Below are 144,179 nucleotides of genomic sequence, written 5' to 3' on the forward strand. Positions count from 1 at the left end.
TCTTTTGTTTGCTTAATTCCATCACCTCTTTCTCCATCAAAGCAACCAACAGGACCCAAATCCTTCCACATTGTGCATCTTTGCTTATTACTCACATATATAAAATGCAACTAACTTTACAAATGCATAGACTCCTTGAAATTTTCTATTTCACAAAAATTATTTATATGAATATCTCCATACTTTGCTTTTCTCTTTAAAAACACATTTCATTTGTAAATCTTATCCCTTTTCTTTCTTGCAGTTCTTTTCCGTGCTCATTTTTCTTGAAGACCTGGTTAAATAGAGCCAGGAGGGATTAACTTGCACTGCTAATATTCAACTTTCCATTTGTTCCAAAAGCTACAAGGCAATATAAAGGGAAAATAAATATTAATAAAATATTAATTGAATATACTGTGATGGTTGGTTTTACCTGTTAACTTGACTAAACAGTTAACAGGTAAAACCAACCATCACAGTATAAGAAAAAAAAGTGGCTGTGGAAGCCAGTGAGATTTGGAGAGGCGCTTCCTGGTTTGCCCAGTGGTAAAGAATCCACCTGCAATGCAGAAGACACAGGACATGCCAAGAGTTTGATCCCTGGGTTGGGAAGGTCCCCTGGAGGAGGGCATGGCAACCCACTCCAGTATTATTGACTGGAGAATTCAGTGGACAGAGAAGCCTGGTGGGCTACAGCCCATGGGGTCAGAAAGAGTAGGACAAGACTGAAGTGACTGAGCATATAATGAAGCATTACTGTTGTAAAAGGAGCTGAATTTTGCTGCTTTGAAGTTTTTTCTGTCTCTATGCTACATAAGCCTGTTTGGAGACAGGTTCTTGGATATTTCAATCATCTTTGAAGCACTTATTAGTATACTATGATTTTTAATTTCATGATATATAATTAATTTTGATAATACTTTTAATATCAACTCTATCCTTCCATTAAAAAAGAAAAAACAGATTGTAAATATTCTCACACTCTACCTAACCCTTGTTCTTCAGTTACTCAGTCATGTCTGACTCTTTGTGACCCCATGGACTGCAGTACGCCAGGCTTCCCTGTCCTTCACCATCTCCCGGAGTTTGCTCAAATTCATGTTCATTGAGTTGGTGATGTCATTCAACCATTTCATCCTCTGTTGTCTCTTTCTCCTCTTTCCTTCAGTCTTTCCTAACATCAGGCTCTTTTCCAGTGAGTCAGCTCCTGACATCAGGTTGCCAAAGTATTGTAGTTTCAGCTTTAGCATCAGTCATTCAAACTTTCAAAACTGATTTCCTTTAAGATTGACTGGTTTGATCTGCTTGCAGTCCAAGGGACTCTCAAGAGTCTTCTCCTACAGCACAGTTCAAAAGCATCAATTCTTTGGTGCTCAACTTTTTTCGTGGTCCAACTCTAACACCCATACATGACAGCTGGAAAAACCATAGCTTTATCTATATGGACCTTTCATCAAGAGCCTCTTGATGAAAGTGAAAGAGAAGAGTGAAAATGCTGGCTTAATACTCAACATTCAAATAACTAAGATCATGACAGCTGGTCCCACCACTTCATGGCAAATAGATGGGGAAACAATGGAAACAGTGACAGACTTTATTTTCTTGGGCTTCAAAATCACTGCAGATGCCGACTGCAGCCATAAAATTAAAAGACACTTTATCCTTAGAAGAAGAGCTGTGACCAACTTAGACAGCATATTAAGAAGCAGAGACATTACTTTGCCAATAAAGGTCCATCTACTCAAAGCTATGGTTTTTCAAGTAATTATGTATGGATGTGAGACTTGGGCAATAAAGAAAGCTGAGCACCAAAGAATTGAGGCTTTTGAATTGTGGTGTTGGAGAAGACTCTTGAGATTGCCTTGGACTGCAAGGAGATCAAAGCTGTCAATCCTAAAGGAAATCAACTCTGAATATTCATTGGAAGGACTGATGCTGAAGCTGAAGCTCCAATAATTTGGCCACCTGATGCAAATAACTGACTCATTAGAAAAACCCTGACGCTGGGAAAGATTGAAGGCAGGAGGAGAAGGGGATGACTGAGGATGAGATGGTTGGATGGCATCACCGACTCGATGGACATGAGTTTGAGCAAGCTCTGGGAGTTGGTGATGGATGGAAAGCCTGGCATGCTGCAATCCATGGAGTTGCAAAGAGACAGATATGACGGAGCAACTGAAATGAACTGAACTGAACTGATATCGAACTTTGTTGGCAAATAATGTCTCTGCTTCATACTGTCTAGGCTTGTCATTGCTTTTTTACCAAGCAGCAAGTGTCTTTTAATTTCATGATTATTGCAGTCAGCATCTGCAGTGATTTTGGAGCCTAAGAAAATAAAGTCTCTCACTCTTTCCATCGTTTCCCCATCTATTTGCCATGAAGTGATGGAACCGGATGCCATGATGTTAGATTTTTGAATGCTGAGTTTTAAGACAACTTTTCTCTCTCTTCTTTCACTTTCACCAAGAGGCTCTTTAGTTCTTCGCTTTCTGCCATAAGGGTGGTGTCATCTGCATGTTTTAGATTATTGATATTTCTCCCAGAAATCTTGATTCCAGCTTGTGCTTCACTCAGCTTGGCATATTGCATGATGTAATCTTCATAGAAGTTAAATAAGCAGGGTGACAATATACAGCCTTGATGTACTCCTTTCCCAACTTTGAACCAGTACATTGTTTCATGTCTGGTTTTAACTGTTGCTTCCTGACCTTCATACAGGTTTCACTGGAGGTAGATAAGATGGTCTAGTATTCCCATCTCTTGAAGAATTTTCCACAGTTTGTTGTGATCCATACCATGAAAGAGTTAGCATAGTCAATGAAGCAGAAGTAGATTTTTTATGTAATTCTCTTGCTTTTTCTATGATCCAACAGATGTTCACAATTTGATCTCTGGTTCTGTTTCCTCTTATAAATCCAGCTTAAACATGTGGAAATCCTTGGTTCATGTATTATTTAAGCCAAGCTTGGAGAGTTTTGAGCATTACTTTGCTCACATGTGAAATGAGTGCAACTTCAGTAGTTTGAGCATTCTTTGCCAATGCCTTTCTTTGGGATTAGAATGAAAACTGATCTTTTCTAGTCCTGTGGCCAGCACTGAGTTTTCCAAATTTGCTGATATATTGAGTGCAGCACTTTCACAACATCATCTTCTTGGTTTGAAATCCATCAGCTGAAATTCCATCACCTCCACTAGCTTTGTTCATAGTGATGCTTCCTAAGGCCCACTGGACTTTGCACTCCAAGCTGTCTGGCTATAGGTAAATGATCTGGGTCATTAAGATCTTTTTTTTTTTTTTTAATAGTTCTCCTGTGTATTCTTGCCACCTCTTCTTAATATCTTCTGCTTCTGTTAGGTGCATACCGTTTCTGACTTTTATTGTGCCCATCTTCGCATGAAAAGTTCCCTTGGTATCTCTAATTTTCTTGAAGAGTTCTCTAGTCTTTCCCATTCTGGTTTTTTTTTTTTTCTTTCCCTCTATGTCTTTGTATTGATCACTTAGGAAGGCTTTCTTATCTTCCTTGCTATTATTTGAAACTGCATTCAGATGAGTATATCTTTCCTTTTCTCTTGCCTTTCGATTCTCTTCTTTTCTCAGTTATTTGTAAGGCCTCCTTAGACAACCATTTGCCTTTTTTTTTTTTTTTTCCCTTAGTGATGGTTTTGATCACTGCCTCCTGTACAGTGTTAGGAGCCTATGTCCATAGTTCTTTAGGCACTCTATCAGATATAAACCTTTGAATCTAGTTGTCACTTCAACTGTATAATCTTAGGGTTTTGATTTAGGTCATACCTGAATGGTCTACTGGTTTTCCCTACTGTCTTCAATTTAAGTCTGAATTTTGCAATAAGGAGTTTACGATCTGAGCCACAGTTAGCTCCTGGTCTTATTTTTGCTGACTGCATAGAGTTTCTCCATCTTTGGCTGCAAAGAATATAATAAATCTGATTTCAGTATTGACCATCTGGTGATGTCCATGTGTAGCATTTTCTCTTGTGTTGTTTGAAGAGGGTTTTTATTATTTAAAATTTGGTTATATATCTACAGTGAAAATGATCTCCCATTATTTATTTCCCATTTAGTGCTATAGTTTTTAACAGAAAGTTCTTTAATCACTGTGAAATGAAATGTCTCTAGGCATAGATAAGTCACATTTCTCTTTTAAAGATTAGATAGAGCTCTACCATGAAATCATCATTTTAAGTTAACACTAATTTATCTAGTAATTAGTCTAGTAAAGCCTTGTGTCCTTCTTTAAAAATCATGTGGTAGTTTTTGCTGGCCTAGGTCATTATTGTTTAATAAGTTTTTAAATTTAAATTTACATGTAGTAATTTATATTATCATGATTGAATCAACTACTTCTGTATCTATGGCTGTGTATTTTTCTCATTTCTAACATAATATTATTGTATGTTAATTTTAATTTTTAGTGCACCCTCCCCCAGTTACTTTTAACTTGAGTTTTTGTATGTAAGATACATCGAAGATTATCTTGTTATTCAAAACCATTTTCTCCTTTCCTATCACTGTAAGAGGATGATATTGCCCTGCACTTATCCAGTGAATTTCAGTGCCTCCAAATAAGTAATGTGCATCACTGGCCACATGTGATTTGTTTGGCAAAGAACATTTGAGTGGCAAAGTGCAAGCAAATGCTTTAAATGCAGTTGTGTGCTTGTTGGTTCTCCCTGGGTCATAAAAATGACATCCTCCATGTGGTTACTGAAACCTCAACCTGAGTCCCCAGTCTCAGTCCACGAAGCCCGGAGAAGTTTCAACCAACACAGCCCTCCGAGGATATCAGCAAGAAAGAAATCTTAGATATCATAAGCCACCAAGATGACAGGCTTATTTGTTAGTGCAGCAAAGTTGATTAACACAAGAGGAGGATTTACTCCAGTTATTTATAGTCAATTTTAAATATAAAATCTTATTTTCAAGTAATCTGTCATCAGTTTTGTTATTCCTTATATTCCCTTTTATTTACTTTTCTTAAGATTGCAATTTCAGGAGTATCTTTTTTTAATTCAGGTCATTATTCATAACTGTGTTTCTTACATTACAGCAGTTCACATTTTTATACTGTATGTTTATCATTTATTTCTAAGTTTATTAAATATATGACCATGGTTGTAGCCTTTGAAATATTCATTTTTTAAAAAGCTTCAAAACTTACAGCCACATGCATGATTAATTTCATAAGTGTTCCTTGGACACTAATAAAATATACATGTATTCAATATTCATAGAATGCAAAATCAGATATTCATGTTTGAGTGGAGTTTATTGCAGTATTCAATTCATATATGTTCTCATTTATTAATTTCTAATAGATTTTTCTATTTCTGAAAAAGATATATTCCATTCTCTGAGTATCATTCTATTTTTATCAACTTCTCCTGCATTTCTAATTGATTGAGCTTTATGTTTGGAATGCTAAATGCTCTGGTACTTACAGTTTTATGAGGAATATGTCCTCCAAGAAAATTGTATTTTATCATTGCACATTACCTTATTTAATTTCAGCCTTAAAAGAATATATTTATTTTCCCTTGCTCCAGCTCACCTGTTCCATTTTTTTTTCTAAAATGTTGTTGTGCTATTTCTAGTAATTTAGTTTTATTTTTCCCTTTTCTATAAGTATACTTCATATCACAAATATTGCTTAGACTTGATAGCACAAAATTCCAAGCACACTATCATTGCATTAATCAGATATAAAATGCCACCAGACACTACTTATTCTTCTTTCATTTTCTCTCTTCTTAAACTGTCTGACTTAGAGTTGTTTAGAGCATTTTCTGAAATATTTTTCTTAGATGAGGTAACCAAAACTGGGAGTCCTTAGTTTTTCTTCCAACTAACAAGTAAATGATAAGTTGTCAGCCAAAAACATTCTGTAGTTCTTCTTCTCTAGTAATCTGCTAAACTAATTTTTAAATACCACATTTAATATAATTTTTGAAATATAAATAAACTGCTCCATTGCTTCTAATTTTTTTAAGTGCTTAAATTCAAAAATCCTGAGACATTGCCACTATATTCCTTTCCTCCACCAACACACACACACACACACACAAACCCCATCCTTTCCTTTTTCCAGGGCGTATGCCTGCTTGTTATTGATGCTGTCTAGTTGCTACTGCTAAGTCACTTCAGTCGTGTCCGACTCTGTGCGACCCCATAGACAGCAGCCCACCAGGCTCCCCCATCCCTGGGATTCTCCAGGCAAGAACACCGGAGTGGGTTGCCATCTCCTTCTCCAATGCATGAAAGTGAAAAGTGAAAGTGAAGTTGCTCAGTCGTGTCCAACTCTAGCGACCCCATGGACTGCAGCCCACCAGGCTCCTCTGTCCATAGGATTCTCCAGGCAAGAATACTGGATTGGGTAGCCATTTCCCTCTCCTGGGGATCTTCCTGCCTCAGGGATTGAACGTGCATCTCTTGCTTGATAGGCAGATTCTTTTTTTTTTTTTTTTCTTTAATAGAAAATTATTTAATTAGTATACATGTGTTCCCCATCCTGAACCCTCCTCCCTCCTCCCTCCCCACACCATCCCTCTGGGTCGTCCCAGTGCACCAGCCCCAAGCATCCAGCATCGTGCATTGAACCTGGACTGGCATCTCGTTTCATACATGACGTTTCACATGTTTCAATGCCATTCTCCCAAATCTTCCCACCCTCTCCCTCTCCCACAGAGTCCATAAGACTGTTCTATACATCAGTGTCTCTTTTGCTGTCTCGTATACAGGGTTATCGTTATCATCTTTCTAAATTCCATATATATGCGTTAGTATACTGTATTGGTGTTTTTCCTTCTGGCTTACTTCACTCTGTATAATAGGCTCCAGTTTCATCCACCTTATTAGAACTGATTCAAATGTGTTCTTTTTAATGGCTGAGTAATACTCCATTGTGTATATGTACCATAGCTTTCTTATCCATTCATCTGCTGATGGACATCTAGGTTGCTTCCATGTCCTGGCTATTATAAACAGTGCTGCGATGAACACTGGGGTACACGTGTCTCTTTCCCTTCTGGTTTCCTCCATGTGTATGCCCAGCAGTGGGATTGCTGGATCATAAGGCAGTTCTATTTCCAGTTTTTTAAGGAATCTCCACCCTGTTCTCCATAGTGGCTGTACTAGTTTGCATTCCCACCAACAGTGTAAGAGGGTTCCCTTTTCTCCACACCCTCTCCAGCATTTATTATTTGTAGACTTTTGGATTGCAGCCATTCTGACTGGTGTGAAATGGTACCTCATAGTGGTTTTGATTTGCATTTCTCTGATAATGAGTGATGTTGAGCATCTTTTCATGTGTTTGTTAGCCATCTGTATGTCTTCCTTGGAGAAATGTCTATTTAGATCTTTGGCCCATTTTTTGATTGGGTCATTTATTTTTCTGGAGTTGAGCTGTAGGAGTTGCTTGTATATTTTTGAGATTAGTTGTTTGTCAGTTGCTTCATTTGCTATTATTTTCTCCCATTCTGAAGGCTGTCTTTTCACCTTGCTAATAGTTTCCTATGATGTGCAGAAGCTTTTAAGTTTAATTAGGTCCCATTTGTTTATTTTTACTTTGATTTCCAATATTCTGGGAGGTGGATCATAGAGGATCCTGCTGTGATGTATGTCAGAGAGTGTTTTGCCTATGTTCTCCTCTAGGAGTTTTATAGTTTCTGGTCTTATGTTGAGATCTTTAATCCATTTTGAGTTTATTTTTGTGTATGGTGTTAGAAAGTGTTCTAGTTTCATTCTTTTACAAGTGGCTGACCAGATTTCCCAGCACCACTTGTTAAAGAGATTGTCTTTAATCCATTGTATATTCTTGCCTCCTTTGTCAAAGATAAGGTGTCCATATGTGCGTGGATTTATCTCTGGGCTTTCTATTTTGTTCCATTGATCTATATTTCTGTCTTTGTGCCAGTACCATACTGTCTTGATAACTGTGGCTTTGTAATAGAGCCTGAAGTCAGGTAGGTTGATTCCTCCAGTTCCATTTTTCTTTCTCAAGATCGCTTTGGCTATTCGAGGTTTTTTGTATTTCCATACAAATTGTGAAATTATTTGTTCTAGCTCTGTGAAGAATACTGTTGGTAGCTTGATAGGGATTGCATTGAATGTATAAATTGCTTTGGGTAGTATACTCATTTTCACTATATTGATTCTTCCAATCCATGAACATGGTATATTTCTCCATCTATTAGTGTCCTCTTTGATTTCTTTCACCAGTGTTTTATAGTTTTCTATATATAGGTCTTTAGTTTCTTTAGGTAGATATATTCCTAAGTATTTTATTCTTTATTCTTATTCTCAGGGATTGAACATGCATCTCTTGCTTGATAGGCAGATTCTTCACCACTGAGCCACATGGGAAGCCCATATGCTTGCTTCATTAGCACCTGGTTTTCCAGCTCTTCTAGTAACGAGGCTGTCCCAAGTTGCTGTCCATGGAACATGGTTGGAAAGTTGTGCAACCTCCATTTTACAGGTTTACAAAGAACACAGTTGTCCGTGAGTGTTTCTTTCCTCTTCCCAAAGCTGCAACCTGGATAGGGTGGCACTCATGCTAATGAAAACAACTTCCTTGAAGATAGTGTTAACCGCAGTTTGGCAGAAACTAGCTTCCTGATTTCTCTCAGGAAATAGAATTCCCTTTCCAGATTACATTGATCACATTGGTATATGGGAAAGGAGTAAAATTCTGTGTTATTTAATGTCTCAGCTTTGCTGTGGGATGGGGGAGGGATGGAAAGTCTTTTTCCTGGGGGTTCTCAGAGTGTGGCTCATGAACCAGTGAGGACCCCAAAGACACTTCCAGGGTGTTCCTGAGGTCAAATCACTTTGAAAATAACATTAAGATGTCACTTGTCTTAAATGATGGTGTTTAAGTGTGTTGGCACAAAACTGCACAAATCACCATTTTATTGCTCACTGCAATACATGCACAGGAAAAGTCATTCCCTTATTTCACTTGAGAATGTCCTTGAGGAAACAGTAATAATTATTGTTATCAAAATTTGACCTTTGTGAGTAAAGCTCTTTAATAGTCTGTGTAAAGACATAGGAACAAAGCATGAAGCATTTCTACTACATACTGATATAATTGTTACCCACTGCAAAAAATAGGTAGGTGATTGTGTGTGCTGTCAGCTGAACTGGTTGCTTTTTTCATGGAATGCCATTAATACTAGAAAGAATGACTGAAAGACAAATGATGGCTGTTTGAACATGAATATTTGGCAAGAGAAAGCACCTGACAGTATTTATTGATGATGATAACATTTGAGCTTTCAGGGGAAAATCAGAATTTTGGACAACTTGTGTCCCCAGTGACAGCTGGCAGCTTCACTATACTCAAAAACATTTTTAAAAATGGATTTTAGTGTGTGTATGTATTTCAGCAGTGCATAATAAAGTGGGTGACTATTTGGAAGATTCATAGTTAGGCAGTATTTTCCAGATGATCAATGCATGATGTTACAAATATGCATAAATAAAAGAGTTAGTCAAAATGCAAGAGACCAGTGAACTCTAGTGTAATAGAAGGTGAAAATTTTATTGATATGGACTTAGGTTCTACACAACAACTAGCTTTTGAGAAACTGTCACTCGTCAAATTTTGGTGTAGTTACAAAAATAAAATATCAGCAAGTATCTGAACAGGTTGAAAACACCCTAACTTTTCCAAATTCTTATCTCTGAAGACATATTTCATCATGTGCTTCAATCAAAATAATGAATCACAACAGATTGAATGCAGAATTAGACATGAAATCAGCTGCCTTCTGATAAACCAGACATTAAAGAGATTTGCTAAAATATGAGATAATATCACTCCTCTCAATAACTTGTTTGGGAATATATATATGTATATATATTTTATATGAACAGGTACCAAATGTATCACTTTATTTTTAAGTAAATTAGTGAATAGATTATTTTTGAAATCCTTCATTTTAATTTCCAATGCAGTACATTTCAGTGGGCATAAAACACATAAACAAAAACTCTTCTGGATCACTAATTGTATGTAAGAGCGGAAAGGATTTCTGAAAAATAACTCTTGGTTTACCAACATGTTAGAGAAAGTGAAAAAATGAAAGTGTCAGTTCTCAGTCATGTCTGACACTTTGTGACCCCATGGACTGTAGCCCACCAGACTCCTCTGTCCATGAGGATTCTCCATACAAGAATATCAGAGTGGGTTTCCATGCCCTTCTCCAGGGAATCTTCCCGACCCTGGTATCAAACCCAGATCTCCTGCATTGCAGGCGGATTCTTTACTGTCCGAGCCACCTTTACAAAAACACATTTCCAGGATATGTGTGTGTTTCACTTTCTCATCACTATTTAGGTAAATTAGTGAGGCTATCCAAAATGGACCCAAATCTGTCAGGGATTTTTTTTTTTCCTTCCATATACTGCCACTGTATCATCTGTTCCCTTCTTTCCTTGTGGAACTCATCTCTCATTAATTCCACCTTTTAATATTTTGCTTTTGATTATGTGATCTATTTGTTTTAATTGCAATGCATTTTAATATTTTTATTCAGTTACTATGCTTTCAGTATACTAATTTATTTTAAAATTAAAAACTAATGACTTGAGTTGCAGGGCATATATTTACATTCTAAGGGAATATACTTACATGTTCTTTTGATTTAGTGGACTCATTGGTTGCTTGTTCTAATTCCAGACTGCTTGTGAATTCCCTCATCATTAGGCTTCTCCTGGTCTGCCTGGTGCTTTGTCTTCCTCTCCCTTGTTAATGGATTTTCCTAGGGAAGTTGGTATTTTGCCTACTCTCAGCTCAAAACATTCTGTGCATCACAGTGACATTCCACAGAGAGGCAACATTTTCTTCTGTGTTAGAAGTTCAACTCCTGTGGGGCAATGAACTAAAAGCCTTGCCTGTTGTCAGTATACACTAGGGGCTACAGAAGAAATCTCCAGTCCCAACTGTCCTCATTTTCCTCTGAACTCACTCCTGCCCTCATATTGTGTGAAAAATTCCCCTAGATTATTGCCAGGACTTAAAAAGCACAATAAGATTTTGTAATATCATAATTCATGGCAAATAGATGGGGAAACAATGGAAACAGGGAGAAATTTTATTTTCTTGGGCTCCAAAATCACTGCAGATGGTGACTGCAGCCATGAAATTAAAAGTCACTTGCACCTTGAAAGAAAAGCTATGACAAAACTAGACAGCTTATCAAAAGCAGAGACATTACTTTGCTGACAAAGGTCCATATATTCAAAGCTATGGTTTTCCCAGTAGTCATGTATGGATGTGAGAGTTGGACCATAAAGAAGGCTGAGCACCAAAGAGTTGATGCTTTTGAACTGTGGTGTTGAAGAAGACTCTTGAGAATCCCTTGGACTGCAAAGAGACCAAACTAGTCAATCCTAAAGGAAATCAACCCTGAATACTCACTGGAAGGATTGATGCTGAAGGTGAAGCTCCAATACTTTTGCCACCTGAGTGAAGAGCCGACCATTAGAAAAGACCCTCATCTTGGAAAGATTGAAGGCAGGAGGAGAAGGGAATGATAGAGGATGAGATGGTTGGATGGTATCACCGACTCAATGTACATGAGTTTGAGCAAGCTCTGAGAGATGGTGAAGAACAGGGAAGCCTGGCATGCTGCAGTCCATGGGGCCTCAAAAAGTCAGACAGGACCGAGCAACTGAATAACAGGTGACCATAATTACATTAATGGAAGGAGCTCTACATTTTTTTTTCCCTCCACAGAGGAGCCCAGATCTCTCTTGGAACCATGGAATTACAATCTCCACCTTGGCCCTGTCACCCTTGATTGTGCTGGGCTAAAGAATAGTGTTATAAAAGATCAGGTTCTTGGTTTATTCTTGCACCTGCTGTGTGGGTGCTAAGTCACTCAGTAGTGTCCAACTCTTTGCAACCCCATGGACTTTAGCCTTCCAGGGAGGCTCTGTCTGTGGGATTCTCCAGGCAAGAATACTGGAGTGGTTTGCAATGCCCTCCTCCAGGGGACCTTCCCACCCCAAGGATCTAACCAGAGTTTCTTATGTCTTCTGCATTGGAAGGCAGGTTCTTTACCACTAGCTCCATCTGGGAAGCCCTTAATAACAACCTGTGTGTGTGCTAAATAGCTGCAGTCATACCTGCTGGAATTCCTGAAAAAATCTAGGGTTTTGCATTTTCACTTTGCATTTTCACCCACATCTTCCTGGATCCAAGTTTTAGTCACTGCTATTTTCAGGAGAACTGTATGTCCACATCTTTTATCCATAGTGCTGAAACTCACAGAAGTCTGGAAACAAAAAGTCTTGGACAGCAAAACTGAACCTAGTGAAAATATGCACAGGTCTCAGTGTAGAACTATATATGTGTCTTAGGATGGAGTAAAGTCCCAATCTCCCTCACCATGGCTCTATATAATAGACATTATATGTATCATATTGTATTTACAAAGATTGAAAATTTCTAAATTTTCAAACATACCTGGTTCCATTGGATGCTGTGGCTTTGTACCTGAGGGCTTCCCAGGGGGTCCAGTGGTAAAGAATCCTCCTGACAATGCTCTTTGCGGAGGTTTCTCCTTTTTCATCACCCTCCTCAGCTACATTTCACTGGACAGCACACATTGTTCTTGCTGTAGGACTAAATTTCAATTGGTCATTGTCACTCAAAGAATTCATTTGTAATTTTTCTGCTTGCTTTTTAGACTTGAGAAACAGTTTTCTTTTCAGGCCACTAAGTCCCTGACCATGTGAATTTCTTCATTATTTATTGTTCACATGGTAAAAATAAACAGAGGTGAGGTGAAGTCGCTCAGTCGTGTCCTACTCTTTGCTACCCCATGGACTGTAGCCTACCAGGCTCTTCCATCCATAGGATTTTCCAGGCAAGAGTACTGGAGTGGGTTGCCATTTCCTTCTCCAGAGGATCTTCCCAACCCAGGGGTCGAACCCAGGTCTCCCACATTGTAGGCAGACGCTTTACCATCTGAGCCACCAGGGAAATCTGAAATAAACAGAAACCTTAATTAAATATAGTTGGGAGACCAGCAGGGGGAGCTCTTACACCCTGTGACTATAGTCCAGCCCAACAAGAGGAAAGACTCCTTTCCTAGCAAGGACTCAGTTAATGAAAAGCCATTATGGACTGTCACACCAGGACAATCAGGGGACGTTGAAGGGCTCACACCAGTGGGTGTTTAAACACCATGGTCAGTCCACAGTGTATTGATGTAACAGTCACACAGCCCAGTTCAGTTCAGTCACTCAGTCATGTCCGACTTTTTGAGGCCCCATGGACTGCAGCATGCCAGGCTTCCCTGTCCTTCACTATCTCCTGGAGTTTGCTCAAACTCATGTCCGTTGAGTCAATGATGCCATCCAACCGTCTCATCCTCTGTTGTCCCCTTCTCCTGCCTTCAATCTTTCCCAGCCTCAGGGTCTTTTCCAATGAGTCAGTTCTTTGCATCACGTGGCCAAAGTATTGGAATTTCAGTTTCACATAGCCTCACTAATTCCCAAAAGGAACAGAAAAGTGCAATGAAATATTTGCCCAGAGATGGGGCAACCAGAAATATTAGATGAAAAGCATTAATGAGTACCTCAGGGTAAAAGCCAAATATATCCTACAGATTCTGAAAATCAGAAAATAAATTTGGAAGGACTTTTACCCATCAAGATCATATGAGTATTTGTGAAAGACATACACAATCAGCATAATTATTTAATTATGTGCCATCTAAAGCTCATATTGTAAAATAGATACTTATTAGATAATTTATGGAAAGTATGACAATTAAAGATAGTATGATAAATTATCATCCCCATTTTGAGTTATTAGATAAAAGCTTTTATTCACAATAAAACTTGTTTAAGCGCCAAGGTGATTTCTTTTTAAATTCATGTATTTTTGGCTAATGATGTGACTGGATGCAGTGGAACATCTGTTGTTTACAAGTTTCAACTATCCATTGGGTCACTTACGAATTTTCACACAGATTATAAACTGTGTTATTAAGATTTCAGAGAGTAAACAATTAACTGAATAAGTTAATATTATTTTAATTAGAAAATGTTATTAATTACTACCTATGCTAAACCTTAAAGAATGTACCTTCTTAAGAAAATTTGTATTAAAGCAAACATTGCAGCTATTGTATTGGATCTCCAGTTGAATAATTAAAGTCCTAAGCTTCAACTTGCAGCATATTAAATATGAAGCCTTAAAATATTAAATATGAAACATTTTAATTCTTCTTACAATGTAAATTTCCTCATGAAAAGAAAAGTCATACAGCTTTATTATTTTCTGAAAAAAAGTTTTTCTCTTGATTCTTAGCATTTTTCCAGCTCTTTTCACATCAGTTATTGCTAGCTTCCTCCTGAATGGTTTGTGGATAATATGATCCACTAAGACCAAAATTACTTTATAGCAATGGCATAACATATGAGCACAAATTCTTCCTATAGAGTCAATAACCTAACAAAACACATATTTCTTACTCCAAGGACACATTTATAGATGTTTTTCTTAGAAATCTGGAAGAAAGTACATATGATCAATGTTATTAACATATAATCATATTTTATTATCTCCAGTTATATGCCAAAAACATTTCAATGATAATTATATTTAAAATAAATTGCATAGCAATTTTGAACTCTTATTAATAGGAACAATACTTTTTGTCAATTGCTTTCTAAAAATTAAATTGATTTGTCTCTAAAGTTAGCACACTTATTTTCTAAACATAGTTATATAATTTGACATGAAATATTCCAGTTAACAAAATACTCAATACATGATGTATATGCCACACAACCTTCTTAAAATCCTTCAATTATTTCTTAAGTCTCCTTTTCATGAGCTACAAATCTTTATATAGTTTGAACCCTATTTAATTTCCAGGTTATCTTGTTATGTGCTCTTTCCTTCTCTCTGCATCAATTTTACTGGCCTTTATTTATTCCTTACTACTTTCCCCTACTGCTCAAATTATAAGACCTTTAGCATATGCTATTATTTGCATGAAACTCCCCTGACCCTATTTGCCCAGTTACATGTTAGTAGACAATCTGATGTTTTTGCATTTATTCATTTCAATTCTTTGGGAAACATTATCCCACAGTTCCACCAGGAACCATCTGTCTCCTTATCCTCAGTCTATGTGGGGCTGAGTTTGGGGCTGCATCCACTCCATGAGAGAAACATGTATCCCTGAAGTGGCCAGTCATCATAACTGCATCCTCTTGTCTCCACAAAGATTGTCGCAGGGTTGGAAGCAAGGACCCAAGTTGGTCCAATTAGAATGCTTTCCAGAAATTTTATGAGAGTGTCTAGGACTCAGAACTATAACAATGACACTTGAGCTGCCAGGGGGTCAGCTGGAGCAGAAGGGCTGCCTGGGAAAAGAGCCAATATAGAAAAGAGCAGATGGAAGAGATGAAAATATTCAGACTTAATGGCTTTGTTTGAGTCCCACATCCATGCAACCAGATCCCATGTCATATTGTTCTCAACCTCTTATATCTGGTGCCACAGACACCTCCCAGGCAAGTAATATATATGTATTGTCTTAACAAATGAGTATCAAAAATGGTAAGGTGTTTAAATATATTTTAATATCTGTGCTTTGTGTAGACATGCTGATAATCTGAATTATTAATAAATCATTTCACTCATTGGTCAATAATATTTCATTGTAGAACTACATACTGTGTGCTTAGCAATTAGCATGTCCTTGTGATAATGCAAACCAGGCCAAGATCATTTTTATGCTTGAAAATGATTTGCTATATACTTAAGGAAGACAAAGGGATAGGCAGTTAGAAGTAAGGTGAGTGCTGCGAAGAAACAGAGAATGTCATTGAAGGGAATATTCATCTAGTGTGTAGGATGAAAGATGGAGCCAGGAAAACCTTGGCACTTAAACCAAAACCAGAAGGTGAAAGGATTCAGAAGGAACAAGGCAGGTCTTCCATGAGTCATCGTGTGAAAGCCAGGAAAAAGGAGAGCTAGAGAGCACTAAAACAAGGAATAAGGCTATAACATGCAGGGGAAATGTTTACAGAAATTATCACATGCAGGGGCTTTTAGGATACATTAAATTTTCTGAACTTAACCTTAAAATGCAAAATAATTTTATGAAATACTTCAGGTAGGAAAGTAGCATGTCAAAATTTGCATTTATACTATTAACTTTTTGGCAGGATGATGAATGAGTGAACAAAAGTGGGGATATTACAAAAATCCTGTCAAGAAATAATATTAGAGTCACTAGGACTATACTGATGCCCTATTACAATGATTTGGTCCACAGATGACAGGTCAGTGCAATAAAGAACCGCCTTCCAATGCAAGAGATGCAGGAGATGTGTGTTTGATCCCTGAGTTGGGAAGATCCCTTGGCTTAAGGAAATGGTGAAAGTGAAAGTGAAGTCGCTCAGTCATGTCCAACTCTTTACTACCCAGTGGAGTATAGCCCTCGAGGCTCCTCTGTCCATGGGATTTTCCAGGCAAGAGTACTGGAGTGGGTTGCCATTTCCTTCTCCAGGGGATCTTCCCAGCCCAGGGATTGAACCCAGCTCTCCCGCATTGCAGGCAGATGCTTTAACCTCTGAGCCACCAGGAAACCCAAGGAAATGGTAACTCACTCCAATATTCTTGCTGGGAAATCCCATGAACAGTGGAGCCTGATGAGCTACAGTCCATACTGTTACAATGAGTCAAACATAACTGACCACACACACACAAGCAACATAGTTCAGTTCAGTCACTCAGTTGTGTCCAAGTCTTTGCGACCCCATGAACCACAGCATGCCAGCCTTCCCTGTCCATCACCAACTCCTGTAGTCCACCCAAACCAATGTCCATTGAGTCGGTGATGCCATCCAACCATCTCATCCTCTATCATCCCCTTCTTCTCCTGTCCTCAATCTTTCCCAGCATCAGGGTCTTTTCCAATAAGTCAACTCTTCGTGTCAGGTGGCCAAAGTATTGGACTTCCAGCTTCAACATCAGTCCTTCCAATGAACACCCAGGACTTATTTCCTTTAAGGTGGACTGGTTGGATCTCCTCGCAGTCCAAGGGACTCTCAAGAGTCTTCTCCAACACCACAGTTCAAAAGCATCAATTCTGTGCTCAACTTTCTTTATAGTCCAACTCTCACATCCGTACAGGACAACTGGAAAAACCATAGCCTTGACTAGATGGATCTTTGTTGGCAAAGTAATGTCTCTGCTTTTGAATATGCTGTCTAGGTTGGTCATAACTTTCCTTTCAAGGAGTAAGCGTCTTTTAATTTCATGGCTGCAGTCACCATCTGCAATGATTTTGGAGCCCAGAAAAATAAAGTCTGACACTGTTTCCACTGTTTCCCCATCTATTTGCCATGAAGTGATGGGACCAGATGCCATGATCTTAGTTTTCTGAATGTTGAGCTGTAAGCCAACTTTTTCACTCTCCTCTTTGACTTTCATCAAGAGGCTCTTTAGTTCTTCACTTTCTGCCATAAGGGTGGTGTCATCTGCATATCTGAGGTTATCAATATTTCTCCCAGCAATCCTGATTCCAGCTTGTGCTTCTTCCAACCCAGCGTTTCTCATGAGGTACTGTGCATAGAAATTAAACAAGCAGGGTGACAATATACAGCCTTGACATACTCCTTTTCCTATTTGGAACCAGTCTGTTGTTCCATGTCCAGTTCTAACTGTTGCTTCCTGACCTGCATACAGATTTCTCAGGAAGCAGGTCAGGTGGTCTGGTATTCCCATCTCTTTCAGAATTGTCCACAGTTTATCGTGATCATAAGAATAAAGTATAAATAGATGTTTCTTCTGGAACTCTCTTGCTTTTGCGATGATCCAAAGGATACTGGCAATTTGATCTCTGATTCCTCTCCCTTTTCTAAAACCAGCTTGAACATCTGGAAGTTCATGGTTCACGTATTGCTGAAGTCTGGCTTGGAGAATTTTGAGCATTACTTTACTAGTGTGTGAGATGAGTGCAATTGTGTGGTATTTTGAGCATTCTTTGGCATTGCCTTTCTTTGGGATTGGAATGAAAACTGACCTTTTCCAGTCCTGTGGCCACTGCTGCATTTTCCAAATTTGCTGGCATAAGCAACACAAGCAACCACATATACAAATGTTTCTGAGAAATTTATTTTAAGAAGAACTACTTAGTAGGAGAATGTAAGATATATTTGGCATTTGATAAGATATAGGGAGTAAGGAAAATGGAGAAATAAAAATTCCCAGATTTCAAATATAAACATCTGGCTCCCATTTACCATAAAAAGAAGCCTAATATACCATTTCAGGGGACAGTTATATAAGGAAACAATAATTTTTAATTATTCTTAAAAGTCAATTGGCACTAAGGAGGATATTTTCACTCTTGTAGCACTATAGAAAAAATGAATGGTTTAAGAAGTTTTAGGTGTTTGTTGAAGATTTTACCTTTATTATTTGGTTAATGACTAAATAATTCACATAATTACTCAATTTCATTGTGTTAACAATGTATGAAATTGAAATCGTACAGTTGTATTCAATACTTATTACTTAAATTTATTTACCTGATACAGTGAAATATATCACAGGATCTCCAAATATTTGTTGTTCAAACACAGAGTTTGAAGGCAGAGGGGAGGGGTGAGCCAATTGGAAAACACTGAAAAAAGAAAAGCAAATCATCATGAGATGTCCTAAAACAAATACAGGTTATATATGCAGGCATAAACCTGAAATGAAAGTGAACATTCTGGTCAAGAGTGATAGTAAGCACTGCTGTTTTTCAGTCACTACGTTGTGTTCCCCACTTTGTGACCCGATGAAGTGGAGCACACCAGGCTTCCCTATCCTTCACTATTTCTCAGAGTTTGCTCTAACTTACGTCCATTGAGTTAGTGATGCTATCTAACCATCTAATCCTCTGCTGCCCCCTTCTTCTATTGTCCTCAGTCTTTCCCAGCATAGTACAAATACTGAGAAATTCAATGTTAGAACAATGAATAGACTTGCTCAGATGCTCAGTTGTGTCTAACTCTTTGCAATCCCATGGACTATAGCCCACCAGGCTCCTCTGACCATGGAATTTATCACGCAAGAATACAGCAATGGATCACCACTTCCTCCTCCAGGGGACCTTCCCAACCCAAGGATCGAATCCATATCTCTTATAGTCTCCTGCACTGGCATACAGATTCTTTACCACTAGAACTACCTGGGAAACCCAATGAAGAGGCTTGTATATACACAGAAGTGTATAAACAACAAATATTGTAATCAAATCTTACATGGCTTGGAAAACGAGACATGGATCTATTGTTTATATTTCCTTTTCATAGAGATGACATAAAATAAAACACACACACATACAGTGCTGACCTCTGCTAAATTACTTTTGGAAAGTTACCCACCAGTGCTCTAGGGTATAATGAGTTATGGAACACCTCAAGTGGCCACCATTTGATGAGTCCTCTTCTACTTCAAGTCTTCATGCAAATAATGCTTGCTTCTTCATAGAATATTCATGTTACATGGAAAATTACATTTTAGACAATTAATTACTCTATCATCTTGTTTTTTTCTGCTGCCAATGTTATTCATGGGTTTTGTAGGTTAGCTTCTATTTCATAGCCTGTGAACCTACTTTTTCTCAGCCTAGGTAGTGTATGTCTAGGTCTAAGCACAGCTCATAATCTTTTATTCAAATTCTGTTCAGATATCACCTGGTCAGAGAGTACTTCCCTTGACCACCCTATACAAATTAACCACCCCCTTCTCTCACCATTTTTAATTTCCTATACCCAGTTTTCTTTTCCTTCATAGCAATTTCCACCACCAGATAAATATTTATTCATTAGCTTGTTATCTGTTTGCCTCTCTAGACTGCAAACTGTAGAAAGGCAACGACTTGGCTTTGTTCAGTGCCGTATCTCTAATGCTTACTGCACAGTAGATGATCAGCCACATTTGGTGAATTAATGATGAACTCATCTAATTTATCTTGTATGTTTTCATATACTCAGTGTTCTACAACAAATGCTCTGACTCTATGCATGTCAGTTTGAAAACTGAAGATGGAGATAAGTAAAGGAAACTGAGTTTAAAAAGTTAATCAGTACCTGATTCTGTTGAAACTTTATGTCAAACACTGTTGATTGCAGAAAAATGAATGTAAGGCTAGGGAATAACATGGTACAATTTTTTGAACTTTAGATTTCATTTGAATATCTTTAGAAAATATTTAATCACTTTATAGAGGGGCACATTGGCTTCCCATGACACAATTCTCATGCATCATATCTGTTTGGTGTTTTCATATAACAGTGGCAGGCACGTAAGAGGCACTGGTAAACAACTGCTAGAAAACTGAGTGAATGGGTGGATTAATTAGTTATAGTTGTCATCATTGTGTCTAGATTCTTCAATTCCTGTTTTCCATTTATCAGAAATTGTGTCCTCTTTCTTCCTGAAATTACACCCTCTCTGTACCTGGACTCCTCACCTCTTTACAATTATCAGATCAATAACCAGATTAAACTCTGAAGTTCAAAGATTTCAGAAATTAGAAATGTTTATAAATTAGAAACCTTTTTCTTAAGGTGGTTATTGTAGTTTGAGAGTTCCAGAAAAGCATCTACCTCGGCTTCATTGACTATGCTAAGGCCTTTGACTGCGTGGATCACAATAGACTATGGAAAATCCTGAAAGAAATGGGAATACCAGATCTCCTTCCCTGCTTCCTGAGAAACATGTATGCAGGTCAGGAAGCACAGTTAGAATTGGACATGGAACAACAGACTGATTACAAATTGGGAAAAGAGTACATCAAGGCTGTATATTGTTGCCAGCTTATTTAATTTATATGCAGAGTAGATCATGTGAAATGTTGGGCTGGATGAAGCACAAGCTGGAATCAAAATGGCCTGGAAAAATGTCAATAAGCTCAGATATACAGATGGCACCACCCTTATGGCAGAAAGCAAAGAAGAACTAAAGAGCCTCTTGATTAAAATGAAAGAGGAGAGTGAAAAAACTGGCTTAAAACTCAGCATTCAAAAAACTAAGACTATGGCATCTAGTCCCATCACTCCATGGCAAATAAGTGGGGAAACAATGAGAGATTTTATTTTCTTGGTCTTCAAAAATCACTGCAGATTGTGACAGCAGCCATGAAATTAAAAGACGCTTGCTCCTAGGAAAAAAAGCTATGGCCAACCTAGACAGCATTTAAAAAGCAGAGACATTACTTTTCTGACAAAGGTCTGTCTAGTCAAGGCTATTGTTTTTCCAGTGGTCATATATGGATGTGAGAGTTGGACTGTGAGGAAACCTGAGTGCTGACTAATTGATGCTTTTAAACTGTGGTGTTGGAGAAGACTCTTGAGAGTCCCATGGACTGCAAGGAGATCAAACCAGTCAATCCTAAAGGAAAACAGTCCTGAATATTCATTGAAAGGACTGATGCTGAGGCTGAAACTCCAATAATTTAGCCACCTGATGTGAAGAACTGACTCACTGGAAAGATCCTGATGCTGGGAAAGATTGAAGGCAGGAGGAGAAGGGGATGACAGAAGATGAGATCATTGGACGGCATCACCAACTAGATGGACATGAGTTTGAGCAAGCTCTGGAGTTGGTGATGGACAGGGAAGCCTGGAGTGCTGCAGTCCATGGAGTCACAAAGAGTTGGACACGACTGAGTAACCGAACTGAACTGAAAGTGACTCAAGATTGTTTCCGGGACCTATTTACTGATTCTATTCAACAGTATACCATTTCAGTTGCAATTAGGAAAACTTTATTATGTGGGAAATAGCACTGTCCAACAAAAGTGCAGTCAGGAAACGTTTTAAAATGTGAAATAAAAAAACTCCAGAGATAGAGGAGAAATTCAGAAAAACAGAGCTCACAGTGAGTTGTTTCTGTAAGGACTGACTAGGCAAAATTACAATTTAGAAATCTTTGTTTTGATCCCAGATGTGGTTATTTCACCTTTGATATACTTTCAAGTTTGTTTTCATGCTTCCATTAAAAGCATAAAGTGGATTGTCCTCACTCCCTCATGGGCTTTCTTACCTATTTCTCACCCTTTTCTTACATTAACAGAAATTCCTCCAATTCCTATATTCCATTAAGTCAAAAGATCACGGTCTGAATTCCTCTTATTTTCTAAAGCAGTTTACTGCTTGACCTTACTCAAACTAAACATTTGATATATCTTTTAACATTCAGTCAGTTCAATCTGTCAGTCGTGTCCGACTCTTTGCGACCTGTGAATCACAGCATGCCAGACCACTCTGTCCATCACCAACTCCCAGAGTTTATTCAAACTCATGTCCATCGAGTCGGTGATGCCATCCAGCCATCTCATCCTCTGTCATCCCCTTTTCCTCCTGCCCCCAATCCCTCCTAGCATCACATTCTCTTCCAGTGAGTCAACTCTTCACATGAGGTGGCCAACATATTGAAGTTTCAGCTTAAGAATCAGTCCTTCCAATAAACACCCAGGACTGATTTACTTTAGAATGGACTGGTTGGATCTCCTTGCAGTCCAAGGGACTCTCATGAGTCTTCTCCAACACCACAGTTAAAAGCATCAATTCTTCGGCGCTCAGCCTTCTTCACAGTCCAACTCTCACATCCATACTTGACCACTGGAAAAACAATAGCCTTGACTAGACAGACTTTTGTTGGCAAAGTAATGCCTCTGCTTTTTAATATGCTATCTAGATTGGTCATAACTTTCCTTCCAAGGAGTAAGCGTCTTTTAATTTCATGGCTGCAATCACCAATTGCAGTGATTTTGGAACCAAAAAAAATAAATAAATAAAGTCTGACACTGTTTCCACTGTTTCCCCATCTATCTCCCATGAAGTGATGGGACCAGATGCCATGATTTTCGGTTTCTGAATGTTGATTTTTAAGCCAACTTTTTCACTCTCCACTTTCACTTTCATCAAGAGGCTTTTTAGTTCCTCTTCACTTTCTGCCATAAGGGTGGTGTTATCTGCATGTCTGAGGTGATTGTTACTTCTCCTGGCAATCTTGATTCCAGCTTGTGCTTTTTCCAGCCCAGCGTTTCTCATGATGTACTGTGCATAGAAGTTAAATAAGCAGGGTGACAATATACAGCCTTGACGTACTCCTTTTCCTATTTAGAACCAGTCTGTTGTTCCATGTCCAGTACTATTTGTTGCTTCCTGATCTGCATACAAAATTCTCAAGAGGCAGATCAGGTGGTCTGGTATTCCCATCTCTTTCAGAATTTTCCACAGTTTATTGTGATCCACACAGTCAAAGGCTTTGGCATAGTCAATAAAGCAGAAATAGATGTTTTTCTGGAACTCTCTTGCTTTTTCAATGATCCAGTGGATGTTGGAAATTTGATATCTGGTTCCTATGCCTTTTCTAAAACCAGCTTGAACATCTGGAAGTTCAGGCTCACATATTGCTGAAACCTGGCTTGAAGAATTTTGAGCATTACTTTACTAGTGTGTGAGATGAGTGTAATTGTGCGGTAGTTTGAGCATTCTTTGGTGTTGCTTTTCTTTGGGATTGGAATGAAAACTGACCTTTTCCAGTCCTATGGCCACTGCTGAGTTCTCCAAATCTGCTGGCATATTGAGTGCAGCACTTTCACAGCATCATCTTTCAGGATTTGAAATAGCTCAACTGGAATTCCATCACCTCCACTAGTTTTGTTCATAGTGATGCTTTCTAAGGCCCACTTGATTTCACATTCCAGGATGCCTGGCTCTAGGTCAGTGATCACACCATCGTGATTATCTTGGTCATGAAGATCTTTTTTGTACAGGTCTTCTATGTATTCTTGCCATCTCTTCTTAATATCTTCTGCTTCTGTTAGGTCCATACCATTTCTGTCCTTTATCAAGCCCATCTTTGCATGAAATGTTCCCTTGGTATCTCTAATTCTCTTGAAGAGATCTCTAGTCTTTCCCATTCTGTTGCTTTCCTCTATTTCTTTACATTGATCACTGAGGAAGGCTTTCTTATCTCTTCTTGCTATTCTTTGGAACTCTGCATTCAGATGCTTTTATCTTTCCTTTTGTCCTTTGCTTTTCTCTTCTCTTCTTTTCACAGCTATTTGTAAGGCCTCCCCAGACAGCCATTTTGCCCTTTTGCATTTCTTTTCTATGGGGATGGTCTTGATCCCTGTCTCCTGTACAATGTCATGAACCTCCATCCATAGTTCATCAGGCACTTTATCTATCAGATCTAGTGCCTTAAATCTATATCTCACTTCCACTGTATAATCATAAGGGATTTGATTTAGGTTGTACCTGAATGGTTTATTGGTTTTCCCTACTTTCTTCAATTTAAGTCTGAATTTGGCAAAAAGGAGTTCATGATCTGAGCCACGGTCACCTCCTGGTCTTTTTTTTTTTTTTTTTTTTGCTGATTGTATAGAGCTTCTCCATCTTTGGCTGCAAAGAATAGAATCAATCTGATTTCGGTGTTGACCATCTGGTGATGTCCATGTGTAGAGTCTTCTCTTGTGTTGTTAGAAGAGGGTGTTTGCTATGACCAGTGCATTCTCTTGGAAAAACTCTATTAGCCTTTGCCCTGCTTCATTCCATATTCCAAGGCCAAATTTTCTCATTAGTCCAGGTATTTCTTGACATCCTACATTTGCATTCCAGTCCCCTATAGTCAAAAGGACATATTTTTGGGGTCTTAGTTCTAAAAGGTCTTTTAGGTCTTCATGCTGCTAATGCTAAGCCACTTCAGTCGTGTCCGACTCTGTACGACCCCATAGACGGCAGCTCACCAGGCTCCCCTGTCCCTGGGATTCTCCAGGCAAGAACACTGGAGTGGCTTGCCATTTCCTTCTCCAATGCATGAAAGTGAAATGTGAAAGTGAAGTTGCTCAGTCATGTCCGACTCTTAGTGACCCTATGGACTGCAGCCTACCAGGCTCTTCCACCCATGGGATTTTCCAGGCAAGAGTACTGGAGTGGGTTGCCATTGCCTTCTCCGTAGGTCTTCATAGAACCCTTCAACTTCAGCTTCTTCAGTGTTACTGGTTGGGGCATAGGCTTGGATCACTGTGATATTGAATGGTTTGCCTTGGAAATGAACAGACATTAAAATATGTGAAATCAAACAAGACGCAGTAAAGAATCAAGTACATATTTTGGTTATTTAAAATATGATCACTATCAAAATTTGTGGATTGGAGCAAAAACAGTACTTAAAGGAAAATATACAGGATTTAAAGCATATATTACAATGGAAGAAAGATCTAAAATCAATAATCAAAGCTTCCACCTTAGGAAACTAGAAACAAAGAAGAGCAAATTAAATCTAATGTAAGCAGAAGAAAATTCATGATCTGAATTATAGCAGAACTTAGTGAAATTGAAAATAAGCAACCAATAGACAAAATCATCAAAACCAAAAGCTGTTTCTGTTTAAAAAATAAATAGAACTTAGCCATAGTTTCTAAGAAAAAAAGAGGGGACACTGGTTGCTAATATCAGAAATAAAAGAAGAGACATCACTACAGATCCAATGGGCATTAAAATTATACTAAAGAAACTATCAAAAAACTCTGTGTCCAGAAGTTTGAAAATCTAGATTAAAAAAAAAAAATTCCTTAAAAGGTATGATCTGTCAAAACATGCACACACAGAAATAGATGTTCTAAATAGGCCTATATGTATTAAAGAAAATTGAATCAATAATTAATAATTTTTCAAAACAGAAAGCACCAGCCCCAAATAAATTCACTGATCAATTCCCCCAAAACATTTAAAAAAGAAATTATACCAATTTTCTACAATCTCTTTCAGAGTATAGAAGAAGAGACAATACTTCCTAACTCATTCTATACACTTAACATCACTCTAACGTCCACAACAGTCAAAGGTATTGCAAAAAAAGAAAAAAAAAAGATTACAGATCAGTATCTCTCAGGAACACAGATGCAAGAATGCTCAACAAAATATCATCAAATTGAATACAAACATTCAGATAAAATAATGAATTTACTTTGAAACACGTTGAGTCAATGAAAATCTATATATCTGTTATGATAAAAAAAAAACAAAGGGTAAAACAAAATTCAATTTTTAACTACAGCACCTAGTAAGCCAATTTTTTTTATTTTAGAAATATTAAAATTATGGCCAAAACCTTGGGGAAATTATTGGATTTTTTCTTTCTTTTACACCTCACCTCCAGGAATTCCTATGGCGTTTACCTTCAAATTACATCCAGAATCAGGCCACAAATCACCACTTGAGGGTGGAGACATGGTTACAATGTCTTTGTAGTTCCCTGGGTCCAAGCCCTTCTTGCCAGTTTAAAGGTTTTGGCACATAGCAGTCAGACATGGTATTACCTAAGCCAGGTCAAGTCATATAGATGTGGAAAAGCACAAAAATGGCTGTGGAAGCATAAATTTATACAGTATCAAAGCAACTTGACACACTTGGTATCAAGGGAAATGAATTTAACAACACAAGAATAAAATTGTCATCACTTTAGTAATTTAAACTTTTATGTATCTTCTGAATAAGGTGGCCTCTTTTAGGAAATAAAAACATGTAGTACTGAGTTGAATTTGAATTTCAGATAATGTGATTTTTAATATCATCATTTTCCATGTAATATTAGGGAGTCTTATATTTTGTCTGGAAACTCTTCTCAAGAAATGTTGCAATATGTGATACATAACATAGCTTATAGTGTGTTCTAGTCACATGTGACCTACTTGAGCCTATGAAAGCTCTAGAGTTATCTTACCGTTTAAATGATATTCAGGGAAGAGTATAAAATATTTAATAATAATACCAGGGACAAATCAGCCCCCTCAGTCCCCCCCAAAAAAAGCTGACAACTGCCTTATTCACTTCAACAAGTCAGTGAAAGTTTAAAGGGAATGAGCAGGAATGAAAGATGGAAAGGAATGAAGAGCAGATTAAAAAGTTTTGATTGGTAGCCTGATTCACAAAAATAACATGTTTTTGATATGCAGGAACATTTTAATAATGATTTCACATTAATCATAAAGAAAGTGTAGTTATCAGGGAAAACTGAATATTACTAATTCACCAAATTTATAAATAGATTGGAAATAAAATGACTTGTAGAATATACTATGGTTTCAATAGTCTTAGATCAGCCTTAACGTGTGATTCCTGTTCACAGATGGGTCAAACAATCAAATTGGCCCAAGGTGGGGAGAGGAATGAATGGAGGAAAGAGCAGGAAAGGAGGAGGGAAGGAAGGAAGAAGGAAGGAAGGCGGGAAGGGTGGAAGGAAGAAAGGAAAGCCTACTGCTGAGAACAAAGCAGGACCAGAGTAATATGTGTTATTTTGTACCCTGAAAGGGAGAAAGCTGTAATATGTGTATTTTTTTTTCAAAAAATAATGGGACGATATTTCTTATCTTGTACTAATCAGTGGGGAGCATTTTTGACACCTCTCTTTGCATTTTACAGTTTACTCTCTCATTTCTCTTCTTGAGCAAGAAGGATGCTCTATGAATCAGAGAGAGTATGAGGATTACCAACATAGAAGAAATCTATTTCAAGAAATTAAATATTTGAATACCTTGTGTAAAGGACATTTTTTCAAATTAGGCTTCTCAGTTTAGCAGAGAAAATTAACGTGTAATTGTACATGCTGAATCATTTGTTTCTCTCTTCCTTTTGATGATATCACTACTTGGAAATAGATAATAGTACATAAAAAAAAATCAGTGATAACTAATTTAGTTCTTGGTTACCTTACCTTATTATTATTATTTTTAAGCAATCTCACTGAGTAATTTCTAGTTCCTCAGCAGGTATCAGTTCAGTTCAGTTCATCGCTCAGTCGTGTCTGACTCTTTGCTACCTCAGGAATCACAGCACGCCAGGCCTCCCTGTCCATCACCAACTCCCAGAGTCCACCCAAACTCATATGCATTGAGTCAGTGATGCCATCCAGCCATCTCATTCTCTGTCATCCCCTTCTCCTCCTGCTCCAAATCACTCCCAGCATCAGGGTCTTTTCCAATGAGTCAACTCTTCTCATGAGGTGGCCAAAGTATTGGAGTTTCAGCCTCAGCATCAGTCCTTCCAATGAATACCCAGGACTGGTCACCTTTAAGATGGACTGATTAGATCTCCTTGCAGTCCAAGGGACTCACAAGAGTCTTCTCCAGCACCACAGTTCAAAAGCATTAATTCTTAAGGGCTCAGCTTTCTTCACAGTCCAACTCTCATATCCATACATGACTACTGGAAAAAACAATATCCTTGACTAGATGGACCTTTGTTGGCAAAGTAATATCTCTGCTTTTGAATATGCTATCTAGGTTGGTCAAAACTTTCCTTCCAAGGAGTAAGCGTCTTTTAATTTCATGGCTGCAATCACCATCTGCAGTGATTTTGGAGACCAAAAAATAAAGTCTGACACTGTTTCCCCATCTATTTCCAATGAAGTGATAGGACCAGATGCCATGATCTTTGTTTTCTGAATGTTGAGCTTTAAGCCAACTTTTTAACTCTCCTCTTTCACTTTCATCAAGAGACTTTTTAGTTCCTTTTCACTTTCTGCCATAAAGGTGGTGTCATCTGCATATCTGAGGTTATTGATATTTCTCCCAGCAATCCTGATTCCAGCTTGTGCTTCTTCCAACCCACCGTTTCTCATGAGGTACTGTGCATAGAAGTTAAACAAGCAGGGTGACAATATACAGTCTTGACGTACTCCTTTTCCTATTTGGAACCAGTCTGTTGTTCCATGTCCATTTCTAATTGTTGCTTCCTGACTTGCATATAGGTTTCTCAAGAGGCAGATCAGGTGGTCTGATATTCCCATCTCTTTCAGAATTTTCCACAGTTTATTGTGATCCACACAGTCAAAGGCTTTGGCATAGTAAATAAAGCAGAAATAAATGTTTTCTAGAACTCTCTTGCTTCCTCAATGATCCAGCGGGTGTTGACAATTTGCAGGTATACATGACAGTAATTTATTTTCATGACTATGTATAAAGAAGATTGCTGAAATCAAAATATCAAAATTCATGTGCTAAGCTAAACTTTCATCATATATTATTATGAAAGGATAGTAGGGATCATAAGTAAACCACCAAGTTTTCAGAAAAATGTATTATTTTAAAAATTGTTACTGGGTAGGGAGGGTCAATAAGGGCTCTTCCTCATGGGTCTCGATTCTTAGTAGGGACACAAAGAAGAATCTGAGGGCCTACCAGTGGCAAAACAAGTTTATTAAAGCCAAAACAGAAAGAACACCTCAAGGGAGAGGTGGGCCAATTCAAGAGAGGCACTGGTACTGGAATTAAGAGGTATGTTTGTTTTTTTTTTTTTTTTTCATATTCATAAGACAGAGCTTTTCATATTTGTATAGGTGGGTATGGACTGACAGTTTTTATTGACAATTGAAGTCACATAACAAAAGGCTATGGCACATGTCTTTTCCATATTACCGTCTGTTATAGTCAGATATATGTGTGTATAGAATATGTATGAACCCTTAATGGGCTCCCAGCTGCCTAAGGTCATTTGCACATTGTGCATCAAGGTCACATGTGCCAGACTTGGAGAAGTCCCATTGGAACAGTCTGTGTGATTATGTTGTAGCTTATCTATGAGCTCTCCTGGGCCACACTAGGGTATGTCTGGGGTCAGGTTTAGAAATCAGCTCAAATCTTTCCACTAAGCCACCCTTCCTTGCTCATCTCTAACTTCCTACCTTACAGAACCTGTGAAAATTTTATGACTTAATTTTCAGTTATACAGTATTTTTAGATCAAATTGACAATCTAGGATCATTTATTTTTTAATTATTTCCCCATGACAGCATGAGCATTATTCATGTCCATGCAATTTAAACAAATATAATTGTATTTAGACTTTATACTATATTAGATTTTAGGTAAGATGTGTGCCTGCCATAGCCCCCTTAGGAAATTCTTGAGTTACTTAAATAGGGCTGCCCATGAAGACAGTGTTTCCTTAAGAAGGTGCAGAAGAGTTCCCAAGAGATGTTTATAGGCTCTCAGCCAACAACTTTGAAAAAGCTGTGCTTATAAAGTCCACTGTTGGAAATAATTTAAAAATATTCTCTAAAATAAAAATATCAAGGAGATAAATATGAGAATATTGCAGCAACCATTACAGTTTAATCTGTTTTTAGAAGGACAGGAGCTTATCCATAGAACTCACCTAGAAAGCATTGCAAAATATAAGTGGAAAAGTACAGAGTGCTGTTGTAATATTGCAATTTTTGATTTAATAAAAAAATGCATCATTGATTGTTACTGCATATACCACAGCCCAGTTTACTGAAAGTTAAAAAAAAAATTGAAAAGTGAATTATCTTTGGAATGGGGTCCGAAGAAAATTATCTTTGGACTGGGATCCAGTGAAACATTTTACCTTGCGGTCTATCTTGTATTATTGTTGTTTAATCATTCAATTGTGTCTGACTCCTTGCAACCCCATGGACTGTAGCCTGGCAGGCTCCTCTGTCCATGGGATTCTCCAGGCAAGAGTACTGGAGTGGGTTGCCATTTCCTCCTCTAGGGGAGCTTCCCAACTAGGGGAGCTTCCCAACTAGGGATTGAACCCACATCTCTTGTATCTTTTACATTGGCAGGTGGGTTCTCTAGTACAGTATTGTTTTATTAAGTATCATTTGGGTAATTATTATTAGAAAATTCAGAATAGTTTCTGGAGTAGGAAAGTGGAAAAAGATGATGTGAATGGGAATATATATTCAATATATAAACATAAGTATTTTTAAAGACTAGACTATACAAAAAACTATACAAAAAATATCTTAATGACCCAGATAACCATGATGGTGTGATAAATCAACTAGAGTCATACATCCTGAAATGTGAAGTCAAGTGGGCCTTAGGAAGCATCACTATGAGCAAAACTAGTGGAGGTGATGGAATTCCAGCAGAGCTATTTCAAATCCTGAAAGATGATGCTGTTAAAGCACTGCACTCAATATGCCAGCAACTTTGTAAAACTCAGCAGTGGCCATAGGACTGGAAAAGGTCAGTTTTTCATTCCAATCCAGAATAAAGGCAATGCCAAAGAATGTTCAAACTATTGCAAAATTGCATTCATCTCACATGCTAGCAGACTAATGCTCAAAATCTCCAAGCTAGGCTTCAATAGCATGTGAACTGTGAACATCCAGATGTTCAAGCTGGATTTAGAAAAGGCAGAGGAGCCAGATATCGAATTGCCAACATCCGTTCAGTCATAGGAAAAGCAAGAGAATTCCAGAAAAACATCTACTTCTGCTTTATTGACTATGCCAAAGGCTTTGACTGTATAGATCATAACAAACTGTGGAAAATTCTTAAGAGATGGGAATAGCAGATGACCTTACCTGCCTCCTGACAAATTTGTATGCAGTTCAAGAAGCCACAGTTAGAACTGGACATGGAACAACAGACTGACTCCAAATTGGGAAAGCAGTATGGCAAGGCTATATATTGTCACCCTGCTTATTTAACTTATATGCAGAGTACATCATGTGAAAAAAAAAAGTACATCATGCCGGGCTGGATGAAGCACAAGCTGGAATCGAGAGTGCCAGGAAAAATATCAGTAACCTCAGATATGCAGATGGCACTGCCCTTATGACAGAAAGCAAAGAGAAACTGAAGAGCCTCTTGATGAAAGTGAAAGAGGAGAGTAAAAATGCTTGCTTTAAACTCAACATTCAAAAAACTATGATCATGGCATCCAGTCCCATCACTTCATGGCAAATAAATGGGGAAACATTGGAAACAGTGAGAGACCTCATTTTGGGGGGCTCCAAAATCACTGCAGATGGTGATAGCAGCCATGAAATTAAAAGACGCTTGCTCCTTGGGAGAAAAGCTGTCACCAACCAGACAGCATATGCAGAGACATTACTTTGCTGACAAAGGTCCGCCTAGTCAAAGCTAGGACTTTTCCTGTAGTTATGTATGGATGTGAGAGTTGGACCATAAAGAAAGTTGAGGGCCAAAGAATGATGTTTTGAACTGCGGTGTTGGAGAAGACTCTTGAGAATCCCGTGGACCGCAAGGAGATCAAACCACTCAATCCTAAAGGAAATCAGTCCTGAATATTCATTGGAAGGACTGATGCTGAAGCTGAAACTCCAATACTTTGGCCACTTGATGCGAAGAGTCGACTCTTTGGAAAAGACCCTGATGCTGGGAAAGATTGAAGGCAGGAGGAGAAGGGGACAACAGAGGATGAGATGGCTGTATGGCATCACGGACTCAATGGACATGAGTTTGAGTAAGCCCTGGGAGTTGGTGATGGACAGGGAAGCCTGGCATGCTGCAGTCCATGGGACACAAAGAGTCAGACGTGACTGAGTGACTGAACTGAATTGACTTTTAAAGGCACTGAAACTCTTCTATTGCTATTCTTAAGGATGGAATTTTTTTTTATACTTTCTTCTACGTTAGCATGACACATTTCACAAAATAAGTTTTTACTGAATACATAATTTCATTAAGTAAGGTACTTCATCTGCATTTTATAAAATGAGTCTATCTTAAGTTTTCTGTTCTGAAAATATTAGTATACTTCTATGATTCTGTTTTCTTAATTCATTACAAATTCTACATTGTAACTCCTAGAGATATAATTTCGTCATTGAAATATTGCTTTTTATCATTTAAAAATGGTTCAGTGAATATAATTTTATACATTGATAAAGATATAAGATAAACTTAAAATCTGTACATATATATAGTTTGCCTCTTATATGTCATCTTTCTCTGCTATGAGCCTTATTTTTAAGAAATTAAAGTTTCTTTTAGGTACATATTCACTAAAATTTAAATTCCATTACTAGTTTGATGCTAAGTTTTTAGTTTACTTATGGCTTCCATCACATTTGGAATTTTTAGATTTTATTCTGAACATGTTATTGCCTCCTCATGTAAGTTACATGGAAAAATCATTACATACCCCACACCTTTAATTTCTTTCATCATCTACTGTTCTTGTCCTCAATTTAAGTTTTTTTTCTGGATATCCTGGGTTCAATTATAACATTCGATCTTTATTTTTTAAACTAGTATTAAGAGACCTTTTGAGATGACTTGGGTAAAATGTCTTATTAAATTACAAAGGAAGATAAGAGAAAATATTTCATGTGTTTGGAATGTCCTAAAAATATGGGTTGACTACATTATGAAAAAAGGACAGATCTTCTGCCAATTTTTAAAAAATTATTGGAGTATCGTTGCTTTACAATGTTGTGTTAATTTCTACTGTACAGCAAAGTGAATCAGCTATGCGTGTACATATATTCCCTCCAGTATGCATTTCCTTCCCATTTAAGGCATCACAGAGCACTGAGTTCCCTGAGCTGTGCAGTGCATTCTCATTAGTTATCCATTTTACACATCGTATCAATAGTGTATATATGTCAACCCTGGCTTACTACCTTTATATAGATAACATAGGTTCTCCATGCTCTAGTACCTTTCTGACCATAAAGGAAAACTACATTGCCAAGCTTCTTTTACAATTTGGTTTCAAGTCACATAATTGAAATATTGCCAATTGACTGCAGCCCTAATAAAAGGATACACTCCTCTCTTGCCCTGCCATATAAAGGAAGAAGCTACTTGTTTCAGCAGTCATGATTGCGTATACCATGCAAGAAACTCAGATCTTAGAGCACCACCTGGAGGAGAGATGTGGGCAAGGACTTATTCTCTTTTATCACAGAGTGAAAAGAATAAAAACATATATCTTAATAAATAAAATCATTTATGAAATAATTAAGCCATTCATATTCAAGGTGTGATTTTCTACTTCCATAAAACCTACTTTCTTCTGTTCTGTATGGAAGTAAGTATCTTTAAAGATACTGCAACTAGGAAAAAATCTTACAATGTGAAGACTAACAAGGAAACAAGTTCCAGAGATTAAAATTTAGGTGAATCTCAAGTATTTGGTAAGACTCTTACCTACAGTAACTACGAAGATTGTGAGAATAAATGAGCCCATGAAATAATTGTTTGATTGTTATTGTAAACTAAAAGAAAAAAGTGTCCAGGTATTAGAGGATTTTTTTTTCCTCTAATTTTATTTTATTTTTAAACTTTACATAATTGTATTAGTTTTGCCAAATATCAAAATGAATCCGCCACAGGTATACATGTGTTCCCCATCCCGAACCCTCCTCCCTCCTCCCTCCCCATACCATCCCTCTGGGCCGTCCCAGTGCACCAGCCCCAAGCATCCAGCATCATGCATCGAACCTGGACTGGCAACCCGTCTCCTACATGATATTTTACATGTTTCATTGCCATTCTCCCAAATCTTCCCACCCTCTCCCTCTCCCACAGAGTCCATAAGACTGTTCCATACATCAGTGTCTCTTTTGCTGTCTCGTACACTGGGTTATTGTTACCATCTTTCTAAATTCCATATATATGCGTTAGTATACTGTATTTATGTTTTTCCTTCTGGCTTACTTCACTCTGTATAATAGGCTCCAGTTTCATCCACCTCATCAGAACTGATTCAAATGTATTCTTTTTAATGGCTGAGTAATACTCCATTGTGTATATGTACCACTGCTTTCTTATCCATTCATCTGCTGATGGACATCTAGGTTGCCTCCATGTCTTGGCTATTATAAACAGTGCTGCGATGAACATTGGGGTACACGTGTCTCTTTCCCTTCTGGTTTCCTCAGTGTGTATGCCCAGCAGTGGGGTTGCTGGATCATAAGGCAGTTCTATTTCCAGTTTTTTAAGGAATCTCCACACTGTTCTCCATAGTGGCTGTACTAGTTTGCATTCCCACCAACAGTGTAAAAGGGTTCCCTTTTCTCCACACCCTCTCCAGCATTTATTATTTGTAGACTTTTGGATCGCAGCCATTCTGACTGGTGTGAAATGGTACCTCATAGTGGTTTTGATTTGCATTTCTCTGATAATGAGTGATGTTGAGCATCTTTTCATGTGTTTGTTAGCCATCTGTATGTCTTTTTTGGAGAAATGTCTATTTAGTTCTTTGGCCCATTTTTTGATTGGGTCATTTATTTTTCTGGAGTTGAGCTGTAGGAGTTGCTTGTATATTTTTGAGATTAGTTGTTTGTCGGTTGCTTCATTTGCTATTATTTTCTCCCATTCTGAAGGCTGTCTTTTCACCTTGCTAATAGTTTCCTTTGATGTGCAGAAGCTTTTAAGGTTAATTAGGTCCCATTTGTTTATTTTTGCTTTTATTTCCAATATTCTGGGAGGTGGGTCATAGAGGATCCTGCTGTGATGTATGTCGGAGAGTGTTTTGCCTATGTTCTCCTCTAGGAGTTTTATAGTTTCTGGTCTTACGTTTAGATCTTTAATCCATTTTGAGTTTATTTTTGTGTATGGTGTTAGAAAGTGGTCCAGTTTCATTCTTTTACAAGTGGTTGACCAGATTTCCCAGCACCACTTGTTAAAGAGATTGTCTTTAATCCATTGTATATTCTTGCCTCCTTTGTCGAAGATAAGGTGTCCATATGTGCGTGGATTTATCTCTGGGCTTTCTATTTTATTCCATTGATCAATATTTCTGTCTTTGTGCCAGTACCATACTGTCTTGATAACTGTGGCTTTGTAGTAGAGCCTGAAGTCAGGTAGGTTGATTCCTCCAGTTCCATTCTTCTTTCTCAAGATCACTTTGGCTATTCTGAATGCTTTTAGATTCCAATCTGTGAAGGACTGAATTTCAAAAAACTCTAACAACAGAGGCCTAGTAGAACTTTTTAGGTAAATAATGTGACTTAAGGTAAAGATCCGATTTAGGGTGAGGCTTTCTGCTTAGTGTTTTTTAACTGCTTCAAGGGGGCTTCCATTGAGCGAAAGAGACATGAAAGACGAAAAAAAAAGTAGCTCTTAAAGTTATACAATGAAAAACTTTTGGACGGAACGATATTTGTAAGCACAGAATGACTGTCTCTGAATAGGCTGCATATGCATACACATATGTATACCTATATGTATGTGCATCCATATCTATACCCACATAGGAGTGAGACCCTTCCTCCCTTTAAAGAAGTCTTTACATTGCTTTACATTTACTATGGAATGAGTGGATGGAAGAATGAAAACAAGATCACAATGCCAAGATAGTTTTTCAATCTCAATCTCTCATAAAAGGACAAAGCAAATGAGCAGCTATAGTGGCAAAGCTGAAAATCCCCAGATAACATCTCCAAAAAGTACCCCATAAACATAAAAATCCAAGAAGCTGGGCCACTCTAGCAACCAGGCTGACACGATGTGAGCAACTCTGTGGGTTGAAACAGAAGACAGTGAAATCACAGATCCAAGAAACTTGAAATCCCTACCATAAGAGAAGTCGTGGTCCTTAGTATTAATAGAAATCTGGTGGAACGACTTGAGGATGAGAGTTGACTTTGGGAAGAGTTCAACACAGGCTGTGGGATTGGAGAAGGTCTAATAGTGCTGGTGTGGCTTAAGAGGAAATAACTCATGAGAGTAGGCAGCCCAAGCTGTTCTTCTTAGGAGAAGAAACCACTGGGAGGAGACTCACAAATATGAAGGAAAGGAAAATGAGGAGCAAAAGTAAGAGAAGTCTCAACTATATGACAGGAAACAAATAGAAAGGAAGGTGTTAGAGAATAGAGGCACATTAAAAAAAATTTTATGATAACAAAATAGAGAAGCATACAATCATGAAACTAGGAAATGTTTCCTTGTCCACTCCCCAGTCCACTGTTAGAAGATTCCCTGTAAATTGTGCACAAAAGCCATTGTATTCAAACACATCCAGTTCAGTTCAGTTGCTCAGTCATGTCCAACTCTTTGTGACCCCATGAACTGCAACACACCAGGCTTCCATGTCCATCACCAGCTCCTGGACCTTACTCAAACTCATGTCTATCAAGTCGGTGATGCATTCAAGCATCCCATCCTCTATCATCCCCTTCTCCTCTGGCCTTCAAACTTTCCCTGCATCAAGGTCTTTTCCAAGGAGTCAGTTATTTGCATCAGGTGGCCAAAGTACCAGAGCTTCAGCTTCAACATCAGTCATTCCAATGAATATTCAGGACTAATTCATTTTAGAACAGATTACTTGGATCTCTTGCATTCCAAGGGACTCTCAAGAGTCTTGTTCAATACCACAGGTCAAAAGCATCAATTCTTCAGTGCTCAGCTATCTTTATAGTCCAACTCTCTGAGTTGGACTCTCATGAATACTGGAAAAGTCATAGCTTTGACTAGATGAACCTTTGTTGGTAATGCGATGTCTCTGCTTTTTAGTATACTGTCTAGATGGGTCATAGCTTTTCTTCCAAGGAGCAAGTGTCTTTTAATTTCATGGCTGCAGTCAACATTTGTAGTGATTTTGGAGCCCCAAAAATAAAGTCTCTCACTGTTTCCACTGTTTACCCATATGTTTGCTATGAAGTAATGGGGCCAGATGCCATGATCTTAGTTTTCTGAATGTTGAGTTTTAAACCAGCTTTTTCACTCTCCTCTCTCACTTTCATCAAGAGACTCTTTAGTTCTTCTTCTCTTTCTGCCATGAGGGTGGTGACATCTGCATATCTGAGATTATTGATATTTCTCCCAGAAATTTTGATTTCCAATGTGCTTCATCCAGCCTGGCATTTCACATGATGCACTCTGCATATAAGTCAAATAAGCAGGGTGACAATATACAGCTTTGATGTACTCCCTTCCTGATTTGTAACCAATCTGTTGTTCCATGTCCAGCTCTAACTGTTGCTTCCTGACCTGCATACAGATTTCTCAAAGGGCAGGTAAGGTTGTCTGCTATTCCCATATCTTGAAGAATTATCTGGAGTTTGTTGTGATGCACAGTCAAAGGCTTTGGTATAGTCAATAAAGCAGAAGCAGATGTTTTTTTCTGGAATTCTCTTGCATTTTGAATGATTGAACAGATGTTGGCAATTTGATATCTGGCTCTTCTCCCTTTTCTAAATCCAGCTTGAACATCTGGAAGTTCACAGTTCATGTACTATTGAAGCCTGGCTTGGAGAATTTTGAGTATTACTTTGCTAGTGTGTGAGATGAATGCAATTGTGCAGTAGTTTGAACATCATTTGGCATTGCGTTTCTTTGGGATTGGAATGAAAACTGACCTTTTCCAGTCTTTTGGCCACTGCTGAGTTTTACAAATTTGCTAGCATATTGAGTGCAGCACTTTCACAGCATCATCTTTTAGGATTTAAAATAGCTCAACTGGAATTCCCTCACCTTCACTAGCTTTGTTCGTAGTGATGCTTCCTGAGGCCCACTTGACTTTGCATTCTACGATGTCTGGCTCTAGGTGAGTGATCACACCATTGTGATTATCTGGGTCGTGAAGAACTTTTTTGTATAGTCCTTGTGTGTATTCTTGCCACCTCTTCTTAATATCTTCTGCTTCTGTTAGGTCCATACCATTTCTGCCCTTTATTGTGCCCATCTTTACATGAAATATTTCCTTGGTATCTCTAATTTTCTTGAAGACATCTCTAATCTTTCCCATTCTATTTTTCTCCTCTATTTCTTTGCACTGATTACTAAGGAAGGCTTTCTTATCTCATCTTGCTATTCTTTGGAATTCTGCACTCAAATGGGTATATCTTTCCTTTTCTCCTTTGCCTTTCACATCTTTTCTTTTCTTATCTATTTGTAAGGCCTCCTCAGACAACCATTTTACCTTTTCACATTTCTTTTTCTTGGAAATGGTCTTGATCACTGCTTCCTGTACAATGTCATTAACCTCCGTCCATAGTCTTCCAGGCACTCTGTCTATCAGATCTAATCTCTTGAATCTATTTGTCACTTCAACTGTATAATCATAAGGGATTTGATTTAGGTCATGCCTGAATGGTCTAGTGGTTTTCCCTACTTTCTTCAATTTCAGTCTGAATTTGGCAATAAGGAGTTCATGGTCTGAGCCACAGTCAGCTCTCAGTCTTTTTTGTTGTTGTTGACTGTATAGAGCATCTCCATCTTTAGTTGCAAATATAATAAATCTGATTTCAGTATTTACCATCTGGTGATGTCCATGTGTAGAGACTTCCCTTATGTTGCTGGACGAGGGTGTTTGCTATGACCAGTGTGTTCTCTTGGCAAAACTCTATTAGCCTTTGACCTGCTTCATTTTGTACTCCAAGGCCAAATTTGCCTGTTACTCCAGGTTTCTCTTGACTTCCTACTTTTGCATTCCATCACCCTACAATGAAAATGACATCTTTTGGGGGTGTTAGTTCTACAAGGTCTTGTAGGTCTTCATAGAATTGTTCAACTTCAGCTTCTGCATCATTACTGGTCAGAGCATCAACTTGGATTATTGTGATATTGAATGGTTTGTCTTGGAAATGAACTGAGATCATTCTGTTGTTTTTGAGATCACATCCAAGTACTGAATGTTGGACTCTTTTGTTTGCTATTATGGATACTCCATTTCTTCCAAGGGATTCTTGCCCACAATAGTAGATATAATGGTCATCTGTATTAAATTCACCCATTCCAGTCCATTTAAGTTCTCTGATTCCTAGAATGTCAACGTTCACTCTTGCCATCTCCTGTTTGACCACTTCCAATTTGCCTTGATTCATGGACCTAACACTCCAGGTTCCTATGCAATATTGCTCTTTACAGCATGGGACTTTACTTCCATCACCAGTCACATCCACAACTCGGTGTTGTTTTTGCTTTGGCTCCATCTCCTCATTTTTTCTGCAGTTATTTCTACACTGATTTCCAGTAGCATATTGGGCACCCACTGACCTGGGGAGTTCCTCTTTCAGTGTCCTATCTTTTTGCCTTTTCATACTGTTCATGGGATCCTCAAGGCAAGAATACTCAAGTGGTTTATCATTCCCTTCTCCAGTGGACCACATTTTGTCAGAACTGTCCACTATTATCCATCTGTGTTGGGTGGCCCCACATGGCATGGCTCATATTTTCATTGAGTTAGACAAGTCTGTGGTCCATGTGATCAGATTAGTTAGTTTTCCGTTACTGTAGTTTTCATTCTGTTTGCCCTCTGATGGAGAAGGATAAGAGGCTTATGAAAGCTTCCTGATGGGAGAGACTGAGGTGGAAACTGGGTCTTGTTCTGATGGACAGGGCCATGCTCAGTTCAGTTCAGTTGCTCAGTCATGTCCAACTCTTTGTGGCCCCATGAACTGCACCATGCCAGGCCTCCCTATCCATCACCAACTCCCGGAGTTTACCCAAACTCATGTCCATCGGGTCGGTGATGCCATCTAGCCATCACATCCTCTGTCGTCCCTGGGGCCATGCTCAGTAAATCTTTAATGCAATTTTCTGTTGATGGGCAGGACCTTATTCCCTCCCTGTTTTTTGACCTGAGGCCAAATTATGGCGAAGGTAATAAAGATAATGGCAACCTCCTTCAAAAGGTCCCATGCAGGCACTGCTGCACTCAAATATGGGATAGTCATAAATTTATTTGAGACTCACCCAAAGATGAATGAGGAAAAAAAAATGGAAAAATTAGTTGAATGAGATCTCAGCAAACAAATGTGAAGATATTAAAGGCGCTTCCCTGGTGGTTCAAGGCTAAGACTCCATGCTCCAAACACAGGTAGCCTAGGTGTGACCTTTGGTCAGAGAACTTGATCCCATGTGCTGCAACTGAGTGTTCTCATGCCACAGCTAAAGATCCTGCCTTCCACAACTAAAAGGTCCCACATGCCACACCTGAGACCCAGGGCAGCCAGGTTAAAAGCAATAAAGAAGATGGTAGAAAGACATGCGGAGAAGGCAATGGCACCCCACTCCAGTACTCTTGCCTGGAAAATCCCATGGATGGAGAAGCCTGGTGGGCTGCAGTCCATGGGGTCGTGAAGAGTCTGACACGACTGAGCAACTTCACTTTCAATTTTCACTTTCATGCATTGGAGAAGGAAATGGCAACCCACTCCAATGTTCTTGCCTGGAGAATCCCAGGGAGGTGGGAGCCTGGTGAGCTGCCATCTATGGGGTCGCACAAAGTCGGACAGGACTGAAGCAACTTAGCAGCGGCAGCAACAGCAGAAAGACATAGTCACAAAACATGAGAAACAAAAATGTATTATCTCCAAATAAGCTAAAATATCAAAATTCAAACAAAGATGTGAAAGAAGAGTATAATCAGAATTAAAGACACTCAGGTATGAATGATTAGATAAGAAGGAAAACACACAAAAAAGGAAAATGATAAGGAGAAATAACTAGACTTCCATAGAAATCATTTAGAAAGAAAATAAAAATATTTATTGTGTGATGGTGAAAGGAAACTAAACTGAAAGTATTGCAAGTGAGTAGAGATTAAACAGGTTTGAGAGCAAGCAAAGGATGTGGAAGGTAACCCCAGAAAACCCAACATGAGGACAACACAAAGACAACAGAAGCCATGGGAACAACACATACTAACTTCTGTAGCTAACATAAACTTTCTTGATTAAAAGATATATTTGAACTTATGCATTTATAATGAAAAATTATGTGTTTAGGAAAATCATGCCATAATTATAAAAATTTAGAAATGTTTTCACAAAACTATCAAACTTTTTTTAAAAAAAGGAAAATATCACCTGACAAACAGATAACAAAGCCAAAATTGTTAATAAAGGAAATAAAAGTCAGGTTGGTTATGAGGAGCTTCAGGCTGTCTGCCAATACAGAAGGGGAAACATGGAAGGCAGTTTATAAAACATGAAACACCTCCCACACACATGTGCTTAAAGAGAATACTCTTAGGAATTACACTTGATAGAGACATTCACAACTCTTTAATATATATTTCTGTAAGATTAATTCTATAATGTTAAACTAGTTCCAAGTATATAATATACTTATTTTTTTTCACAGGTTATTATTCTAATTTTGTATCTGAATCATTCAGTGTCTCTCCCACCTATGTGATCTTAACAAAGTAAAAACTTTCCTGTCTCAGATTGTGTGCATGTTCAGTTGCTAAGCCACGTCTGACTCTTTGCCACACATCGACTGTAGCCCACCAGTCTCCTCTGTTCATGTAATTTTCCAGGCAAGAATCCAGGGTTGGGTTGCCACTTCCTTCTTCAGGTGATCTTACCATCCCAGGGACAGAATCCGAGTCTCCTGCATTGGCAGGTGGACTCTACAACTAGCACCACCTGGCAAGACCTCTAGGATGATGGATAGTCAATAAGACAAAATATTTCAAAGCATAAATACTCACTAAATGTTATTTTTTTTAAGGTCAGAGAGAAATTAGTCTTTATTAAATTACTTTCACTGCAGAATATCATAAAATCAGTAAAATGTGAGATGACTGATATGGAGGAGTAGATTTTTCAGTAGCAATATCTATAATGAAAAGAGAATATGTTTGTTTCTATTCAATAAAACAAAAACATAGAGACAGCTTTTATGATGTCTATAGAGAGAATGATAAAAAGGATTCAATTTAATAAAATCCAACAGCAAATGAAATAATATGTGTGAAAATTATTTGTGATCTTAAGAAAATATATTACATACCCAAGATAGAGATTTGGAGTAACATAAAGATCCTGGCTTTTCTTTCAAATAATACTTGTACAGCTAACTATAAATTTTACCAAAAGTAAGTTAAGATTCTTCAGTAGACCTAATGTTTTAAAATATTCTCCATCTTGATAGCAACATAAACTTCTGACTTTCTGCTAAGTAGAGTTTAGGTAAAGTATGTAAGAATGCATTGATTTGTCATAGTAGTTAAGGGCAGAATTTACAATACGCCAACTTTTTAAAATAAAAGTTAAGTTGCTTTTGTTTTTCTGTCCATTTCAAAACAACACAAAACAAAACACAACACCTATTATAATCACATAAAAATAAAACATGAATATATTTACCAATCACACTCCTACTGCTGTCACTCTGACCACATGAAATCTTCAGTCTTCAATCCAGTCACTCAGTCATGTCCGACTATGCAACACCATGAACTGCAGCACACCAGGCCTCCCTGTCCATCACCAACTCCCAGAGTCCACCCAAACCCATGTACATTGAGTTGGTGATTCCATGCAACCATTTCATCCTCTGTAGTCCCCTTCTCCTCCTGCCCTCAATCTTTCCCAGCATCAGGGTCTTTTCCAATGAGTCAGCTCTTCGCATCATGTGGCCAGAGTATCGGAGTTTCAGCTTCAACATCAGTCCTACCAATGAACACCCAGGACTGATCTCCTTTATGATGGACTGGTTGGATCTCCTTGCAGTCCAAGGGACTCTCAAGAGTCTTCTCCAACACCACAGTTCAAAAGCATCAATTCTTTGATACTCAGCTTTTTTTTATAGTCCAACTCTCACATCCATACATGGCCACTAGAAAAATCATAGCCTTAACTAGACTGACCTTTGTTGACAAAGTAATGTCTCTGCTTTTTAATATGCTATCTAGGTTGGTCATAACTTTCCTTCCAAGGAGTAAGCGTCTTTTAATTTCATGGCTGCAATCACCATCTGCAGTTATTTTGGAGCCCCCAAAAATAAAGTTTGACATTGTTTCCCCATCTATTTCCCATCAGGTGATGGGACTAGATGCTATGATCTTCATTTTCTGAATGTTGAGCTTTAAGCCAACTTTATCACTCTCCTCTTTCACTTTCATCAAGAGGCTTTTTAGTTCCTCTTCACTTTCTGCCATAAGGGTGGTGTCATTTGCATATCTGAGGTTATTGATATTTCTCCCGGCAATCTTGATTCCAGCTTGTGCTTCTTCCAGCCCAGTGTTTCTCATGATATACTCTGAATAGAAATTAAATAAGCAGGGTGACAATATACAGCCTTGACGTATTCCTTTTCCTATTTGGAACCAGTCTGTTGTTCCATGTCTAATTCTAACTGTTGCTTCCTGACCTGCATACAGGTTTCTCAAGAGGCAGGTCAAAATACACACAGCATATTTTACCTCTCTGTATCTAATTATTATAACTTTAAAACTCATACCTCATGTCAGACTCACATTTATTTTCATGTAGAAAGAATAAACCATTGCAAGTCAGATGTTACGGAAAAACCCAAACAAGCTTTTTTTTTTTTTTTTTCAATTTTATTTTATTTTATTTTTAAACTTTACAATATTGTATTAGTTTTGCCAAATATCGAAATGAATCCGCCACAGGTATACCTGTGTTCCCCGTCCTGAACCCTCCTCCATCCTCCCTCCCCATACCCTCCCTCTGGGTTGTCCCAGTGCACCAGCCCCAAGCATCCAGTATCGTGCATCGAACCTGGACTGGCGACTCGTTTCATACATGATATTATACATGTTTCAATGCCATTCTCCCAAATCTCCCCACCCTCTCCCTCTCCCACAGAGTCCATAAGACTGTTCTATACATCAGTGTCTCTTTTGCTGTCTCGTACACAGGGTTATTGTTACCATCTTTCTAAATTCCATATATATGTGTTAGTATACTGTATTGGTGTTTTTCTTTCTGGCTTACTTCATTCTGTATAATAGGTTCCAGTTTCATCCATCTCATTAGAACTGATTCAAATGTATTCTTTTTAATGGCTGAGTAATACTCCATTGTGTATATGTACCACAGCTTTCTTATCCATTCATCTGCTGATGGACATCTAGGTTGCTTCCATGTCCTGGCTATTATAAACAGTGCTGCGATGAACATTGGGGTACACGTGTCTCTTTCCCTTCTGGTTTCCTCCGTGTGTATGCCCAGCAGTGGGATTGCTGGGTCATAAGGCAGTTCTATTTCCAGTTTTTTAAGGAATCTCCACACTGTTCTCCATAGTGGCTGTACTAGTTTGCATTCCCACCAACAGTGTAAGAGGGTTGCCTTTTCTCCACACCCTCTCCAGCATTTATTGCTTGTAGACTTTTGGATCGCAGCCGTTCTGACTGGCGTGAAATGGTACCTCATAGTGGTTTTGATTTGCATTTCTCTGATAATGAGTGATGTTGAGCATCTTTTCATGTGTTTGTTAGCCATCTGTATGTCTTCTTTGGAGAAATGTCTATTTAGTTCTTTGGCCCATTTTTTGATTGGGTCAAGACCAACCGGACACTTACTTCTTATCCACTAAGAGTGAAAAGTATTAGTTGCTCAATGGCACAACTCTTTGCCATACCATGGACTGTAGACTGCCAGGCTCATCTGTCCATGGAATTCTCCACGCAGGAATACTGGAGTGGTAGACATTCCCTTCTTCAGGGGATCTTCCAGAGCTAAAGATCAAACTCAAGTCTCCTGTGTTGCAGGCAGATTCTTTACTATCTGAGCCACCAGTGAAGCTTGCACAATTTATTAAAAAGCATAAAATTTCAGAATCATAAGAGATCAATTTAAAGATGAATGAAAGTATTGCATGAAACAAATAATATTTTAGGTACAAACAGAGACATTTGCTGTAGTACATGTTATGTAAAAAAAATAGTGGAGCATTTGAATACAGAAAAAATTAAGAACATAAACTTGCCAGCTTACCTTAGAAATTTATCATGGACTTGCTCAAAAAATAAATAGATCTAGAGTTCTGTCTAAATACCTCTGATAAATTGTCCTTTCAAAGCTTGATTTCAACAGCATACATCAGTTTTACTCTAGAATTTCTTTGACAATTAAATAAATCCATTGAGTTCCTCAATCCATTATTTTGAATTTAATTGAAATAAGGAAATCAGAGGAAAAAAGTAACGGGGTTATCTTTGCTAAGAAATATATACATCTTAGCTACATTTTATTACTTGTTAAACATTAAATATTTAAAGGGAAAAAAAAAAAACATGAATGGGATCTGTATTTCCAGAGAATCTATGTATAAGAGATAGGGAAGGCAAAGGATAATGAGCTAGGAAGTTACTTATTTTACATAAATTGAGAAAAAATCAAAACAAAAGATAAAAATACATAATAGATTTATTATATTCACATTGACAAATGTGAAACTATTCAGTGACTCCATACCAAAAACAAAGAAAAAATATGCCCTTGTCTACACCTTCATTTAAAGACTGGCAGAAAACACAAAGAAGTTCATAGACTATAAATTGTAATGTGATGTATCAACTCATTTTAAAGGTCAGATATTATTATGAAAATATATAACTGGTATTCCTTATATATATGCAAACATCTTTACCATTCTATCTCATGAAGCATTGTCTTTTTTCTTAAATAATATGAGAAAACTATTTTACTTCACATGGCATTACTGTTCAATAATAAAACATTTGGTAGAAAATAACATGAAACAACATGTTTCAAAATAGTGAATATGTAGTGAAGCAGTTTGGGAGATCTTCAGTGATGCTGCATACTTGACCTATCTTTGGTAACCTTTGTTTTCATAACATTGGGCCAATGACAGCATGTGACCAAAATTCATAGCACATATTTTCATTTTCTTGTGTTTTGGTTGTAAACTGCTTTCGCAATTAACAGCATTAACAGAGTCACTGTTCTGAAAGCTTGGAATTCAGGGACAGAGCCAGTGACTGGATGTGAATGACCTCTCTACTCAAACCCAGAGATATGACAACTCCTTTGAAGATACGTGGCATTTGAAAACTTTGATCATGAAGAACCATCAAAGCTCTATGATCTAGGAAGAGTGCATGTGGTACTAAAACAGAGCCCCTTCCAAATATGGCAAGTTTATTCATGCTTTAACGGAATTTCTGGCCTGAGTATATGTTACATCAGAGACATTATTTTTGTCTATAAGTTTAAATTTTGGAGGTAAAAATAGGAAGTCAAATCATTAATTAATTCGTCATTCACTAGCATTTTTATAAAATCAAGCAGCTTCCTAAGCGAAGGGGATACCAAAAAAAGAATGCTATAGACCCTTTAATCTTTAATTATATTATTTGAGATTTCACTGGTTCTGAGGGAAATTAATCTCTATAGGAAGTCTTGATTCTGTTTATACCAGTAAAGATTCTATGATGTGCTGCACAGATATGCCTTCAGAAATGTGCTCTTATTCCCCAAGCTCTTGAGGGCTTTTTCAGCAGGCAACACTGTTTTATTTCTCCTTCTCTAACTGCATCACTCTGTGTCAAGTGACTAATTAATCTACACTATGCATATTAGTCTCATGGAAGTTATCATTCTAATTTCACAGGTGACTCATTTCTGGACCCTTGTTCCATCATAGCCTACTACTGTTGACTATTTCAGCTTCACAGTGTCTATGAGGTCAGCTGGGGATTGTCTGAACTACATGTCAGCCTAACCTTTCCCAGGGTCTTCTCCTCTTTCCTTGCTTTTCTGCCCACTAGTATTAACTCTCAGACAATTCTCTGCCCAGTAATATCTATCACAGACAGCTGCTTCCCAGAGAACCCTGCTTGGGATAAACTCAATCCATCTATATGAAGCACACCTAGTCTAACACCCTTGTGTATTTTGCCCTTGCCACCTGTTTTGCTTCCTTTGATTCATTTTGGATGAAAAATAGAATAGCAATAGTCCAGGCAGCTAACACAAATGAGTGCTCTGTTCTTCCCATTTATCTCTACCCAAACTCCAAATTTACGAAGTTATGTGCCAACATGAGAAAGAATGTAGCCCCTGAATTCCCACTGCATGGTTACAATCCTCATGGACACTGCACATGGTTTATGGGTGTATTAAATGTGGAGAGATGCGTTGAGTACCTTGGACATGGTAAGGGCCAGTTGGAGTGACGAGTTGTCCCAGTTGGCTTGTGACTTTCTCATTTGTAGCATTGGAAGCCCCATGACTAGGTTCTTTCTCAGTCACAGGTGACGGAGACAGTTGATTATCCTACTGTTAGTACACATTAGCCATGACTATTAAGTGCATAAAATCCAGGGCAGTAACTGAAAATTTTGTTGCCTGTAGCAACTTCCACTCAAGATTGTTTAAAACATATTTTAAAAGCTCATATGATGGGTCATGCAATAATAGTACTAAAAGATATGAGTCTTCTTGCAACTTTCTGTTTTCTCTTATTAATTCTTTTTTAAATTTGGTTTATTTTTGGCCGTGCTTGGTCTTCGTTGCTTTGCGTGGGCTTTCTCTAGTTGCGGTGAGTGAGGGCTACTCTTTATTGCAGTACATGGGCTTCTCATTGCGATGCCTCCTGTTGTGGAGCACGGGCTCGTGGTGTGTGGGCTTCAGTAGTTGCAGCACGTGGGCTCTAGAGCACAGGCTCAGTAATTGTGGTTCATGAGCTTAGTTGCTCCAGAGTATGTGGGATCTTCCCAGCGCAGGGATGGAACTCATGTCTCCAGCATTGGCAAGAGGTTTCTTATCCACTGCACCACCAGGGAAGTTCTCTCCTGAGCTAAAAGAATAACTGAAAACTCTAGTTTTCAGGTCATTTAAATGTGAATGACTTGAGACAATACACCAGGTTCCCACTTCTGAGGCTCTTCTCAACTGCAGTCATCAGCCTTTTGAGCACATTGGCCATACAGCTTTCTGCCCAAGGAGGGTGTATTTCTCCTACTCAGAAAGACAATGAGGAAATGTGAACACCCTCATCCAGACAGCAAGTCATCTGTGCATGATATTTTATATATTTACAGGATTGAATGCAAGTGAAAAGCCATTTCCCTCAGGGAAAATAAATCAGACTCTTCTTTCTAAAATTTGAGTACTTGATTTACAAAGAAATTTATTTTCTAATTACTCTTAGAAATTTTTCTCACTTTACAGATTTATGCTTTTGGCAACTCGCCACCTACATTTCTCTCCCCACTAATTGACTTTGGTTTCTCAGCAATATTTATAACCAGGATTTCTCTTTCTCTCTCTCTTGAAATTTTAAAGTTATTCCAAAGTATTTGTGTCACTGTGTTGCATTATTACTGTTGTTGTTGTTATAAGCTGTAACATAACATTTGTCTTTGTGGGGATAAGGTAAAATTCAGTCTAGAAGGTTGACAAAATCATCATTCATGATGAAATTTTTCAGTTTTCTAAATAATAACAAGAGATAACAAGAGGTGGATATTCCCAGGCAGACACCAAAAGTGTCATAGGCTGACTTTTCTATTTTACCAATTGTACCATCTTCCTGGGTTGGGAAGATCCCCAGGAGAGAGAATGGTAACCCATTCCTGTATTCTTGCCTAGAGAATTGCAGGGACAGAGGAGCCTGGCAGGCTACACTCAATGGGGTCACAGAGAATCAGACACAATTTAGGGACTAACACTTTCGGGGCCACATGAAAAAGGAGAAGAATTTAAAGGGATCTATGTATACCTATGGCTGATTCATGTTGAGGTTTGACAGAACACAACAAAAGTCTGTAAAGCAATTATCTTTCAATAAAACATAAACTTAACAAAAAATAAAAAAAGGGAGAAGAACTTAGATATAAGCTTAACAAAATATGAGCATGCCTTATTTGCAGAAAATTACCAAAGCCTGATAAATGAAATCAATGAAATTTCAGTAAATGGAGAAGTAATCCAAGTTCATGGAAAAGACTCAATATTTTTTAATTCATGATAAACCTCTGTCCAGCTAACAAAGATAATTATATCTGTATATTCAACATAAAAGCAATAAATTTGCAGCAATCATTTTATAGATATTAATAAACTTAAAGTCAAAGAAAGTAAAATACTCAGAACATATTTTTTTTTATGGAGGACTCACATTACCTGATTTCAAGTATTACTAGAAAATTATATTAATCTAGAATATCAGTAAAAGGGTAAACACAAAGACAAATTGAACATGATAGGGAGTATAGAAATACACTGAGACAAGTGTAGTAAACTGGTTTTTGAGAATCTTTTAATTAAAAAGCAGAGACATTACTTTGCCAACAAAGGTCCGTCTAGTCAAGGCTATGTTTTTTCCAGTGGTCATGTATGGATGTGAGAGTTGGACTGTGAAGAAGGCTGAGCATCGAAGAATTGATGCTTTTGAACTGTGGTGTTGGAGAAGACTCTTGAGAGTCCCTTGGACTGCAAGGAGATCCAACCAGTCCATCCTAAAGGAGATCAGTCCTGGGTGTTCATTGGAGGGACTGATACTAAAGCTGAAACTCCAGTACTTTGGCCACCTCATGCGAAGAGTTGACTCATTGGAAAAGACTCTGATGCTGGGAGGGATTGGGGGCAGGAGGAGAAGGGGACAACAGAGGATGAGATGGCTGGATGGCATCACTGATTCAATGGACATGAGTTTAAGTGAACTCTGGAAGTTGGTGATGGACAGGGAGGCCTGGTGTGCTGCGATTCATGGGGTCGCAAAGAGTCGGGCACAACTGAGCTACTGAAATGAACTAAACTGAACTGAATGGAAATTCAGTGGAGAAAGAATAGTCTTCTTAACAAAGCTACCCGAGTGGTTAGACATAAATTTTATAAAAAGAATTTAAACACATACCTCCCACCTTATACAAGACTAACTCAAGATGGAAAATATAAATAACTTAAAATGTAAGACTGTAAAATTTCTAGAAGAAAATGTATGGGAATATCTGTGTAATTTTGAGTTTCATGAGGAGTACACCACCAGAAGCATTCTCCATTGGGGGAAGAAAAAGATAAATTGCAATTCATTGTATATATTAATAAAACTTTGCTTTGTGAAAGATGCTATTAAGAGAATGAAAAGGCTAGTGACAGACTGGAACTAAATATTTACAAATTATATATCTGATGAATGACCTTTAACTATAATATATAAAGATGTCTTAAAATTCAATAAGGTAAGAAAAAAATTAAAACAAGTATTAAATATGCAAAAGAACTTCACAGAATCTTAAACAAAGAAAATACACAGATGAGAAGTAAGCATAGCTCAGCTGGTAAAGAATCTGCCTGCAATGCAGGAGACCCTGGTTCAATCCCTCGGTTGGGAAGAGCCCCTGGAAAAGGAAACAGCAACCCATGCCAGTATTCTTGCCTGGAGAATTACAAGGACAGAGGAGCCTGGTGAGCTACAGTCCATGGGGTCCCAAAGAGTCAGATGAAACTGAGCAACTTTCACTTTTCACTTTCACAACATAATACATCACTAGGAATATGTATATTAAAACCAGAAATAGACATTACATACCTAACAAAATTTGTAAATACCAAACACTGATGAGAATCTGGAGCAACAACAGGTCTCAGGCACCGCTGGTTGCAAGGCACTATGGCAGTCTTTTTGCCACAGTTATGGTGGTTTCTTACAGAATCAAATGCAGAATTAGGACACAACCCAGAAGTTTCACTCTTAGGTTCAACTGTCTTTAAAATCTGTATCCACACAAAAACTGGCACACAAAGCGACTTTATGCACAATCACCAAAACCTAAAAACAACCAACATGGCCTCCAATTAGCAAACAGATAAACAAATTGGGGTACACATTTAAATGGAATACTAGTCAGCGATGAAAAAGAACAAGCTATAATTCATGTAACCATTTGGAGGAGACCTAAATGCATTTTTCTGAGTGAAAAAACACAGACCCATAAAAGCTACATACTCTATGGTTTCATTAGTGATACCGTCTAGAAAAGGCAGAACTAACTATAGGAACAGGAAAGAGACCAGTGGTCACCAGAGGTGTTTTTGATGAGCTGTATGACCAGGTGAGGCACAGGAGGTATTTTCAATTGGAGAGACTATTCAGGATAATACAGTGGTAGCAGTGTCTCTGTTGAAACTCACAGAACTTCACAACACAACAGGTGAAATTTAACCTATGAAAATTTTAAAAAGTAATAATTATTAGGAGGTCTAGGATCCAGAATGAAATCCAAACTGAAACCAAAAATATTCTACTCTATTAAAAATGTGCAACTTAAAAAAAAAAACTGGAAATAGAACTGCCATATGACCCAGCAATCCTACTGCTGGGCATACACACCAAGGAAACCAGAATTGAAGGAGACACGTGTACCCCAATGTTCATTGCAGCACTGTTTATAATAGCCAGGGCATGGAAGCAACCTAGATGTCCATCAGCAGATGAATAGATAAGAAAGCTGTGGTACATTTGCACAACGGAATATTACTCAGCCATTAAAAAGAATGCATTTGAATCAGTTCTAATGAGGTGGATGAAACTGGAGCCTATTATACAGAGTGAAGTAAGCCAGAAAGAAAAACACCAATACAGTATACTAATGCATATATATGGAATTTAGAAAGATGGTAATGATGACTCTATATGTGAGAGAGCAAAAGAGACACAGATGTATAGAACAGTCTTTTGGACTCTTTGGGAGAAGACGAGGGTGGGATGATTTGAGAAAATAGCATTGAAACGTGTATATTATCATATGTGAAACAGATCACCAGTCCAGGTTCGATGCATGAGACAGGGTGCTCAGGGCTGGTGCACTGGGACAACCCTGAGGGATGGGATGGGGAGGGAGGTGGGAGGAGGGATCAGGATGGGGAACACATGTACACCCATGGCTGATTCATGTCAATGTATGGCAAAAACCACTGCAATATTGTAAAGTAATTAGCCTCCAATTAAAATAAATAATTTTTTTAATGTGCAATGTAATCTTACTGAAAGGTGATGGGGAGGGTAGTGTTACCTAAAATAACTTTGGATAATGATCTTTTGGCTAGAAAATCTAGGCCAAAAGAAAACAGTTATATGGATATTCACTTTAGTTGGTAAAGTTATTTCTCATAGGTATGTGGGTAAAAGAAATTATGAAACTGCTGTATATGGATATTGAGATTGAACATATATGTAAATGTAGGAAAGATGGTAAGAGCCAGTTTTCTTACTGTGGGACTGTGCTGCTATGCTGTGCTCAGTTATGTCCAACTCTTTAAGACCCCATGGACTGTAGACCGCCAGGCTCTTCTGTCCATGGGATTCTCTAGGCAAGAACATTGGAGTGGGTTCCCATTTCCTCCTCCAGGGGATCTTCTTGACCCAGGTATCAAACATATCTCCTGCATCTCCTGCATCGGCGGGTAGATTCTTTATCAGTAGCACCACCTGGATTACAAATCAGTCAGTGAGGACAGACAGTATAAACCATGTGGGAATTTATTATAGCTGAAGAAATCAATATAAATTCATGCCCCCCTTAATATACATACAGATAGATAGCTTTGTTGCTATTCAGTTGCTCAGTCATGTCTGACTCTGTGACCCCATAGACTGCAGCACGCCAGTTTCCCTGTCCTTCATCATCTGCCAGATGCTCAAACTTATGTCCACTGAGTCAGTGATGCTATCCAAACATCTAATCCATTGTTATCCCCTTCTCCTCCTGCTATCAATCTTTCCCAGTATCAGGATCTTTTCCAATGAGTTGGCTCTTCACATCAGGTGGCCAAAGTATTGGAGCTTCAGCTTCAGCATCAGTCCTTCCAATGAATATTCAGGATTGATTTGCTTTAGGATTGACTGGTTTGATCATCTTGCTGTCCAAAGGACACAGAAATAAATAAATGTGGGTGTGTGTGTATGTATGTATGTGTATATATATATATATATATATATATGTCGATATAAACACATATATTTCTTAACTTTGACTGCTGAGAGAGTGTAGAAATAATGACACCCCGGTAGCAATAAGCAAACTCAGCCAGGCTATTGGATTCTAACACTATTCTCCAATGAAAGAAATCAGGGATCCTTAGAAAAGTGGCTGGTTTTAGGGGATATACCAGCTGAGAATGGAGTATCTTGTAATGACAGCAAATAAGAAAGTAGTTAAAAAACAAAAGGGTGTGGATATGTCAAAGGGACACTAGAGTAGTCAACTTAAAAGAGCTTTAAATGGCTAAGAATTCTGAGCAACAGAATCATTAGCACAGTATGAAATGAAATTCATGAGTATCTACTGATATCAATAAAAGACTGAATAAATATAGAAGAGGGAAATCTGAAGAATTCCAAATTAATTGTGGAAATACTCCCTCCTCAAAGATAAAGCTTAATTCCCACCCTCTAGATTGTGGGATAAGTTTAGTGTCTTGCATCAAATAGTAGGAGATCCCGGTTCAATTTCTGGGTCGGGAAGATCTGCTGGAGAAGGGATAGGCTTCCCACTACAGTATTCTTAGGCTTTCCTTGTGGCTCAGCTGGTAAAGAGTCCGCCCACAATGCAGGAGACCTGGATTTGATCCCTGGGTTGGGAAGATAACCTGGAGAAGGGAAAGGCTACCCACTCCAGTATTCTAGCCTGGAGAATTCCATGGACTGTATAGTCCACGGGATCACAAAGAGTTGGACAAGACTGAGTGACTTTTACTTTCACAAGGTAGAATATAGGAAAGGAAGAAAATAAAGTTTTCAATGGAAAAATCTAGTAGACATTAATTCAGGCAGTTGGCCAAAATTTAACATCATCACTGGTAAGTCATGTTGAGAATGTGTCGTGAAGTCACTCAGTTGTGTCTGACTCTTCGTGTCTCCGTGGACTGTAGCCCACCAGGCTCCTCCATCCATGGAATTTTCTAGGCAAGAGTATTGGAGTGGGTTGACATTTCCTTCTCCAGGGTATCTTCCCAACCCAGGGATGGAACCCGGGTCTCCCGCATTGCAGGTAGACGCTTTACCATCTAAGCCACCGGGGAGAATGGCACTTAATCTCTGTGGTCTTCTTCCCAAGAACCCATAACTGCAGTCTAAGCATGAGAAAACCATCTTGGGAACTCAGGTGATATAAGAAAATCTATACCGGCACACAAAAAGAGACAACATACAGAAAACTGCAGGGAGAGAAACTGAGGATCCTAGCTGACAGTTAACCTCAACCACAAGACCTCTAAGTGATGTCAAACAATTTGAGATCCCTACCTTCAAAACTTCCATCTGAGGCTATGGAAATCACAAAGTAGAGTTAAGACACCTTAACTGGCCTTTTTGATTCATATACAGAATTCATGAGTACAATAAACATTGTACTCATTTAATGCAGTTTACACTGGGGTAATTTATTATGCAGCTATAGTACCAAAGGAAAAAAAATCAAAATTACACTGAATGAAAGAACCAAGAAACAAAGCTGTAGACATGAGCCTAGTGCCAACCCGATTAATCTATGAACAAAACTAGAGCAATGTTTGCTTGGATTGGAGGGCTTTCTAGAAAGCAGCATGAACAAACTTTCTTGGATAATGGAAATAGTCTATTTTTTTCTTGTGGTGTTGGTTAAATGAGTATTCATCTTTCACTGTACATGTTCAAACTCTACCCTTGTTGTTCAGTCATTAAGTCGTGTCTGACTCTCTGTGACCTCATGGATTACAGCAAACCAGGCTTCCCTGTCCTTCACCATCTCCTGGAGTTTGCTCAAACTCATGTTCATTGAGTCAGTGATGCCATCCAATCACCTCATCCTCTGTTGCCCCCTTCTCTTCCTGCCCTCAATCTTTCCCATCATCAGAGTCTTTGTACCCTTAATCACAGAGATTTTTCATCTCAAATCCTTTCTGGAATGAGATTCTTTAAAATGTTGTAAAAATAAATATATGACATTTTTCTTACAAAAGTAAACTTCTCTTTGATTTCTCTGTGGCATAATAGACAATAAACTTCAATATTCTAAATATGATTTTATCTGTTGGACTGTGATCATTCACAACATGTCTGTGATTTAAAATAACACTCTTGTTATGAATGTTTGCTAGCAAATGATGCCAATGGTTTTGCCTACTATCATGCTGAGAATGTCATCCTGTTTGGAGGCAAATTGGCCTGATTCTGTATTCCATAATGTACCATGTAAAGCGTCACTTGGTGATGGCTTTTTAATGAATACTTGATCTGTTGTATTCAACATTCATTCAACAAACACTTGATTACATGTCTGCTAAATGCGGAGATTAAGATAAGTTTAGGTGAAAGAAGAGTAAGAAAGAAACATTATCTCACTAGCCTATAGTCAGTAGTTAAAACTATGAGTTAGTTTTATTTTAGGCTACTGAGCATTTCCACTCGAACTTCTCACCTTTAAAGTTTCAGTGTTGACACTGAGGAAGTGTTTTTATAGTGTACTTCACTACAGTTTCTTCAAAGATAAGTCAAAGGCTATACTCCTTTGATTAAACCTCAAAGCTGGTGCTTTAAACTGAAGAATCAGTGACTTGAAAATAAAATTATATATATATATATTTTTTTTTATTAATCTTGTAACTTTTTTTATAAAGGCCATTTTTGAAATTTTATGTAACAATATTCCAGGGGGCAAAATAAATAAACAAATGCTATTCTTCACCCTAGTCCCAAATCAAACTATTGATGTTTGTTTCTGGTATTGCTATTCTAATTTTAAAATTCCAACCAAAATCATGACATAAAAACAAATAAAATGAGTGGCCATAGACTAAAAGAAAGCAGAATTTTATGGAGTTATAATCAAACAGCAAAGAATCTGCCTCCAATGTGGGAGACCTGTGTTACATCCCTGGGTTGGGAAGATCCCTGGAGAAGGATAAAGCTAAACACTCCATTATTCTTGCCTGTAGAATCCCATAGACAGAGAAGCCTGGTGGGCTGCAGTCCACGGGGTCACAAAGAGTCAGACACAACTGAACGACCAGCACACAACAACAACATATTTGGTGAAAAACTTTCTGTCATATAAATCTTGACTTTCAGTCTCTAAAAAAGTCTGTCCTCATCAACATATTTTCTACCAGTTACATAAATATGTTATATCTATAATCTTAAATTTTATAAGATTAGAGGGAGAAATTAATTTTTCTATTGAATGTAATATGATGATAATGGATCAAAAATAACTGGTGAAATCTAACTGTTACTGTCAAAGAATTATCATTACCAAATACAAATAAACTAGCCACTACCTGGAATTCAATTTATTTCTGTCTTGTTGTGTAACAACAAATCTAAAATGTAGCATGACCATCATACTTGTGGTTATTTAATATAAACTGGATACTATATATATGTATATAATATAATATATATTATATTATATATTATAATTATATTATATATTCTATATTATAATAATATAAATAATATATATTATATAATATATATATATAATTGTTTAGTATCCACTTTATATTATATATACAATGTATTATATATAATAATTATAATTGTATATTATAATAATATAATACAATATATATTACATATATATTGTTATATATATACATATATATAATACATATATATTATACATATATACATACATATATATAATACAATATATATTATATAGTATATATATAATTGTTTAGTATACACTTTATATATATATAAATAAAGTGGATACTAAACAATTATATATATATATATATATATATATATATATATATATATATATATACTATATATATATGTATACATATATACATATATATAATACATATATACATATATATATATATATATATATATATACTTTATATATATATAAAGTGGATACTAAACAATTCTATGAACATTGTTTCCCACAGGTTAAGATTTAAATTGTGGAAAATTCTATAAGAGATGGGAATATCAGGCCACCTGACATGCCTCCTGAGAAATCTGTATGCAGGTCAAGAAGCAACAGTTAGAACAAGGCATGGAACAACAGACTGGTTCCAAATTGGGAGAGGAGTATGTCAAAGCTGTATATTGTCACCCTGCTTTATCTAACTTTTATGCAGAGTACATCATGAGAAACGCTGGACTGGATGAAGCACAAGTTGGAATTGAAGCTGAAGCACAAGATTGCTGGGAGAAATATCAATAACCTCAGATATGCAGGTGACACCACCCTTATGTTAGAAAGTGAAGAGGAACTAAAGAGCTTTTTGGAGAAAGTGGAAGAGGAGAGTGAAAAAGTTGGCTTAAAGCTCAACATTCAGAAAACTAATATCATTCATTTGGTCCCAACAGTTCATGGCAAATAGACGGGGAAACAATGGAAACAGTGACAGACTACTTTTGAGGGGGCTCCAAAATCATTGAAGATGGTGACTGCAGCCATGAAATTAAAAGACGCTTGTTCCTTGGAAGAAAGGCTATGGCCAACTTAGCATATTTAAAAAGCAGATATATTACTTTGCCAACAAAGGTCGATCTAGTCAAAGCTATGGCCTTTCCAGTAGTCAGGTATGGATGTGAGAGTTGGACTACAAAGGAAGCTGAGCATTGAAGAATTGATGCTTTTGAACTGTGGTGTTGGAGAAGACTCTAGAGAGTCCTTTGGACTGCAAGGAAATCCAACCAGTCCATCCTAAAGGAAATCAGTCCTCAATATTCATTGGAAGGACTGAGGCTAAAGTTTAAACTCCAAAATTTTGGCCACCTGATGCGAAGAACTGACTCATTGCAAAAGACCCTGAAGCTGAGAAAGATTGAAGGCAGGAGGAGAAGGGGAAGACCGAGGATAAGATGGTTGGATGGCATCACCGACTCTATGGACATGAATTTGAGCAAGCTACAGGACTTGGTGATGGACAGGGAAGCCTGGTGTGCTGCAGTCCATGGGGTCACAAAGAGTCAGATAGGACTGAGCAGCTAAACTGAACTGAACTGAACTGAAGATTTAAAATCTTTTGATTCAGTTATTCATTCATTCAGATACCAAAATTAATTTCAGAATTAACTTTTTTAAGATAACTCACATTTGTAGAAGAGTACCATTTTTTACTCCTCAGAAAGTTCATGAAAAGCAGAAATGGTTTGATTATTCAGCTGTGTCAAGGCTTCTCCTGGGGAAAAAAAATAAATAAATAAAGAAGGAAGTGTGAAGCACTGTAACCATGTAATAATTCTATAAACTTCATTTATGATTTCACAGGTTCACAGAATAAAAGCAAAGAGAAAAATCTTTTTCCCTCTATTTCCATTTTAATTGGGACCTTTAGAGACTCAACTTTATTTTGGAAAAAAAAAAAATCCAGCAAAACCGTGGAATGTGGGGATCTTGGCTGTACTTATTTTTTCTTTAATGTTATAATTCATTGCAAACTGAACTTCATCGGTTCCTCAAATGCCAGGAAAGTCATTTAACTATGTTGTACGTGAACCTGTCGACAGGTTGGAGAAAAGCAATTTTAGATGTCAGAATGAGAAAGTACTGGAGGAAGAAAAAGAAAAACAATCTTTTAAATGCAATCTCTATGTTAAGAGGCATTTTTATTTCCTGTAATGTTACCCTTTGATGTATATACAATTCCTAGAGTAGTCAATTAAAAGATTAAAAGACCCTGTGGCTACATTATGAATGATAATTATTTGAGCAATCTGCTGCTCAGGTAGATAAATGGCTGTGTCTGGAAAATAGTTTGAAAATAATGCTGCAAGGACAGAGAGAAGTCAAAATATTTTTTCTCATAGAATTCAACATTGAGACGTAATTTCTTAAGCACGTTGTCTTTCAAAGTCAGCTCTTTGAGCCACAGGTAACTAACTGAAATTTTTTCAGAGGAACTCTGCGGATAACCATGCCCACTCATTTAAATAGCACCACAGATAAGAATCTTAGTGCATAAAGCAACTGTCCTCAAGTGCAGATCATTTGCCTTTGGGAAAGCTGCAAAGAGTTTATTCCTGCTGCCACAATCAAATGCAATTTTTCCAATCTGACCCTATTCCAATCTGATTGCATTTTCTATATTTTCCTCAGTTGACAGGCACATGGATCCAATTCACTTTGGATAACGAGATCCAATTCCACATTCAAAAGTGGGCTCTTGTTTTTGAGGTTTGCAAGCATCACTTCAGTCATAAAAACTTTTTACGAGCAACCATGAATCTCTCATCCTTGTGGCAAATCCTAGTGGTCTAGGCAGAAACACTTCATCTGGAAGTTGAGAGATACTTTCCTAAGTAAACATTAAGCCTTTTAAAATCCAAAAATTGAATAAAGAGAGGAAAGTTAATATTCTTTATCAGAGACTTATGCTAATTCAGTATGAAATGTTAAACAATAGTCCTCCTAGTAAAAACTCCAATGGCAGACATTCAAACAGTTCAATGAACAACAAATAAATTTACTATGGAATAGAATGAAGTACTTACAATTAACTTTTAATAGAAACACATGGAAATATTTTGGCTTAATATGTTAAAACGCAAAATATAATGTTCAATTCTGTTCTATTCATCTATTCAATAAATATTAATTGAAATTAATTTCATAAGGATTAAATCAGTCCTTGAAATAGACATTAAGGTAATTTTACAAATAATTCAAACTTGAAATAACTATCTCTGAAATTTTAAATTAGCTTTACATTGAGTTAAATTTATAGAAAGCATAATTATTTATTTGATTGTTATGTATGGACCTAAAATGATAATGATATTTTATGGTATGTTAATTCAAGTGATATATAACCTGATCATTGATAAAAACTACTTACAAATGTATATCTCATAAAGTGTGATATGCTATATATATATATTTATACATGAAACATTTTCCCAATGTTACATGAAATATTTTGCAACCTTACTAGATAGGATAAGCTAGAGGCTCTTAAAATTCAGTGGTTTTTTCTTTTTTTTTTTTTTTTGGGTGTGTGGTGGTGGTTGTTGTTAATTTGCCATCCAGTGCAAAAAAAAACATGCTACACTAGGCTTCATCAAGTAAGAAAAAGGAAAAAATATCAATTATTATCAAACTTCAGTGTTTTAATGAGAATTACATAGGACATATTCTTTTAAATTAAGGTTTCAAATCTCCATTCACAGAGCATTAGGTTTAGAAAAAGCAGAGGAACCAGAGACCAAATTGCCAACATCCGCTGGATCATGGAAAAAGTAAGAGAGTTCCAGAAAAGCATCTGTTTCTGCTTTATTGACTATGCCAAAGCCTTTGACTGTGTGGATCACAATAAACTGTGGAAAATTCTGATCAGATCAGATCAGATCAGATCAGTCGCTCAGTCGTGTCCGACTCTTTGCGATCCCATGAATCGCAGCACACCAGGCCTCCCTGTCCATCACCAACTCCCGGAGTTCACTCAGACTCACGTCCATCGAGTCAGTGATGCCATCCAGCCATCTCATCCTCTGTCATCCCCTTCTCCTCCTGCCCCCAATCCCTCTCAGCATCAGAGTCTTTTCCAATGAGTCAGCTCTTCGCATGAGGTGGCCAAAGTACTGGAGATTCACCTTTAGCATCATTCCTTTCAAAGAAATCCCAGGGCTGATCTCCTTCAGAATGGATCACAATAAACAGTGGAAAATTTTGAAAGAGATGGGAATACCAGACCATCTGACCTGCCTCTTGAGAAATCTGTATGCAGGGCAGTAAGCAACAGTTAGTTCTGGACATGTAACAACAGACTGGTTCCAAATAGGAAAAGGAGTCTGTCAAGGCTGTATATTGTCACCCTGCTTATTTAACTTCTATGCAGAGTACATTATGAGAAACGCTGGGCTGGAAGAAGCACAAGCTGGAATCAAGATTGCCGGGAGAAATACCAATAACCTCAGATATGCAAATGACACCACCCTTATGGCAGAAAGTGAAGAGGAACTAAAAAGCCTCTTGATGAAAGTGAAAGTGGAGAGTGAAAAAGTTGGCTTAAAGCTCAACATTCAGAAAACAAAGATCATTGCATCTGGTCCCATCACTTCATGGGAAATAGAAGGGGAAACAGTGGAAACAGTGTCAGACTTCATTTTTTAGGGCTCCAAAATCACTGCAGATGGTGATTTCAGCCATGAAATTAAAAGACGCTTACTCCTTGGAAGGAAAGTTATGACCAACCTAGATAGCATATTCAAAAGCAGAGACATTACTTTGCCAACAAAGGTCCGTCTAGTCAAGGCTATGGTTTTTCCAGTGGTCATGTATGGATGAGAGAGTTGGACTGTAAAGAAGGCTGAGCGCCGAAGAATTGATGCTTTTGAACTGTGGTGTTGGAGAAGACTCTTGAGAGTCCCTTGGACTGCAAGGAGATCCAACCAGTCCATTCTGAAGGAGATCAGCCCTGGGATTTCTTTGGAAGGAATGATGCTAAAGCTGAAACTCCAGTACTTTGGCCACCTCATGCAAAGAGTTGGCTCATTGGAAAAGACCCTGATGCTGGGAGGGATTGGGGGCAGGTGGAGAAGGGGATGACAGAGGATGAGATGGCTGGATGGCATCACTGACTCAATGGACATGAGTCTGAGTGAACTCCGGGAGTTGGTGATGGACAGGGAGGCCTGGTGTGCTGCGATTCATGCAGTCGCAAAGAATCAGACATAACTGAGCAACTGAACTGAACTGAACTGAATAATATCCAAACATACAGTTATTCTTTTCATGTTTTGTTAAAATGAACTATATAAAAAATTTAAAAATGTTTTAATTAGGCATTGTAGGTCAGACTTATTTGGAAGAGGACACTAATGATGTAAGTTCTAATATATAAGGAGTACATATGTTTTGTAATAATTTGTCATACAGCCAGGGCTTTCCAGGTGGAGTTAGTGGTAAAGAACCTACATGCCAATGCAGGAGACATAAGAGATGTGGATTCCATCCCTGGGTCAGGAAGATTCCCTGGAGAAGGGAATGCCAATCCACTCCAGTATTTTTGCCTGGAGAATCCCACAGACAGAGAAGCCTGGTGGGCTACAGTCCAGAGTCACAGAGTCAGACACAACGGAAGCGACTTAGCATGCACACATAATAGAGCCAGGATACTACTTCAGCAGTTCATAGATTTGAACACTTTGAAAACAGAAATAAAGAATGATACACTCTTTTATGGGGCTTTAGTTCATTTGGATATACCTGGAGAGAAATGAATCACTTTGCCAAACTGCCTCTGTTGGCAGAAGCATTTCTTTTGCTCAAGCCTCTGCCTCTCTGCAGAAATTTCTTTCACTTTGTAAAATGGTATATGGCTCCAGTCTCTAGTGACTCTCTAGATTTCTGACACATGTGGTGGCCTGAATGCATTTCTAGAGATATATTCCAAAATCACATAACTTGACCCTATATGCTTTAAAAACTACTACCATGATAAATTCCCTAGAGCCACAATTTATCTGGACAAAATAATAAATATATGACAGATAAACTCATATTCCGTGAGAATAAGAAGATAGAAAATGTTCCATAAACTAGCCCTTTCATCTTTCTGACTCTAGTTTAGAACAAATAAACACGCTTATACTTCAAGGATATGGACTATGATGGCCACAAGTTTCCTTTCTTGAGTTTCTAGCTTCTACTAAAGATTTGAGAACTCCAAGCTAATAGATCCTGCCCACAGCTAATCTACTATATGTTAATTTCTGTTGAAGTGCACATAATATAAATTCCTTCTTTATTGAAACACAATTAAAAACAGAATATAATTTTTAAAATGCCTTAGAAGATGAAAGATCCCTGAATAATATGTTTTATTTAATCTTCTGATCTCTAACATATTAATAAAAGTATAATATCATTTATTTAGTTTTATAAATGTAATAAATACTTATCTGTTGTTGTTGTTTAGTCCCTAAGTTGTGTCATACTCTATCGTGACCCCATGGAGTATAGCATGCCAGGCCACTCTGTCTGTGGGATTTCCCAGGGAAGAATACTGGAGTGCATTGCCATTTCCTTCTCCAGGAAATCTTCCCGACCCAGAGATCCAAGTTCTGTCTCCTACTTAGCAGGTGAATTCTTTACCACTGAACCACCAGGTGAGCCACCAGGGAAGATAATACATACATATTTATCTATGTATATATTAAAACACAAATAGGTTAAATAAAAATGTAATAGTTGGGTTCCTTGGATACATTTGTTAAAAAAATCCAAATTTTGGAGGTGATTATTTCAAAAACTAAAGAGATTTAAGTGTACAAAGTCAAATGTTTTTACTAGCTTCAAGAATCTAAAACAAGTTCTGCTAGGCAGAAATACTATTGTATTGTTGTACTTTATAGATATATTACGTCTGGAAGAAGTAATTTCAGAAGTGACACTGGAGTGTTATAACTCTTAAAGTTTCTTCTTGTGTTTTGTTTTAGAGAAAAGTATGTAAGAATCAGTATCCATCAAGTATGAATTTTGTCTTCCTATGAGTGATTCACTGTGAATAGGCATCCTTCCAGAAATATAATATTTTTCTAAAGTGCATATAGTTCCTCCCCAGGGCTTCTCAATCTTCTCAGTTTACAAAGTGTGTATGGGAGGTGTGTGTGTGTTTTCAGTCACATCTGACTCTTTGCAGCTCCATGTATTGTAGCCCCCTCAGCCTCCTCCGTCCATGGAATTTTCCAGGCAAGAGTACTAGAGCAAGTTGCCATTCCTACTCTAGGGGATCTTTCTGATCCGGGGATCGAACCCGTGTCTCTTCTCAGGTGTCACCTGAGAAGCCCTTAGAAAGTAGCACCATGAATACCATACAGCCTGAAAGTATAACTCAGTGTATATAGTAGAGAAGTTGCTGACTTGGGTTCAAATCCCATTTCTCCCACTTATGAATTCTAATCTTGAGTATATATTTGTTCTTCTCATCAGTTAACCAGACATAATTATGTTGCCCAAAATAGTTGTTAAAAGTAAATATATGTATACTGATGACTGATTCTTGTTAAAAAATTTTGTTGTTGAGAAAACAACAAAATTATGTAAAGCAATTATCCTTCAATTAAAAAATAAACAAATGTTTTAAAAATCATTTAGGGAAAAAAATTGACCCTCTGATGCTGGGGACATAAAAAAAATAAATATGAAAATATGTAAAGATGCACATCAATATTTAAATGATTCCTTTGTCATCAGATATGTGTCTCTACTATCTATCTATATCTGTATCTGTGTAGAAGTTTTGAAGATAGACATTCCAAAAGTACTTTTTATACATGTACTTACAGTATGTGAACTGAGTTCAAAGAGCTCAGTTTCTTCTCTCTGGCTCGGTCTGCTTCAGAAAAATGATTATGTATCTGCATCATGAACTGAGGGAGGGTCTAACTCTCCTGAAGAGGCAACAGAGAGCCACACCATTTTCCCAGCTGCATAGCAACAAGACCTCAGGAGAGCATGATGACCATTGCTCCATTGCCAGGACCAGGTTTGCAGGCTTCTGTAAGCAGAGGAGACTTGTGCAGGATAGAAAATCACAAGCCTTTTCTTTCCATTTTTCTTTTGGGAGACTATCCAAGTCAGAGCAGTTAAAAGAAAATATCTTCTGTTCAATATCAGCAATATGATATACACTTAAGCTAAGATCAGCTAAAAGCAAGACAGAGAAAGCACTTCATTTTTCTTCATAGCGATAATAGTTTATAAATTGTTTTATGTTTCTGAACTAGGGGGAAAACAGGAATATTTTTGCCAATTTCTCTTATAGTACATAAACACAGTAGGCAGTGTCCCCCACGAGTGCTTACTTTCTTTGACATGTAGAGAGAAAACAATAACAATAGATGCTGTTGCTTTATTATTTTGGCAATGCCAAAGAATGCTCAAACTACCGCACAACTGCACTCATCTTACACACTAGTAAAGTGATGCTGAAAATTCTCCAAGCCAGGCTTCAGCAATATGTGAACCGTGAACTTCCTGATGTTCAAGGTGGTTTTAGAAAAGGCAGAGGAACCAGAGATCAAATTGCCAACATCTGCTGGATCATGGAAAAAGCAAGGGACTTCCAGAAAAGCATCTATTTCTGCTTTATTGACTATGCCAAAGCCTTTGACTATGTGGATCACAATAAACTGTGGAAAATTCTGAAAGAGATGTGAATACCAGACCACCTGATTTGCCTCTTAAGAAATCTGTATGCAGGTCAGGAAGCAACAGTTAGTACTGGACATGGAACAACAGACTGGTTCCAAATAGGAAAAGGAGTCTGTCAAGGCTGTATATTGTCACCCTGCTTATTTAACTTCTATGCAGAGTACGTTGTGAGAAATGCTGGGCTGGAAGAAACACAAGCTGGAATCAAGATTGCCGGGAGAAATATCAATAACCTCAGATATGCAAATGACACCACCCTTATGGCAGAAAGTGAAGAGGAACTCAAAAGCCTCTTGTTGAAAGTGAAAGTGGAGAGTGAAAAAGTTGGCTTAAAGCTCAACATTCAGAAAACGAAGATCATGGCATCTGGTCCCATCACTTCATGGGAAATAGATGGGGAAACAGTGTCAGACTTTATTTTTCTGGGCCCCAAAATCACTACAGATGGTGACGGCAGCCATGAAATTAAAAGACACTCCTTGGAAGGAAAGTTATGACCAACCTAGACAGCATATCAAAAGTAGAGACATTACTTTGCCAACAAAGGTTCATCTAGTCAAGGCTTTGGTTTTTCCAGTGGTCATGTACGGATGTTAGAGTTGGACTGTGAAGAAGGCTGAGCACCGAAGAATTGATGCTTTTGAAATCTGGTGTTGGAGAAGACTCTTGAGAGTCCCTTGCACTGCAAGGAGATCCAACCAGTCCATTCTGAAGGAGATCAGCCCTGGGATTTCTTTGGAAGGAATGATGCTAAAGCTGAAACTCCAGTACTTTGGCCACCTCATGCGAAGGGTTGACTCATTGGAAAAGACTCTGATGCAGGGAGGGATTGGGGGCAAGAGGAGAAGGGGACGACAGAGGATGAGATGGCTGGACGGCATCACTGACTCGATGGATGTGAGTCTGAGTGAACTCCGGGAGTTGGTGATGGACAGGGAGGCCTGGCATGCTGTGATTCATGGAGTCGCAGAGTCTGACACGACTGAGCAACTGATCTATCTATATATATATATATATATACACACCCATGGCACATATACACACACATATACATAGGCATATATAGTCAAACTTATTTCAAACAGATGCACAGAATTAAGTATTTTAAACTATACATCAAGTAAAACAATTTCCATGAAGTTATATATGTCCCAGCTTTTTTAGTTCTATCAAGTAACAAATAGAATTTAAAATTACATTATCGATGTGGCTATCAAGCTGATAATTTAATTTAAATGACATCAAGCATCACTGCATACATTTTGTGTTCTATTATGGGAAACGTTAGCAATTTAAATCATTTTAAAATGAAGTATGATAGTACAGCCAATTTCTGGTAGATATAAATAATCTAATAAAAAGACAAAAATATATAAAATTCTAGAGGAGGTAAAGTGAAGTAAAATGGGCCTCAGTGTGATCAACAGAAGCCTGAATGACTTAGAAAAGCACTGTGCTGTTTTTCAGTCATTAAGTCCTTTCTGACTCTGGACCCTATAGACTGCAGCACATCAGGCTCATCTGTCCTTCACTATCTCCTGGTGTTTGCTGAAATTCATGTCCATAAGAAATAATTGCTGACAAAATTGTGTCCCCAGAGAGGTCAGCATGATAGTCATAATAGACTGTACAAGTGTAACCATATTATCACATTTCAAACCCAAACCAAATACTCAGTCTACTAGAGGAATTTTTTCAATTATAAATTCAGTATATATTTAATAGAAAATTTAATAGATAAGGAATCTTTTATAGTAATGCATTGTAACACTAAATTTTCTACAATATATTTTGATAACTTCCATTTTTTAGCAGATTTGAACTATAATGCTAGTGTTTATATCTTAAAATCTTACAAATGGAAGCATCGGTTCAGTTCAGTTCAGTCGCTCAGTCATGTCTGACTCTTTGCGACCCCATGAATCGCAGCACGCCAGGCCTCCCTGTCCATCACCAACTCCCGGAGTTCACTCAAACTCATGTCCATCGAGTCGATGATGCCATCCAGCCATCTCATCCTCTGTCGTCCCCTTTTCCTCCTGCTCCCAATCCCTCCCAGCATCAGTCTTTTCCAATGAGTCAACTCTTCGTATGAGGTGGCCAAAGTACTAGAGTTTCAGCTTTAGCATCATTCCCTCCAAAAAATCCCAGGGCTAATCTCCTTCAGAATGGACTGGTTGGATCTCCGTGCAGTCCAAGGGACTCTCAAGAGTCTTCTCCAACACCACACCTCAAAAGCATCAATTCTTTGGTGCTCAGCGTTCTTCACAGTCCAACTCTCACATCCATACATGACCACTGGAAAAACCATAGCCTTGACTAGACGGACCTTTGTTGGCAAAGTAATGTCTCTGCTTTTGAATACGCTATCTACATTGATCGTAACTTTCCTTCCAAGGAGTAAGTGTCTTTTAATTTCATGGCTGTCGTCACCATCTGCAGTGATTTTGGAGCCCCCAAAAAATAAAGTCTGACACTGTTTCCACTGTTTCCCCATCTATTTCCCATGAAGTGATGGGACCGGATGCCATGATCCTAGTTTTCTGAATGTTGAGCTTTAAGCCAACTTTTTCACTCTCCACTTTCACTTTCATCAAGAGGCTTTTGAGTTCCTCTTCACTTTCTGCCATAAGGGTGGTGTCATTTGCATATCTGAGGTTATTGATATTTCTCCCGGCAATCTTGGTTCCAGCTTGTGTTTCTTCCAGTCCAGCGTTTCTCATGATGTACTCTGCATAGAAGTTAAATAAGCAGGGTGACAATATACAGCCTTGACAGACTCCTTTTCCTATTTGGAACCAGTCTGTTGCTCCATGTTCACTTCTAACTGTTGCTTCCTGACCTGCATACAGATTTCTCAAGAGGCAGGTCAGGTGGTCTGGTATTCGCATCTCTTTCAGAATTTTCCACAGTTTATTGTGATCCACACAGTCAAAGACTTTGGCATAGTCAATAAAGCAGAAATAGATGTTTTTCTGGAAGTCTCTTGCTTTTTCCATGATCCAGCAGATGTTGGCAATTTGATCTCTGGTTCCTCTGCCTTTTCTAAAACCACCTTGAACATCAGGAAGTTCACAGTTCACATATTGCTGAAGCCTGGCTTGGAGAATTTTGAGCATTACTTTACCAGCGTGTGAGATGAGTGCAACTGTGCGGTAGTTTGAGCATTCTTTAGCATTGTCTTTCTTTGGGATTGGAATGAAAACTGACCTTTTCCAGTCCTGTGGCCACTGCTGAGTTTTCCAAATTTGCTGGCATATTGAGTGCAGCACTTTCACCGCATCGTCTTTCAGGTTTTGAAAGAGCTCAACTGGAATTCCATCACTTCCACTAGCTTTGTTCATATTGATGCTTTCTAAGGCCCACTGGACTTCACATTCCAGGATGTCTGGCTCTAGGTCAGTGATCACATCATCGTGATTCTCTGGGTCATGAAGATCTTTTTTTACAGTTCTTCTGTGTATTCTTGCCACCTCTTCTTAATATTTTCTGCTTCTGTTAGGTCCATACCATTTCTGTCCTTTATCGAGCCCATCTTTACATGAAATGTTCCCATGGTATCTCTAATTTTCTTGAAGAGATCTCTAGTCTTTCCCATTCTGTTGTTTTCCTCTATTTCTTTGCATTGATTGCTGAAGAAGGCTTTCTTATCTCTTGCTATTCTTTGGAACTCTGCATTCAGATGCTTATATCTTTCCTTTTCTCCTTTGCTTTTTGCTTCTCTTCTTTTCACAGCTATTTGTAAGGCCTCCCCAGACAGCCATTTTGCTGTTTTCCATTTCTTTTCCATGGGGAAGGTCTTGATCCCTGTCTCCTGTACAATGTCCAGAACCTCAGTCCATAGTTCACCAGGCAGTCTATCTATCAGATCTAGGCCCTTAAATCTGTTTCTCACTTCCACTGTAAAATCATAAGGGATTTGATTTAGGCCACACATGAATGGTCTAGTGGTTTTCCCTACTTTCTTCAATTTCAGTCTGAATTTGGTAATAAGGAGTTCATGATCTGAGCCACAGTCAGCTCCTGGTCTTGTTTTTGCTGACATATAGAGCTTCTCCATCTTTGGCTGCAAAGAACATAATCAATCTGATTTCTGTGTTGACCATCTGGTGATGTCCATGTGTAGAGTCTTCTCTCGTGTTGTTGGAAGAGGGTATTTGCTATGACCAGTGCATTTTCTTGGCAAAACTCTATTAGTCTTTGCCCTGCTTCATTCCATATTCCAAGGCTAAATTTGCCTGTTACTCCAGGTGTTTCTTGACTTCCTACTTTTGCATTCCAGTCCCCTATAATGAAAAGGACATCTTTTTATGGTGTTAGTTCTAAAAGGTCTTGTAGGTTTTCATAGAACTGTTCAACTTCAGCTTTTTCAGCGTTACTGGTTGGGGCACAGACTTGGATTACTGTGATATTGAATGGTTTGCCTTGGAAACGAACAGAGTTCATTCTGTCATTTTTGAGATTGTATCCAAGTACTGCATTTCGGACTCTTTTGTTGACCATGATGGCTACTCCATTTCTTCTGAGGGATTCCTGCCCACAGTAGTAGATATAATGGTCATCTGAGTTAAATTCACCCATTCCAGTCCATTTTAGTTCCCTGATTCCTAGAATGTCGACATTCACTCTTGCCATCTCTTGTTTGACCACTTCCAATTTGCCTTGATTCATGGACCTGACATTCCGGCTTCCTATGCAATATTGCTCTTTATAGCATCGGACCTTGCTTCTATCACCAGTCACATGCACAGCTGGGTATTGCTTTTGCTTTGGCTCCATCCCCTCCTTCTTTCTGGAGTTATTTCTCCACTGATCTCCAGTAGCATATTGGGCACCTACTGACCTGGGGATTTCTTCTTTCAGTGTCCTATCATTTTGCCTTTTCATACTGTTCATGGGGTTCTCAAGGCAAGAATACTGAAGTGGTTTGCCATTCCCTTTTCCAGTGGACCACATTCTGTCATATCTCTCCACCATGACCTGCCCATTTTGGGTTGCCCCACTGGCATGGTTTAGTTTCATTGCATTAGACAAGGCTGTGGTCCTAGTGTGATTAGATTGACTAGTTTTCTGTGAGTATGGTTTCAGTGTGTCTTACCTCTGATGCCCTCTTGCAACACCTACCATCTTACTTGGGTTTCTCTTACTTGGGTGTGGGGTAGGTCTTCACAGCTGCTCCAGCAAAACGCAGCCGCTGCTCCTTACCTTGGACAAGGGGTATCTCCTCACCACTGCCCTTCCTGACCTTCAACGTGGGATAGCTCCTCTAGGCCCTCCTGTGCCCGCGCAGCCACTGCTCCTTGGATGTCGGGTTGGTCCTCCCGGCTGCCGCCTCTGGCCTCGGGCGTGGGGGCGTAGGGTAGCTCCTCCTGGCCACCGCCCCTGACCTCCTTCCAGGGTATCTCTTCTCAGCCGCCGCCCCTGACCTTGGACGCGGGGTAGCTCCTGTAGGCCGTTCCTGTGCCGTCGCAGCCTGGCACTCTCAGCTGCTGCCCCTGACCTCTGACGTGGGGTAACACCTCTTGGCCGCCGACCTTCGGGCATGGGGTCCTCCCGGCTTCTGCCCCTGACCTCGGACGTGGGGTAGCTCCTCTTGGCCGCCGCCCTTCGGGCATGGGGTCCTCCCGGCTTCTGCCCCTGATCTCGAACGTGGAGTAGCTCCTCTCAGCCACACTTATTGTGCCGGTCGCAGCCGCCGCCACGCTTAGTGCAAAAGCATATGGAAGCATGAAAAAAGCAAAAGCAAATGGAAGCATAAAACCTATTATTTTGTACTTTGGGTAGGACAATGGATAGTTTTTAAAGTGTCATGAGGAAAGTTGACTATTGTTTTTTCAATGTGTGCTTTATAATACAAAAATCTAGGAATATGAAGAGGGAAAATGTAATTTGTATTGCATTTCTCAGTCCTCTTGCTTGAAGCAGAGATATTTGGTATTTTCTGGCTAATGAATGATGAGAGGATGTGTTGAGTAAGATGGTCAAGATCTTGACGTATATCTGGCCCACCTTGCCTTCATTCCTTCTTTGTTTTTCCTGGAGACGTTAGGAAGCAGTTGTTGAGAGTAACTGTGTCAGGATAATAGTAATCTTGAATCCTGGGACAGAGCTATTCACAAAAGAATCCAGACAAGGAGTATTTGCACTGGACCTTGTGTGAGTGATTTTGTAAGTATATATGCAGTGCTGTGATACCAAGATATGAGCACAGTGGGCCTACCCAGTCTAATAAGGCATTTAAAGGAGTGTGGGGAAAAAGGTGAGGCAGTGACAGATTTTATTTTCTTGGGCTCCAACATCATTGCAGATACTGACTGCAGTGATGAAATTAAAGGACACTTGCTCCTTAGAAGGAAAGCTATGACAAACCTAGACAACATATTAAAAAACAGGGACATCACTTTGCTGACAAAGGCCCATATAGTCAAAGCTATGGTTTTTCCAGTAGCATATATAGAAGTGAGAGCTAGAACATAAAGAAAGCTGAGTGCCAAAAAATTGATGTTTTCCAAGGGTTGTGTTGGAGAAGACTCTTGAGAGTCCCTGGGACTGCAAGGAGATCAAACCTGTCAGTCCTAAAGGATTGAGAATATTCATTGGAAGGACTGATGCTGAAGCTAAAGCTCCAATACTTTGGCCACTCGATGTGAAGAGTAGAATCATTGGTAAATCCCTGATGCTGGGAAAGACTGAGGGCAGGAGAAGAAGAGGGAGACAGAGGATGAGATGGCTGGATGGCATCATCAACTCAACGGACATGAATCTGAGCAAATTCTGGGAGACAGTGAAGGACAGGGAAGCCTGGTGTGCTGCAGTCAATAGGGTTGCAAAGAGTCAGACATGACTGAGCGATGAAACAACAAACAGCAGTGTGGTAGCTGCCTGAGCTGTGGAATGAGGCTAGAACACAGCCAACACTCAGCTACTTTTATCATTATTAATGGAAAAAATAAATCAATTCAATTTGCACTCACAGTGCAGGAACTAGATGACAAAGAGACATTAAAAGGAAGAAGAAGAAGAAGAATAAAAGAACTCCAGAACTGAGAATGCCTTGTCTAGGAGGACAAACCAAGGAGAATTGTAAGAACAGTCCAAGAAGTGCACATGTGTTTCACATTACTAAAATGAGAAGATTGAAACCACCCAAGAGAACTTGTTGACTGGGACCTTTATGTAAACCTAAGATAATGATGATTAACAAAATTAAAAAGGAATGTTAAGTGGAGATAGCAATATAAAAGTTAAAGTCTAAGGAGAATTTTATGAAGATAAGGGACCATAGAGTCAACTTACTGTTTCCATGAATTTCCTGTTCTAAAAAAGCCCAACAGACAAGTCATGTTTTCTTTCTCATGACAGAGTTTGGAAATAGCAAATATGTCAACACAGGTTTCTTTAATAACATGACAGAGAACAAGCCATTAAATCTATGTTTCACTGCTTACTTAGTAATGTTGATCAGCTTAAGTTTCTGTGATCATTTAATTGGGACTTGCATTACATTAATACACATTTAATGCCATCTAAAAAATACCACTATGATAGTGTACTAATTGTGTTTCTTCATCTTAAATAATTATTTTTATTTGAAGACATCTATTTTTCTCTTCTATTTTCACTTAAAATTGAGACATTAAAATATGTCTAACATTAAAGCAACTGAAAACATGTGTATTTCAGCTTTGCTAGTAAGACTACACGAACATAAAAGGACAGAGCAACAGCCTTCTAGTGACATCTGCTGAACAACCCAGTTCTTCCTTTAGCAATAAACATAAAAGGAGAAGTTATCTCTGTTTATAAGGAGAAAGAAAAATGAATTTTCCTGAGTTTCCATGCAAAATTAAGATGTGAGATTTAAAATTAGACAATTGGATATTTCTTACTTTAATATTAATATAACAGTATGATTAGTTGAACAAGAAACTTGACTGTGTTGATACACTGCAGAATATAAATCATCACCAAAGCATGCTACCATTTTTCCTTCCTCATGATCTCTTCCAGTTCTGAAGAAGTTTAATTTAAGGAAACATAGCTTTAAGAATAAAAAAAAAAGAATTTCTTTAGGGCGGGTCCTGAAAATTAGCAATTTATATACAACAAACTCAAGAAAGATGAAGAAAAAAATGAGACAAAGCAGTCATGTTTTTGAGAGCAAGCCAGGTTAGACAACTTCTGATACAAAAAAAAAAAAAAAAAAAAAGTAGAAGCTTAAAAAAGTTTATAAAGAAATTAAAATAAAACAAATCATTTGAAAAAATTCTAAAATAACTTAAAAATTATTTATAAAAATATATACTAGCTAAATTATTCAGTAACTACCAGGTAAACATATGGCATGGATAACTTATTAGTAGAAATATATTGTATATTTAAACATTAACAAAATATATAGATTAATAAAACTGTTAAATGATATTCTATTGAATAATTGTCCTAATATATATTCTTATTTAACTGACAAAGTAACCCAAAGAAGTGGATGTATTTCAGTTTAGCCGGGAAGGGAAAGGTGACATACATCTAAGTGGTCAACCTCATGACCAGGTCATGAAACTTGCACTTCAAAGATCAACTCTAGTGCCTCTTATACCACATAGCTCCCATGTAGAGGAAATACTGCACTTATTAAAGCCTGAAGACACTTATAACATTTGGCATGTGTCAAAAATAGAGCTGTTAGAAGTCATCACTTAAAATACTATGTCATGACCCTGGGGCAAACATCTACATTTTTAAACTGGACAATAAAATTGACAAGTATTTTTTTTAATTCCTTAATATTTAATTGATTTTTTCCTTCTATAAAACTATGTTAAGTATTTAAATCTATTTTAGAACATTCTGCTACTATGTCTTTAGTTTGGGGCATGTTTTTAAATTATGGAAGCAGTTATGTAAAGATAAAGCCAATTTCTGTTTATGATACTTTTATAGCTTTGTCAATAAAGAACAGATGGTTTAGAAAAAAAGCTTTGTATCAATAATATCACAGTCTTAGTGTTACAGAATAATTCTTTTTAATGACTTAGATGGGTGGGATGGGAGTGGGGGCCGGAGGGAGATCCAAGAGGGAGTGGACATGTATGCTTACAGTGGATTCCACTTAATTGTATAGCAGAAACTTACAGAACATTGTAAAGCAATTATATTCCAATAAAAAAGAATCCGCCCCCCCAAAAAAAAAAAATCTTGTTTGAAAATAGAGAACCTTCACATACTGTTCTTAATCAATATAAAAACAGTAATGTAGATGCTTGCTGTGATGCTCAGGGCACTGCTACAGGTGCATGTGTGTTGATGCAATTCAAACATGCTTTAAAATTCCTTTAATTGTAGTATTAATTTTGAGTTTTGTCACTGTTTAGAAGATCAAATGTTCTACCATTATATGCTATACTAATTAAAATTAAATTTGCCTTTTTTTAAATGAGTAAACTAGTTTCCAAGCAAGGTTTTTGAGTCAAACCTATTTGTAAGGATTACTCTTCCTCTTGGTCTAGATTCTCTTCTCCAGTACCCTTGTATCTTTCCAGGAACAAATTTGGTGGAAAATACATGTTCCTGATGATGATGATGACAATATATGAACACTGATGACTGCTGTAAGAAATCATTGCACATCAACTGTAATCAAAAAAGAAAAAAAAAAAGACTTCTTTATATTTTTTCTGTTTCCAGTGAGCCTATAATTATTTTGAAATAAAAAAAATAATTTTTATGTACAGGATAAAGAAGTGTGAAAGAAAGGGAAGATGACAAAACATCTTTTTTAAGTTATCAAAAAGTAAATAACATTCGCCCAAGAAAATCACTCTATATTATTTTTACCAAAATTTGTTTCTTATTATTCAACTTAGTTTAAACAATAAACAAAGTCTTGCAATTTTTCAAGCACATTTAAAACTTTTAAGGTAAATAGTATGAATTATGTGGGGTATCTGATTACCTCACTTGCAAATGAAATATCTTAATCCAGTGATCCTACCTGTGTTTTTGAGAATCTTGTCTTTTTCCTTTACCCTAAGGAGACAAAAATGTTTCTCCTTAAATAATTTTAATTTGTAAAGGTGCACGAATGAGTGAGGGAAAGACTGAAAAAATGAGAAAATAGTATATGTTTATCAACACATTTTAAAATCTAGAGAAACAGATTGCTTATTATCAAAAGAAAAAAAAAAGATATAGTATTGGGATGATTCCAAAGAGACATACGTGTGTTTTCTACATGCAATTAATGCTTCATTAAATTTACTTAGAATTCAAGCTAAGAATTTTGAAATACTCATTAATGTTATACTTTGAAAATATTATATTTTCCCCCAGAAATCACATAAAATATAGTAAATATAGGTCCACTGTATGCCTTCAGTTAGTGAAGGTATTTTGCATAATTTATTAAAAAATTATCAGAGCCCAGAAAATTCAAGTAGCTAAGACAAAATTAAGCAACTTGTTAATACAGATAAAATAATAAGTAGGCTAATACAGATAAAATAATAAGTAGCAAGCATAAAATTTCAAAATCACAAACTTACTCAAATAATGTAACTTATTTTTCTATAAGTCAACTGTGTTCATATAAGGAGAAACAATATTAGCTCTAGTCAACTCCAGGTGATCACAATATATTTGGGTTTTCCATCTCTTGGTCTATTTTCCCCCAGAGACCAGTATAAATTCCTAAAGGTGCATATAATGCCATAGAATGAGCTGGAGTCTGACGATGTGATATAACCTCTAGGGTTAAGGTGGTCATCTACCCTAAGAAGTCATGTTGTATTGAGTAGGTAGAAATAATCAGTGTTGACCTGGAACAAATAGGCTGCCAGATATTTCTCCAGGAAAGGTGGATTTATTGGGAATAAACAAAGAATGGCCATTCAAAATCCTCAATCTTGGACTTAACTATATGTTAAGTCCCCTCAGAGCAAGGGAAGGAGAACACTTTTATAGAGGCAAAAAGGAAGCTAGGAGGGCTATTGCATACAAAGATTCCTTAACTTTTCATTGGCAGAGTCCTTGTCAGGAAAAGGTGACTTTATTCTTCCTGTTCATTCAACTCAGTTCAGTTGCTCAGTCGTGTCGACTCTTTGTGACTCCATGGACTGCAGCACTCCAGGCCTCCCCATCCTTCACCAACTCCCAGAGCTTGCTCTAACTCATGTCCATTGAATTGGTGTTGGAATCCAACCATCTTATTCTCTGTCATCCCCTTCTCCTTCTGCCCTCAATCTTTCCTAGCATCAGGGTCTTTTCCAATGAGTCTGCCCTTCACATCAGATAGCCAAAGTATTGGAGCTTCAGCTTCATCATCAGTCCTTCCAATGAGTATTCAGGACTGATTTCCTTTAGGATGGACTGCTTTGATCGCCTTGCTGGCCAAGGGACTCTCAAGAGTCTTGTCCAACACCACAGTTCAAAAGCATCAATTCTTCGGCACTAAGCTTCCTTTATAGTCCAACTCTTACATCCATACATAACTACTAGAAAAACCATAGCCTTAACTAGATGGACATTTGTTGGCAAAGTAATGTCTCTGCTTTTTAATATGCCATCTAGTTTTGTTGTAATTTTTCTTTCAAGGAGCAAGTGTTTTTTTAATTTCATGGCTGCAGTCAGCATCTGCAGTGATTTTGGAGCCTAAAAAATAAAGTTTGTCACTGTTTCCATTGTTTTCCCATCTATTTTCCATGAAGTGATGGGGCCAGATGCCATTATTTTGGTTTTCTGAAGGTTGAGTTTTAAGCCAACTTTTCACTCTCCTCTTTCACTTTCATCAAGAGGCTCTTCAGTCTTCTTCGCTTTCTGCCATAGGGTGGTGTCATCTACATATCTGAGGTTATTGATATTTCTTCCAGCAATCTTGATTGCAGCTTGTGCTTCATTCAGCCCAGCATTTCACGTGATGTACTCTGCATATAAGTTAAACAAGCAGGATGACTATATACAGCCTTGACATACTCCTTTCCCAATTTTGAACCAGTATATTGTTTCACATTTGATTCTATGTGTTTCTTCTTGACCTGCATACAGATTTCCCAGGAGGCAGGTAAGATGGTCTGGTATTCCCATCTATTTAAAATTTTTCCAAAAATTTTTGTGATCCACAAGGTCAAAGGTTTTAGTGTAGCAAATAAAGCAGAAGTAGACTTTTTCTAGAATTCTCTTGCTTTTTCTATGATGCAATGGATTTGGCAATTTGACCTCTGGTTCCTCTGCCTTTTCTAAATCCAGCTTGAACATCTAGAAGTTCTTAGTTCAGGTACTGTTGAAGCCTAGCTTGGAGAATTTTGAGCATTACTTTGCTAGAGTGCGCTGTGCTATGCTTAGTTACCCAGTCATATCCGATGCTTTGTGACCCCATGGACGTTAGCCTGCCAGGCTTCTCTGTCCATGGGGATTCTCCAGGCAAGAATACTGGAGTGGGTTGCATGCCTTCCTGCAGGGGATCTCCCCAACTCAGGGATTTAACCCAGGTCTCCTGCATTACAGGAGGATTCTTTACCATCTGAGCCACCAGGGAAGCCCAAGAATACTGGAATGGGCTTATTGTTTCTCCAGTGGATCTTCCTTAGCTAGGACTCGAACCAGGGCCTCCGGCATTGCAGGCAGATTCTTTACCAGCTAATCCACCAGGGAAACCTCGTGCATGAGCTAAGCTTTATTAAAATTAAAATCCAATGATCTTATAGCTTTGTTCTCTAGAAATTGTCTCAGGGAGCAACAGGTTGCAAAACAGTTAACAATTCACAGGGATTAACAGCAAGTACTTCATAATGTCATATCACCGCAATAAGGTTGAAAACACAATAAGGTTGAATTCCTGTACCCAGAGAATTTCAGAGACCTCAGGTTCAAATGTTCACTTTCTGATCATTTGTGATTATTCAAATGTCTTACAGGTGTTCTTTAAATGGATATACATTCTGCCCTCTCGCTGTCCAATGTGGATATGGTTATTTTTTTCATTACAGTACCAGTCTCTGAAATGTCATATGTGAGTCTTCTCTTTGGTTCTACTCTCTAACATACTTCAAAAACACTATGACAGATTGGGTAGAATTCTCTCCACTACAATTTATGCTATTCTCTTCTTTCTCAGGACCCATCCTTTACTCTTTGAGCTTTATTGGGTGCTGTTCTTTCACACTTCTCATTGTTTACTGGACCCTCTGATATATAAGAATCTTCCACAAGTCCAGGAAAACTGGAGGAAATTTCAAATTGAGTGACACACATGAGGATCTCCCAGATTACCCACTGTTCTGGACCAAGTTTGTCTTCTTTGATTTTTCCTTTTTGGAGTTGAGACTCTTCATGTCATATATGAGACCTTTACTTGCTGGATATTAAAAACTTTGATTTCATTTGAGCAAAAATTAATTCAGATCAGGCATCAAACTAGAAGTGGTTATGAGTGTTCCGCTCTGAGAAGCTAGGGGAAAACCATGTAGAGATGGTGTGGAAGCAAAGAAAAATTATTTGATTGGCTGTAACTTAAAGCCTCCGTGGCTGTTTGTAATTAGTTCCATCTCATTTCAATGACCTTCTTATTTAATTAGGTTAACATGGCTATAATAACTAAATTCTGGTGGCAAAAATAGCCCTGTCAAACTCATAATTGTCCCACACCAGAAAAGAATAAGTTACTTGCACACACACAGATTAATAAGTTTATTTGGCTTTCAACTAATCCTTTAACTATAGCATCAGATGTGGCTAAAGAGAAAAACCTAAACTGAATGACCCGAAACATCTGCAGTCTTTTTTCTGGAACTTCTATGTCTTATCATCCAGGTGAAGTGACCAAAATGCTAGGATATGGGGTCAGGTGGACATGAGAACAGGAGTCCCTGTTATTTAGTGAAATCATGGTAAGCTTTTTTTCTATCTTAATGACAAATGGTTAGGTGGTTTTCACACATACACACACACAAAAATAGAACCAACTTACATTCCATAATATACACATAGTTTTAGTAGCATGTTTCATATCAGTTAAATCAAAATTTCATACTCCTCTAAGAAGCTCTGAGGGTAGACATGAGCACAGTTTTCTTTCCTTGGATTTATGGTTGTTTAGTTTCTCACTAAAAGACATTTTCCTGCTTGTCAATAACAAGTCTTCTGTAGACATTTGATAAATATCCATTGCTTGATTAAGTTACAGTAAGCAAGCATCTTTCATTTAGCATAGTATTTCTTAAAAATGTCAAGGCATTGTTCATCGATTTTCAGATTTAAGTAACACTGAACATTTGTTTGAGATGATAAGCCACTCAGAAGATGGTAATGATGATCCTGTATGCAAGGCAGCAAAAGAGACACAGATGTAAAGAACAGACTTATGGATTCTGTGGGAGAAGGCGAGGGTGGGATGATTTGAAAGAATAGCATTGGAAAATGTATATTACCATATGTAAAACTGATGACCAGTGCAAGTTTGATGCATGAAGTAGGGCACTCAAAGCCAGTGCTCTGGGACAACCCAGAGGGATGGGATGGGGTGGAAAGGGAGGTGGGAAGGGGGTTCAGGATGGGAGGACACGTGCAAACGTGGCTGATTCATGCCGATATATGGCAAAATCCACCACAATATTGTAATTATCCTCCAATTAAAATAGATTAATTAATTTAAAAAATAAAACAAAATTTAAAAAAAAAAGATTTTGTATTTTACAGAATGGAAATGTGAACTTCGGGTTACCAAAAAGTGGCAGAAGGTAGAAACAATCCGGGCTCTAGGATCTCAAATCCTGCCTTTCTAGCCTTTAAACATCTCCAGTGAGAAGAAGAGATATTTTCTCATGGGCTGAAGCCAGCGGGGAGCAGGTTTTCCTTAGGCAGCCCAGGGTCACCGTGGGTCCTGGTTCTCACAGGCTGAATTCAGATGAGGCCCTTGGTCTGTGTTCAGCTTTGTTTCTAAGCACAGAATGATTTCATGCACTTATCCTTTCTTTTCTGTCTGTCTGGTTTCCATGGAAATGCAGGCCTTTTGGAAACAGCAAAGCCTTGCACCACAAGCACAGATACCGTGTGTTATTTTGGGAATCAGAGGCGAAGTTAACACAACCCAACATGTAGGTGTGAACCGGTCCTGGCTGGGGCAGGCAGGGGTGCAGAGGGAAGGTGTGATATCCCATTGTCTTATTAGAGAAAGAATGCACATTCACAGCGGTTACAGTTTATCTGTTCTATAAGAAATATAAGATTTGTCTTGGTAAACATTAATCTAGACAGAGAAGAAAAGTATAAGATTGGGCAAAAATTCAGATTTTTCTTGCTTTACTAAAAGTTTATTTAATATGTGCTTAGGAATTATAGAGAAATACCTTTTACTGAAGTCAGGGTTTAAGTTAAATTATTACAAACTTTAAATCAGTTTCTCTACCAGAATATATAATTTCATTAAGAACATTCCTTAATTGGGTTAAAATCTATTTCTCTTCCCACACACACTGCCTTTCAAAATAAAATGAAATTTGAAAACTAGGGAAGAAACTTTTATTAAAGAAAAGAGATACTGGAAAATAATCTGATTGTGTTACATAACAAGAAAATCATTTTGCATTTCTGTGAATTACAGGCTGATTCTTACAACTTATTTTAATGCCTATTTCTTAGTTTTCATTCTTGATACATTACAGTTCTATATTGCAACTAATTTTATTCCTATAACTAATAGGATTTCTTAAACCTCACAAAATTGTGGGTTTTTAAGAGATGCTTGGGTATAATCATATAATGTTATATTAATCACAAAACTATTTGCTGATTACACAGTTAAATCAGTCCCTTCTTTGTGTAAGCAAAAATTTTAAAGGTTTCTCTTCTTTCAATTTATTTACCATTTAATTTATTTAATAAATCATAGACACAATAAATAATAAATAACATATAAATTGCTGCAGGAGTAAAAAAAATAAAAAATCTGACTCTATTGGGGAAAAACATTACTCTACAGAAGCCTTGCCTTATAGAGCTTATGCCCATGAAGGAGAATACAGAAGAAAAAGATTTGGAAAAGAAAAAACATAACTAGGCCTCAAAATTATTTTTACACAAATCACTTGAAAAAATGTTGTTTGTATCTCCAGAGAAAGAGAAGGCCAATATTGCAAATTAAATGAGAAATAAAATAGCTTAGGCCCAGGAGAGAAGAAAAAAGAAAATGTTTATTATGAATTAGAGGTAAAAGTTTGGTTTAACCATAATGACAAAATGAGGAAGTAAAATTGTGACAAGGAACTAATTTTAATATTGTAGTTTTTAATGAGGTAGTAAAAGGAATATATAGCTGGAAGACAAATGGAAAACCACTATCAGAATCATACACAGTGAGTTTGACCAAGTTGAAAACTACAATAAACATCCTTTGCCCCCAGTTTTATTGAGATATAATTGACATATAACATTGTATACGTTACAGTAAACTTCTTAGTGAAATATATAAATAGACAATAATAAATTTTAACTAAGAATAGTTTTCTGAGATCAATACTAAATACTTTTGTCTTTAATTAAAAAAAATAAAAAGGAATGTGCTTTTGAATCCAAACATCAGTCAAAAGTGCGCTAGTTTCTTTAAATTACAAAGCTTCATTTCAAATATCTAGAAATAGAAGCAAATTCCATTGTCTAGAAATCAGAGTTTTCCATCACTAAACATGGCTCTTGCAATTCAATATTATAGATGGACAGGGAGGCCTGGTGTGCTGCGGTTCATGGGGCCGCAAAGAGTTGGACACGACTGAGCAACTGAACTGAACTGAACTGAAGCATGGCTCTTGCAATTCAATATTATAGAGGTCATTTGGGATTCAGAATGAGTAGCACTTTACAAGTGCTTTTGGTGACTCAAATTTCATCTCAATAAATCTGTATAGAAATGTAGATACATACAAAATATACAACCCAAATTGTAAGTGATTTTTATGACTTGATGTCATTGTTTTTAAGTCCTCTGGTCAGATTTAACCATATATAACTAACAGGAAAGTGTTCCATTTAATAAGCATCACTGTATGCAGAGCTACTTTTGTAAACTCTTACCTATCCCCATGTTTACCTTGTGCAAAATGTTTTTACTTCCATTTTTGATGTTGTTTAGTCGCTCAGTCATATCTGACCCTTTGTGACCCCATGGACTGTAGTCCACCAAGCTCCTTTGTCCATGAGACTTCCCAGGCAAGAATACTGGATTGGCTTGACACTTCTTTCTCCAGGGGATCTTCCCAACCCAGGGATCAAACCAATTATCTCCTGCATTGCAGGCAGATTTTTTGCCACTGAGCCACCTCAGCACTCCCTTTAGGTCTTCCTATGTGAAGAAAGCTGAGTGCTGAAGAATTGATGCTTTTGAACTGTGGTGTTGGTGAAGACTCTTGAGAGTCCCTTGGACTACAAGGAGATCCAACCAGTCCATTCTAAAGGAAATCAGCCTTGGGTGTTCTTTGGAAGGAATGATGCTAAAGCTGAAACTCCAGTACTTTGGCCACCTCATGCAAAGAGTTGACTCATTGGAAAAAACTGATGCTGGGAGGGATTGGGGGCAGGAGGAAAAGAGGACAACAGACGATGAGATGGCTGGATGGCATCATTGACTCGATGGACGTGAGTTTGAGTGAACTCCGGGAGTTGGTGATGGACAGGGAGGCCTGGCATGCTGCGATTCATGGGGTCGCAAAGAGTCGGACATGACTGAGCGACTGAACTGAACTGAACTGAACTGATACTTCACTGTTCACAATTTGTCTTGCCCGTGCATGTACCTAGATGAGAACAGACAACTAATAGAGAAAGAAATGAGGCTTTAAGAAATCAGGAATCATTTCTTTAGATGTTAAATCCTTCTGATTGCTATCATCATCTAGCTTAAATTGTTTCAGTGTTTCCTACTGAATCGAGAAAATTTTTGACAATGTCTTGCCGCAAATGACATACTCGTGAGTCCTTCATTCACCTTATCTAACAGGATACAAATTGCTTTTGGTAAATCTTGTACTTAGCCAACTGATGTTAGTTTCTAGTGATCATTTCTTCTCTTTGTAAGTAGTCCAATACTTCAAAATAATTTTATTGCTATTCTTCTTGGAAATTTTGTCTGAGAATGGCATAGTCATTTTTGTGCTTGCAAACATCTTGTTCAGTCTCGTTAAATCAAATATTACTGATATCAGCTTAGTGATCATAGCACTGGACTTTTGTAAAGGGTGCTGTACTATGTCTGGAAACTAAATATAATTATATCAATCAGCTGACTACCTAATAAACAACAATATCCTGGTATTAGGCCAGGGAATGCATTACAGCCTGTTTCATGAATTTTTTAAAAAGGCCTGGCTTGTGTACAACTGAAGATTTACAGAGACACTAATATCTTGATATTGTCAAGAAGATAAGCCAAGGACACATTACACACTGTATACTTATATAAATGAGATGCCAGCGTGTCTCAGTACTTAAGATCTCCAACCATTACTTAAGAACTTTTTTGTACGTTAACTTTTAAAACTGTTTTAAAAGGTGGAGTAGTGAGGATGTCTAGGGCAATGAAACTACTCTGTATAATACTATAATGGTGGATACAGGTCATTATACATTTGTCCAAACCTAGACCCAGCAGCAGCAGCAGCAGCATAGAATATACAGTGGCAAGAGTGCCAGAACAAACATTAATGTAAACCATGTTCTCTGGGTGCCTGTGATTAGTTAATACAGATTCCTCAATTGTAACAAATGTACCACACCTGGGGAGGAGGGGATTGATAATGGGGGAGGTTATGCATGTGTAGGGACAGGGGATACATGGGAAATCTCTGTGTCTTTCTCTCAGTTTGCTGTGAACCAAAAACTACTGTAAAAAAATAAAGTTTAATTTTTAAAATTCACTTTATATTATTTATGAAATGCACATCTTTCTTCTGACAGAAGTGTGATCCTGGGAGCAGGCACCAAGTTGTATTCAGTTCTTTGTCTAAACTTATCATGTCTGCAAGGGCATTGTTTATATAAAGGTATCAGTATTTGCTGTTTAAATGATAACTTCTCTCCAGCCAATTTTGTGACTTGAAGTCTAATTATTGTATATTAAACTTGTAGTCAAAACACTGTCATGCTTGATTAGGTTGTCCATACACAGGATATTTTATTAATCAGATTGATTCTTTATTCTCCAACTGCTGTATTGGGAATCCTCTTTAAATGAATCAGTAATGATTATGATCATTTACTCATTTAAAAGCAGCTCAGAGTTAGGCAGTTCAAGAAAGATAGGTGAAACATTGTATTCATAAGAGACTCTGGAACTTCTCTCTCACAATCAGTGTTTGACTTCTTTCATCCACGATTACCTCATGTTTCAAGATGACTGCTGAAGTTCCTGCCATCAAGTTCATCTTTCATGTCAAGAAATAAATTTCAAAAGCTTCCTCCAAAAAAAGAGTATTACCAGAAGCCTCACGTAATTCATCTTGTCCAGTATTTAGGGACATGGCCGCACTGAGCTTGCCAGGAAGATGAGAAGTATCTTTTATTCAGAATGGCAACATGACTCCCCAGATCAGTGGAAAGGTGAGAGTTCATGTCGCATTAACTATAGTAGTCTATGCTTCACCATCCTCAAACGTGTCTGGGAATCTCTCAGATGCATATCTAACCTGCTTTCACAAACCAGTCTATAAACATCCATGACACACACCTCTCCTGTTCTGGATCCCTCCCTGTTGAAGCCTGACATCCTTGATACCCTTCACTGGCATCCTCATGCCATTAGCTGTGCTATCAGAATGTGAACCTCAAGGTCATACCCAAGGGGCATTCTATCCATCTTTTACTGAAAGCATCTCATTCTCACAGCTCCACAACAGATCTTGTTCCTCAGCTGTTTGGGCCTTGGTAGTCTCTGCCTTAATGCCATACAGCTGTTGGTGATCTAGACACAAAGCCAAGCCTTCTAGGCTCAAAGACTCAGAAATTCCTCAAGAAATTCTCTGACCGTGACAGCTTCTCCTAAAAGTCTTCCCTGGCACTCAAGAAACGGGATGGCACATTGAAGTGAGGCCCAGCTCCACTCTTGCCCTCAGACCCCCTTTGACCAAATTAGAGCACATCTCAAGCCTGTCAAGTCAGAGAGGCAGAAATGGGTCTGACTTCTCTTGGATTCTGGTAGGATATGCCACTGGTCACACTTCCTGGAGAATAAGTAATTCCTTCCACACTGAATTTGCTTTTTAAACAAAAGCTCTCTTAAAATTCATAAAAAAACAAACATTTAAGTAGATTTATTCCACTATCTATTAAAAGCTCCAATATCAAATATGAGGGAAAATGTCATACACTTAGACTAAATTTTAAAGAAAGCTACTATAAACAGAGTAAATAAAATATCTTCATAAAACAGACCATTAGGGAAACATAAAAATAAATGTGAGAAACTATGTTCCTTTTTATATGTCTTGAATTTTCTAATGATCAAATGTCACCTCATAAGGCATTTCTTAGTCATATTAATGGGTCATGAATCCATGTTAGTGTGGATAAAACAAACTGTTGATTCATTATTTCAGAGAAACCCACCAAGTGGCTTGGTTTTTCAGAGCCAAATTTTCAACACTAACTCGTGCCAGCAAAAGAACTGTGAAAAGGAATAGAGTTAGCAAGATAAATACATCAGAAGAGGATAATGTTTACACTTAAGGAGAGGCACTCTGGAGCCAGAGTGGGCATGTGTGCTAAGTCACTTCAGTCATATCTGACTCTATGCGACACTATGGATCTTAGTCTTCCAGGCTTCTCTTTACATGGGATTCTCCAGGCAAGAATACTGGAGTGGATTGTCATGCCCTCCTCCAGGGGATCTTCCCAACCCAGAGATCGAACCGGCGTCTCTTAAGTCCCCTGCATTGGGAGGCAGGTTCTTTACCACTAAAACCACCAGGGAAGGTGGAAACAGACTTCCTAAGTTCAAACACTCATGGGCTCTGTGATTCTGGAAGAAGTAATGAATCTCTCTGTGTCTTATTTCTCAATATGGGAAATAGAAATAAGAACATAGCCTAACCTCTGAATTAATATATGTGAATATCTCAAAGCATCACCTGGTGAATATGAGCATTAGCTATCATTATAATTAATTTTAAAAAAGATTTCAGAACACAATAAAAATATTATGAATTGACACTTGTAAGGAGAACAGCTGAGGTAACCTTTTTGCTTGCATAAAGTGTGTCAAAAATATCTTAATTAGAATCCTGCTTCCCCTAAATGACAAGATGTTAGTGGGCATTGTGTGACTATAATCACTTAGGATATACACTGTGTTTTAAAAATAAATATTATTGGGTTTAGATGCACCTTTGACTAAGCTAAAAGCAGAAATCTCTTTAAATATTTTGGATAATGTGATAAAACTCTCTCACTTTGCCCACTGTTTCCTCTTAGAAGAGCCAGGAGACCATGAAGGCTGAAATGAAGTTGAAGCTGAACCTCCTACAAAATGCCCTTCATTGTAGGGAGAAAATGGGAAGCCCTGACCAATGAATAAACCAGAATGTGAGTGAACAGCAGCTGGATAAAAAGTATGTCATGGTTGACCAGGATCCAAAGCTGGTTGGACAAAATCTTATGTGGGAACAGTGTCAGACATTTTGGGAGAGTCAACTTTGCTCAAAGTTCCCATCCACCCATTCCTATGTCAGAATGGAGTGTGAAAATGTTTTATGTACACTGACAATGGGCTGTGTACAATATCTTGCTTTTACTAAAAAGGAAAAATGAAAAAGGCATAACTAAGGAGACAGTAACAAGATCTGCCACTGCCAGGGATTAGGGTGAAGGGAGGGATGCATAGGAGAACACAGAGGGTTTGGGGAGAAGGAAGTGGCAAAAGGAAGTGGCAACCCACTTCAGTTTTCTTGCCTGGAGAATTCCACAGCCAGAGAAACCTGGAGGGCTACATTTCATGGGGTTGCAAAGAGCTGGACATGACTGAGTGACTAGCACTCTCAGAGGGTTTTGAGGGAAGTGAAAATGCTGCATGTGGTAATATAATGACAGATGCATGTCGTTACAGGTTTGCCTAAACCCATAGAAGTAATGTCACCAAGAGTGAACACAGTGTAAATTACGGACTTGGGGCGGTGATGATGTGTCAGTGTAGAGTCATCCGTTATAATGAAAGCACCATCCCGGAAGTGGGTGTTGGGAACGGCAGAGGCTGTGCGTGCGAGGTGGGGAAGGGGTCCATGGGAACTGTGTATGTTCCTCTCATTTTTTCTGTGAACCTAAAACTACTATTAAAAAAAAAAAAAATAAAGCCTTTAAAAGTGAGAGAAGTTTGAAAGTGAAAGTGAAGTCGCTCAGTCCTGTGCAACTCTTTGTGACCCTGTGGACTGTAGTCCACAGGATCCTCTGTTCTTGGGATTCTCCAGGCAAGAGTAATGGAGTGGGTTGCCATTTCCTTCTCCAGGGGATCTTCCCAACCCAGGGATCAAACCCAGGTCTCCTGCACTGCAGGCAGAGGCTCTACCCTCTGAGCCACCAGGGAAGCCCAAGAGAAGTTTAACCAGTATTAAAAACATGGCATAATCTAAGAAAAAATAGAACTAAACTCTTTTCTAACTATAGGCTCTAACAGCTCACTTCAGTTCAGTTCAGTTGCTCAGTCGGGTCTGACTCTTTGCGACCCCATGAATCGCAGCAGGCCAGGCCTCCCTGTCCATCACCAGCTCCCGGAGTTCACTCAGACTCACGTCCATTGAGTCAGTGATGCCATCCAGCCATCTCATCCTCTGTCATTCCCTTCTCCTCCTGCCCCCAATCCCTCCCAGCATCAGAGTCTTTTCCAATGAGTCAACTCTTCGCATGAGGTGGCCAAAGTACTGGAGTTTCAGCTTTAGCATCATTCCTTCCAAAGAAATCCCAGGGCTGATCTCCTTCAGAATGGACTGGTTGGATCTCCTTGCAGTACAAGGGACTCTCAAGAGTCTTCTCCAACACCACAGTTCAAAAGCATCAATTCTTTGGTGCTCAGCCTTCTTCACAGTCCAACTCTCACATCCACACATGACCACAGGAAAAACCATAGCCTTGACTAGATGGACCTTTGTTGGCAAAGTAATGTCTCTGCTTTTGAATATGCTATCTAGGTTGTTCATAACTTTCCTTCCAAAGAGTAAGCGTCTTTTAATTTCATGGCTGTGGTCACCATTTGCAGTGATTTTGGAGCCCAGAAAAATAAAGTCTGACACTGTTTCCACTATTTCCCCATCTATTTCCCATGAAGTGATGGGACCAGATGCCATGATCTTCGTTTTCTGAATGCTGAGCTTTAAGCCAACTTTTTCACTCTCCACTTTCACTTTCATCAAGAGGCTTTTGAGTTCCTCTTAACTTTCTGCCATAAGGGTGGTGTCATCTACATATCTGAGGTTATTGGTATTTCTCCTAGCAATCTTGATTCCAACTTGTGTTTCCTCCAGTCCAGAGTTTCTCATGATGTACTCCGCATATAAGTTAAATAAGCAGGGTGACAATATACAGCCTTGAAGTACTCCTTTTCCTATTTGGAACCAGTCTGTTGTTCCATGTCCAGTTCTAACTTTTGCTTCCTGACCTGCATACAGATTTCTCAAGAGGCAGGTCAGATGGTCTGGTATTCCCATCTCTTTCAGAATTTCCCACAGTTTATTGTGATCCACACAGTCAAAGGCTTTGGCATAGTCAATAAAGCAGAAATAGATGTTTTTCTGGAAGTCTCTTGCTTTTTCTATGATCCAGTGGATGTTGGGACCACAGCCTTGTCTAACTCAATGAAACTAAGCCATGCCCTTGGGGAAACCCAAGACGGGCGGGTCATGGTGGAGAGATCTGACAGAATGTGGTCCACTGGAGAAGGGAATGGCAAACCACTTCAGTATTCTTGCCTTGAGAACCCCATGAGCAGTATGAAAAAGCAAAATGATAGGATACTGAAAGAGGAACTCCCCAGGTCAGTAGGGGCCCAATATGCTACTGGAGATCAGTGGAGAAATAACTCCAGAAAGAAGGAAGGGATGGAGGCAAAGCAAAAACAGTACCCAGCTGTGGATGTGACTGGTGATAGAAGCAAGGTCCGATGCTGTAAAGAGCAATATTGCATAGGAACCTGGAATGTCAGGTCCATGAATCAAGGCAAATTGGAAGTGGTCAAACAAGAGATGGCAAGAGTGAATGTTGACATTCTAGGAATCAGTGAACTCAAATGGACTGGAATGGGTGAATTTAACTCAGATGACCATTATATCTACTACTGAGGGCAGGAATCCCTCAGAAGAAATGGAGTAGCCATCATGGTCAACAAAAGAGTCCGAAATGCAGTACTTGGATACAATCTCAAAAATGACAGAAGGATCTCTGTTCGTTTCCAAGGCAAACCATTCAATATCACAGTAATCCAAGTCTATGCCCCAACCAGTAACGCTGAAGAAGCTGAAGTTGAACGGTTCTATGAAGACCTACAAGACCTTTTAGAACTAACACCCAAAAAAGATGTCCTTTTCATTATAGGGGACTGGAATGCAAAAGTAGGAAGTCAAGAGACACCTGGAGTAATAGGCAAATTTGGCCTTAGAATGTGGAATGAAGCAGGGCAAAGACTAATAGAGTTTTGCCAAGAAAATGCACTAATCATAGCAAACACCCTCTGCCAACAACACAAGAGAAGACTCTACACATGGACATCACCAGATGGTCAACACCGAAATCAGATTGATTATATTCTTTGCAGCCAAAGATGGAGAAGCTCTATACAGTCAACAAAAACAAGACCAGGAGCTGACTGTGGCTCAGATCATGAACTCCTTATTGCCAAATTCAAACTGAAATTGAAGAAAGTAGGGAAAACCACTAGACCATTCAGGTATGACCTAAATCAAATCCCTTATGATTTTACAGTGGAAGTGAGAAATAGATGTAAGGGCCTAGATCTGATAGATAGAGTGCCTGATGAGCTATGGAATGAGGTTCGTGACATTGTACAGGAGACAGGGATCAAGACCATCCCCATGGAAAAGAAATGCAAAAAAGCAAAATGGCTGTCTGGGGAGGCCTTATAAATAGCTGTGAAAAGAAGAGAAGCGAAAAGCAAAGGAGAAAAGGAAAGATATAAGCATCTGAATGCAGAGTTCCAAAGAATAGCAAGGACAGATAAGAAAGCCTTCCTCAGCAATCAATGCAAAGAAATAGAGGAAAACAACAGAATGGGAAAGACTAGAGATCTCTTCAAGAAAACTGGAGATACCAAGGGAACAGTTCATGCAAAGATGGGCTCGATAAAGGACAGAAATGGTATGGACCTAACAGAAGCAGAAGATATCAAGAAGAGGTGGCAAGAATACACAGAAGAACTGTACAAAAAAGATCTTCATGTCCCAAATAGGCTCTATAGACAATTATAAAATTTAACCAAATAGTTGAATTATTCTGTAGTTTAGAGCATGTAATAATGTCAAATTACCACATAGCTTTAGCTCTATGTATAATTTATCTTTTCCTATGTTCAATTTAAAATGTAAAATAGTTTTTTAATGGTATGTTTTTTTTTGTTTTTTTAATATAAATTTATTTATTTTAATTGGAGGTTAATTACTTTACAATATTGTATTGGTTTTGCCATACGTCAACATGAATCTGCCACAGGTATACACGTTTTCCCCATCCCGAACCCCCCTCCCACCTCCCTCCCCATACCAAATTCTTAAAATAAATAATGCTTTTATACAAGAACAAAATAGGATATACATCATGAAATATATTTGTGTGAACAGAATATTTAAAAGTGTTTTATTTTCTGTTGTTGTTGTTCAGTTGCTAAGCTGTGTCTGACTCTTTGCGACCCCCATGGACTATAGTCCTCCAGGCTCCTCTGTCCATGGGATTTCCTAGGCAAGAATACCGGAGTGCGTTGCCATTTCTTTCTCCAGGGTATCTTCCCAACCATGGGATCGGACCTATGTCTCCTGCATTGCAGGCAGATTCTTTACCATTGAGTCACCTGGGAATACAAATTTATGGAAGAAAGTAAAGAAATGATCAGGCAAATTTTCAGAGAAAAATTTAGAGCCTAAAATTTTAGGCTTCCTAAAATGTTAAGACGCTATAAAGAACTAATATAGCTTCTTCTCTGAGAGATAGTTAAGAGGGTCATCCTTTTGAAAGTCAGTATGTTCCATGATGTTGGAAATTATACTATGCAATGCTTTGGGGGTCATTCTATTACACTTGCCTGGAATGTATTTTTAAGATTGACTAAGTGGCCACAAGATGGCAGCATGACATAAAAGACAATGCAAATGACAAAAATTACTTCTCATTATAAATATGGCTAAACTGTGTGTAGGCTGCAGTCCATGGGGTCACTAGGAGTCAGACATGATTGAGCAACTTCACTTTCACTTTTCACTTTCATGCATTGGAGAAGGAAATGGCAACCCACTCCAATGTTCTTGCCTGGAGAATCCCAGGGATGTGGGAGCCTGGTGGGCTGCCGTCTCTGGGGTTGCACAGAGTCGGACACGACTGAAGCGACTTAGCAGTAGCAGCAGCAAACTGTGTGTGACTTAATTTCATCAGATCAAAAAAAAAGAAAGAAAAAAAAGCTTCTCTAGTAAACACTTGATAGGAATGGAACAGTAAGACACAGGCCATTGCACATTACACATTTTGAAGCAAAAGTAGCATTCTATTTGACCATAATTTCAGGAATGTACTAAGTCGCCTCAGTCATGTCCAACTCTTTGCAACCCTATGGACTGTAGCCTGCCAGGCTCCTATGTCTATGGGATTGTCTAAGCAAGAATACCAGAAGGGATTTACCATACCCTTTACCAGGGGATCTTCTGGACACAGGGATTGAACCCACCTCTCTTATGTCTCCTTTACCAGGGGATCTTCTGGACACAGGGATTGAACCCACCTCTCTTATGTCTCCTGAAGTGGCAGATGGTTCTTAACCACTAGTAGCACCTGGGAAGATCAGTTTCAGAAACACAGGCCCCCAAAAGGAAATTTTGCAAAGAAGCCTAAAGAGTTTCCCTTCCTTAAATAAATGAGAAGTGTCAAACTGAAATCAAATTAGATGGGCTACACTTACTGAAATACAGCATTCATATACACCCACACATGCAAACATAATATAGAGGGAACTATAAATAAAGTCTAAAAATTCTGCATTGCCATATTTGTTGAAGCATTCAGCCACTTTGAAATTTAAATGTGGATTTATTTGAATCAATTTTTAAAATTACATAACAAAGTTCTCAAATAACGTGTTCTTGAGTTCTGAATATTTTTGTGAATAAACAATATGTTGCAATAACACTTTTTAAATTCCAAATTTTAGAAAAAAATAATCTTCAGTATAATGATACTCCAATATACTTTATCTGTGAAACTGGGAACTGTTTAGTGTGTAAGGAAATAATTGAACACAGTAGATGTCATTGATTCATATTTGTTTAATTGAGGGTGAATTTGTGTTCGCTTCTTCCTGTTTATATTTCAGCAGTGTACAATCCAAACATCAGTCCACTTGAGCATTACAGAGTTCATCCATCCTGATATTCTTTGATTTCAATCCTTGATATGTGAAGGAGATTATATGTAATCTGAAACCTCAAAAGAATACTGAGTGCTAGCCAGGTGAGGTGGGGAGGGATAGGTAGAGAGGAAAAGGAGAAAGAAGAAAGGGAGAAAATCCTACGGATATTCTAGAAACAGGAAACAGCAAGCCCAGGGGTGCAGGAGAGGGAGTTTGTAGTGTGTGGGCACTAGTTCCCACAGCGCTGAAGCAGAGACGCAGGCTAGGAGTTAGAGGAATGAGCTAGAACAGCAGCATCAGGAAAGGTCTTGAAAACCACACAGAAAAGTACTTGTTTTCTCCTGAGGATATTGGCCGTGAGATAAATGTGTTTTGTATTTCATGATCATATAGCAAAGCTGACTGAATGAAAGAGTTGATAAAAGACCTGAACAGAAGTAAGAGTGACCTCCTTTTCTAGCAGTCAATATGATGAGAACCCGCTGCCAGCCAAGAATTTAATCTATGCAGGATGGGCATATGTTTTTATATATATATATATATATATATATATATATATATATATATATATATATATATATATATCTTTCATTTTACGTTGTTTAGATTTTTTTAAAAAAGGAGATAAGATGATATATGTGTGACGTTTATGCTTTTCCTGCAATTCAGCATCTTAGATAAACTCACCCTCTAATTGCTTTTGGACATTGGGGAAAACTCAGTTGCTGGTAACACAAGGAAAAGAAAGTGACCTTTGCAACATGCTGATAAAGAGGAAATGAAACTTTCTGGCAACATCTCAAGGCTGTATTGCTAATTCTAGGGCTTGTTACCATGTGAAGTTACTCCTCTTAGAGACGACTAGGAAGAGGAGGTGGAGGACAACATTTGATTAAGTCCGGGTCTTTGCCCTTGACATTTGTAACTTTCATGTTCATGAATGAAGCTTGACAAATTTACCAAATTTTAAACCTGAAAGAGATTTGTCCAAAAACTAAAATTCCTCTTTACTTCAAACAGCCCTTTTCTGGGAAGAGCCACATAAAATGCTTCCCTGAGAGGGGCAGAAGTGAAAGAGATAGAAGAGAAAGTGAAAGAGATGCTTGGAAACCCGTGTCTAAACTGTTCTGTGCTGTGACGGCAAAGGCTCCATGTTGACAGCCAAAGTTTATCTGTAGTTCACATGGACTTTGAGGAAATGTGTTTTTTAAAATCATTTATTTATGTTGTTATGATAGAGTGTGCTGTGCCTGCAATTTGTTGTTGTGGAGATGTAACCGACGCCATGAACAGATGCTCATGGGGTCAGGAGCTGGGACCGTGTAGACTATAGAAATGATGGGCAGGCAGGACGGAGTCCACCATGGAGGAAGAATGACAAGAAATAAAGTGTTAAAGATGGTTCAGCGGGTAAAGAATCCACCTGCAATGCAGGAGACACGGAAGACATGGGATTGATCCCTGGGTCAGGAAGATCCCCTGGAGGAGGAAATGGCAACCCACTCCAGTATTCTTCCCTGGGAAATCCCATGGTCAGAGGAGCCTGGTGGGCTACAGTTGAAAGGGTCACAAAGAGTTGGACATGACCAGACTAAGCATGCCTGCACGAGCATGGACACAGTGGTAAAGATGTGACTTGAACTAGACCATTGATTTACTCCACTAGGTGATATTTAACTCTGAGCCAGACAAACTTTTACAGATTTTCCTTTCAATTGAATGGAAAATGTTATAAAGTAACAGAAGAGTATCTGTCATAATCATGTGGTGTCTTTTAGTTCCTAAGATACTGGGGGAGTTTTTTTTTTTTTTTTATTAATTTTTTGTGTCAAAGCATAATAGTCCAGCTCTCTAAGGTTAGACAACATTCCCACCTGCTGGGAGAGAGGGAATATCTGCCCTGAAGCTTGGCTGTCAAAAATTTTGCCAAGTGGCAGATCCTGAGGTAGGATATAAAACCTGGAAGGGAGGCCTAGGATGGGAGTGCCCTGAGCTGAGATTGGGATGGAGGCAGGAAAGATCACAGTGTTTTCTCTGTATGTCTTTCCTTCTTGAATCTGGATTGTTCCGAACAACTCTAGGGATGTGTAATGCCAGCCAGGGTCGTCTGTCACAGACTGTAACCTTCTAAATGGGCAAGGAGACAGCTAAGGGACAATATCTGAGGACTCTGCAGAAATGAAGTGTCCAGAGTGGGTCCTAATCCAATTTGATTAGTATCCTTTCAAGAAGAGGAAGAGATATCAGGAAAGTACATGTGCAGAGAAAGGTCATGTGCAGACACAGTGACAGGTGACCATCTAAAGGCAAAGAGATTGTGGCTTCAGGAGAAACCAACATGCTGACGCTTTGATCTTGGCCTTCTAGCCTCTGGAACTATAAGAAAATAAAATTCTGCTGTTTAAGCCCTCTGTCTGTGATATTTTGTTATGGCAGTCCTAGCAAAATAATATAAATCCCTAAGTTGACAGCAATGTCAGAAATATATATGTTTTGTATTGTTGTCAACTATATTAACAAAAAAAGAGGTTCTCATTATTCATTTTCCCAATTCTTTACTTGCATCATTCTCCATGAATTAAAATTGTACATCGTTGAATATAGGCTTCCCTGGTAGCTCAGCTGGTAACGAATTCGCCTGCAGTACAGAAGACCCTGATTCGATTCCTCGATAGGGAAGATCCCCTGGAGGAGGGCATAGCAACCCACTCCAGTATTCTTGCCTGGAGAATCCCCATGGACAGAGGAGCCTGGCTGCTACAATCCATGGGGTCGCAAAGAGTCAGACAGGACTGAGCGACTAAGCACAGCACAGCACATGGTCGGATATAGTTGTAATACAGGCACCTGAACACCAGGGGGCAAACATGTTCTGAATTTCAATTCCTTTCTTGTAAAGGATCGACAGTGTTCTAAAACCAAAAGACCATAATGTGCTTATGTCTGTAAGTTCTACCAAACAAAGCATAGGCAGACGCTTAGGTTGCTGGGACAAAATTGGACATGTCATTCAAGAATGAGACTCTCCCTCAAATAAATCTCAGTTTCTTTGGTGTCAGATATAATAGAATCCGTGGTCTCTATTCTCTCAAGGATCCGCTTACTCTATGTGATTTAAGTAAGCTCTTATAATGATTCTGCAGGCATAACACCATCTAGTGCTCTTCAGTCCTGGTATTTTAACAGAAGCCATTGAAAAACATTAAAGTGTGTTTATATAAATTGAAATATAAAGTTCATCATAATCGTTAACATAATAGTTAATATTCCAAGGGTATTCTTTGGTAGTAGTAGTTGGAAATGACAGCAGAATGCCAAAAAATTTATCTGACACACATTTCATAACATTAAAAAACCCTAATGTTAATATTCATGGAGTGGCAATGATAAAGGATATATATTGATTTTACTTTCTACCTTTTCTTCTTTAACAAAATGAAATGCATTGACAGCTTCAAAATCAGCACTGTTCATGAATCAAGTTTTCAACTGAAATTATTTCTTTATAAAGCTCATCTGTTGCCACATTGCAAGTTATTTGCATGATTTTCCAAGGCAAAAATTCTCAGAGTTTTATACCAATGTGCATAGCTATTCTAAATAGGCATCATCTGTGTTTTCAACTGTTTGAATGTGTGCATGTATGTGTCCATGTACATGCATTAAGCTTAGGAGTGTTGATATAGTAGGTGGGCAGTAAAGTGTTTCAGGAAATATAGCAGAGAAGAAAACTAGACAATATACTTCACACTGGTCCTACGAGCCTTCATTGATAATGAAATACAGTGCTTATTAAAACTCAGGACAGGAGCCCAGAAAGCCCAGCTATAGATAGAAATTTTACTTCATTGCTTATTTACCTTAAACACTAATGATAATCTCCTTAGAACCAGGTATTCCTGCTGGGATTTACTATAGTGACCTATGGAAAAAGGGATGTAGAAATTTAAGATAGCCCTGCTTATGAGATGGGGCAGGACTGGAACTCTATTTATCAAGACAGAAGATCAGCTTTATTTATTTAAGGAGAAATGACTGGACACTGAAGGGGGTCTGGGGACAGCCTTTCTGACCCTGAATAGAAAGTCCAAGTCCAGGAGACAGCTGGATGTCAAGAGACACAGAGTTCTTTACACCAAGGAATACAGATAACTCACTGATGCCAGGAACAGTGGAAGCTGCAACACCAAATGCTGGGAGCTGACTTTGGTGGAATGTCATTCTCTGATTGATTGTTTCTTTCTATACTTTAGATATTGTTGTTGTTGAGTCGCTAAGTCAGGTCCAACTCTGTGCGACCCTACAGACCACAGCATGCCAGCCCTCCCTGTCCTTCACTATCTCCTGGAGTTTGCTCAAATTTATGTCCATTGAGTCAATGATGCCATCTCATCTTCTGTTGCTGCCTTCTCCTGCCCTTAATCTTTCCCAGCACCAGGTTCTTTTCCAGTGAATCAGCTCTTTGCATCATGTGGCCAATGTACTGGAGCTTCAACTTCAGCATTAGTCCTTCCAACAAATATTCAAGGTTGAATTCATATGAACAGTGGCTAATATGTATGATGCTTCAGAAGAACTCAATGTAATTAAGTCTCAGGTGTACCGGATTCCCTCCGTTTTAGTGGAACTGTGTTAAACCAAGAGTTTTGCGTGAATCTTGCTATCCAAGATTCTTTATAGCTATTTCTTTCCATTTTAGTGACTTTACAGTCTAACAAAACTTTACAAAGTTTCACATGTGTCTACATATCAGGAAAAAAATGGAAATGGAAATTGTAACCACCAGTTACAATATTTACTTGATGCCTAGAAAGGATGGAGGAGCATTTCCTTGGTTCAAAAGATTTGGCTAATACTTCCCCCCTCAAATTTCTGGGAAATTTCTGGAATTTTTAAATTTCTCAAATTTCTCTCCCTCTTCTTTGTCTGCTTGGTCACTTGATAATTTAGTGGGACTTTTTGAGTGGGTTATTTTTGTTTTATCATGGGAGTTACCATACCGAAGGGGGAAATTATGGATAAATTGCAAGTTAACTATTTAAAAGAAGATATCTCAGATATACATCTCTTCTGATGCCTGCAGTTCTAACTCTACTGCCAAAAGAATACAGTTCTCAACAAGAAAGGCTACTGGAAAAGAGAATGAAAAATTATCTTTAGCATCCAGAATTATCCAATACTGAAATGTTTTACTGCATAATGGAATTGACATTATAAAACTAAATAAGAAGCTACTATGATTTTCACAAAGCTCTGAGAATTTCTAGGCCTTATCAAATTAAGATCTTATCATAACATTACAAGGTAGATATTATCATCCCTATTTTATAAATAAAGTGGAAAAGTTAAATATATTCAAGGTCATAGGGATTATATAGTTGCAGAGATAGGTTTCAGTAAACCCAAGTTCCTTCTCTGGTTAAACCAAGTGTCTTTTCAAGGCCATGTACAATGTTTGCCAACCAAATACTGCATTTTGTCCCACAGATTACTGTATCTACTTCCTGTTTCAAATAGTATCTGAATATCCATGACTACAAATGTATTTTACCAAAACTGTAGATGATATTTTGTATTTATATGGGGATGTGCTTTACTGAAAGCAACAGCTCTAAAACACAATCTCTTTTTGAAAATGCAAGTGGGAAAAGGATTAAAATTTTTAAGTTAGCTGACAGCAATCATATTAAACATAAGTTCAAATACTTCAGTTATGCAATTTTAATTATTCTACAGTGCTTCAGAAAGAGGCCAGGAAATTAAAACAGCTTTACAATTTAATAATAAAGCTATAAAATAATACTCACAAACTATTTTACTTCCAATAATAGAATTACCACTTTATTCCAAGAGTAATACCACTCGTGATTATCAAATAAATACTTTTCAGTGACCATACCATTTGATCAAGATGATTACTCAAATAATCCCTAATTTCACTCCATGTCTTTTTTGTGTTTTGCATGAAAAAAATGCAGCAAAGCTTCAAATCTTTCCAAGGTAGTGGAGATCAATATTAATTCAGTATAATGATAAAATGCTTTATTGTCGTTCTTACTTCACTATATTCAATAATGTAACAGCTAGAAATGAATGTCCGCTATAAATATAAAACGGTATATGCTCCTACCTCAAACTGTCATGCCTTTATTGCTGTTGTTGTTGTTATTTACTTGCTAAGTTGTGTCTGACTCTTTTGCAACCCCATGGGCTATAGTCTGCCAGGCTCCTCTGTCCATGGGATTCTCCAGGTAAGAATACTGGAGTGGGTTGCCATTGCCTTCTCCAGGGGATCTTACTGACCCAGGGTAGAACCCTCATCTCCTGCATCTTCTGCATTGGCAGGCGGATTCTTTACTACTGAGCCACTCTGGAAGCCCATGTCATACGTTTATAGCAAGATGTAAAAATAAAGATCTAATCCAAATGCTCAACCTATAAAACATCACGAAATCACAGAAAATAAGACTGAGTATAAATGAAAAGTTTCTGTAAAACATACTTAATCTCTGAAATTTCCTTTGACTTACTCCAATAGGCCCCTTTTAGGAAATCTCAACATTACAGCATTAAGTTGCATTTGTTTTTGTTGTATCAGAGTTCTAAAGGTATGGCAAAAAGAAAAAATCTGCTATAACCATTCAAAGCAGAAATGAGTAACATTCAAAAATACACTTGTTAGTGACAATGATAAACATTTTAATGGGGAAAATATAACCTTTTTTTAAGGCAATTTCCACTCTAAAGTGTAAATCCCCCTTTTATGAGCCTTTAAGTACTTTAAACCATTAAGAAGCTTCCCCATTTATATTTTAATAAAACAATATTCAGTTCAGTTTAGTTCAGTCGCTCAGTTGTGTCTGACTCTTTGTGATCCCATGAATCGCAGCATGCCAGGCCTTCCTGTCCATCACCAGCTCCTGGAGTTTACCCAAACTCATGTCCATCGAGTCGGTGATGCCATCTAGCCATCTCTTCCTCTGTCGTCCCCTTCTCCTCCTGCCACCAATCCCTCCCAGCATCAGGGTCTTTTCCAATGAGTCAACTCTTTGCATGAGGTGGCCAAAGTACTGGAGTTTCAGTTTTAGCATCAGTCCTTCCAAAGTATACCCAGGACTGATCTCCTTCAGAATGGACTAGTTGGATCTCCTTGCAGTCCAAGGGATTCTCAAGAGTCTTCTCCAACACCACAATTCAAAAGCATCAATTCTTCAGCGCTCAGCTTTCTTCACAGTCCAACTTTCACATCCATACATGACCACAGGAAAAACCATAGCCTTGACTAGACGGGCCTTAGTTGGCAAAGTAATGTCTCTGCTTTTGAACATGCTGTCTGGGTTGGTCATAACTTTCCTTCCAATTAGTTTACCTTAATTTGGGTCAACTTTCTATCCAATGTGTCATCACTTTCAAGAAGGAATATATTGCAGTAACTCCTGGCTATAGAGCAGTAATTTCAAATCTTCAGCAAATGAAAAACAGAAAGAAAAAAAAATTGGTGTCTTTGAATGTCACAATTAAAGTTTCATCTGAGGTCAAAAGAGCTTCCATTCCTTCAATACGAGTAATAGAAAGTATTTTATGAGTTAGGAAATACAATTCCCCCCAAAAAAACAACCAACCTGATCAGATTAAGCCTGGGTACAGAGGAGCCTGATGAGCTACAGTCCATGGATTCTCAAAGAGTTGGAGATGACTGAAGTGACTTGTCACACACGCATAGCCAGGAACACATAAGCAGACATGAGAACTTTCATCTGGTGCTTAAGATACTGACTTTTTTTTTTTCTTTTTAATTTATTTTTTATTGAAGGATAATTGCTTTACAGAATTTTTTGTTTTCTGTTAAACTTCAACATGAATCAGCCAGAGGTATACATATATTCCCTCACTTCTGAGCCTCCCTCCCATCTTCCACTCCTCTATATTGATATAGAGCCCCTGTTTGAGTTTTCTGAGCCATACAGAGAATTCCCGTTGGCTAAATATTTTACATATGGTAATGTAAGTTTCTATGTTACTCTTTCCATACATCTCACCCTCTCCTCCCCTCTCCCCATGTCCATAAGTCTGTTCTCTTTGTTTCTCCATTGTGGCCCTGTGAATAAAATTCTTCAGTACCATTTTTCTAGATTCTGTATATATCTGTTAGGATACAATAATTATCTTTCTTTTTCTGACTCAATTCACTCTTTATAATAGGTTATAGGTTCATCCAACTCATCAGAACTGATTCAAATGTGTTGCTTTTATGGCTGAATACTATTCCATTGCATATATGTAGCACAACTTCTTTATCCATTTATCTGTTGATGGATATCTAGGTTGCTTCCATGTTCTAGCTATTATAAATAGTGCTGAAATGAACAATGGGATACATGTGTCTTTTTCAATTACGGTTTCCTCAAGGCATATGCAAAGGAGTGGGATTGCTCAGTCATCATTTCAGATCAGTCTCTTATTCGTGTCTGACATTTTGCACTCCTATGGACTACAGCATGCCAGGTCTCCCTGTCCACCACTAATGCCCAGAGCTTTCTTAAACTCATGTCTATCAAGTTGATGATGCCATCCAATCATCTCATCCTCTGTCATCCCCTTCTCCTCCAGCCTTCAATCTTTCCCAGCATCAGGATCTTTTCAAATGAGTCACTTCTTTGCATCAGGTGGCCAAAACATTGGATTTTCAGCTTCAACATCAGTCTTCCAAAGAAATTCGAGACTGATTTCCTTTAGGATGGGCTGGTTGGACTTCCTTGTAACCCTAAGGACTCTCAAGAGTCTTATCCAACACCACAGTTCAAAACCATCACTTTTTTGGTACTGAGCATTCTTTATAGTCCAGTTCTCACATCTATACATGACTACTGGAAAAACCATAGCTTTGACTAGAAAGGCCTTTGTTGGTAATGCAATGTCTCTGCTTTTGAATATACTGTCTAGTTTGGTCAAAGCTTTACTTCCAAAGAGCATGTGTCTTAATTTCATGGATGCAGTCACCATCTGCAGTGATCCTGGAACCCCCGAAAATGAAGTCTGTCACTATTTCTATTGTTTCCCCATCTATTTGCCATGAAGTGATGGGACTGGATTCCATGACCTTAGTTTTCTGAATGTTGAGTTTTAAGCCAACTTTTTCCAGTCTTCTTTCCCTTTCATCAAGAGGCTCTTTAGTTCTTCTTCACTTTCTTCTATAAGAGTGGTTGCATCTGCATATCTGAGGTTATTGATATTTCTCCCGGCAATCCTAATTCCAGCTTGTGCTTCATCCAGCCTGGCATTTCTCATGATGAACTCTTCATACAAGTTAAATAAGCACAGTGACAGTATACAGCCTTCACACACTCCTTTCCCTATTTGGAACCAGTCTGTTGTTCCATGTCCAGATCTAACTGTTATTTCTTGACCTGCATACAGATTTCCCAGGAGGTAGGTCAGCTAGCCTGGTATTCCCATCTCTTTAAGAATTTTCCACAGTTTGTTGTGATCCACACAGTCAAAGGCTTTGGTATAGTCAATAAAGCAGAAGTAGATGTTTTTCTGGAACTCTCTCCCTTTTTCGATGATCCAACGGATGTAGGCAATTTTGTTTCTGGTTCCTCTGCCTTTTCTAATTCTAGCTTGAACATCTGGAAGTTCACGGTTCATTTACTGTTGAAGCCTGGATTGGAGAATTTTGAGCATACTCTGCTAGTGTGTGGGATGAGTGCAATTGTGCAATAGTTTGAACATTCTTTGGCTTTGCCTTTCTTTGAAATTGGAATGACAACTGACCTTTTCCAGTCCTGGGGCCATTACTGAGTTTTCCAAATTTGCTAGCATATTGAGTGCAGTACTTTCACAGCATCATCTTTTAGGATTTGAAATAACACAACTGGAATTCCATCACCTCCACTAGCTTTGTTCATAGTGATGCTTCCTAAGGCCCACTTGACTTTGCATTCCAGGATGTCTGGTTCTAGGTGAGTGATCATTCCATTGTTGTTATCTGAGTCATGAAGTTCCTTTTTGTATAGTTCTTCTGTGTATTCTTGCCACCTCTTCTTAATATCTTCTGCTTCTGTTAAGACCATACAATTTCTGCCCTTTATTGAGCCAGTCTTTGGATGAAATATTCCCTTGGTATCTCTAATTTTCTTGAAGACATCTCTAGTCTTTCCCATTATATTGTTTTCCTCTATTTCTTTGCGCTGACCAATGAGGAAGGCTTTCTTATCTCAGCTTGCTATTCTTTGGAACTCTGCCTTCAAATGGGTATATCTTTCCTTTTTTTCCTTTGCCTTTCACTTCTTTTCATAGCTATTTGTAAGGCCTCCTCAGACAACCAGTTTGCCTTTTTGCATTTCTTTTTCTTGGGGATGGTCTTGATCACTGCCTCCTGTACAATGTCATGAATCTCAGTCCATAGATCTTCAAGCACTCTGTCCATCAGATCTAATCCCTTGAATCTATTTGTCACTTCCACTGTATAATCATAATATATTTTGTTTAGGTCATACTTGAATGGTCTAGTGGTTTTCCCTACTTTCTTCAATTTAAGTCTGAATTTTGCAAAAAGGAGTTCATGATCTGAGCCACAGTCACCTCCTGGTCTTGTTTTTGCTGACTGTATAGAGCTTCTCCATCTTTGGCCGCAAAGAATATAATCAATCTGATTTTGTTATTGACCATCTGGTGATGTCCATGTGTAGAGTCTTCTCTTGTGTTGTTTGAAGAGGGTGTTTGCTATGACCAGTGTGATCTCTTGGCAAAACTCTGTTAGCCTTTGATCTGCTTCGTTTTGTACCCCAAGGTCAAATTTGCCTATTACTCCTGGTGTTTCTTGACTTCCTACTTTTGCATTCCAGTCCCCTATAATGAATTTTACATCTTTTTTGGGGTGTTAGTTCTAGAAGGACTTGTAGGTCTTCATAGAACCATTCAACTTCAGCTTCTTCAGCATTAGTGGTTGGGGCATAGGCTTGGATTACTGTGATATTGAATGGTTTGCCTTGAAAATGAACAGAGATCATTCTGTCATTTTTGAGGTTGCATCCAAGTACTGCATTTCAGATTCTTTTTTGACTATGAGGGCTACTCCATTTCTTCTAAGGGATTCTTGCCCATAGTAGTAGATATAATGATTTTATTCCTAGTTTTTTAAGGAATCTCCATACTGTCTTCCATAGTGGCTGTATCAATTTACATTCCCACCAACAGTGCAAGAGCATTCCCTTTTCTCCAAATCCTCTCCAGCATTTATTGGTTGTAGACTTGTTGATCATGGCCATTCTGACTGGTTTGAGGTGATATCTCCTTGTAGGTTTGATTTGCATTTCTCTAAAAATGAGCAATGTTGAGCATCATTTCATGTGTTTTTTAGCAATCTGTATGTCTTCTTTAGAGAAATGTCTGTTTAGGTCTTTTTCTCACTTTTTGATTGGGTTGTTTGTTTTTCTGGCATTGAGTTGTATGAGCTGCTTGTATATTTTGGAAACTAATTCTTTGTCAGTTGTTTCATTTGCTTTTATTTTCTCCCATTCTAAGGGTTGTTTTTTCACCTTGCTTATAGTTTCCTTTACTGTTCAAAAGCTATTAAGTTTAATCAGGTCCCACTTGTTTACACTTGTTTTAGTTTCCATTACTCTAGGAGGTGGGTCATAGAGGATCTTGCTTTGATTTATGTCACTGAGTGTTCTGCCTATGTTTTCCTCTAAGAGTTTTATAATTGCTGGTCTTACATTTAGGTCTTTAATCCATTTTGACTTTATTTTGTGTATGGTGTTAGGAAGTGTTTAGATTTCATTCTTTTACATGTAGCTGTCCAGTTTTCCCAGAACCATTTATTGAAGAGGCTGTCTTTGCCTCATTGTATATTCTTGCCTCCTTTGTCAATAATAAGGTACCCATAGCTACATGGGTTTATTTCTGGTCTTTTGATCTTGTTCTATTGGTCTATATTTCTGTTTTTGTGCCAGTACCATACTGTTTTGATGACTGTAGCTTTGTAGTATAATCTGAAGTCAGGAAGGTTGATTCATTCAGCTCCATTCTTCTTTATCAAGACTGCATTGGATATTCAGGATCTTTTGTGTTTCCATATGAAATGTGAAAATTTTTGTTCTAGTTCTGTGAAAAATTCCATTGGTCATTTGATAGGAATCACATTGAATCTGTAGATTGAATTTTGTAGTATAGTCATTTTCACAATATTGATTTTTCCTACCCAGGAACATGGAATATCTCTCCATATGTTTATGTTGTCTTTGATTTCTTTCATCAGTGTCTTATTACTTTCTGTGTACAGTTCTTTTGTCTCCTTAGGTAAGCTTATTCCTAGATATTTAATTATTTTTGTTGCAATGGTGAATGGGATTGATTCCTTAAATTCTCTTTCTGATTTTTCATTGTTAGTATATATAAATGCAAGTGATTTCTGTGTATTGATTTTGTATCCTGAAACTTTGCTAAATTCACTGATTAGCTTTAGTAATTTTCTGATACTATATTAAGGGTTTTGTATGTACAGAATAATGTCATCTGCAAACTGTGAGAGCTTTACATCTTTTTTTTTCCAATCTGGATTTTTTAATTTCTTTTTCTTCTCTGATTACTGTTGCTAGGACTTCCAGAACTATGTTGAATAATAGTGGTGAAAGTGAATACCTTTGTCTTTTTTCTGATCTTAGGGGGAAGGCTTTCAGTTTCTCACCATTGAGAATAGTGTTTGCTGTAGGCCTAGCATATATGGCCTTTACTATGTTGAGGTAGGTTCCTTATATGCCCATTTTTTGAAGAATTTTAATCATAAATGGGTGCTGAATTTTGTCAAAGGCTTTTTCTGCATCTATTGAGATTATCATATGGCTTTTATCTTTTAATTTGTTAATATGCTGTATTACATTGATTGATTTGTGTGTATAGAAGAATCCTTGCCTTCCTGGAAGAAATCCAACTTAATCATGGTGTATGAGTTTTTTGATGTGTTGCTGAATTCTGTATGCTAAAATTTCATTAAGGATTTTTGCATGTGTGTTCATCAGTGATATTGGCCTGTAGTTTTCTCTTTTTGTGTTGTCTTTGTCTGGTTTTGGTATCAGGGTGATGACAGGTGACTCAGAATAAGTCTGGAAGTGTTCCTTCTTCTGCAATTTTTTGAAAGTGTTTTAGAGGGATAGGCACTAGCTCTTCTTTAAATGTTTGATAGAATTCTGTGAAGCCATCTGGTCCTGGGCTTTTGTTTTTGAGGAGATTTTTTTTATCACAGCTTCAATTTCAGTGCTTGTAATTGGGTTGTTCATAGTTTCTATTTCTTCCTGGTTCAGTCTTGGAAGATTGAGCTTTTCTAAGAATCTGTCCATTTCTTTCAGGTGATCCATTTTATTGCCATATATTTGTTCATAATAGTCTCTTATAATCTTTGTATTTCTGCATTGTCTGCTGTAACCTCTCCTTTTTCATTTCTAATTTCATTGATTTAATTCTACTCTTATTTTTCTTGATTTTTTTCTTGATAACTCTGGCCAAAAGTTTGTCAATTTTGTTTATCTTCTCAAAGCACCAGTTTTTAGTTTTACTAAGCTTTACTACTGTTTCTTTCATTTCTTTTTCATTTATCTCTGCTTGGATCTTTATTATTTCTTTCCTTCTAATTTTGTATTTTTTTTTTGTTCTTCTTTTTCCAGTTGTTTTAGTTGTAAAGTTAGGTTGTCTATTTGATGTTTTTCTTATTTCTTTAGGTAGGATTGTATTGCTATAAACTTCCCTCTTAGAACTGCTTTTGCTGCATCCCATAGGTTTTGAGTTGTCTTGTTTTCATTGTAATTTGTTTCTAGAAATATTTTGATTTCCATTTTGATTTCTTCTATAACCTGTTGGCTATTTAGAAATGTGTTGTTTAATCTCCATGTGTTTGAGTTTCTTAGAGTTTTTTTTCTTTTATCTTGTAATTGATATCTAGTATCATAGTGTTGTGGTCAGAGAAGATGCTTGATATGATTTCAATTTTCTTAAATTTACTGAGGTTTGATATATGACCCAAGATGTAGTCTACCCTGAAGAATGTTCCATGTGCACTTGAGAAAAAGGTGGATTCTTTTGCATTTGGATGGAATGTTCTGAAGATATCAAAGAGATCCATCTCATCTAATGTATCATTTAAGACTTGTGTTTCTTTATTAATTTTCTGTTTTAATGATCTATCCATTGGTGTTCAGTTCAGTTCAGTTGCTCAGTCGTGTCTGACTCTTTGCGACCCCATGAATTGCAGCATGTCAGGCCTCCCTGTCCATCACCAACTCCCTGAGTTTACTCAAACTCATGTCCATCGAGTCGGTGATGCCATCCAGCCATCTCATCCTCTGTTGTTCCCTTCTCCTCCTGCCCCAAATCCCTCCCAGCATCAGGGTCTTTTCCAATGAGTCAACTCTTTGCATGAGGTGGCCAAAATACTGGAGTTTCAGCTTTAGCATCAGTTCCTCCTATGAACACCCAGGACTGATCTCCTTCAGAATGGACTGGTTGGATCTCCTTGCAGTCCAAGGGAGTCTCAAGAGTCTTCTCCAATACCACAGTTCAAAAGCATCAATTCTTCAGCGCTAAGCCTTCTTCACAGTCTGACTCAGTGTTAAAGTCTCCCACTGTTATTGTGTTACTTGTTAATTTCTTTTCTTATGTCTGTTAGTGTTTGTCTTATGTATTGAGGTGCTACTATGTTTTTCCTGTGGTCATGTATGGATGTGAGAATTGGACTGTGAAGAAGGCTGAGCACCAAAGAATTGATGCCTTTGAACTGTGGTGTTGGAGAAGACTCTAGAGAGTCCCTTGGACTGTGAGGAGATCCAACCAGTCCATTCTGAAGGAGATCAGCCCTGGGATTACTTTGGAAGGAATGATGCTAAAGCTGAAACTCCAGTACTTTGGCCACCTCATGCGAAGAGTTGACTCATTGGAAAAGACTCTGATGCTGGGAGGGATTGGGGGCAGGAAGAGAAGGGGCCGACAGAGGATGAGATGGCTGGATGGCATCACTGACTCAATGGACGTGAGTCTGAGTGAACTCCGGGAGTTGGTGATGGACAGGGAGGCCTGGTGTGCTGCGATTCATGGGGTCGCAAAGAGTCGGACATGACTGAGGGACTGAACTGAACTGAACTATGTTCGGTGCATAGATATTTATAATTGTTATGTCTTCCTCTTGGATTGATCCCTTGATCATTATGTAGTGGAATATGACCACCTGAAGTCAGTTGTCACTAACTGAAGGTGGGCACCTTCACGTGACACCACATATAACATTCCTAAAGCCAATCCATGCCCTAGAGCATCTGTTAAGGACTGAATAGTTGTCTTTCCCCCAGATTCATGTGATGAAATCCTAAACCACCCCCCCACACACACCTCCCCCAGTGTGATGGTGTCAGGGGATGGAGCCTTAAATGAGTTCATTTCAGTTGCTGAGTCATGTCTGACTCTTTGCAACCCCATGAATCACAGTACGCCAGGCCTCCCTGTCCATCACCAACTCCCAGAGTTCACTGAGACTCACATCCATCGAGTCAGTGATGCCAGCCATCCATCTCATCCTCTGTCGTCCCCTTCTCCTCCTGCCCCCAATCCCTCCCAGCATCAGAGTCTTTTCCAATGACTCAACTCTTTGCATGAGGTGGCCAAAGTATTAGAGTTTCAGCTTTAGCATCATTCCTTCCAAAGAAATCCCAGGGCTGATCTCCTTTAGAATGGACTGGTTAGATCTCCTTGCAGTCCGAAGGGACTCTCGAGAGTTTTTTCCAACACCACAGTTCAAAAGCATAAATTCTTCAGTGCTCAGCTTTCTTCATAGTCCAACTCGGTGTTAAAATCTCCTACTGTTAATGTGTTACTTGTCAATTTCTCCTCGTATGTCTGTTAGTGTTTGTCTTATGTATTGAGGTGCTCCTATGTTGGGTGCATAGATATTCACAATTGTTATGTCTTCCTCTTGGACTGATCCCTTGATCATTATGCAGTGTCCTTCTTTATCTCTTGTTATCTTCTTTATTTTAAGGTCTATTTTGTCTGATATGAGGATTGCTCCTCCAGCTCTTTTTTTTGCTTCTCATTTGCATGGAATATATTTTTCAATCCTCTCACTTTCAGTCTATATGTGTTTTTAGGTCTGACGTGGGTTTCTTGTAGACAGAATATGTATGGGTCTTGTTTGTGTATCCATTCAGCCAGTCTATTTTTGGTTGGAGCATTTAATCCTTTTATATTTAAAGTAATTATTGACATATATGTTCCTATTGCCATTTTCTTAATTGTCAGGGGTTGACTTTTTGATCTTTTTCCTTCTCTTGTATTTCTTGGCTATAAAAGTCCCTTTAACATTTGTTGTAAAGCTGGTTTGGTGGTACTGAATTCTCTTAACTTTTGCTTTTCTGAAAAGCTTTTTTTTTTTTTTTTTTTGAAAAGCTTTTTATTTCTCCATCAATTTTGAATGAGATCCTTGCCAGGTACAGTAATCTTGGTTTTGATTTTTCCCTTTCAGTATACTGATTTTGAGATGCATATTCAAAAGGACACAGAGATTTTTATAAGAAAATCTAGAGTCAAAGTAAAAAATCCACATTGAAATTTGTAAATAGGTGCTCAGATGTAAGCATTTTTGAAACTAACTTACAAAGACCATAAAGGCCAGAGTTTCCCTTCATAGAGGAGGTGTCAGCTTCTTTGCCAGTCACACTGATAGTCTTCACAGGATCTTGCTGAGAGATAGAGGGGTCATTTAAGGATTGAATGCCATCCATGTAAGTGACATCAAGTCATGGTGGCTTTCTTACAAGTTGAATATGGGATATGTGAAATGGGGGCTTCAGAACAATATGCCTGCAAATTTATCACCACCTGGAGCTACCTAAAATGGAGCTGGAAACTCTTAATTCCATCATGCCCTTCCCTTCTGTTGGGGATACAGACATGCATGCAATGATGTTAATACCAGTGTGTCTATCAAGAAGGAGGATAGAATGATGGAATAAAAGTAAGGTATGGAAAGTATGGATCAGGTATATTTTATATTCTTCAGAAACTATCTTAATTAAGAAAAAAAATCTATGAAATGACTGCCTAATTTCTGGTTATTAGACTACACAAGAAAATTACTTTTAATGAATGAAATCTGTATATCAACTCCAGTACTAAAGATTCTGATTCATTTAGTCTTGGGTGGAGACTAGGATTCAATATGCAAATTACTTCACCAAGTGTTTTTAATGTGCTTCCAGAAAGAAGAATTGCTATTCAAACTTTTCAAAAAACTCTGGAAACTGTGATATGACTATAATTTGCAGGGTAAATCTACAAGGTTTTGTTTCATCTTCCTGATTATTGGAATAAAGGTTCCTGCTTCTAGATCAACTATGTATCAATCTGGCTTGCCCCAAATGTGTAGAAACTGTATCAACAGTGAGGAAGAAATGATTAGGAGTATAACTAATAACAGACTGGGAGTTGGCAGCTCATTGGCTCATTTATCTTTGTGAGGAATGTTGTAGTGATGGAGGCTTTACTTCCATTAAACAGACACAGTTGTGTTTACTTCAGAGTTAAGAGTCTTTTGGAGGGAGTAAACAGACTTTTACTTGGAAGGTTAAAACTTTTTGCCAAAATTGAAATTCCACTGAAGAGGTAGTTATGAAGTAACCTGGCCAGAGAATTCAGGAAAATTGCAAAGTTTGGGGGGGAAATGTCAAAATGTCAGCAATTATTACGAGTATCCTTTGATATGGTAAGAGAATGTACTGACCACCAGAAAGACGCGGCTATGATATTAAGGGTTCAGTGACCAAAAATCCCTCTCAACAGTGCCTGTGTTGTTTTGGTGATTTCGGAAATTATAGGATATTTTATGCCCTAACAGTATTTGAGCTAAGAATATATTGTACCTTGCTTAGGAATAAGTAGTATTTTTTGTTCTCTAAGAATTCATTATAGTCATTTTATTTGCAATGTTTCAAAACACCTAAAGAGACAGAGGAAAGGAATAGCACTGGAAATGTAGAATTTCAAAGAAGTCATCCTTGATGAGAAGGTAGCATTAAACAGTAGATGTAATGTGTGACATTTTTAAAAACAACTCTTTTTCACCATTGATAGAGGGGAACTCCCAGGCTCACTGAATAGAATTTGAATTTAACATCAGAGTGCTATTTTCACTAACAGCAATATAGATCTAATCAACTTGAATCAGAAATAAAACTTTGTGTGTGGGGGTTCATTGTGTTTATTACATGTCTTGCAAATAATTTCTGCATATTTTTATTTGAAGTTATTTTTATTTCCAAAGGGCACAGAAGGGTGAGAATAATTGCTCTAATTATTGAAAAACTCTTGAAATCACAGCTTTGCTCCAATAAACTTCAACTTTGCTTATAGTATTTTTTGCTACATACAAATATCTAGGTGTTAAAATCACCAAATTCTGTTTGTGTGTTGTTTGTAGACTTAAGATTCTGCCAAAAATGTTTTCCAGACACCTTGTTTTCCATTTTTTTCTTCTGTATGAATATCTTTATGAATTCATTTTAATATTTATATTGTATTAAGAAACAGATAGAAATTTAACCTATGTTTCATTGATAAGACATCACAATATTACTAAATCTCTTTTGTTGATTTCTTCCTAGCTTTGAAATGACCACTATGCTGTGTGTCTATTATTTTTTAGTGGCAAAGAAGTTTAACAACAAAAATCTCTCACTTAATATTTTCTGCTACTAATCTAACATTTTACTACTAATCTTTCTCAGTATTGTATGATTATTTAATATTTAATATCGGCAAATAGACTTTAAAGTCACATGGAAGATAAAGATTAATTGAGGAGAATTAATAACATAATCATTAATTTCCTTATCTTCAAACAAGTTATTTCCTATTTATTTCATTAACTATTCAAATCTATTTTAGGTTTCATATAGCTTTAACCCATGCCCTGTTAGACATATTTTCGTTTATATATTTCTATCCATATTACCTGGTGCCTCAGAAGATAAAGAACCAGGCTGCAATGCAAGAGACCAGGGTTCGATCCCTGGGTCAGAAAGATCTCTTGGAGAAGGGAACAGCAACCCACTCAGTATTCTTGCTTGGAAAATTCCACGGAGAGAGGAGCCTGGTGGGCTATTGTCCATAGGGTCGCAAAGGGTTGGGCAGGACTGAGTGACTGAAGACACACGCATCCATATTATGCATAAAAATACTGATTCCATTTGTTTTTAGCTTGGTATTTTTAGAAATAGTAAAACTGATATTTATTTTTATCTGCATCCATTTGTTTTGCTGGTTTTTCTTACTGATTCTAATGTTATCTTCTTGTTTCTGTACTCTCCCACTGTTTTTTTTTTTCTTTTTGAGCTTTCAGGTGTAAAGTAAAATCAGATGCAATCAAGGAACTTGATTTCTTTTCATTATAATATTTATTATATTCTGATTTTTCTACAGTCCTTTTGCATCCACTTCTACTTCCAGTAATAGTAATGCTAGTGAGCATTGTTTTCTTGATCCTGATTTTATATGTAAATGCATGTATGTATATGTATGTGTCTGTGTGTGTGTGTGTGTGAGAGAGAGAGAGAGCGAGAGAGAGAGAAACTGTACCAAAAGTAAGAGGAAACTACTATTGTGGAATATTATCAATTGCATTTTCCTTTTCCCTTCTCTTTTCTTTTATTTTTGAACACAATAAACACTTTTTGAGGAAGCAGATCCTCTTTTGTGCCATTATGTATCTTCCATTAGTTAAAAGATTCTGAAAGCTAAGAATGATAATCTAATTTTCCATAATAGAGAACAGAGCTTTGAGCAAAATAGACACTCATCATTTGGGAGTATAACTCAAGCCCCTTTGTATCACAAGTAGAAAATAATTCTTTGTTGGCAGCCATGAACAGGCAGCTTTTGCAAAAATGTAGATCCTGTTAGAAGAGAATAACAGATTCCAGAGGCTTATGGGAGCTGCAAGCATCACACGCAACTCAGAAAAAAAAATCGTTATAATACAAGCATGACCCTAAACTTCAGTTCTGAAATTAGAAAAATATGTTTTCCACATTCTCTTAAAACATTTCACATTGCCACAAGCTATCAGGAATCATTCCACACCATTTAGACACCCACCATGCTATTAGAAAGTTTAGAACAGGCTACTAGAATATGCTTTGTTAGGTTACATCTATGTGATAATTGCGGTCAAAAAGAGTATAATTATATGAACTGAAGAGTTTCCCAGGTGACACAGTGGTAATGAATCTGCCTGCCAATGCAGGAGATACAGGAGGCAAGGGTTCTATTCCTGGGTCAGGAAGATCCCCTAGAGGAGGATATGGGAACACACTACAGTATTCTTGCCTAGAGAATCCCATGGACAGAGGAGCCTGGCGGGCTAACGGTCCATGCGTTTGCAAAGAGTCAAGTAGGACTGAGCATGCACACCCGTATGAAAGTGAACCCATAGTTGGAATAATGCTGGACATTTATAACAGCAACAGAGTCACCATTAGAGAGAATATTCTTTGCTTATCTTGACAATAACAGTCATAAATGCCACACCAGAACATTAATTCAGAGTAGCCCTGTGAGCTTTCACAAGAACTCAGGTGTTCTTTCAAACTTTCTATAAGCTATTAACCACACAACCTTAATGGGAAGCTTTCCAAATCCATCACAGCTCTAGCCAATAGTAACAACACCCCACCTACCTTGTTATGGGGCTGCCAGTGTAATATAAGAATTCCAGAACATGAAGAAAGTTGCTCGGGGCATATAAATTGCTGCCTGCAAAAGTAACTGAAAATACATTCCCTTTGGCTGAGTTTTTACTTTCTGTTCGATTAACTCTTACCGAAACACTCTTTCTAGAGGCAAAATAAATGAGGGTGAGAATGTGAAGGCACAACACAGAGATACAAGAAAAAAAGTTCTTAGCATGACTTTGAAATTCAAGTATGCCAACTCAATGGACATGAGTTTGAGCAAAGTCCAGGAGCTAGTGAAGGACAAGCAAGTCTGGCGTGCTGCAGTCCATGGGGGTCACAAAGAGTGGGACACTATTTAGTGAATAAACAACAACAAGTACTTTGTTTTAACTCAAGTGCATTGCCATGAAAGCACTGAGCCTGGCAGGATTCAGAACCTTTATTTTTTATTTTTATTTTATATTGGAGCATAGTTAATTAACAAAGTTGTGTTAGTTTCAGGAGGACAACAAAGTGATTCATTTATCCATATACATGTATCTGCTGCTGCTGCTAAGTCATTTCTGTCATGTCTGGCTCTTTGTGACTCCATGGCCTGTAGCCCACCAGGCTCCTCTGTCCATGGGATTTTTCCAGGCAAGGATACTGGAGTAAGTTGCTCTTTCCTACTTCAGGGGATCTTCCCGATCCAGGGATTGAACCTGCATCTCTTACGTCTCCTGCATTGGCAGGTGGGCTCTTCACCACTCGTGCCACCTGGGAAGCCCCATTCATGTATCTATTCTTTTATAAATTCTTTTCTCACTTAGGTTATTACAGAATATTGATCAGTGTTCTCTGTGTTGTACAGTAGGTCCTTGTTGGTTATCTGTTTTAAATACAGTAGTGCGTACATGTCAGAACCCTTATTTGTAGTCTCCTTTCAAGACCCAGGTAGAGACCAGCAGTGTATGCTATGATACCACCATGAGCTTTTTGTGAGCTTCTAAAGGTACTTTTTTTTTTCACTAAACTTGACCCCATCTACTGTCTCCTGCTCCCACTTACATTCATGCTGCCTCTGCTGTCCGCTGCTGTTGAGTGACTCTAAATATAACAAATGCAATGAAGGAGAGGCTGACTTGGGGGTACACATAGTTTGGGTTTACTGGGGAGTATTTGTATAGTTCACATCACTCTGAGCAGGTTTATTGCTTGGCTCCAGTGTGTAAGGGCTGCCATGGACATGTCTGCACTCCCTGGGCCAACTCACTGTGTGTAGGGGCATGCAAATGCTGGCCCTGAGGATGTTCTGGCAGGTGAGATGTACCCACAACCCCTGGCACCAGGTGTGTGAGGGCAGTGAGGGAGCGACAAGACTTGCAACACATGGAGCCAGAGGCAGCCTGCAGAAAATTCTCCCTGTCATCAGCTTTGGAAAAATATAATGGTGGATTAATTTCTCATTAAAAAAAACTTTTCAAAATGGAAGTTAGCTTGTCTTAGAAATATATTTTAAAACAAGGTGCATAAAAGAATGTGCTAGACATGTTTGAAAAAGTCTTTTTTGATGAGAATATTGCACAAGAGAATTAATTGGAATTCCTGTACAGAATTGCATACACTGCCACCCACATCAAAACAGCTCACATGTAAGAAAATCCTAATATCTGTTCTCTCAAATTGTCAACTCTAAAATTATACAAGACATTTCTAACTAAAAGGTGTGAAAGTGAAAGAAAACTTCCTAAATTAGCAATAATAAAAATTAAATTATTATCATGTATGATAATTGTCATATGAAAGGTATTAAAAGAGTACTGAGCCAAAGAATTAGGAGGAAAAAAAAAACATATAGAGGAGTCCTAAAATACTGAAATATTTTAATTAAAATACTGACTAATAATATTTTCATTAATAGAAATACTGAAATAATTTTCTAGATTTAGTGATGTTTTTGTCTGTCAGTTTTTGACAGATTGTGATTCTTATTTCTTTTCTCATTGTAAATAAGTGTCCTCATTTTTAAACTTTATGGCTGTGATTTTGTATTGTTTTCCTTGAGGAAAACATGTAATGCCATATAAGCTTCAGGCTTCCACACTTCCTAAATCTGTCCTCATTGGATTAGAAGTAGCATTGTTATTATTATTTCATAATCCAAAAATCCACTTCTGATAAAACTGTAAGTTTAGAGTGCTACATTTCAAAACCACTTTCAACCTGAAAAATAAGTGACTTTTATGAGGAACTTAAAAATTTCAAATTAAAGTTCCCTGTTAAATAATTCATTTATCCATTTCTGGAATGATTTTATTTAGACTGTTCAACAAGTGCCAGTCAAGATAAAAGGGAAAGTTAGCAATAATTCTAATAAAATGTTATCAGAAATGTATTATTTGAGGCTACAATTTGTACACAATAATGTGACTATTATTTTCAGTTATTTAAGAGTCCAGTTTTGAGGCCAGAGTCTCTGAATATTGTGAGTTGAGTGAGAAATAATCATCTTTAGGGTGATCTTCCCAGGTCCCAGTATTTCACATCTTCAGTTACATACAGATAAATGGAAACAGCTTGTCAGAAAGCAGAAGTGAGTGAGCTAAGACCCAGTGAAAAGTAGGTACTCTGTTGTCTCAAGCTCCCTGTATTCAGGAAGAGAGTGCCAGGTACGTACATGCAAGGCGGGACTCTTCCAGGGCGAAATGTACTGGGAAAATCTCCCCAAATTGAGCTTCTCAAATGGGAAGACAGATGAGTCTGGAGTCCAGGGATATAGAAGGAAGAGACTAAGAACCTCTAAGATCCTTGTACCTGCCAGACAATAAGCTGGATAGGGAGTGACAGAGGAATTATCTTTGGTTAGGACAACCCAGAATTTTGGCAAGTTGAGATAGTGGCAACTTTCCTGCTTTAGTGCATAGTTAATGTAGTCAGACCCTCCCACGAGAAAAGAAGATCCTCTAATGTGTATAACCCCAAGAAATTTGGTAAACTGAAGCGGATATATTTCTGAAGCTGGCCTGAATTGAAGTGCATATAATCTACCATAGTCAGACACCCCATCCAGATGCAAGCAGTATGCCCACCCCATTCAGTTTGTTCCTGTTTTGGCAAAGAAGCTGCAGTGCTCAGCTACTCCGTCCTGTCTGACTCTTTGCGATCCCATGGACCGTAGCCTGCCAAGCCCCTCAGTCCATGGACTTTTCCAGGCAAGAATACTGGAGTGGGTGCCCATTACCTACTCCAGGGAATCTTCCTGACCCAGGGGTCAAAACTGCATCTCCTGCATTGGCAGGAGGATTCTTTACCACTGCACCGCCTGGGAAGCCCCAGGATATTCCTACCATACACAAAATCCATGCTATAAGTAGTGTGTGAATAACAAATTTTTTGCCTAGTACCATATGAAATTGCTCCCATTCATTTTATTTTTGACCTACAAAAATGGGAAGACCCAGAAAAACAGCATATAATATGACTTGACTCCAAAAAAAGCTACAATGTTTGCTTAAAGATGGTAAGTTAAACATATTCAGCACAACTTCTTCATTCCTAGAAAATATGTGCCAACAATAGTAAATTTTTTTTTGATCCCTTCTCTATAACCATGTTCATGGAAAGCCCAACAAACAAACGAGAAGTAAAATTTGGCCTGTGAGAGAGAACACAGAAAAGAAAAATTGACAGCTGAGTACAGTCACTAAGAGTGAGCACAGCAACAAAGGTACCAATCTGTAGAGGAGATGGACGCAGAAACACGAAAGAATTCCCAAGGGACAGGCAACAATGTGATTGATGGCTTCTGCCCTCGGTCAAGGGAAGATTCAAGTGCTCCGCTCACATCAGGAGCAAAAGGAAAAGAAACCCATGTCAGAAAAACAGAATATTATCCCTGTTGTGTGGTAAACCACAGAAACAAGAGCATTCACACACAGAAAAATAGCTCCTGAGGTATGTCATTCTTGGGATGCTCTCAGACCAACACACCTCAGGTGAGAATGCTAAAAATAACAGTGGCTCCCAAGCATTGCCACAGACCATACACAAGAGACAGAGACAACGTCACTACAAATATAAGAGCATAGTCAAGAATCATCAGATATTTAGACAAAGCCAAAACTGGTAAATAAGGTAAAGAAGTCCAACAAGCAGGAGAACCTATATCTCAAAAAAAAAAAAAAAATAGAATCAACAAAATGGGGCACCAATTTAAGAATAACTAATATATTCAGAAAGACGATTGAGGATGTCACATTCAAGAGACAAGATAAAGTTGCCAACTAAAAATGTCATAGGTATTAAACGTCAATAGTTGTACACACACATGCTTTGCTGATACTTTTTAAAGCTTAACTGACGGTCTGGATAAGTGGATAAGATAAAAATAGTTATCAGTTGGAAGATCAAGCTGAGTCATTTTTCTAGAACACATTTCAAAAACGATAAGAGAAGGAAAGACAAAAAGGAAGATTAAGAATCAAATAAGCTTTCCCGGTAGCTCAGACGGTAAAGTGTCTGCCTACAATGCGGGAGACCTGGGTTCGATCCGTGGGGGGGAAAGATCCCCTGGAGAAGGAAATGGCAACTCACTCCATTATTCTTGCCTGGAAAATCCCATGGACGAAGGAGCCTGGTAGGCTACAGTCCATGGGGTCGCAAAGAGTCGGACACGACTAAGCGACTTCTTGGTTACTGAAAGCATGCTCAGAAGTCTTAGCATTTGCCCAATTACAGAATTAGATAACAGAGATGGAGAGATGTGGGCATTTTTTTAAAAAATCATGAGCAATAATTCTAAGCAGCTATTACTTGAGTATTTAGGTCAGAAGGATCCACAGAAGGTCAATAAAGATGTAAAGATAAAAACAATCAGAACTTTGACAAATACCAGATCCTCAAGGATAAAGGATAAAGGAGGGGAAAATGTCTGGGAGCTTCCAAAGAGGAAAAAAGTATTAAAGCTCTCCAGAGTAAAACAAGAACCAGATTGTCATCAGACTTATCAGCAACATTGTACAGAAGACTAAAGCATAATAACATGATAAAAACAAAACTTGAGAATAAGCAGATTTTTAAAAATCATACCCAAAATTCTATACCCAGACAATTTTTGTCAAATCAAGTCTGGAAAGCAAAAAAAAAAAAAAATCATGAAACCATAAAAATCATAGACCTGGCTTCCCTGGTGGCTTAGATGGTAAAGAATCTGCCTGCAATGCAGGAGATGCTGAATCAGTCCCTGGGTCTGGAAGATCCCCTGGAGAAGGGAACGGCTACCCACTTTGATATCCTTTCCTGGAGAATCCCATGGATAGAAGAGCCTGGCGGGCTACAGTCCATGCAGTCACAAAGAGTCGGACAGGACTGAACCACTAAGCACAGTATAGCACATATGTCTAAAACATAACCTTAAACAAGGAATGTCAGAAACTAATTAAACTAGAAATAGAAGCTGATGAATTAGTAATCATTGTGAATGTCTTTAAATATAGCTCTTAGAGAAGAAAAAGCAAATACAAAATTATAATGAATGTAATTTTTTCATTTTTCATGCGTGTGTGCTCAGTTATGTCCAACTCTTTGTGACCCCTTGGACTGCAGCCCACCAACTCTTCTGTCCATGGAATTTTCCAGGCAAGAGTACCAGAATGGATTACCATTTCCTCCTCCAGGAGGACTTCCTGACCCAGGGATCAAACCCATGTCCCTAGCATCTTCTCATTGGCAAGCAGATTCCTTATCACTGAATCTCCTGGGAAGCCTAAACACATTTAGAAGCATTATATATGTATTAACAAATACAAAGGAAATACTCACAGGAGTGCCCATGCAATTGGTAAAAAAGAAAATCTTATTATATCCCTCAAAATAATACATTTAAGCCATGTTTACTAACCATAATACCATAAATTTAGAAATCAAAGCAGAACTTATAAAAATAATAACAAAAAGTAGAATACTTGGAAATTTCAAAAACATACTCCTAAAGTATGTCTGATATAAAGATTAGCTTTAAATGGAAATATTAAACTATCCAGAACAGAACAGTATGAAAACACTGTATCACAAACTGAGGATTACAAAAAAAGATTTGTAGGAATATTTATCATTTTAATTTGTGAAAGGATTTTGATCCAAAATGGAACCCGAAGATATGAAATGGAGAATCTCATGTACGTATTCTTAGAAGAACAGAATTTAAGAAATGTGAGATAGTTTTCCAGTAAAAACCTGAATTGCAGTAGATAGACTGATCTCCTGACCAAGAAATATCCCAAGAATTCCTCCCCACCCTCAGCCAAGGATGTTATGGCTTAGATTCTGTCAAGACTTCCACTTCCTGTCTGTGTCCTCAAGTCCAGCCCATCTCCAAAGCTCAACCGACTTGACTTGCCTCTTGCTGGCTATCCTGGGCATTTTCCAAATTTCAAGTCTTCTTCTGTTCCCAAATAAACTCAGTTTCTGGTCATTTGAGTTTGCCTTGATTTACTCTTTAAGTTAGGTTGACAAATTTTACAGGATGCGAAGAAGAGAAGAAGAAAGGTAGTGATACATCGCACAAGCAACCAAGAAGTAAAATTTATTAAGGAGTTTGGAAACAAAAGCAATTCAACCAGCAAAATGAAAAGTTGGTTCCAATAAGCTGATATGTTAGACTGACCTTTGAAAACAATAAAGAAAAATATTAATAAAAAGAAATTAAGAAGTAACATTTTGAATGAGAAATAAAATATAATTATACATGTAAATACTCCAGTATTCTTGCCTAGAGAATCCTGTGGACAGAGGAGCCTGGTGGGCTGCTGTCCATAGGGCTGCACAGAATCGGACACGACTGAAGTGACTTAGCATGCATGCATGCGTTGGAGAAGGAAATGGCAACCCACTCCAGTACTCTTGCCTGGAGAATCCCAGGGACAGAGGAGCCTGGTGGGCTGCCGTCTATGGGGTCACACAGAATCAGACATGACTGAAGCGACTTACCAGCAGCAGCGTACATACAAATATTTAAAATAAAAATAAAACCAAATATTGCAATATAAAAATTTAGGTGAAATGTTCAAAAACATGTACTCCTCTACATATGAAATAAACACACATACACACATGCAAACCTTGATTAGATAAATATTAAGATAGCTACCCTTAAAAAAACAGCTTACAGTACTTCCAAGTTTTATTTTGAAATAATTTAGATTTACAGAAAAATTATAAAATAGTACAGTAAATTTCCATATTTACTTTCACTCAGCTTCTGCTAATACGAGTATCCTGCATGACCTAATAATATTATACTAAGTTATCAATATGGATATAATATAATAAACTGAAGTCTTATTTGTATTTCACAGTATTTCCATTTTTTTTTTTTTTTCTGTTCCAGGATCATACATTGCATTTAGTTGTATCTCTGCTCAGGCTCCTTCAGTTTATGAAAGTCCCCTGTCTCTTCTTTTTCATGACCTTGAAACTCTTGAAAAGTTCTAGTACGGTACTTTGGTAGATGCATGATGCCTGTTGCTCAGTGGTGGCCAACTCTTTGCTACCCGTGGGACTGTAGCCCACCAAATGCCCCTGTCCATGGGATTTTCCAGGCAAGAACACTGGAGTGTGTTGCCCCCCAGTGGAGTGTGATCTCCCTCCAGGGGATCTTTCCCACCCAGGAATGGAACCTGAATCTCCAGCACTGGCAGGCAGATTCGGTACCACTGTGCCACATGTTAATGCCCTGCAATTTCAGTTGGCCTTTTATTCTCAAGTTTAGACTGTGATTATGCATTTGGGGCAAGAATACCACAGAAATGATTCCTCCATCTGAGTACAATACTCCAGGAGTTGGTGGTGTTGATACTGATGGTGTGACCATGATCACTTAGTTAATGTGGGGTCTGCTGGGTTTCTCCCCTGGTGGTTACTGTTTCTCCTTTTGTAATTAATCAGTAACTTGCCTTTTTCGCCATCTTACTTATTGGTTTTAATTAGCATCCACTTGTAGATCTTGACTACTATAATTCTATGTTATGTTATTGGTGATTTTGTTTTCATTCACTTTATTTTTTTCCACATTTCTTAGCTAAAGTTATTACATGAGGGAGAAATGTCCTTTCTCCCTCATTTAATTATTTAAACTAAACATTTCCTTTCATTAATATGAACTTATAAATGCTTACTTTACTCTGTGGATTTTATCCTATATTATTTTATTTTGTAGCTTATGTCATTTCAGCTTTGGTTTTTAGAAGCTTTTATAGGTTGGCTCCTATGCCCTTTCCATGTTTCCCCATCTTGTTTAATTTTTTAAAAATTACTTTATGGGTGATAATTGACAAGTATAATTGTATATTTTAAAGTATATAACATAATGATCTGATGTACATACATAGTGTGGGATGATTATGAAGGTCAAGGTAATTATCAGATCCATCACTTCACATAGTTAATATTTTATTATTTTGAGCATTCTTGATTTTCCAGCACTACATTTTTTTCCAGGTTCATCCTATATTTACTCTGCACCAAGCCTGGAATCAAGGAATCAACCATTTCTTGAAGCAGTCCTGGCTTCTTTAACTAGAGAGTAATACTTGGCTCCAGGTATGCTCATTGCAGCTAGATGTCACTGAATCTAGACTTCAGCACAAACAGCAAGTACACGTAAGTATCTATACCAACCGGTGCACACGCAGACATTATCTATTTATCTCTCTATCTAACCATTCATCTATATCAACCTATCTATCTATCATTGATCCATCTCTGTATTAGTCTACCATTCTTAACATAGGCTTTTAATGATACCTCTATTCCATTCCTTCAAAGAACTAATTCTAGCCTTCCTTCTTCCTAATCTGTCCTATCTAACAGTAAGAAACCTGGTTCTCATTAAATAGATTATATTTATGTACTTGTTTGATCCTAGTATGTGCAAAATATATTTTTTGAAATCCTATACCCATACTCCTGGAAAAAAAATGAATTTACTAACTCAAATATACATTTTACATACAGTGCTTTTTATTTTTTCCAGTCTTTTATAATCTCATCAAAATTCTAGTTTCCAAAGTTACTTAGGTTACTTATCTTCTTCTCCACCTTCAGTATGCTTTTTAAAATATGTCATCTATTCACTTTGCATTCTTACCATATTATGGTTGATTTTTTTAGAACTTATGTGTAGTAAAATTCACTCTTTGTGGATTTCAGTTACTTTTGACATATATAGAATCTTACTCAACATATTTGTACCACAGAAAAATTCCACCACCCCAAGTATTACCTTCTGCCACACATATTTAGCCAAGCCCTCCCTCCACCCTTGGCAAGCACTGATCTTTTTGCAGTTCCCATAGACTTGCCTTTTAAAAAAGATTATATAAATGGAATTGAACAGTATATAGCTCTTGATTCTGCTTTTTTCACACAGCAAAATAAATTGAGATTAATTATTTGATGAATTAATAATTCATTCCTTTTCATGCCTGAGTAATATTTCATTGTATGGATATACTAAATTTATTTATATACAGCATGAAAACCATTGGATTGTATTCAGGTTTCCTGGATTATGAATAATACTGTTATAAACATCTATATCTGGTGGCTCAGATGGTAAGATGAAAATGAAACCTAGTGAAAGTGAGTCTCTCAATCATGTCTGACTCCTTGTAACCGCATGGACTATACAGTCCATGGAATTCTCCAGGCCAGAATACTGGAGTAGGTAGCCTTTCCCTTTTCCAGGGGATCTTCTCAACCCAGGGATCAAACCCAGGTCTCCCACTTTGCAGGTGGATTCTTTACCACCTGAGCCACAAGGGAAGCCCCAGATGGTAAGGTATCTGCCTGCTTTGCAGAAGCCCTCAGATTCGATCCCTTGGTGGGGAAGATCCCATGGAGAAGGAAATGACAACCCCCTCCAGTATTACTGCCTGGAGAATTCCATGGACAGAGGAACCTGACAAGCTAGAGTCTATGGGGTCTTAAAGAATAGTACATGACTGAGCGACAAACACTCACTCAAACATGTACACGTAGTTTCTGAGGGAACTTCAGCTTTCATTTCTCTTAGGAAAATGTCATTAATTGGAATTGCTAGGTCATATGAAAATGTATGTTTAACTATGTGATAAATTACCATACAATTTTCCACAAAATGGAAAAATTGCATTCACAGGATTAGTGTATTAGCAGGAGTATAGATGGCCCATGCCCTCACCATCATTTTGTTATTTCCAGCATTTCTTTAAATTAAACATTCTACTATGTGTGTATTGGAATATCACTGTGGTTTTCACTTGCATCTACTCAATGACTAATTTTTATGAGCATCTTCCATATGGTTTTTGCCATCACTAAGCCCTCTTTGACATTAGATAGTTTATTTACTCTTTTTGTTTCTGTTGTTTGTTCTCTTATTGTTGAATTTTGCTGTTCTTTATTCTGCATACAAGTACTTTGTGATAAAGGTGATCTGAAAACCTCAATGTTTTACTTTTCTATTTTTAGCAGTGTCTTTCATATAGCAAAGACATATATGTTTGTGTGTATATATATTTAAAAAAAAGGCTACACACACACATATACACACATACACACACAGACACACACACAGACACACACACAGACACACAGACACACACACACACACATATATATATATATATATATATATATATATATATAAAAGTTCACAAGGTCTAGACTACCTGGTCTAAATTTCTTGTTACTAAACTTCATGAATAAAGACCCAGAAAAAAAATAATCATCTTTGTTATTTCTGAATTAGTGGAAAGGAGTTTTTTTTTTTTTTTTAAGAGAGCTATTATACTGGAAATCCACAAACTGCAAGATGTAATTAATGCTTATACAGCCATAAATATTATGTATATGATGAGCTGACTTACAAACAGAGGAAGTAACATTTTGTTAATATAGTAAATATGTTGATCTCTTCATAGGAAAAATTGATGTAAGTTAAAAGATACATGACCTCATGGGTAACTGTTTTAACATGGACAAGAACTAAATAACACCTGAACTAATTTAGATACATCCCTACTTCTACAAATGACATGATGGGTCTCTGCCATCCGATAATATCTAGTTCCACTGCCACAGAGAGAAAGCTCAGCTCTGCATCCAAAATTTAATAGCAGTGGGCCTTCCTCAGATTTTCAGAGAACTTGAAGGATGTCTCAGTACTGTGAATACAAATCAAAATAACCTACATTTTGGAAATTTTTAAACATAGCATCTGGGTATTTGAAAATGCATTTTTCTAAAAAATCCAGTAGATGGCACAAATACCCCTATTTTTCAGGTGTTGACTATCATTAGTAATCATGAGAAGGATGGCACAGCTCTTGAGACAGAAGGAGGAGGTGGGGAAATGTTCTCAGATCCTGAGGAAAAGATGGTCTTGATTTGGAAAAAGGCCTTAGCTTTTGTGAAAAGAAATGATTGTCCTAATCTATGTGTAATTGGTGACTTTAGAGATTTTATAGGAATGGAATTAAGAGTTACTGGTGTTGCTCTAGCACATACCTTAAAATTAGCTATTTTAAAATGCACGCATTTAAAAAATAGAATTACGAATGTAATATAGTCCCATGAAATTTATGGAAATTAATTGCTGAAGAGTTGCCAGTAACCATTGATTGAGGATAGACTCCCTGTTTAATCCGAGGAGATTGTCCAGATTCATGGCAGTTTCTTACATAAGAAACTATAAACCAGATCACATCATTTTAGCTGTCCTCATCTACTAATGTTTTCCTTAGTCATGTAGCTTCAGTCACTGTGCATCATTTAAATATTCTTTAATATTCCTCTAATTCTGGCTCTTTCTCATATTATGTGGTCTGTCTACCCCAAGAAATGTTTCTACTCAATATATAATGGAATAATGGCCCCCATGAGCAGCACTGCTCTCCATGTGCTCATAAAAATGTACAAACACGCATTCACACATGAGTGCATCACTCTGTCTCAGGTAGAGTGTTTCAGACCACAGAGTTCTGGGCAAGAGTTAGAAGGCTGTTTCTTCTGCTGGATAGCCAAAACTTGAAAGACTCTTCTCAGATTGATTCAGGGCTGAATGACGGCATCAGATGACTGGTGTTTTCTCTCCATCCACTGCTCCGTCCAGCGTGTAAACAACCCCTCTAGTGGTCACAGGTGAATGGAGCTTCTCCAGACGTATGGAAAGAACATATTTTTTTTTTTCTTTCAAAAACCTTTTTTATTGTTTCTTCAGTCGTGGCCTCATACCTCAGTCAAGTGTCTGAACATACGCCCACACATTTCATTTTCCAGTAATGAAGATTTTCTGAAAAAGCCCTCAGGAAATTCGTATCTCCTTCTCTAAAGCTAAGTGTGGTGTGTCAGAATGCCTAAATTGTCAGGTTTTGCTTAAACTAAGGTGTATCCCCTGGTGTCGGGTTGGGCTTCTGTGGCGTGATCTCTTAGCAGGGCATGGAAGAAAAGAAGCCAGGTGGCCGGTTGGCATCCACAGATAGCAATTTCTTTTATATTCAGGCCTGCAGTCACAAAGTGCCACATTAATGAGTCCTCCTCTGCCCACCCATAAGTATCCCCTTCCCAGTTCCATCATTCATCCTTATGTTCTCGCCCTTCATTCTGACTTAAGAACATATTTTCTTTTGAAATCTATTTTTTCTCTATCTTTACTATAGTATGTACTATAGCTCAGGCACTCAGTCATGCACCAGACTCCTCTGTCCATGGGATTCTCCAGGCAAGAATACTGGAGTGGGTTGCCATCCCTTTCTCCAGGGGATCTGCCCAACCCAGGGATCAAACCCACATCTCTTGCATATTCTGCATTGGCAGGTAGGTTCTTTTCTATGAGCACCACCCAGGAAGCCTATCCTCACCCTTCCCCCACTATAAAATTAGCCCCTTTAAAGCAGAAATGCTGTTCTGTCTGTTCATCACCATTCCTCTGATTTCTGGAACACTTTCTCATGTACTGTAGATTAAATTATTTGAGAAATAATGGATGGATGCAAATAGTAATAGGAACCTCTTGATCTTTACTGACTCCATTTTTAACAGTATAGAGGAGGTTAATTAGGAAGTATCTTTTTCTCTTGGGACACGATTCTGGCATGAGATGAAAATAATTATGGAATTAAATAAGCACCAGAGAACATCCGAACTGGAAGGAGGAGCTGAGAGATGGCAGTTGGATATAGAATTAATATCCATCAGGAGGACAGAGTTGGCTGAACCACAGCTCATTAAACAGGATGATTGGACACTTAACTATGGAAGAAGTACACTTGGAAATGATGGGGATTTGAATTTTAGTAGAAAAAGCACTTTTCTGTGTAGTTTCTTCTGACTTTGTTACTTAGTATCTATGTTATGTAGGGAAAATTACAGATTTCCTGAAAATCTTAGTAGCATCATGTCTAAACTATGATTGCAGCATCTGCAGGATCTATTGGAAAGCACCCAAGAGTTGAGGTCAAAGATCTGGGTTGGAATATGAAAGCTTTTTTTCCTTCTTTAACCACACGTACGTTTCTTGACTTCTCTGAATCTTGGCTTCTTTAAGAGGTAAGTAGATGTTTGGAATATCACATAATTCAATTGGCTCTGTTCCAGCCAAATGTAAACCTTTGCCTCTTGTGGATTAAATTTTCTCAAATCTTAAAGTTGGCAACTAAATTCATTAAACACATGCATAGACATCAGCAGTGTGCCAAAGGGTAGATTAAAAAAAAAAAAACAAAAACCTGCAATTTCTCTAGCCCATGGCTTTCTCATTCCAGTCTGGCTGCTAAGATGGTCAGGAGTCCATTTATTAGTGAGGGAAAATCATAAATATTTGTAGAATTAATGAAATGGAAATTGGTGAATAAACCTAGAAAATATGGCTATTTAAATTTAATTCAAGTCTAGTTCTGTACATAAATTTCAATAATGAACTAAAGTGGAATTTTCAGATCTTGTCTGGTCATCTTTGATCAATGTTTGAGGTTGGACTGTGTTCTAGAAGCTTACTTTTGACCAACGCCATTTTTCTTACACATATAGGCAAAAGCAGTGATTGCACAAATGATGAAGTTAGTCAAGTGAAAGACTAGTGAAAACAATTTTTTAAGTAGTCTGTTGTCTGTTTGCTGAAAAGTGTAACTAAGTGTTTTTCGTCAGACTCATCATAACCTTAATAAGAAAATTAAAATGTTTTATCGGTTTAGTGATAGTGATGTTAGTAAAGCAATGGACACAAGGTACAGAGATGACAGAAAAGTATTTAAAATGTTTTTTCATTATACCCTGGTTAAGGTTAAGAAACATGAGCTATTTTTAAAGAAAATTAGGTAGATTGATGACTGATAGTTTAATGTTTTCCTGTTTAATCAATGAAAAGATTAAAGTAACTTGGTCTCATCAAAGGCTTTGTGTCAAATGAGAGCTTTGACCTTTGTTTCATTAATGTTTTCATAAAAGACTTTAAAAAATATTTCTCATATTGAGTTATGGTAGAATCATTTTTAGGCATAAGAATAAGATTGAACAGAACTTCAGGATCTAAAGAAATGGAATAAATGGAATAAATTCAATGACCAAAGGTAAAATTCAAGCAATGTTCTTGACTCTAAAGTAAATTGCTTACATGTAAGAACACAGATGGTGGGAGGTGGCCTATTAGCAGCACATAATGAACTAGCTTCTGCACTTCCTGTTTGATTCCCCTCCAAGTCCTGAGGTGGCTAGAAAGGAAAAAAAAGTCATTCTCTACCTATTAAGAATAAAATCTAGGAGGTAATGGTTGAGTGTTCAGATCAAGGAAAGCATGCATGAATGTTTTTTAAAGTAACAAAGATGAACTAGATCATTTGACAGCCAGGTTATTTTGTGGGACACGGTATTTCTTCCAGAGGTGTTTGCAGTTATACTTCCAAAGATGCCCTCACAAATATGTGTTTCATCCTACTGCCTCTTCTTAGGATGGGACACAGTCCCTCCTCCATCAAAGTGTAAGATCTATGTTGCTTCCTGATGAAACAAGGTCGATCTTTGTAAGTGCCTTGTTTGATAGTGTGGGGTGAAAGGCTTTATGACTTCAGAGACTAGGTCATAAAGAACAATGTCTATGACTCTGTCTCTTTCTGTCTCTCTGTCTGTTGTTGTTCAGCCACTAAGTCATGTTCAACTCTTTGTGACCCCATGGTCTGAGGCACACCAGGCTTCCCTGTCCTTCTCTATCTCCTGGAGTTTTCTCAAACTCAAGTCCATTGAGTCGATGATGCCATCCAACTATCTCATACTCTGTTGGCCCTTCTCTACCTGCCCTCAATTTTTCCCAGCATCAGGATCTTTTCCAATGAGTTGGCTCTTTGCATTAGGGGGCCAAATGGAACTCGAGCATCAGTCCTTCCAATGAATATTCAGGGTTGATTTCCTTTAGAATTGATGGATTTGAACTCCTGACTGTCCAAGGGACTCTCAAGAGTCTTCTTCTACACTGCAATTCAGTCCAGGTTCGATGCACGATACTGGATGCTTGGGGCTAGTGCACTGGGACGACCCAGAGGGATGGTATGGGGAGGGAGGAGGGAGGAGGGTTCAGGATGGGGAACACATGTATACCTGTGGTGGATTCATTTTGATATTTGGCAAAACTAATACAATTATGTAAAGTTTAAAAATTAAATAAAATTAAAAAAAAAAAAGTAATTCAGCTCTCTTCTTGACGGAGAGCCCAAATATGAAGACACAGCAAGAAGACCACAGTCTGCAAGCCAGAAAGAGAGCCCTTACAGAGAACCGTATAGTTTGGCACCTGGATCTTGGAATTCCCAGCCTTCAGAACAATGATAACTAAATGTGTACTGTTTAAGTTACCTAGGCTATGACATTTTTTATAGCAGCCTAAGCAGATTGAAGTTACTTGAAGCTCTATCACATGTGAAATATCCTAATTTAATTGTTATAACAAGGCTATCACATAAATGATATTACAATCTTTTCACATAGAAAGAAAGTAAAATTCACAAAGATTAATCCATTGACTGTGTAGCTTCCAAATGGTATAGATAAAATGTAAATCTAGGTCAAAACCCCAAAACCATTTTTTTCCCCTAAATGAGGTACCTCTAGACACTTGGAAACACTTCTTTAGGATATACATGCGTGGCTTTCCTCTGCTGGTTCACAGCAGAAAGCTGCAAGAGCCCATTACTTCCACCCTAAGAACTGAAACAATCCAGAGAAATGAAAAATCATAGTTTTTTAAACTTAACAGAGATCAGAGAACACAAAGAAATTGAAATGAAGCAAACTGCAGAAAAGAAGGAGGCACTTACCACCTCTGCTTTCATCCCAGGCAGGATTGCAGGAAAGGAGGACTCTTTCTTGGATAGAGACCAGATAAAACTAGATAAGTTTCTACAGAACAATGAGTGGCTACTGTGCCAGGTCAGAATCCCAAGGGAGCAAGCTACAAAGGGAGAGTATACACCCACCAACTCTTTCCTATGGGTTTTCCCTTTTGTCTGGAGGGAAGGAACTCAAGCTTGGACCTGGGAAAAATGGCTGAGATAGAGTTACCTTGAGTAGGGCAGGAGGAGGCCATACGTATGGCCACCACTTCCAGAAAATGTGGGGGGAAGCAGAGTACAGAGTAAAAAGAAAGCAAAGGAAAGATGGCAGCTTCCAGAATAAGCCAGGGAGGAAACAAGGGGGCAAGGAATAAAAAAATAAATTAAAAAAAAAAAAAAAGAAGAAGGAAAGAAAGACAAGTCCCATGAGAGAGGAATCATAATGTAGAGGAGATTAATCAATAGAATAAAAAACATTCAAAGAGTTTATGAAGAAGTGTTCATGTAGGTAAAGGGGAAATTTGCAGATTATACGAACTGAGAGTAGATTTATACACTTTACATGAGATGTGACTGCAGGAAGGAAGTATTATTAACTGAATACATCTTGACTGGTTACTGTATTATCTTGGTTGCAAGATAATAGACCACTCCCATAGTACTATAACATGAACTTGCCAAAGTAACTCAACTTCTCTACCTTGGGGTTTTCATGTGTAAAATAGAAGCAATGCAATAGTCTGTCCTATGGGGTTATTGTGACATTAATGATTCAGTTCACAGGAAACTCTTAGAACAGTGCCTAGGACACAGTGAACTAGGCATTTACTGAGATTGGTAGAGGGAAGACATCAAGGTACTTACATTGCCTCACCTATAAAACTCTTTCTACAACCATCCAGGCATTGTTCTTCACATACACTATCCTCTCTCTGACCACAAGGCTTTCATATATGACTGGGGAGGTGCTAACCTCCAGATAGTCTTTCTAACCCTACTCTTTTCTGGCTAGTAGGGCCAGTTTCATGAGTCACACAGGACCACATAATTGGTTTCATGCTCTGCTGTTGCTTTCTTGAAATCCACAATGATTTGTGAATAAGGGGGATCCACAATTTTCATTTTAACCTGGGTCTCACAAATTATATAGCTGCTCTGATGGCTAGCTGCATCATAAGTCTCAGCTTAGAAGTCACACCTCATAGGTAGACTTTTGTTGTTGTTGCTGCTGTTCAGCCACCCAGGTGTGTCTGACTCCGCCACTCCATGAACTGCAGAACACCAGGCCTCCCTGTCCCTCACCATCTCCTGGAGTTTGCCTAAATTCATGCCCATTGCATTCTGGAACCTGATAAATTGCCACCACTCTATCTCCTACTGAAAACTGAAAGTGTTAGTCCCTCAGTCATGTCTGACTCTTTGCAACCCCATGGACTGTAAGCCTCCAAGTCCCTCTGTCCTTGGAATTCTCCAGGCAAGAGTACTGGAGTGAGTTGCTATTCCCTTCTCCAGGAGATCTTCTCCACCCAAGGAGAGAACCCAGGATTCCTGAATTACAGGCAGATCCTTTACCTTCTGAGACATTTTAGTACTTTTTATTTCTCCCATTATATAATTATGAAATTCTAAACTGCTTATCTCTGTGAGATATTGAAAGCTGTAGAAAGTCTGGAGCATTGTCAGGCTTGCTCAGCATTTTGTTTGCTCCAGCATTTTCCACAGGCCATGGCATATATATTCAATAGCTATGTGCTGAGTGAATGAATAACATGTTTGCCATGAATAGGGAAACATCTGAAAACCACTGCCCCCTGACCCTATACTACATGAATATCATACAAATTTCCCTGGAAGGCCAAATCCATGACAGATAGTAAAAGGGAAGACAAGGGATACAATGCCCACTGAGAAACAATGAATTTCTCCCAAACTTAATTCAGAGACTTGCAGCAAGTTGCCAACTGTAAAAGGAAAGAGTAGTTATTTGGACATTTAATTCAAAAGTTGTGATATTTACTGAATGAGGCTAAAAGTCCTACCAGGTAGGTATGAATTTCTAGTAATTACTGACACTCCTCAAAAATGAACAGAGATGAATGGAGAGAAAGGCAATGACTGTAAGCAGGTCCACCAAGAATACTCCTCCCAAGAGTGTTCAAAAAGATCTGCTGAGCAGGTACAGGCCCACAAACTTTCTCTTTGGTTGTTTAGGAGTACGTGTATAGTTATTGCAGTTTTTCTCTAGGTTGAAAAATAGACTGTGAGCAATTTCTGTTCAAAAGATTATTTTTGTTATTTGTCATTGTGTTGTAGCCAGGAAGTTAGAGCCATTCTAAGATGAGGAGATTTTATGATCACTCCTTTAGAGTCTGTGAATTATAAAATAGAATGTTTATAGAGCATTTTGATAAAGTAACTCATAAAGCATTATTTAATAGTTAAATAATGAGCCCTGAGTCAACATCACACCTGGGCTCTCATCCAATTTCTGCTAACTCTCTAGGTTACACTTGGCAATTCATCTAACCTTCCTACTCTTCAGTTTCTCCAAACTGAGAAAGCTTGGATGATTTCTAGGTTCCCTTTCAGCTCTACAATTTCTAGGGGATTGGAGTTGGAGAAGAACTCCGTTGGAGGTTTAGGTAGTCACAGTTAGCTTAAAGAGAGATGTTGTTTACGAGGAAGAGACAGAAAAGAAATAAAGTCCAAAGAACAGAATCTGCACATCTTGGAAACCATACAAATTGCACAATGTTCTTTTCTCAAGATAGGAGGTTTGTGTAGAGGTACAGTTCTTAGTAAACACAAAGAAGGTCTAGAGAGAAAAGCATAATTGGACGAGCATAGTCTAGTAAAAAAAAAAATCTCCACTCCACAAAACAATCTAAAAATCCCAAACAGCAGGAGGAAGCAAAGGTGGCTCTCAGATGAGGGTGGGAGTGCGTGGCATGAATGTGGACCAACAGGAAATGTTACATGGAGAAGGAGACAGCTCTGACTTCTCTGTGTATCTCAAGGTTTGAGTAGTAACGGTGCTTTCAGAAATAAATAGGTATTTCTTTCAAAAGGCTTCTTTGAATGTTTTGTTATATTCTTAGCAATTCTTTCGCCCAGAAAACACCTTCAATATTTTTTTGTAAAGCTGCCATTTGGAAAATGTGCCTAGAGAGAGTAATTCCATCTTTTTTTTTTACCATCTCCCTGCCCCTGTGCTTTTGAGAGGAGGGTTTAACACCATCTGAGGAGCATGGTGAGATTAAGGTGGTTTGACATGAATGATGGGGAGGTTTTCTGCAGCACATGCACAAGACATCATGAGGATTTAGATTTGACTCAGGAAGAGAGAAATTAATAGATATGTTTGATTCCCCTCATTGAGTTGGGGTGAAGGAAGAGGGATATTACTTATTTTTCAAAGTTATTATTCTTATAAAGTAGAAGACTAGAGATATAGATAGAGTTTCCTTTTTTTTCTGGAAAGGATTAAAGGGAACATGTGGCTAATGGTTTGTAGGCTTCAGGGAACAGGGTTTTATATTCCAGACTTGATATGTAACATCAGAGAGAGAATCTTTTGGGAAAGTGAGGAGAGCTTCCCATAAAGACTGGTATAGAACTGTTTAAAAGATTTGTTGGTCTGATCAAAAGGGTTTACACCCCAGACTTGGAGGCTAAACAGAAATGCATGGTTAGAACTGGAAAATCAGGATACTCTGTGAAATAGTAGCTCCCAGGCCTTCTGAAGACCAAGATCATATCTAGCCCAGAGCCCCTTCCACTCATTTTTATTGGCTACAGCAAGTCACAGCCTGGTTCAGACTCAATTACCATTTGTAGGCTGGAAATGTAACATTTATGGAAAAGTTGATATTGTATTAAAAGTCATTCTGATAGTAAGTTCTGTAGCACAAATCTACTGATTCCATATCTCATTTCACCCCAGCATGCTGCCTTTGTTAAGTTCACCAAAGCACTCAGTAAGAAATTCTATGATATTATTGGAAATAAGATGAAAATGCAAGTGGGACAATTACACAATTACACATGAGCAATTTATGGGTGTTACAACTCACAGATTTAAAAGCAAATTTCAGTCTTATTTTATTCAAATCTTTTATCAGTGGCTTTAGTGTTTTATTAGTTATGTTAAATCAGTAGACATCTCAGCAATATGAAGCTAAATTCTCAAATGTATTTTATATTCCAGTACATAAGCCATCTTTGAAATTGTTAGCTACACTTTTGGAAAAAGAGCTAAAATAGAGGATTTAAATCAAACAGTAACACGATTCATCCAGTTTTAATATATTTTCTGTGATTATAAAAAAGATGATTGAATACACTACAGAAGTTCTTCATTTCTTTATTTCTTTTTTTAAATTTATTTATTTTAATTGGAGGCTAATACTTTATTTCTATATAATTACTCTCCTTTCCATTTCTATAAGTCTGACTAGGAACTTATCATAATAATCATAATGCTTATATAATTCATAATTACTCATTCAAGGGATTTTTTTTCAGGTATAATTGAGGAGATTTCCCTCCCAAAGTTGATATTTTTCCGAATATATCATGTAATTGTTGAGTTGTTGAGAAACAGATATGGTGACCTCAGATTCACTGCCTTCGGTTTCTAACAGCAAGTTTTATTTTCTCATGATTAAGCTTTATCAAGTAGGTAAGTCTTACATGTAGAATGCACCAATATGGTGTTTTTCTCTCCTTTCAGATAGGCGATGGAATAAAGACTAGTAGAAAAATAGGAGGGCATAGTTAGAGGAGCACAGCCAGCACGACAGAAGACAGTAGCAGGTGATAGAAAGCAGCCAGGTGGCATTGCAGGGCCAAATACATTAAGTTTGCAACCAAACAGAACCCTATGGGGTCTTCCCAGGACAGGGCCCTTATGTCCTCTCCTTCCTCTTATTTGCAGAAAAAGTATAGCTTCTGAGGCCTCCCCTGAGTTCCAAGGAATACACTTAATCAGAGAAGTGAGAAAATACACACAAAGGAAACAGTCAAACAAGACAAAATAATAATCAGGACAATTAGTTCTCCCTCAAAAACTGTAGATAATATTATGAGCCCACAAGCAATTACAACCCAGACAGGTTGGAATCAGGAAGTTGATGATGCTGACTCCTGATTACCTCACTACCAACCAATCAGAAGAAAGCATGCAAGCTGTACAAATCCTCTTGACTCACACAAACCTTTCCCTGAAATCCATCAGACAGCTCAGGTCTTTTGAGCAATAACCACCTATACTCCTTGTTCAGCACCTGCAATAAAAGTTGCGCTTTTCTTCACCACAACCTGGTGTGAGAAGGTTGACTTTACTGCATATTGGTGAGGGGACCCAAATTTAGTTAGGTTAACAAGTTGGGCACAGATGCTGGAATGGGCTGAAGAGGAAGAATCCTTTCCTTGATGGAGAACCAGCATCAAGGACTCTCCAGATGGGGAGTGAGTAGGACATAGAGAGTTAAAATGTTGTCCGTGTGACATCTGCTCTAAGTCAGGTCCATATCCCAACACAGGCAGCAAGAGGTCCCCAAGGAAAAAGTAGATAATCCATCTCAAATTCTCCAGACACTGAAAATCTGTCTGGGAAAGCCTAAGATGCTTGGAAGACATTATGTAAGCACTTTCAATGTGAATCATGAGTCACTTTTACACTAGAGAATTTTTATATAGATCTTTGGTTATTGATTTTGTCATCCTCTTAGTTCTCCTTTTCTGGGATTAATTTTGAACAAAGTATTGCAGATTCTGGATGCATCCTCTAGCCTCTCTCCCTCTCCCTTGCCCTCTCACTCTCCATTCTTTCTTATGTTTTCTTTTTGAATTCACTTGTTTTCACTATTTTTCAAATCAATTTCTAGGCAAATTGCTCTATCTTCAGGATGATTAATCTTTCTACCATATCTATTCTGGTACTCATCACTTCAGTTTAGTCATTTAATTCAGTTTATTTTTATTGTTAGTGTATGAAACATCCTTGATTTCTACAATCATTATTTTTAGCAAAGTTTCTCAATTTAGAACTCTGATATTGACTAGTTTTCTAGCATAAGGAACAGATTTTTAGAGGTGTTTTTTTCCTATTTCTTGAATAGCTCTTTATATACTTCTACATATTATTACTTATTCTTCTTAAGTAGTCTTTGATTTTTGGTGATCTATTAATATCTGTAAGTGGGTTTATATGTGTGCTAAGCTGCTTCAGTTGCATCTGACTCTTTGTGATGATACAGACTGTAGCCCACCAGGCTCCTCCATCCATGGGATTCACCAGGCAAGAATACTGGAGTGGGTTGACATGATCTCTTCCAGAGGATCTTCCCGACCCAGGGATCAAACCTGTATCTCATATGGCTCCTGCACTGGCAGGCGAGTTCTTTGGCACTTTCACTAGAGCCACTTGGGAAGATGCATGTCTAAACTAGTATTGGCAAGTGGGATAGTTTTCCTCAAATGATAGAATACTCAGTGTTAGCTGGTGATCCAGCCAGCTGGTGGTTTCAGAGCCTGGTGGTTGTAAGCAGCCCAGCCTGTGAAGCTGGACAGGATCTCCCTCAGAGTTGGCAGGGATTTGACACTCATTGAGGAGATGCTCCTTGTTTATTGTGGAAATAAATTACCTGGTGCCTTCTTCTATTTCAATCTGGCCTCAATTTCTAATGTTGTAAGTAGCAGGTGACCTGCATCTATTACAAACCTGTTTATGGCTTTACTTAGGACAGATACTGAGTTTGACTGGCTTCTTGAGACTGGACTCGGGAATAGGCATTCTGAAATCTTGTGCCACAATCTTTCTCCTGGGCCCACGTTATACTCTATCTTAGGTCATGCTGTATTTGATTTAAGGGCTTTTCTAAATATATACACATATTTCATATTTATCAGCAGCTGAATTCTTTTTTTATATCATTTGGATTTCTCCCTATTTCACATCCACTAATGGTACCCATAGAAGTTTCCTAGTAGTTGTACATTATCTCTTACTCTTCCATTTTAATTAGATTTTGGTGGTGAAGGAAGATCTACCCCTTAGCTTTTCTGAATCTGAACCCAACGTCTACTACAAAATTTACACTCAAATGCCTCTACTTCAATGGGAAATCAATCAAAGTAATAACAATGGGGAAACAAGCAAATCTATTGATGAATATGAGAATTATGATAGAATCATGCTCTTGGTTTTTGACCAGAGAGTTGGCCTATATGTTGAATGGAAAATGAAATTAGCCTATACAACTGCAGCCCAATACAAGGGCCTTAACGGAAGTAAACATCATAATAATAATAATATTGCATCACAACATCCCCTATCATGCCAGAAAGTCATATGATGAGCCCTTTCCACTTTTCCACATGTAAATCAAATTACATGAGATTCAAAAAATTCATTTTACAGTTAATTGTGGATTATAGAATTTAGAAATAGTGATGAATTAATGTCTTTTATCTTTTAAAACTAAATTATTTATCAGATTATTTCCTTATGAATCATGGTAACTCAATGCTACCCTTTAAATCCCCTCTCATTTTCTATGCTGGAATTGTGAACTCTGTATTCAATTACTTTCCATTTTCTACCAAAATGCTATTGTTTTACTTCAGAAAGTTGATATAAACTGGATATACAATTTTACCTTATTTTTGGTAAAATTCAAATGTCTTTTATCGCTCAGTCTTTAAGCTTTGTTTTTGAATGTTCCTGCTAGCTATTTTCACTTCACACACCAGTTTATTTTAACTGGAATTCTCAGAGTGGATACAATTCTGAAGGTAATACCCATAACTCTCCCTATTTTAACTCAGTATTTTAATCCTTCGTTTTCCAACATACTGATAACTATGGTATTGTTTTCAAATTTATAATCTCATCTACGTTTTTGTTGGTATTTGATATCTGTGATGCCGCTATTTTATTTTCTCCACAGCCGCTTTCTTAAGTGAAAGAAAGGAACATCCAGAGAAGCACAATAGTATTAGCCAGGCCAAAAGATGCCATTCTAAAGCCCAGGCTTATCACCCTTGAAACACTTACAACTCTGCACACTGAGCCACTTTTCTCAGGTTATAACTTTTTGGTGACCTTAATAATAATAATAATAATAAAAAGCCTTTATACTTTTATTACCCATTCACTAAGGAGTTTCAAATGTAAACCATCTTTTCTTCGCTGGCTCACAATCGACAGTGTGGTATTCCATAAAGCTTTCTGCTCTCAGACTCTGCACTCGTGATCATTATCTTTGCCAACAATTTCATTTTCTGCATTTTCCCTCGTGTAATGTCCTAGCAATTGTGTGTGGTTGGTTTGCTCTATCCAAATGGCTTTCAAGCAGAACACATGCTTCAAATTCACTTAAGCACTTGGACCACATGGGAATTATCTATTACTTAGGGTACTCTCACAGACCACATTTCTATTAGTGTGATAACCATGTCCTTCCTAATCCAAGGGAAAAAATAATGTAAGGTCACTATGTGTGTGAGTCCAAAGCAAATAGCATTTGAAGTCTGCAAATGCATTGATGTATCCTGAACATTTAAATCTTTCAGTTCCTGCCAATGTAGTCAGAGCTGTAAAATTTAATTAAGGTCTAACTTAGGCATATTTATTTCACTTGGATCTTCATGTATCTCTTCCATTTCCCTTTCTCATTTTACTTATTTATTTACTTTTAGCCAACACAAAGGATATGTATATTTTGGTGAGATTTTTTTTTAAAGTATCATCTAATTGCTATAATGTCCAAAATTACAGACGTCAAGCTATCAGGCAGGGAAGCTATTCCATATGTAAAAATTGCCCTAAAATTGACATGAAATATTCATGTTTTATTACTCCTGAGCCAAGGAATGAAAAAAATAGGATGATGAAGACATGCTAAAATAAGCTTGCATTTCCATTTAAAACGTTTTTTTTGTTGTTGTTGCTGTTGAACAAATCTGTGGAGGAAAGGCAGAGGTAGAAGATTTAAAGAAACATCCATTGATCAGTGATCAGCTTCAGTATAAAAGTAACGTTTTCATTCTCACAACAAGAATTAAGTATTATGTACGTATACTATCCAGATTTAGCTTCCAATTACATTTCTGTTTCTCTAATCTGGTGGCTCAGATGGTAAAGAATCTGCCTGAAATACAGGGGACCCAGTTTATATCCCTGTGTTGGGAGGATCCCATGGAGAAGGGAAAGGCAACACACTCCAGAATTCTTGCCTGGAAAATTCCATGGACAGAGGAGCCTAGTGGGCTACATTCCATGTAAAGAGTTGTACATGACTGAGTGACCAACGTTTTCACTTTCACCTCCTCTCTCTCTCCCCCTCTCTCTTTTTCTCCGTCTTCACTTACCTTCTCCAGCATTCTATTTGAGTTCTTATGTTGCATAATTCTATTTTATCTTTTATTTAAGCAGTAAAATATAATTTTTTTATGATCATTGTCTTTTATACATAGATATAGACTAGTTTACCCTACTAGTCTATATAGATATTAGCTTACTTTCTCTTTTATATGGCTGGATATTTACCTCTAGAGAAGAGATTTCTGGTTGTGTCTGAGTTTCTTTCCCTCATTTTCCACAATAAAAAATGTAGTTGCAAAGCTCCTTCCTGATTCCTGTGATGTAAATATGGATGTAACTGTGTAAATGAATACAACCTCTGAGAGATGGCAGAGTGACATTTTGGACAGAACTAAACCCTGGCAAATTTGCAAGGCAGAGTACTAACATCAGGACTCAATTTCCCAGCTCAGAATTTAAAAAAAAAAATTTTTAAAGAAACCTCTGCATATCAAGTCACAAGGTATTCATCACCAGTTCAGTTGCTCAGTTGTGTCCAACTCTTTGCAACGCCATGGACTGCAGCACACCAGGCCTCCCTGCCCATCACCAAATCCCAGAGTTTATTACTCAAACTCAAGTCCATTGAGTCAGTGATGCCATCCAATCATCTCATTCTCTGTCATCCCCTTCTCCTCCTGCCTTCAACCTTTCCCAGCATCAGGGTCTTCTCCAATGAGTCACTTCTTCGCATCAGGTTGCCAAAGTATTGGACTTTAACATCAGTTCTTCCAATGAATATTACAGGCTAATTTCCTTTAGGATAGACTGGTTGAATCTCCTTGCAGTCTAAGGGACTCTCAAGAGTTTTCTCCAACACCACAGTTCAAAAGCATCAATTCTTCAGTGCTCAGCTTTCTTTATAGTCCAACTCTCACATCCATGACTATTGGAAAAACCATAGCTTTGACTAGACAGACCTTTGTTGGTAAAGTAATGTCTCTGCTTTTTAATATGCTGTCTAAGTCGGTCATAACTTTTGTTCCAAAGAGCAAGCATCTTTTAATTTCATGGATGCAATCACCATCTGCAGTGATTTTGGAGCCCAGAAAAATAAAGTAAGCCACTGTTTCCCCATCTATTTGCCATGAAGTGATGGGACCGGATGCCAAGATCTTAGTTTTCTGAATGCTGAGCTTTAAGCCAGCTTTTTCACTCTCCTCTTTCACTTTCATCAAGAGGCTTTTTAGTTCCTCTTCACTTTCTGCCATAAGGGTGATGTCATCTGCATATCTGAGGTTATTGATATTTCTCCCAGAAATCTTGAATCCAGCTTGTGTTTATCCAGTCCAGCATTTCTCATGATGTACTCTGCATAAAAGTTAGATAAGCAGGGTGACAATATACAGCCTTGATGAACTCCTTTGCCAATTTGGAACTAGTCTGTTGTTCCATATCCAATTCTAACTGTTGTTTCTTGACCTGCATACAGATTTCTCAGCAGGCAGATAAGGTCATTTGCTATTCCCAACTCTTTAAGAATTTTCCACAGTTTGTTGTGATCCTCTACTTCAAAGGCTTTGGCATAGTCAATAAAGCAGAAGTAGCTGTTTTTCTGGAACTCTCTTGCTTTTTTGATGATCCAACAGATGTTGGCAATTTTATCTCTGGTTTCTCTGCCTTTTCTAAATCCAGCTTGAACATACAGAAGTTCATAGTTCACGTATTGCTGAAGCCTGGCTTGGAGAATATTGAGCATTATTTTGCTAGCATGTGGGATGAAGCCAATTGTGAGTAGTTTGAGCATTCTTTAGCATTGCCTTTCTTTGGGATTGGAATGAAAACTGACCTTTTCCAGTCCTGTGGCCACTGCTGAGTTTTTCAAATTTGCTGGCATATTGAGTGCAGCACTTTCATAGCATCATCTTTTAGGATTTGAAATAGATCAACTGGAATTCCATCACCTCCACTAGCTTTGTTTGTGATGCTTCCTAAGGCCCACTTGACTTCACATTCCAGTATGTGTTTAGGTGAGTGATCACACTATTGTGATCATCTGGATCATGAAGATCTGTTTTGTATATTTCTTTTGTGTATTATTGTCACATCTTCTTAATATCTTCTGCTTCTGTTAGGTCCATACCTTTTCTGTCCTTTATTGAGTCCATCTTTGCATGAAAATTTCCCATGGTATCTCTAATTTTCTTGAAAAGATCTCTAGTCTTTCCCATTCTATTGTTTTCCTCTATTTCTTTGCATTGATCACTGAGGAAGGCTTTCTTATCTCTCGTTGCTTTTCTTTGGAACTCTGCATTCAAATGGCTATGTCTTTCCTTTTCTTCTTTGCCTTTCACTTCTCTTCTTTTCATGGCTATTTGTAAGGCCTCCTCAGACAACCATTTTGCCTTTTTGCATTTCTTTTTCTTGGGGATGGTCTTGGTCACTGCCTCCTGTACAACGTCTCAAACAGCTGTCCGTAGGTCTTCAGTCATTCTAGCAGATCTAATCCCTTGAATTTATTTGTCACAAATTATTAACTCAATGTAAAGTTTGTGATGATTTAGAGAGTTGTCTAGCTTCTTCTCTTGCTCTCATTTCTACAGGCAGCTCTGGGATTTAATACTGTCACTAATTCACACATGAAAGAAATGACTCACTTTTGCTTTCTGATGGTCCAAGACATGTGTCTTCTACTGCCACTTATGGGAAATGCTCACATCATCTGTTTCTTACATCTTTTACTCACCTTTCTCTCTGACTAGAAAGAACACATCTTTCTATGTAAGGACTCAGGCCTTTCACAGAGAATTTTCGCTCTGAGAAGGAGCAAAGAAAATTAAACAGCAGCCTGAGATGATGTAAAGTAGGTTTTTTTCATGGGGCTTTTTAGGACTTTGGTTTGATCAGGTTCAAGTATATACTTACTCTACATTTGAAACCATCATCTTTTTAAACATTCAAGGTATATGGCTTTACCTAGCTAAATTACCAGACTAATGCAGAAAATTATACACAGAAAGCTCCACTTTCTGTGCTTCCTAGATGGCTCAGTGAGTAGAAGAATCTACCTGCCATTGCAGGAGATGCAGGAAATGCGAGTTCAACTCTTGGGTCAGGAAGATCCCCTGGAGAAGAAAATGTCAACCCATTCCAGAATTCTTACTTGGAAAATCCCATGGACAGAGGAACCTGGCAGGCTACAGTCCCTGGGGTCACAAAGAGTTGGACATGACTGAGCAGGACAGAGAAAGATTTTCCTCTGTACATCTCTTTCCCTCTCCCCTACCTCCAGATGTGAATCCTGCAAGAGTGTGCATTCTTTTTGCTGCAGAAATGCATGACCAGCAGAAAAAAAGGTCCATAAGATTAAAAGGGACTTCCCTGGTGCTCAGATGGCAAAGAACCCACCTTCAACACTAGAGACCAGGATTCCATCTGTAAGTGCGGACAACACCTTGGAGAAGGGGATGGTTACCCATTCCAGTATTCTTGCCTGGAGAATTCCATGGACAGAGGAACCTGCTGAGCTGCAGTCCATGGGGTCGCAAAGAGTCGGACACAACCGAGCCACTTTCTCTTCACTTCAAGGTAAAAAGACTAGAGAGAAAAGAAAGGACCTGGTGAAAGAGGCTGTATCTATATTACAGTAAAGTGTTGACAGGGTAGATGGAAAAGAAAAAGAGAGAACCTACTTGAGCTGTGAATGGAGAAGGAGTTTTTAGAGAGCTGAAAAATTAGAAACTTCTGAGCATTGCAAGTGATAATGTTTGAGAGAAAAGGAAAAGTATGAGAAGAGTTGCTGGGATGGTTATTCATTTATCTTTTAAAGTTATTCTGAACAATAAAAGGTAAAGATAATTTTTTTTTGGAATGATTTCAATGGACGTGAAAACAAGGACTGGGAATTATGTGTCTGGCACTCATATGAACTGCCTGAGGACTTCCACATGAGATTTGAATATAAAGGTACAACACTCAGCTGTGTTTGCTCAGATCAAGGCCACCTTGAAGTTCAAAATATATCTAGATGCCCATCACTTGTTACCATCTCTTCTAGTTCTCATTCCTCCCTTATCCATACTTTACAACCTGTCTCATAGAATATTGTTATGGGTCGATAACTGGTCTCTGCTCCACATTGCTTCTGCCTTTGCTTTCCTAAGTGTATCCTCTCCCAAACTGGTAATCCTTTTAAAGTATATCTGCAAAACCATGGTATCAATTTGCACAAAACTTCCCATCTGACAAAGAACAGAATCCAAAATCCTTATAAGGACCTATGAGATCCAGAGGGATTTGCACACTGACATCTAGGGCTTTTTCCTACATCCAACTCTCACTCACTCCTCTTTATGCATACTGGATATTTTTATGTTTTATTGCTCTTCAAGAATGCACTAGCCTTAGGGAATTTTGGCTTACTAGTTCCTCTGTTTGAAAATTTCACTCATTGTGCATCCAGGGAGCCATGAATCTCATTCTCTCACTGTTTTCAAGTCTCTGTTTAAATGAAAAACTATCACAGAAATCTGTTCTACCTCCCTATTTAAAATAATGAGCTTTCTTTCTCCCTGTGCTATTAATTCTGCATACTCAATTTTATTTATTTTTCATCATAACACTT

This window comes from Bos javanicus, chromosome 20 (genome assembly GCF_032452875.1).
Source record: "Bos javanicus breed banteng chromosome 20, ARS-OSU_banteng_1.0, whole genome shotgun sequence".
Taxonomy (NCBI): Eukaryota; Metazoa; Chordata; class Mammalia; order Artiodactyla; family Bovidae; genus Bos; species Bos javanicus.